Here is a 142,215-nt window from a genome sequence, read left to right as displayed (position 1 = left end):
GGGCCGCCCCGCCCGCCCCGCCGGGGGATTCCGGGCGCGCCCGAAGGGTTCCGGAAGGACCCGAAGGCCGGCGGTGGCGGAGCTCCCCGCTCGTGTCCGCCCCCCGGCCGGGGCGAGTGCGGGCGGTGCCGGGGCGAGCGATTTCGGGCGCTCTCGCCGCCCCCGCGTTGCGTCTCGTTGACACCGGGATGAAGAATGGATTCGAAGAACGACACAAAATCCGCGGGAATAGCAGAGATTCAATCCAAACGACTGTGCCGAAATAAACGCCCCGACCTATAGACCTGCTCGGGGTTCGAAAAGGCCAATTTCACAAATTGCCCTGCGGCTCTAGCAATTTGACACCGAGGTTGACGGAAAAAAAAAAAAAAAAAAAAAGTTTATTTTCTGAAGGGGAATGGGTGCAGGCTGATTTTCTATCCTAGAACAATGCAATCCACACGGTACCTCACTTCGCAGCTACCTTGACGGGTGATCACCTCAGAGGGAGCACCACCGCGGGCTGAACCCTCAGGCACTGCCGGTTTCTCACGACTCCCAGGGAGCTCTGCACTTTACCAGGACTCCTAATCAGCTTCCAACCCAATGAAGTTGATGGTACCTGCTTAAGGGCATCGCTTAGTAAAAGCACAGAGGAGCTACTGTAGGTCTTATCACAGGAGAGGGTGCAAGGAGTTGCTCTTTCCGCAGATATGATTGTCTTCTCTCAACCAGCTCTTTTTCAGCAGTGTGAGCTTTTGGCAGCACAAAGACCAGAAACAAGCGTGCTTTGCACTGCCAGTATCGTCCCCCTTTACTACACTATCAATGGGCTATGAAATAAAAGTTATAGCTCAGAAACATGTTACCTAGCTAAGAAATAAACCAAGAAGAGGGGGGAGAACGTGCTGTCCTCCCTGGGAAGATAGGTGTACTTTGGTGGGAGGGAAATAAAATGTCCCTTGGCGTTGTTCTTCCATGTCATTGTAGGGTCAGGCAGCAGGGGCTGCTGTGGAGTGCAAGGGCTGCAGGATGCCTAGATCCTCCTCTGCCTCAAGGACTACCTAATACTTACATTAAAGGCTCAGGCATGCAAACCTTACCTAAACAAACTTTCCAATTAGCTAGTAAATTTTCATACACACAAGCAAAATGCAATGAAGCTACTTTATCAAAAGACGTGCTTTCCTATCGTCACACAAGTATGTGTGCAAGACACGTAAGTTCTTGTCTTGTATTTCTGCTCAAACTCTAGAAGCAAACGAGGAGGATCTTCTTCTCAAATATGTTGTGCATTCCTAAGGAGTTCATTAGCATAGGAAGCAAAACAGTAGCAACAGAAACACTGGGAGAGCCGACGGACTGAGAAACCTCTTGGCCATAAATACTCTCTTACCATCTTCCTTTTTTTTTCTTAACAAGCAATGAAACATTTTCACCACATGACTCATGTCAGACTACGAGAGAACTCCTTCAACACACACATACGCAGGCTGAGAGAAGTTCATAAAAGCTGTGCCAGATCCTGCAGATAGATCTTTGGATGTATACACTTCCTGCACACAGAAGAAACCTCACCAGAGAAACCACTTCCACAACACTCTCTGCTTCACACAGCTTCCTGTAGGCCCTCTTGATTTACTGAACAGGCCAAGCCAGTAACAGAACAGTATGTGAAATTTATCTCATCAGAGAGCTTGCAGTAAACTTACCTCAGGCTAGAAAACACTAGATGAAGGCATTGACCAGTGCCTAGGCCCTTGGCTCCTACAGTCAAGTAATTATGAGCAAAGACCAACTTTCAGGATATACAATAGCAAAACGCCACCGTGAGGTCTTACAGCTAGGAAGACAACACATAACACAATCTTTGTTTCAGTAGAGAAGTATTTTTTTAGCAGAAATTATTTCCTAGCAACAGTAACTATTTTAGTGGCAGCTATTAGTTCAGAATGTATGGAAAAGCAGGAAAATAAGTAATTAATTTAGTAACATCCGTGTATCCTAGGTCGTTCCAAGTCTAAATTCAGACTCATTGGAATTAAAATGTGAGTTTACTGCTAGTCAGTGTCTCAAAGCTGCTTTTTTCCAACTTTATTTAAATATTGATTGTATAAGACTCTTTCTTCATTTTAAGTTCAAATTTGAAGTGTCAGCAGATTGTCTAACAGGACTGTTAGAACAGGTGCATAATTTTGGGAACACATTTTAATTGTCCTAACTCTGAGGCTTGAGGTAAGAAGGAGAAAAGGACAGATGTGCTCCACATCATAACGCTTTGAAATGCCTTCTATTTCTAAGAGTTTTACAGAAATGTGGTGACTGGTGTGTGCAATGTCTGCATGCTGGTTTGCTACGCCTGATAGAATGCAACTGCTGCATCAGCTCATGCCAATCCTCTTCCTGATCTTGTTTCAATTGCTTGCTGAGGGCAGCTGATTCAGAGGAAACTTCAAGAAATCCTCAAAAAGCTATTTTTAGAATCGATAACTGCCCCAGTGGTAGCGCTACTTCCTAACCATGCGCTAGCCCTTGGTCTCTGCTTTGATACACTTCTGCTCCGCTGGGTGTTGAACTTGGCCGAACTTGCTCACACTAGCCACACAACTGTACAGAGAAAGATGCTTCCAAGTTGGCAACCCAAGTTAAAGGTGCAGTTTTATGGTGGAGATGTGTTCTTGCTGCCAAAATTCAGAGCTCCAGAAATCTTTTTTTGTCTGCTCTTCCCCTAACAAAGAAATATCATGCACACAACAGAGAATTTGTACTTGGCCAGGCTACTCACTACATGGCAGACACCTAGGATTACAACACAAAACTATCGCTACAGAGCACTCAAACAAGAGGGATTACATGGCTATCCTACTCCTCAAAGAGACTTATGTTTAAAGCTGAATCAGCAGCAAGCCCTCCTGGAACCTTACCCTTCTTACCTTATTTCTCCACTTGGAATTAATTTGACACACTGCAGTCTGTTAATAATAATTAAAAAAAAAAAAAAATCCATAAAAATGGCCTTAACCACAATTTGCATGGTGAGGTAACTTCTTGCAGAAAAAAAGATTCACAGCATCCAGCTTGCACAGCAAAGTAGTAAGAATCTGGAGTTAAAGATGCAGTAGAATTTTCCTCTCCTAAAAAAGGAGGTAAAAGAAATCCAGGACTGCTAGAAGAACAGCAAAGAGTCACCAAGTTCAGTGTCCCTTATCCTCTGTATTTTATGCAGAGATCCAGGTCAAAGGTACTGTCTGTGTTTTCTGTGAATGACAACTAAAGGACGGCACTGCAAAGCTAAGCCTACGAACATTTCCCAAGCCACCTGTAAAAGGAATATTCAAGAGGATATATACAGCTGAACTTGTGGATGTTATGTTTAAAGCTTCTGAAATCTTCCAGAAGTTAATGCTGAACTCTTCTGGGGACAGGTCACAATTTTACCATATTTCTAAGAAACACAGCCGAAAATTTCAGTAGGCAAATCCACCAAACCCAGCATTTATGACTGTTTTTGAGGCCTTAATTTTCAAGTGAGCTGCATGATTCTGATAGGCAGGTGGATGATGGCATGACTTTTCAGGGGTGTACTGATAAAAGTGCTTCACATGGCACAATAAGGTAATTAAGGCTTTTCAAGTCCTTGTATTCCCCAGTTACTTGATCCTTTTTCCACTTCTCATGACATCAAATTTCATCCTTTTCCCTATTCCCTACAAGAATGGAAACCAAGAAACCCAAGTTCCTTCATCCCGCTAGCTTTCAACCCTGCAGGCAGCTGCTTTGGTGCCATACCCCCTATGCTGCCCACATCAATTAATCCTGTGATAATACAAGCCAAGGTAATGGACAACTGTAGATGGTCTTTCTTGAGGGTTCATACCAGATTGTCCATGACCAAATACAGACCGCCTGACCTTGAACTTGTAGGTGCTGCCCTGGCTGCACACCTATCTCCTGGGTTCCCGTCAATCTACACTGATGGAAGGGAGAGGAGATGCAAGTGCCTGCCCTTTTTTCCCCCCTTTCAGATAAGCAATTTCCTTGGAGTCCCTATTCTCTGATGCACAAATAATGACAAGGAATGCTTAAAAAAATCAGAGAAAAGACCTAATGAGAGACATACTGCCATGCATACCTTCTAGCTCTGCCTGAAGGAACTGGTGCTGTGCTCCCAAGAGCCTGGAGCCCCAATGTCAAAAAGGTGTTGCTGGGGCAGCATCGAGCTGTGTGGGGCCGCACTGTAGGGCCAGTGACCCAGGGACACGTTGGCAATGCTGGCCAGATCCACAAACCGAGCTGAAGTAGGGGGAACTCAGCACTTCCAAACACAAGGACAACGGCATGTCACTAAGGCAGTAATACAGCACAGACCTGTATGACAGAACCTCCCTACTCTCTGCCCAGAAGCTGATAGTTATTTAAGGAACCCTTAAGTACCAGGACCAGACATGCAGCTTCTTTTTCCAAAGGCTGCAGTCTCAGAGGGATTAAATGAAAAAAGAAAGGCAGCAAGAAATTAAATGACTTAACTTGCACATTTCGTGCGGACCTGTGCACCGACGGAAATGCAAGGAGGCTGTGTTTACCAATATAGGCAGGCTAACTACTGGGCTGGGTCCTTTGCAACAAGAATTTCATATATAAATTCTGTCTTAATGGGATAAGAAAAACAAACACCACTGGAATTCTGTAGCCAGTGAAACACCACAGCAACCCAGCTTTGAGCAGGTCTATATGATTCACAGGGTCTTCACATTTCCTTCAGCTAATTCTTGAAAGACTTGATATGAGAAAAGGCTTCTGCACACCTTCCCGAGTAACCCCATCAGATTGTGAATGCAGTATTAAATCTTCTCAGTCAAATATACACAACTAATCTAAAAAAATTTAAAATGAACACATCACTGATAAGGTACAAATCATCAATTCAAAGAATTCCTAATTTGCTGAACAATCAAGGAGATGATTTGCTCACCGCTACACTGAAAAATACTTGTATTAGATGATTTCTTAATGAAAGCTGATTCACGCAGCTCAATTGCTCTAATTATCTGTCAGCTGCATAATCTTTTTTTTACATTTGATTGCTACGCTGTAACTCCAAGTCAGAAATTTTTCTGTGATAAGAGGGAATCCTGTATCAAATTCCTGTTTAGGATAGCTTTCAATCACAACAGTGACAGCACTTAAAAGTCTGATCTACAACACAGCTTTGCTGGAAGAGGACTCAGCATGTTAGGTGATTAACTGGTCTCCAGAGGGAGCATTGTCCTAACACTCTGGAACCCAACAAGAGTGGAATGCTTTTATGTGATAAAAATGATACCATTTAAACAAATTAACAAGAATATTCTCTGTGTTTCTCTCTATGACGTGTACACACAATAAAAAGACCTGTCAGGCTTCCAGCCTTTTCCATGGGAGATTAGTGTAAGATGTCTGGCTCATGCAATGGGCTCAGCTGCCTCATCTTCAATCTCCCCACACACAGCTCAACATTCCCTTGCATTTTTCTGAAAGAGCCACAGTCATTAGATTCTTTGATCAAAACATACTGCCTGAATGATTTCATTTCAGTGTACAGTTTAACCTGTAGTTGATTATGGAGCACTTAATCTTATCTTCAGTGTACCACTTCCTACAAGAGACTTGAGATCCCTCAAACAGCACTGAATTCAGAAGCAAAACTGCATGATCATTTCCAGCTTGAAAGCCCAAGGGACACTTTTGCTGCCTGTACTGATCAGAGACACCATAGCTATTGCCCAGCCTCTTTCCACCTAACCCAGTTTCCGAGTCTGAACTTCTACAGCCACTGGAAATAAAAATCAGAGGTTTAATTTCACTTCATGTTTTTTTTGGTTTTGTTACAGAATTTTCTACTTCCTCCACTTTAAACGTGAAATTTTGTTTTAAAGGACATAAGCTCCAGTATCCCATTTTCCCATGCTTAATGTTGGAGTTACAAGGAGAATTAAGAGGTATTTCCTTTTGCCTTCGCAGTTTTTATAAAAAATAAATCCACATTTATTTCTTCACAAATGTTCTCACAAAAAAGCTTGCCATTTTCCCCTTATCACCAGTCATTGCACACTTACACTGCATGGTCTCTCCTCTTCATGTAGTCCTAAGGAATCACTGTAGAGAAACAACACGCAGTTTATGCACCAGTAAGATATCCATGCTGTACCATGTCAGTTCTAGCTACCAAATTGCAGTGTGAAATTTTCATTTTTTCCAGGGCAAATCTTGCTCTTACACAAAAAAACAGCAGGGGGAAGTAATGCTTGTCTGTAGTGTAGCTTTTCCTCCACTAACAACATAAATACTATGAACTGTTTGCTTTTATGACTGTCTGCCTGTTGTTTAATAATCACCACAGAAACCCCCCTGGATGTCAATAAGCAGGTTTAATGTGTCAAAATAAACATTATGCCTGTGATCTGCAGATTTCTCTTCACCTTTTAACTGAGCCAGACTATTTACTCTAACTTACTACCTGTAACTCAGCTTACTATTCCAATTAACACTGAATATATTTAAAGTGAAAGGCTCATTTTCCTAGCTACGTAGGTTAGCAAAGATTTCATGCAATGACTTCAAGATACATACCCCTAATGCATCTCCAGTTCTGACCTGCATGCACTGTATTTCTCATATTGGTCTGTAGCACAACTACTTTTTGCCCACAACCTCTTCTGTGGTCCAAAATATTCCAGCTACTCCAAAGGCACTATATTGTCTAAATAATGAATCCTTTACAATCATTGAACTATCAGTATTTTCTGATTCTTTCAAATAAAAATTAAACAAAGACCGTAATTTATCATTGCTATAGTTTCCAAGTGAAAAGGAACAGCAGGCATCTGGGGAAAAAAACCACATGCAACGAGTGAAAAACAGATGCACTTTATTACTTGGAAATTGAAAAATAAAAATCTGAACTATTTTTTCCATTTACAAACATTTCTTCCAATGCTCTATAGAGGCCAATGACCTGAAAGGACAGGGCAGCAAATAGATTTCAACTTAAGGAGCCTTGTGTCTTTCATGTAATTTTCTATTTTATTCTGTTCTCCCTGCTGTAACCTAAGCCTTCAAGATCTAAAGAGCCTGATGCAGGCCCACTGGACTTAGGAGAAAAGATTTTCACTGACACTTTTAGCCTTTCATCAAGCCTAAAAGTCAGTTTTCTTTCTATGTATACAGAAAATATAGGAGCAAAACTGAAATTGGGATTAGAAAGTTTGTTCATTCTTCTCTTGATGATGTGTTCAGAATTAGGTAATTAAAAAAAGAGCTAAGTAAGATAGCAGGCAGAATGGGTCTTCAAAGCTAATAGGAACTGCTATTGTAGGTGGGCACTGAGGAAAAGAAGGCAGTTTAATTCAGTTTTTGCCATATCTACAGAAGTGCATTTCATTAGGTGCAGACTATGGAATACAATTTACACAAGAAAGAGGACATTCAAAGCAGCAGAACATTGTTCTTTATATTGCTCTATTATATTAATCACTAGTTACTAAGAGACTGTGACTCAAAAGTGTTGAGCAGCATCCAAACACATGATAAAAGGGTTTAAGTAGCTTAAGACTTACATAAAAGTACTCCACCAAAAACAGAACAGGAAAAAAGGCAGGGAGATGATTTTCCCTCGCCTGGGCAGACAGACAGCAATACTACTAAGACAAGAACACCAATGATGGCAGCTTCTTGCTCACAATTCCTGGTGACCTTTCACCTCTTTGAGTGTCAGAATCATGGAAGGGGAATTTTTGAGTTGCTAATGCCAGGAAGCTAGCTAGCTATGAGTGCTAAAAGAGGCTCCAACACACATAAGAGATAATGCCAAATCATATGTAACAGCAAACACTAAAAAAAAAAACCCCACCAAACACCCAAGCCTACCATGAATAAAGGTAGATTAAACATATATAAAATTAGAATTAAGGAAAAAAAATAATAATTCAATTCTGTATCATCTGAATCAACTGCATGATTTCTCAACCTACAAGTTCTTATTAAAGAGCCTTAATTGTAGATGTCTTAATTTTCTGTTACTTCACTGATGGGGCTAGACCTCCAATAACTGTAACATGAGCACAGACACCAGACTCCTATGATGAAACCTACCTTGTTTCTCAATTATCAGGAATCCCGAGTCCTGTCCTCAAAAAGGACATAGATGCCTCACGTTAGTGAAAGTGAGTGGGAGACACAAGTCAACCTTGAGAACACACACTGAGGTTTCCAATGTCTCGGTTCCCTGTATTAGTAAATAGGGTAACAGAAGGGGGCCTGGGACTAGAAGAATTCCATAAGCATCTGGAGCCAGTCCCTCACCATCACTGCTAAGACAGCAGCACATAATAGTACCCAAGATCTTCATGAAGATAAATCAACCTTCTCTGAGCCCTGCAGCGTGCATATGAGCAGGGGCTCTTGTGCACATAAATAATTTAGTTTCCCCAAATATTATCCAGGAGCCTTCAAGCTCCTGGAAAAGGAGCCAGAAAGAGAACAGAGAATATATGTAGGAAATTCTTTCTGTTCTCAAGAGTTTAACAACGCTAACAAAATAGGCTTAAGTACTGTTAGTGATTCTAAGATTTTGAGTTACAGCTCTATGACTCAGGCTCCGCTTTATGCTAATTTGGATATGAATTGATTTGGTTCGGACTTATTTTTACTGTTATATGGGTCTTACTAAGCACCCTTCTCCCAAGACGATACCTATGGAGATGATGAGCCACAAAGTTGCATCATCTGGAATGGCTGCAGATTCAGAAGATAACAAAAATTTTCTTCACGGAATGTGAAGACTCCCCAGATTTCATGTTTTCATTTCTATAAGATCTATTCTTTCTATTCTACTGGAAATGTCACAGGCATGACCCCATGGAACAAGCTTTGCAAGAACTGGGAAAACATCCAATGACTGCTCGCCAAGACAACCCCAAGAGACGTGCTGTCACATTGCAGAGAAGCCATAACCATTGAGAATGGCCTGATACCACCAAAAGAAAGTATTGTTTGCTTTCTGAAGCAGCACAGGACCTTTCTGATTAGGAGCTTCTGCTCTCAAAGATGTGTCTTCAAATCTCGTTGCCTTGAAGAGACTACTATATTAGTCCCTCATACCTGTGACAATGACACTGACCACAGCCTTGATATAGTCACTTGGCATGTGTAAAATGTGGATACTAACAATTACCTCCAGTGGTGTCTTCAGAAACAGGACTAATTACTTACTGTTAAGTAAAACATGTTGTAAATTGAAATGTAGCAGAACAGAGCTCCTGCAGAGCTTTCCATCTCAGGCTGCTATCAACAAAATGAATTCTGGCATCATTATTTTACAAAAGGGAAACCGAAGTATAGCATGGCTATATGACTCGTAAATTGGAATCTGATGCAGGTCTACTCAAATCCTATCAGAAGCCCCATGCAGAATGCAGAGATATAGTATAGGAATAAAAATGGATAAGGACATGACATGATAAAGCATGGAATTATTTGCACCTGCCTTATAAGTGCTTGATTCTCAGTTATGCAAACTCATGCTTACTCTACAGATAAAAAACATGCAGGCACATCTCAGCTTCTCACCTAGTAGAAGTTCTGGGCTGACTGAAGCCTGAGCTAGCCCCTGGCAGATATGGACATAACAGTGGAACTGAGGAGTGAGGAATTCAACTTGTCAATTTTACTTCCCACAGGAAATCCCCTCTGTAAGTGTTAGATCACTAGTTGCCTCTCAAGGGCAGTGCTAAAGAGCATGAAAACCAAATTGAAGCTGGGCAAGATTCTAGCTCAAAACTCCTACTGTAATAATTTAAATCAAGAGGAAAAAGCAAACCCACTTCTCCAAATCATGCACTAAAGCACTGAATCTTCATTCTGTGGCTTAACTTTTAAAAAAGAAATTAAAAAAACCCAACTTCATTTTTAACTTCTGATGACAGCAGTTTCTTGGGGGAATTTCATATCCCCCAACAATCCTATCAGGATTAATGACACCATTGAGTCAGACTCCAGAATATAAATGCTAGTGAAGCTGTATTGCTTCCTGTAGAGTTTAACTCAGAGATGTCAGATGAAATGGACCTATTATTGATAGAATTGACCTAAACCAGTTGCTTGACTAAGCCCTTCCAGCTTCTTGACTAAAAAAAAAAAAAAAATTAAAAAATTGTATTCTTACACTTGAGCCTCTTTATGTGTTTTTGTGAACATAAAGTTTCTTTGCAAGGTTAAGCTGTAAATTGGAATCTGATGGCACTTGAACATGTTTGGCAAAAGCTCGTCATTAAACTCCAGACTGAAAAATAAGCCAGTAGAAGAGTTCCTCTTAATATGCACAACAATTATTTATGCAGAAGATGGAGGAAAGCGTAGGAGGAAAAATTCTTGCGTTTCCTCTATCTTTTTTTCCTTTAGAGACCTCCTGTCCTGGTGAAATAAACACTCGCCAAAATCACATTTGCGGTAGATAGTGCTTTCCTTAATCATACCATGAACAAAACCAACCCTGGGAAATTAAAAAAAAAAAAAAAAAAATTGGAAATCACCTTCTCCTTTTCCTGGGAGAACCCTAACATTACAGTTTATATTCAGCATACTGTATATGAGTACTGAAAATCTTTCAGTATATTTACTTTTTCTCTTTTCCCTGTATAGCCATAGAGGCTGAAAGGACTTCCGAATTAAAAGCATTAGCTAAAATTGAATTCCTCTGTCTTTACCAGCACTGTTGGGCCCCAGGCCTTGGTAACAAAAATCCAGGGTGATGCAAACACAGACCCATCATCAGTGAAGGAAGAGTTGGTATGTGAACTATTACAGGAGCTTGACCCCTACAAATCAATGGGCCCTGACAATATCCACCCAAGAGTGTTGAGAGAGTTCGCTGACATCCTTGTGAGGCTGCTCTCCATAATCTTTGAGAAGTCGTGGAGATTGGGGGACATCCCAGAGGACTGGAAGAAGGCTAATGTCACCCCCACCTACAAGAAGGGCTTAAAGGAGGATCCAGGGAATTACAGGCCCACCAGTCTTTCTTCAGTCCCTGGGAAAGTTATGGAACGAATCCTCCTGGGGGCTACCACCAGTCAGATGAAGCACGTGATTGGGAAAAGCCAGCACAGATTCACCAAGGGCAAATCGTGCTTGACAAACCTGATCGCCTTCTATGACAAAGTAACCTGCTTGGTTGATGTAGGGTGAGTGGTGGACATGGTCTACCTGGATTTCTCCAAGGCTTTCAGTACAGTTTCCCACAGCCTCCTCCTAGAGAAATGGATGCGTTACGGTCTAGACAAGTGGTCTGTGCGGTGGGTGGGAAACTGGCTGACAGACCGCACCCAGAGGGTGGTGGTAAATAGCTCCTTTTCAAACTGGCAACCTGTCACAAGTGGGGTCCCCCAGGGATCGATACTGGGCCCAACGCTGTTTAATATCTTCATAAGTGATCTGGATGACGGGATCAAGTGTACCCTGATGAAGTCTGCCAATGATACCAAACTGAGTGGGGAAGTGGATGCTTCGGAAGGGAGAGCTACCCTGCAGGAAGACCTGGATAGGCTGGAAGAGTGGGCTAACAAGAACCTTATGAAGTTCAGCAAAGACAAATGTAAGGTCTTGCACCTGAGAAAACATAATCCAGGAGCGGAGCACAGGCTGGGATCCACCTGGCTGGGGAGCAGCTCTGCGGAAAGGGACCTGGGGGTCCTGCTGGACAACAAGCTCAATATGAGCGAACAGTGTGCTGCTGCGGCAAAGAAAGCCAACAGGATGCTGGGCTGCATCAACAAGGGCATCACCAGCAGAGACAAAGAAGTCGTCATCCCACTCTACTCAGCACTTGTTGGGCCACACCTGGAATACTGTGTTCAGTTTTGGTCCCTGCTGTACAAAAAAGATGTGGACAGGCTGGAGAGGGTCCAGAGAAGGGCCAAAGATGACCAAAGGACTGGGAAGCCTGCCATATGAGGAAAGGCTGAGAGAACAGGGTTTGTTCAGCCTTGAGAAAAGGTGGCTAGGGGAGACCTTATCACCATGTTCCAGTATTTAAAGGGTAGCTACAAAGAAGATGGAGACTCCCTTTTTACAAGGAGTTACATGGAAAACATGAGGGGTAACCGGTACAAGTTACTCCTGGGGAGATTCCAGTTGGACATGAGAGGAAAATTGTTCACAGTCATAAGAGAATAATCAACCATTGGAATAACCTCCCCAGGAAAGTGGTGGATTCCCCAACATTGGACACTTTTACGATTTGGCTGGACAGGGTGCTGGGCCATCTTGTTTAGAACGTGTTTTTGCTGAGAAAGGTTGGACCAGATGATCCTTGACATCCCTTCCAACCTGGTATCCTATGATTCTATGAATAACCTCACATGGCAAACTGCATCCGATCTGCAAGGCACAACAACTGGTGCAAGATGACCCCTCCCACCCTCTGAGCACAAGCTGAAGCCAAACCCTGACTCCAGCTTTACCACACTTTACTCAGACCTCTTAACCAGGCCAGGCCCCCAGATCCCATTTACACCAGCTAACTCAGACCTTCCTACTTCTACTCTTAACAGGCACATGAGTACCAAAAACCCCAACTGCCTGAAGCCTTCTCACGCAACACCCACTTGTCACAAAAGCTGCTTGAAAGACTACGGCAAGACCTAGACGGAGGAGGAAACTTTTGAAATAAACATTACCCTTTGACCAGATCCTTCATAAGGACTTAAGCAATTATGATTGCTTGGCACATTTCCCTCTTGGATCCCTCTCCTGGAGGAGCCGATCCTTACACAGCAAGTGAGGCAACTTTATGTTCCATAGGAAGGGGGAGATTCTACTACTTTTAAAATAACACTAATAAACCCCACTTCTTTCCATTCTAGCCTTTCAGCTGTGCTTTCACACCACAGCTCCTTTGGGCCTGAAGGTGAATTTTTACACAAAGAAACTGACTGGAATGTAATATAATCCATTTCTCTGCACACCTAAGATAATAAATTTCTTGGGTTAGGTGCTGATTCGTGTTTTTGCCTAGTACCAAGAACACTGGCAAATCTCAGCAAATGAAGTGAATGAGACAACTGGACAACATGACACAGCAAGACTGCACAATAAATAGTGCTAGGGGAGCCAGGAGATCTTGAATGATAAGGTACCTATGTGCTTCCCTTGGTTGTACTTCTTTTCTGCCCAGTTCCATAACCTTGGAGTGCAGAAGGTTATTGTATCTCTAGGAGCCTCTGATACCATGCCTGAATCCAGAAAAAAACAACAGAAAACTTCTCAAAATTGCATTATCCCTATGACCATCAAGTCACTGGTCAAACAAAAGACATGTAAAGAATGTCTCTCTCTGAAGAGAACCTTAATAATAGAAAGAAGGTGATTTTGGGGCTAAGGTAAATGTTCGTAAGGTAAACAATGCAAACATTCCTACTAGTACATCCACGTGGCTAGACACACAAATCCCACTCAGGCAAATGTTTCTGTTGAATCCTGCTCTCAGATAATTGTAATTTCTAAAGCAACCATCACCATGCCAGTGCTACACATCACTAGACAAGCAGTTTATATCTGAATTCCACAGACCACAAGGCCCAGGGCAAGTAGCCTGTGCTGCTGGGAGCAGAAAACAGTCATGATAAGGACTTACCACAACACATGAGAATTACTGAATGCCTAACAGGGATCCAGCAATTCGAAACAAACAAAAAAATTTGGGGTCTGCTGGGAGGAAAAAGCAGCTGTGCATGAAAAAGCAGGTTACAGAAAGGGGATGAATGCAGAATAATTATCATATGAATAGACAACCATGCTTGTTTAAGTGTATGCTTGGCTCACATAGATCCTGCAGAAATCTAACCTTGCTCACTAGTGCTTTATGATTCACTGAGAAAAGCTAAGTAAAGCAGGTAACTGTGCTTCAGGAATCATCTCCATTAGGGCACTGGGTAACGTGATCGAATTGTGCTGATGGGAAGACTGGCAGTGCTCTAGGAACACTACCGTTGAGGAAATGCCTCCTGATAACCATTCACTCACCTGTTATCTGTAGCATCAGCAGGATAACCTTTCCCACAGTAGAACTGGGAGTGATACCTTTGTGTCATTATACCAACAGCCAGCTTTAGGAGCCACCAGGCAATGTTACAACTGCTTCAAAGCATTCAGCACTTGTTAAAGACACTAGATAAATGGACTTGACCTTACTTTATAATTTCGTTTATTGTAAATGAAGATTTTTCTCACGGATACATCAAGAAGACCCAGACCAGTTATTTTAATTATCAAGCCAGAGGTCGCCGATCTTTGAGACATTATTATTCATTGTTACAGAACTGCTAAAAAAAGCCTTGTCACATACTAAGACTCCACTGAACAATGCCAAAACCTAAAGACAGATTTGACCTTAAGAAACCCGCAACTTAATATTAAGAAGCAACAGAATGACACCAGATGGACAGACAGCACAGGAAACCAAACAGACTATATGTGCCAGGCTGACAGTCCCTATTTTGAACATACCAATAGCCTGCGTGGCATCAGAGCAAGGGTGAACTATAATGAGATAAACAAGGTGACTGGCAGTCGGCTGCCTGCGCTCTTTGGGGCCAGCTTCAATAAGCTTGAAACATCTGGCTTCAGATGGTCCTGTGGTGGCCATACCATAAGGGCAGTCCTTCTTCTCTATCCCAGAAAAAGCCACACACAGGGGATATAAGGAGATGCAAGAAGATACAGTTGCTACAGTTCTGCTGCACCCCCGACTCTTGACCACTCAAGGACAGGATATTTTTAAAACCACAACTGTTTGACATGAGAAATTTATTTGCTTGATAGGTGTCAAAGTAGCCGTGGAAAAAGTGATCCCATTCTACACTGCATAGCTAAGTACTCTTTTGCTTTATCCTCTAACACTGTCCAGCTTCCAAAAGACTCCCGCAGGCTTGCTCAGCACATTGAAGTTGGCTTACCCATCTCACGGAGACAGAGACTTGTTATAGACAAAACGCTCACCACACTTGGCTCCAATTTCAGTAGGCTTGGCTTGAATACTCAACACTGCTAGTGGTGGAACCAAAATCAGGCTCCTTTACTGAAGCTTTGAATTCTACCTCTCTCAAGACTTCAAGGCAAGAACAATAACTTGAAGTGTTGACTGCTTTTCACGAATGATCTGCTCCTTGCAATGACAACTACAGCATGCACAGCTGAAGGCAGAGATGCAGCTACGGTCACAGACAGATGCACTACTGGGGAAATGGGAAAGCAGAACCCCAGAACTCCTTTGTATACTTTCTGAACTACTTTGCATACTTTCTTTAACTAAATCTATATACTAAGACAGATTATTAACCATACATTCAGACCCGATTTTGCTGTTTGCAAAATAACCTCCCACTTCTGGAAAAAGCAAAGGCTTATCTCAGCACTCTGTGGGATTTACCCATTATTGAAGGCACAAACAAAGTTCTAGGAGTTGGAATGGAGAGTTGTAGCACAAGGAGATAAGAAAAGAAACAGAATAGGATGAAGAGGAATGGAAATGTCTTCTGGGCACATGACTAACACCTGCATTTGGGATTGCAGTATTAGTCAGAGACATGGAATACGTTTAGAAGCATGCACTGAGAGTCCACTAGTTCTCTGTGTGATGCCGTGACAATAGATGGTCACATCACAACACACCTGCACAACACGCAGGCATATTCCGCTGCGGTGAGAAGTGATCCCAGCAAGCCACACTTCTGACAGACTGAGTAATCCACATGGGGTTTGCACAGACACTGTACCTGTTACCATGAGGGGCAAGGGACTTCATTCTTCAGTGCCAGCACTCTCGCAGATTTTCTTGAACCAGTCCTCAGTTTGCCGCATGGTATAGAAAGATGACATCCAATGCATATTTGCTGTCTACAGTACTACTGCATAGACAAATCAAGTATGGGAGACTCGTATGATTCTTTTATGCATGGTTTATCCAGGGTACAAGCAATTAACATACATGTGATGTGAAAAGTGAAGTGAAACTACTGGACTTTGTGAAGTGCTTTAAAAAAGCAATAGCTTTCAAGGGGAGCTGGCAGCATTGCTGTCTGAGGAAGATGAAAAGAGCAGTGAAACTCAGATTGACAGACACCCTAAAGCAACCCTAGCACAGCGGGACTCCATACACATTTTGCAAAGTTGCAAAATTGGCTCTGAAAGGCACTTGAGTTTCTTTGAACAAAATACATCAAAAATTGGAAAATCAGTAGTAAGAATGGTCTGAGGTAACACTGAAACTTTTTTGATTATCTTCATGCTAAAAGGAGAAAATACTTTCTGAGATGGTTTTTGTGCTTAGCCTTCAGTGGGCTACCGGTGATGGCCTAAATAAATTAGCTACAATTTCTGTCCCAACCTTCCCCAGGGATTTAACGATCCCTTTAATTCTGACTGCAATACCAAAAACATTACTGATGCTGGAGACGTAAGAGATAACACAACAGACTTATACAACAACTTCTTTAGGAAGGAAAGACTGAAAAATTGACATGCTACCATATTTTCCACAGCAAATCATTCACCTGAACTTTTCTGAAAAACAGTAAAAATGGTTTCTAGTCTGTGGAGGAGAATCCAGCAGTAGAAAAATGTGGTGCTGAACATATACCTTCCCCCAAAGAAATAAAAAGCATATATATATATATATGATTCAAAGGACTTATGAGTATGTACAAAAAGACAGCTGTAGGACAAGACATGTATTTTATTATGGGATATCCCAGTGTATCTGTTCTTGAGGACAACCTGGCTTTAGAGAGAGCCGAGAAGCCAAATTAGTCCATACAAAGCTCCTTGTTACTGAATACCAGGCTGCTTCTGTGACCAAGTTAACTTGTTTAGAGATAACACTGTGTTTGGGAATCTGGTTATTATACTGAAATAGCAGTCAGAGCCCTACTGAAGAAAAAAATTTATTATGGTGGTCATCACAGTACAATAGGGAAGACTAAATGCATTTCCTGGGACTCACTTGAGGAAATTAGCAATTAAATCTGTTCCCAGCCCAATGATTTATCCTTCAGATCACATTCTCTTAGCCAGCAAGGTCTTTCCAGCACTTCATTAAAACAAAACTAACCACCCCTTCCCTAACACCTCATTAAGAAACAAAGCTCGCCACAGAGCCCACTTGGCTAGCTGACACAAATCAGTAGAAATAAAGCACAAGTAATGTTAAAATTCAGGTCTGAGTGCCAGCCACGGAAGGTGTTGTTCTGCCCTTTTTTTTTTTAAAAAAAACAAAGCAGCACTGTTCTTTACCCCCACCCCAGACTTCAAGGTGACTCACTCCCTCACTATGGAAAACAGCAATGCCATCACAGTGTGTAGCTGTTTTTCTCCTTACAAAGAGAGCTGGCTGAAGGTAGTGAGGACTGTTCTGCTCCTAAAAGAGGAAACTTTGCCCCAGATGAAATAATCTGTTTCCAAGACTCAGCTCCACCACCTTCCTCTCACAAGCCCAACCAGAATTTCTAAGCCACCTGCCTGCCATGCAGGTTCGTGACCAGGTGCCAGGCTCTCTTTGAGCTCTGTACCACTTCTGTTCTGGGATTCTTAAAGACAACCCAAACATGCTTCTAGGAGATCATCCATGAATCAAAAGGTGTATTTTTTTGGTTTTGTTTTGGTTTGCTTTTTTTGTTGTTTTTTTTTTTTAACATGGAGTCAGAAGTGAGTCAGAAGCACTTTGTAAGCATTTTACCACCTGCAAGTCAGCTGTTTTTGAACCCTCAAAGCTTAGATTAAAATTTTCTTCTACAGTTAGTCATACACACTACTTATCCTGGCCCAACTATTATCTTGTGCCTTCATTTAAGAAGTTCGCAGAGGTGGGTATTACACCGGCTTCTGCCACACACACAGGGTCACTACAGAACACCTTCACTAAGGTGTAGTTCACCTCCCAGAAAAAGTTGTCCAGCTCCCAAGATTTCTCCCATGTCACCTTTCATTGTCCTCCTAAGTCCCACCTCACCATACAGACAGAAGACTTTTTGTATCTGCAGAATCACCTGAAGACCCAAGAGAATAGGCCTCTATTAGGGCTTGCCCCATCCAACGATGATGTACAAGTGCTTTAACAAAAATACAGACCCACACCCTAGTTATGAGCCTGCTTCCACTTACTTAAAGGAGATATTCACATCTTTTCCTACCACCTTCCAGGATCCTCCAGCAAAACACTGGACACGTGATAAAGGAAAGCATTCCCTACACACAGCAAACTTCTCAATTGTTCTTAAGTACTTATTTTCCCCAGATAGCTAGTTTTAGAAGAACCTAAGTTGTAAAGGAAGAGGCTGCTTAGAAGCATTCAAGGAGCAACAGTAATGAGCCCTCAAAATAGTCTCCAAGGAGCAACTGGAATTCCTCCTTTGTAGGCCGTTGTCCTTCTCTTGCATAGACAAAGACCAGCAAGAAAAACAAAGGTATAACAAACTACTAATGGCACAGGGCTACTTATGTAGCAAAGCATATATGCTTCTGTCAGCTAATTCTGTTTGGAAGAAAAAAAAGGATCCTTTCTCTCTTGGGTTAACACACAAGGCCAGTTCTTTAATTAGAACCATAATGCGTTATATATGTTTTTTTCCTAGTCTGGTAAACTTCCTGCTGCAAATCAGATACCTATAAAAACGAAAATCCCTTTCAGCTGGAGCATGTCCTGGTTGCTTACTCAGCAAGACATCACAGTTCTAAAAAAAGCAAAAAAAAAAGCCACTCAAGATTTTTCCCCCTGAAAATTATATAGTCAGCATGCTAAGAAAGCACATGGCATTTTTTCCATTCAAGGAACTAGCTTCTCAGTCATTTTTCTTCTAATTTCTTCAAAGGGTGTATAAAGATTTTTAGGTAGCCTAATCCTGTGGAGAAAAAGATGAGCAATGGTGCATATTTCCAACCAGGTTCCCCATAGAAACCAAGTTTAAGCAATCACCTGCATAAGCATGTCCATTTTCTTGTACTAAGTTTTGAGCTATGGGATGTATTTCAACCAAACTGACCATATCAAGTGTCACAGATGGCAAGTTCCACCTGCTTCACAGAAAACAGATACCTTCCTAGTGTCCTCAACAAATATTAGACCAGGAAGCATTCCATCTTTATTAGGTATCTAATTCCTCAAGGTTGAGACAAAAACCCAAAGAAATTCAGACCATTTCTCAGAAGGGGCCAATGCCATACTTCACCATACGTGCATGTCTTAGGAACATCTGAATACTTCCCATTGGGGCCCATCTGTCTTATAGTCAGGGTAATCAGGAATTTGACCAAGAAAACTTCAGTGTAAGAACTCTGTATTATTCCTGCATGACCCTGTTTTCAGCTACGTATTGATGGTACTGGGAGGATGATTTCAGACAGAAAAAGCTGGATCAAAGAGATTGAAGGGCCACATTTATCCTTTTTTGTTCAGACACGGATGTTTTGCTCCACAAGATCCTCGGTTTCTTAAAAAGAGTTAAAATAGTTAAAAAGTGAGTATGGATAGCTGGGTTTCCCAGCGGGACTTCTAGGGTTGGGGTCCAATACAATACCTAAACATTAGCAGGGTGAATAGACAGGTCTGTCTAGTCACTAATCATGTGCCCACCTTCCAAGGGTAATAATCCGAAAACCTGAAAAGACTGTGTGTGTGGGGGGGGGTGGTTTCCTTAGAAATTTCTGAGAATGGGGAGGTTAGGTCAAATTAATTATCCTCTGCTTTTCCATGTGCCCATCATTAAAAGGAAATTGGGTATAACATACCATACCACAGATCTTCATATTTGTGAGGACAAGCTGCAAATCCTGGAATCTTGTACTGATTTGTTGCCCATAGGCTGTAATCTGATGCAAATTGTTTGTGCCATACCAAAATGGGCTTCATGTAGCATACCATACAAAAAACAGTCCCTGTTTCTACATTGTTTGGCATGTATCTGAAAACATGTAAAGGAAGAATTCAACTGCCTTAACCATACTGTCTAGTTACCATAACCATTTTTTTTTGCTAAAAACCAGACGTACCCAAATCCTCTGAACTCACTATTTATGTTAAAACAGTAACAGCAGTATATCAAATAGCTGCTTTGACTTACTTTGCCTGTTGACAACTGTAGTCCTGAAAATCTTCTGTCTTCACTTTAAAGCTCCTTCATATAGGTGTACTGTCAACACAGCTAGTCAATTTGCCTCTGCTTCTATCTACACAGAATTAATTTTCCTTCCTCAAACTACATTGCTCCGAAAAAGGCACAATTTTTCAACTGTGTGGCTACGCTGGAAGGAATAAAAATCATAGTATTACTGTGACAAGTGAAAAATGCTCTTTTCCTTTTTTAAGACATGCTATTGCTAGCTAGAATACCATTAAACAAGCAAGATAGTGACTGTTTCAGTTTTGGGACACCAGAACACTGTGGGCTACTACTTTGAAGAGTGAAAGCCTTGGATAATCACAGGCCTCTGAACTTATGTCCACCATTGCAGTGCAGAATGCTGTCAAATTAGTACTCTTATACCCTTCTTGACAGCACAAGTCACAAGCTTCAATTCTGGTAAGGACTACTGGGACAGGAATACTGCTCAAACACTCAAATGGTCCCCTGGGCTGGCTGATGGCAGTTATTCATCATCCAAGGTTCCCATACAGCATAAAATGAAGATTTCCTTTCAGAACAGTTTTGACTGTTTACAATATCACTAAAACACTGAGTTACTTAGAACCCGATATCCTGCCTCCCACCCCAAACCTGCTTGCTTTAAGCAGAGTAGCTTACATTGTTGTCAGATCACTGCCATAGCACCCAAGGGCAAACACACCCCCAAAAAATGTGAAATGGGTCTCAATGCCCAGGTATGCTAAAAAACAAGAAGGGAAGGAAAATATCCTCTTCCTTTCATCACAGTGTGGAAACTCTCCAGAAAATAACCCACAGTTCTGTAGGTTTTTTCAAGCAGACACTGAAGAACAGAAGGACACATTAAAATTTAAAATGTGCACAGCCCTTTTGTTGCAAATTTCTTAAGAGCAGCAACCACAATGAAGGATGCCATGTAAGGCCAAGAAAAATCAGTCACAAGGACACAAAAATATCCAGACCCACTGATCAGTGTACTTTAGGTGTAATTTTTATTTACAGAGTGAAGATGCCTAATCAGTTATAAGGTTAGACACCTGATAATTCAGCTTTTTTGTAAAAGTATATAAATATATACATGGACCTCTATGAAGTAAACATTAACAACTGTGATACTTACAGTAAACATTCACTACTATCCTTATGCTAATAGGCATCTCTTAAAGCTTAAATGCTGATTTCAAGATACCCTCTATAAAATAGCTGTAACTGTACTAAAAGGGCAAAAATTCTGTGCCATAAACAAGCTTTTAAAAGAGACTAGTAAAATGTCTTTGTAATAAAGTTTGCCAAGATAAAAATACTGCTTCATCCCTCCCACTCCCCCACCCCACAAGAAACAAATACCCCAAAACAATTGCAGAACTGAAAGAATTATTGTAAGATTACTTTTTCTTCTTATTTACTTTTTTTAAATTAAAATATTTTTATTTCAGTATTTTATCACATATTAAGGAAGCTGCAAAAAATGCAGCTTTATTAAATATTATTTACTGTTATACAAAAAAATCTCACATATGTGTCCATGGGGCTGAAGACATTAGTGGTACTGTATGAGCTATCCCTTTTCCTTATAACTATGTACCTTATTTGGAATGATGGAGAGACTTTATAGAAAAGATTTTTGACAGCAACTGAACAAAGGGACTGGAAAACTATTGGCAGAACAAAGAAAACATGTGAAAGCCTCTAGACTTCCTTGCTTCCTTATTTTAAGAGCACTTCTGCTTCAGTATTTTATTTGCCTCTCTATTGTTCTTCATGTTGGAGATGATTCAGGACATAAAGGACAACTTGATAGCAGAAAATGTACTGATCCTGCAAGGGAAAGGAAATCACAGAACATGTGAAAAACACTTGCACCACCTAAGCAATTAATTCTCACCTGCACTTCACAGGTGCACAGCACTTGATTTCCATACTATTTCTACAGTTAAATAAAAACCCCACAAAACAAAAAACCCACAGTGGAGAAATATGCAACTTCAACTTAAAACAAATACAAGCACTCCCCTGCCACTAAAGATATAATTTTATATGGGACATTTATCCCCCTTTCACACCAAAACCACATCAAGCAGAGTAAGTACTTTACATAAGTAGAAATGAAGACAGCAAGTGAATTTCAAGGTCTTGCATCAATGCCAATTAATACAGAACTCAGATGACAATGCAACTTCTTATCTTAATCTCAGTGATACAGGTGTGGGGGCTAATATGTGTTTTGGGGTGTGAGGTGAGGATGATATTTTTGTGGTTTGGTTTTAGGTTTTTTGGTGTTGTGGTGTTGATTTTTAGTTGTTTTTTTTTTAAACTATGATTCAACAATTCCTTCACATTCAAAGAGAAAGTGCAGATTTTAACAAAACCTTGTGATGTCTAAGTTATTTAGCTCTAGATCTAGATTATTCCTAAAACATTCATTTAACTTCTGGTTGATTATCTGCCCAAAGGAGATTTCAAGACATCTCTGGCAGTATCAGTGATTCACAGCAGCTGCAATTAGGCTTTCTCTTCAGTTTATAATGCAATTTCTAGCCAAAAACCCCAACTGATTTCCCCTATAACACATGCTTTTGAAGATGAAAACTCCCAACTATTTTTTTTTTTTAAAACACAGATCAAAACAGCACGGCATGTTAAAAATTGCATGCATTTATAACTGTTAAATATGTACTGCTACTCACTGGTATGCATCTGATTTAATTCTCACGACACAAACGTTGCATTAGAGGGCACAAAGACAATCATTGTGTGCATCACAGAAAGTTTCCTGGCACATCAGAGTTAGAATTCCAGTGTCCTTCCTTTAGTGTATAGCTGGGGAAGCCAGACTCACCTCTGTCTGAACCATCCCATGTCTCTGCAGACGCATCGTGCGCACCAGGTCTGAGATGTCAAACTACCAAAACAAACAGCAAGTTAAACATTCAAAGAAGACGTACATGCATGTAAAGAAACATCCCCAGCATCAAACCAAAGAATCCAACTAGGTACACTAAACATTGCAATTCACTATAGCCTATGCATGTCTGGTAGATAACCCGCATGTGCTGTCTCTGGACAATATGTATGTGGCCCTCCTACATCAGACACCCTCCTTCTTTTGTCTTCTTTCTCTGTGCACAGGCTCTCTTGCTTACTCCTACTGGGAGCTGAGTGTGCAGAAAACAGAGCCCCTTGGTCCAACCTAACAAAACACTTTTTATTTCCCCAGGTCTATAAAGTTCTAGACATTTAGTGGGTGCTTAGAAATCCTGCTGAGCTAAACATGACATAGCTCATCTTCTCTACAAATTCACAAAAAGATTTGCTACACCAGGCCACTAAAAGACATAAACATAGGGCAGCTAACACCCTCCTGTGGATCACCCTAGAAAGCACATCCCTGGCTGTGCTGGAAAAATTAGTTTACATACCCTCATCTCCAGCTCAGATGTTTGTACACTGAGGTTTTGGTTCAGTTGCCTAAAGCAGATATTCTGCTTGGCTTCTAGCTGCCCTCCAACAGTTCATGGATCTCTGACTGACCAAGTGCCACAACTCTCAGCTCTAACGCCATTTAACACGATAGTTCCACTAAGTACATACAGCCAGGTAAGGCAGGCGTTTTAACTTTTCCTTCAATTGCCCGAGTCATCACAGTAACACACTGTTGTTCCCAGAAATCTGCTACGGTAGTTGTCCTTGCAACATACCCTAGAACGTCTCAAGTGGCACCTAACAATGTTGGATTGCTGAGGTGTTAACAAGATTCCCTGAGCTAACCCAAGAACCAGTGGATGTTAGAGCTCTTCACCCCGGGATCATCAACAAAGAAACATTTCACAGGTAATGCTGTTACACCCCCATTTATGTTACATTAAGACATGGCCAGCATGCTACTCTCAAAAGCATGGCATATTCTGTAAACAATTGAACAGATCCAATGGAACACGTTTCCTGCAAGTCAAAAGCACAGCTTAGCCCATTCTCTTGGGTACTCACATCGAGGTCTCTGCTGATTAACCCTAGAACAACGTCTATACAAATAAGGGTCCCCGATCGTCCAATGCCTGCACTGCAGTGAGTTATGATAGGTCCTGATTTGTGGACATGCCGCATGTAGGAGATAAACGTAAGCAGGTCATCTGGTTGAGAAGGGGTGTCATGGTCAGGCCAGGCAATGAAGTTCAAATGGGAAATGTGCCGTACTTCACCTGTCTGAGGTTTAAAAACAACAACAACAAAATGTAACACATGGGAAGAATAAAACAACAAAAGGCAAGTTCCCAAAGGAAACAGCCTCAAAGAGAGGGATTTGCCCAATAAAGGTGTTCTGTAATTCCCTAAAACCAGAGAAACAATGAGCTAAACTGAAAATAATTAGCAAGTAAATGAATAGTATAAGGTTCACTGTGCAGATGGAGCTAATCTCACAGAGGAATGAACTAGCCAGACTGAATTATTAGTGAATTTCATATCCCTATATATGTTTCTGTGGCCAAAGGCACCTAGGGAGCCAAAATGTAGAGTCTCATTAGCATAATGAAATCATGTCCTGGCCCAACTGCCTTCTCCTATAAAGGTCACAGAGTAGCACAAGCTGCAATGAGGAAGAGTTGCCCAGTAATGATGACTGGGCAAAGAGAAGCCCCGGGTTACCTCTTGATGCAGACATTGTGATTGAAAGCAGGCAAGCCAGAAGTATGAGGATAAAAATGCCAACACTCAGAAAAAAAAAATATTTCAGCCTGCAGAATTAGATTCACTTACCTGAATCTCTTCTAGCTCCAGCACTCTAATGATAAAGCCTTTCAGCTGCTGGAGTCTTACAAGAGTAAGCCGTAGTCTATCATTGATCATGGTGGTTTTATTGAGTACATCTGGCCAGTAACGCTGGCATTTTATCTTTTCTCCTTCAACCTCCTGAGTCATCATGGCAATCACAGTACAGTTTTGCTCCCAAACCATTTGCCAGAAATCTGCTACAGTAGTAGGGAGAGGTCCTTGACATGCAATGTAAATGAACTCTTCATTCCCCACTGGCATGCGAATGAAGCTGGCATTGATGTATCCACCTTCAATCCCAAGAGGTACTCTAGTGGTATCATCTGCAAACCCACACAACAAAAATACCACAATGTTATGCATGCACATAATTAGACCTTCACATAATAGAGATGCTGGGCCTTACACACTCACATAATACTTATGTCCACAGATGCTTCCAGATCTTATTTAAAAAAAAAAATAAAAAAATCACTGCAATACTTGCTTTTGGATACTAATCAGTACTTCTCTTTGAATAAAGAAAAAGACAGCTAGGGGAAAAATCTAAATCAGCAGACAGGCAGGATACGCGATTTGAACCGCAGCATCTCTGAAACGGAGGTTGAGTATTTCTCACTCAGAACTAACTTTTGTCAGTTCTTACTTCTGCTCCACACATATCCCACCTAACAAACAGAATTTTGTTGCAGGAAATTTACTGACAATAGTATACGTGTCTGTTTTTCCAATTTTTCATGGGAAAGTGAAAAAACCTTGTCTGGCTCTATATGTATATCTCATTTAAGACAGGATCTGCCAAAACAACTATAGAATCTGTGAACATCCATCCCAACCTACTAGAGAAGTCTATTGTTCACTGATCTTAAACTGCTTTATAAATGCTTGCTTTAAATGTGTAGAAAATGAGTGGCAGATTTATTTTTTTCCCTACTCAGTAGCAGAATTAGGATTGAGAATCAAACCATCCCACTCATCTGACCATACAGGTGGTGACAAAATATCAACAGTGAACTTCAGATTAGCTAGGACTTACAAGGAAGTATGTTTTTGTATCTGTTCTTTCTCCTGTTCTCCTTTGCTTGTCCAATCAAACACTGATCCAAAGGTTTTAACTCCTGAAGGTTCTGTAAAGAAACATACATCAGAAAGCCCTGAATTGTAAGTAGTGTTAAGAGCAGTTATGTAACCAAGTCTTCAACAAACAGAAGCATTAAAAAAAAAAAATATCCTAATGCTAATATGCAAAATAATTCAGTCACAGGAAGGAATCTGATTTCACAAAGCTAAGAAAATTAAACAAAATAATAATAATAAAAACCCCTATTATCCAGTAAATATTTTATCTCATTCTTTCAAAAAAGAGATCATGCAACATGGTTGACTTAAGATTTTGGAAAGGCTGTTTTCACATTCTGCAGCTAGATTTCAAATCTTTATTTACCTTGTCTATGCATGCTAAGGTCATATTCACTTGGTAATTTACCAGAATCAAGAATGATGTAAACACACTTTTGAATTGAATTCCCAGTTCGTATCTCTCAGCAGCTAGTGGGGGGAAGGGAGAGAAGTCTTTGGTAAAAGAAGTCTTTTCATCCCTTCAGAGCTGCAAATTAAAGAGCTATGGTATTTCAGGCAGTGATGAACCAGCCATTCTATTTCTAACTGTTTCATACTAGAAAAAAAGGACTTTAAAGGACAAATACTCACTTCAATCTCTTTAGAAGGGACTCCCTGTTCCAGCAATCCACGCACCATCCTGATCACTGACTTCAATTTGGCTCCTGAGTACTTGCCTCCAGGGAGCACATTCACAGTAGGGAGTGCAGAGATCTCTTCATTTGTCACTAAAGGGAAATCTACCAGAAGAACAAGACTGATTGATATAAAAATAAATAAATAGCTAAACCTAGGGAAATGTAAACTGCAGTGTAATGTTGGATTTCCTTCTTGCTGTTCACCACTGTACTACCTGTTGTCTCTAGAATGCCTCCATACACCAGAGAGAATACACAGACTTCCTCTCAGTTTGATAGGCAAAAACAAGTTAACAAAACCAGTAAGACACAAAATCAGCTTTGATAAATCCAGGAACCAAAAGTAGCATTTTCCTGAACTTCCAATAAATACACTGAAAACAAACTTCAAATACATTTTAAACGTAAGTTCTTCACACAATAACCTACAAAATTGACGAATGCACACAGGGATGAATTCAGAACTCTCCACTTAAACATCACAGCCTGTGACTTCATTTTTAGCACTTATACTCAACGTGTCTTTCAAGTGGTAATTGTAAGCTGTGTTAAACACATCTTTTTTTCCAATAAAGCTTGCTTTCTATCAGGCCTTCAGTGCTTCTCTGAAGCACAACAAAATTAATAAACCAAGAGTCTCTCTGGTATGGCAATTAAAAGTGTCCTAAATCTACTGACTTAGTCTAAAGGTTTACATGGATTATCCTTTTTTCTTTTAATGAATGCAGACAAAAGGCTGCTGTATATTAATTTCAGGAACTGACATTTCTAATGCTATTCTTAAAAAGTAAAGACTAGATTTTGCCAAACACATCAAATTGAGTAGTGTTCCACTCTGCCATGTTGAGCAGCAGTGGAAGAATTAGAGTCAAGATAAAGAAAAAAAAATTGCCCTATTTGAGCATGGAGTAACCAGTATGTGAAGCACATAATATATTGATCTGATCATGGTCAAACATTTATATTGTTTACAGCTTTTGCCAGACAGATACTATGTAAAAAAGCATCTCAGCTGGTTTCAACTCTACTACAACTACAAGCACAACGTTGCCAATACTTGCTCCTATTAACTCTGACAAATTTATTACACAAAGCTGTAAAGATCCTTTCCAGTGGGTTTCTGAGCTGTTAGATTTCCCATTATACCTGTCACTACACCCTCAAAACATATCCAGGACATTTTAAAATTAATTTCTGACATTTTGTCTATTTAATGTGATCCTCAGTTTTCCACTGATTATTTACTGAAGTTCTTGCCTTTATTTACATGTTCCTGGCTGACTGATTCAATCGGCAGTTCATCACTTCCCCACGTGACTTCATCTTCATCTGCTTGGCTCAAGGGAGGTTGTGGAGGAGATCTGTAAGAGAACAAGGAATTGAAGTAAGAAAGAACACCTAGAAATAACCAACACATTTGCAGTCTAATAAAAAATCACCAGAAAGTAATTTATAGCTACAAGTATTTCTGGACTGGATCCATACCAATCTCAAAAACCCACCATTTTTTTCCTTTTTTAAATCTCAGCGGGGATTTGAAAAAGGTAACAGTGGAAAAAGAGCCAGGAAGGCATGAATCTAGTAATAACTATAACTGCAATTACTTTTCAAAGGCTAAGCAGTAAAATAACATCCAATAGCAGATTTGTACCATTAACATAATTCACTACCTATATACTAGAATATCTATTTTCAGTTGCAAGTTTACTAGCTTTGCTGAAGATGGTGATTAATGTATTAGGTATTTTAGGTCATAATGTCGCTGCTTGTGCCAAGTCTCAACCCAAAACTTCCCAGAAACTTAATCAAAACATAAAAAGAACTATATACACTTTGACTGAAGCTTCACTTAGACTAAGGTCTAAAATTATTTCACAAAGAAAATGATCTTGGGAACTTCCAAAATTCAAGGTGGCTCAAAGGGACAGCTAGTAACTTGGCCAGGCATACCCTTAGTTTTTCATGCAAGGCAAAAAAAAAGCTCCAAGCACCCAAATGGGAACAGATGGACCAGTAGAACTACATGGCTTAGTTTCCATGCTCTAAAACCTGAAGAAGTAACATTAATGAAGCTTGTAAAGATTCAAACTGAAGACAGCATTGTTTGAATGTTTTCTTCACACACAAGTACAAAATTGTTAGTACAATGCAAATTAAGTTATTTGGAGCCATTTGAACACAGCCCAGTTACTTGTTATAACTGCATATAAAAGGAATAAATAAAACTAGGGCATAGTAAAACACATAAAGCTGACTAGTATTCGGGCAAATTATTACCTTGTAAATAACAAGAATACAGAGAGAGCAATTCAACAAGACATTGCACAGACATTTTATTGGGTTTGGTTTGGTTTGGGGGTGGTTTTTTTGTTTTTTTGTTTTTTTTTTTTTCTCTCATTATAACATATCCCTCTTCAGAGTTTCAGACGTCACAGGATTGCTTTCAAGCAACACTAGAAAAGAAATCTTACCTTTCTGGCATAGCTTTTACTTCACAATAGTCTTCACAACCATTTACATGTGTTGGCTAGTGGAAGAAATATTTAAAAACACATGAAAGGACATAGTTGTAACACTCACCCACTGTAAATTTTAAACGATTAACAATTACATGGACTATTTCTGAAGGGTACTAAGTTCAAAGCAGCACATAATGAAAGACTTTCCTCTTTTAGACATCTCATTAACCCAGAATAACAGAGGACGAGAACACTGAGCACTTGGAAAGAGGCTCTACTGTAACAAGGCCAAAAAAGCTATCTTAAAATCATTCCTGACTCAGAGCAGCAGTAGAGCCATCTGAATTTTCTCCAGTTGACTTTTTTGTTTCTAATACTTAAAAACCCTTTATGAGTTAAGTTGGAGAGTGAAAACTTCTGCCTCTTGTCAAGCCACCATTCCTATATAGAACAGAACAGAGCTTTACCTCTAAATGACAGATACTCCTATATACGCCTTCCTCAACAGACAATGAAGACTCAGCAGAGAAGGCGGCATTTCGATACTCCTTTCAAGAAAAACTCTACAAAACCATTTATACTTATTATATTAGGCCAGCTTGCAAGTTTCCACTGCCATACTCAGAGAATTTTTCTTGTGGATCTCCTAGAGCACACTAACGCAGAGCCAGGTTCCTGATTTGACTCTCAGGTCTACTAACTGGACTGAAAGCTGCAACAGTCACGATGTGCTGGGTAGACAGAGTTTTGCTGATTTGAAATACAAGACAAAACCTGGGCATCTAGTGACTGATGTAAAACAGGACACGCAATAATGTAGGGTAAACCAGATATAGAAATTATTCAAGTTAATGAACATATCCTAGCAAAAAGGAGGGGAAAAAGAAATCTCAAATTTACATTTTGGACAGTAAAGTTTACACAGCATTCATTATGACTACTTCCCTTTTTTGAGCAGGAATCAAGGAAATCTTTTAAATTAAATGCCTGAAATAACACACTAACAAGGTAGTTTATTGTTGTCCTTTTTGAAAAAAAGCTGTTGGGCTTTATATGAGAAACAATGTAAAATAACTCTATGCTTTGTTCTCTTATATAATTAATTTATGGTAGAATAATTATACACTATTTAAAAAGTAAATGTTTGTACACCATTTACAGCTACTACCGACAAGGATGTTGTCATTTAAAAGACATGTAAAGTTATTTCCACAAGTTCTATGCCAATAAAGAAAATAATAAATTGAAAGAGCATCTGAGAAAGCAAAATCAGCAGATAAATGTCTGCCAACTTCTTGCCATCCCACCTCTGAAAAATCTTCAGGTAAAGATGACCCATCACAGTCTGTGTCTTCAGACTTATCTTCTGTCAGCTTTCCATTCATCTCTACTGGAACAGGAAAATCACAAGATACAGCATAAACACACCAAAAGATGCCTAGGAGTCAACTTCTCACAGATGTGAATCCTGTTACACCTGTCTGGCACTACACAGGGAATAAAGGTGCCAGAATAAACAAGAAACATCTTTTAAGTCTCTTTGCTACCACTGTGTTGGAAAAGAGGTCTTACTGTATAGGATAATCAGACCTTAGGTCTCTTTCTTTTTTAACTGGAACAGCTGTCATTACATGTGAGGTTGTTTGCAAAGCTAACAGAATATCTGTGCCACAGCATAATGGATGGACAGGCTAGTGCTAGTAAGTTATCAGGATTCCCATGTCAATAGTGCTTCTGCAATTCAGTTACATTTAGACCAGCAGTATGTCTAAACCAGGATTCTACTTGTTCTTTCTATTAACAAGATGTAATTAAGATGTGCCGGGTAAAACCTGACTTGTATCTGTCTGCTACAGTACTTCCCTGATGCCTTATCTTATGGATTCAATTCATCTTCTGTTGCAAAGGCTAGATCCTAGCTACAAGAAATTGGAAGTAGTGGAGCTCCAATGATATTCCACAGCTGAGAGACTGGCACAGCCAGAACCTCAGTGTTCCCTGATTTCTAATGTAATGACCAATAACAATAACCCAATGAACTTGAAGAGCAGAAAAAGAGCTGAAATAATTATAATTTTGGAAGGTATATCTTGAGTTCTAGAAGGAACCTCTGCAGGAGTAGCAAGGATCTTGCTTGAACTTTTGGAGCTTACATACATAGTGTGACACCACAAAGGAACTATCCTACTCGAGGTTAAATTTCAGTTAATAACTACCGGGGCTGAGGAGACGGAATGAAGGAAAAGAAAGGTGTACAGACAGAAGCAGGTACTGAAAAAACATATTTTTTCCTAAAACTGACAAAGCAGATTGGCAAATTGTTTGGTTTTGAGAGATCTCAAGACACTTCCAAGTTGTGCAATCTGCAACCAATGAAATGTTGAAAAGCTTCAGCATTTGAACATGACTGTAGCTGCAGAACCAGGTACCTAAACAACATGAATTCCACTCAAGAGACAATTCCAGAATGGGATTAATTTTCCCAGATTACTTAAACAAAATCCAGATTTATCAAACCAGAACTTGACTTATTAAATTGCATCTGAAGTTCACTGGAATCAGCAATCATTTGTCTGTGTTCTACTTGGGAAACTTTCAGTTCACACATCAATTCAATGTCACCTCTCCCCCTTGCAAAATCAATTGCTTACTTGACATCTTGTTTCAAGAAGTATTTTGCTGTTGATATGCTTTTTCAATGGCTCATGTTACCTGGCAGGTGATCTTCTGATGCGGCCTTCTTAAGATGTAGAAGACACTGAGCCTCTGAAGTTGCATTATTACGATTTAAGAGGTTCTGGGCTTCCTCATCTACAACATCCAGTAGATACTGGACAACTTCATTGTGATCATCCTCATCATAATACTCATCATCTGGAACCTCTGTTTCTAATGAGAAATAGTATAAAATTATAAGTTTTCCCAATATAGGATGTTTGGGGAGGGGGGACTTAAAGGGGCAGACACCATGGCATTATTTCTAGGTGTTATCCACCAACAGAATCCAATTTCCAAAAATCTACTTCCAACATCAACTAATTCCTCTAAAGCAGAGCATATAACTTGGAGTTGATCTTCTAAAATTGACTGCCAGCCTAACATTGACTTATTTCAGCCTATTCAACAATATCTTGATTCTCTTGTACAAATACACTAATGACTGAATAATGCTGTCCCCCATCTCACCTCCTCTTACCTGATTTGTCACTGTGTTTAGAAAAATCTGACATCTGATTGGTGAAGCTAAGGGAAGTTGCATCTCCAGATCCTGAGAGATTCATTAGCCTTTTTGTGTGATGGAAATTGTCTTCTGTATTTGCCTGAGAAGGTCCTAGGATGCCATTGCCATTTATCTAAGAAAGCAAAGAACAGTACAAATTAACTCTTAAGGAGTCTGGCAGTTTGTTGAAGCAGCAAGCAACCCTTAAAAAGTTCATCTCTCTACTTAACAACAAACAAAAAACCCTATTCATATTGTATTCTCATCTGAGATAGCTGGGTGAGGGGTGGGCAGCTTTCAGGTGTGTTAGAAGTTCCACATGAAAAGAACAAATACAAAAATTTTAAAGCAACTAAGAAAAAAACCCACATGGTGTTGAAGAAGCAACTACTACAGGAGAACACATAGTAGTATTCAACATTATTATAACATCTATAAAACATATGCAGGCTTCAATACTTTTGGTCCCACAACACACCATTTGTCAGAAAAAACAAAGGGGGAAAAAAGAAAGAAAACCATCTAGTAAATGTGACATGCAAGCATCTGCAGATACTGTGAACAGAATGGAGTTTTCTGGATCATAGCCTTGCATCCTTCTCATAAGACCATTTGTCTTTCAATAACCCAGTCCCAAAGAAGAGAAGATCAATTAAAAAAAACCCCACCTTGCATATTTATTATGATCACTTCTTATTCACATCAACTGACGATAGTAGGTTTGCATACTTTCATTAACGGATTGTTTAATTTATTTATTTATTTTAAAAACGTGTATAAAGTAGATCCTTTTCCATGGTTAATGATAATACGTACAATAGTGGAGTATTTACCTTGGGCCCATAAGTATCAGTTGTCTTTTCTGTTTTATCACAGGGATCACCACAGGAACTGCCTAAAGAAAAATGGGAAAACACAACAACGTCACAGCAACTTCTTCACAGATATTAAATTAGTGCCCATCCATTATTTTTATAAAAGAAACAAGGTATTTAATATTATGTTATGAAATGAATAACATTTCTGCCTGCCTGGTTACTGGGTATTGCCAAACTTATGTCTGATGGACTATACTTTATAATGACTTTTTAAATGTTACGTTCAATGGGATCAGAAAGCATGAATGCTAATACAAGTAACCAACTCTAAGCAAAGAAAAATGTTGATAAATAGCTTAGCAACATACAGCAGAAACATGCACCTTTGGGAAACAGGGCATGATTCCCTTTCCCTTGAAATGTACAAAATACAACCCTACAATCACCTGTCGCTAACTTTTTTTTTTTTTTTAAACATCATCTGACATTTGGATCCTTGTTCAAAGGTACCTTTCCCTTCTTGGCAAAGAAAAGAGTGATACTATGATATGAGAGACCACTGCCTATCCTAAAGATCCCATTACTAGTATAATAAATGAGACAAAGTGGAACCAGTAGATGCTATATACCTAGCTATTAGTGAAGTTCTGGATTTTCACATACATTACACTTTCACAAATGAAGAAACTTGTAGACAAAATAACTGAAGGCTAAGAGTAACCTTATATCCTATCATGAACCTACGCATGACAAGTCAACTACAAGAAGGGAGTTTTAAATGGGGTCTTCCAAGATTTGGTTACAGGGCTTGTTCCTAATAAATATCTTGACCAAGTTTTTTGAAACGAAACGTGTAGCATACTTGGAAAATATGTGAGCAACACTAAACTGTAAGAGTTGCAATAATTTCATAAGGCAAGATCAATACTCAAAGTTATCTAGATACATTAAAGGAAGCATGAGAAAAAAGACTATGATGAATCAAGACAAATGCAAAGTGCCACATTTCAAAGAAAAAGCAAATGCTTAAGATGGTAAGTAGCCACATAAGCGGTTGCTCTGCACAGAAGCAAATGTAGCTGGTAAAGGATCCTGAGTCTAAGTGAGTGAACAAGCAACTATTTAGCAAAAGGAAGTTAATCTCAACTTGATGTATTAACAGGAATGCTGTCTACACAACTCTGGAAATAATTCTTCCCGTCTGCTTGGCACTGGTGAACCTCACCCAATCCCATGTCTGTGACCAGAAGCACCACACTTGAAGAGGAAAACAGCGAGACATAAACAAACTGGAGGGGAGCAATAAAATAAATTTCTGCTCCTTTGGTCTTGGAATAGAGAAGACCAACAGGAGACCTGAAGCCCTTTCAAATCTAACAAACTGGTATTTTTACGCCTGGTCAGAGGAAACAACAACAACATTATTATTATTAACAACACTTATGATGATGATGATAATCAATTGATTGATTTTTTTTTTTTTTTTAACTCCTTAAAAGACTTAGGCTTGATATTAGAGAGACTTTCTAAACTACAAGAGAAATGGAATCATAAAGAGACTATTGTTGAATCTCTTTTCATGGGGCTTTTAAAAGAAAGATCAAGCAAACACCTGCTGGAGCTGCTCTCTGTAAGTGGAGTTTTAGTGCAGCCACTGGACTCTTAAGGCCCATATCGGTTCCTTCATTTTTATAAACACGCGCATTTCACTTGTAATAAGTAAGCAAGCAAATCTTACCGTTAGCTTTCATAGGCCATGGATTTGAGCTATCGGGGCTTTGGGATTTTGGAAGCACTGGATGACCATCTCTATGAAAAGAAATGTTTACAGAAATTTTTATTAAAAAAAATAATAAATCCTGGTAATCATCAGATATTGATGTAAATATGTCCTATTAGTAAAACTGCTAATTGTGCTTTCTATTACAACAGTTTTGGAATACTTAAAATATTAAATGAGAGAGATTAAGCACTGGTAGTTAGGTTAGTTTCTACTTCAGGGAGCACTGAAGAGTTCGTTAGAGCTGGACTTTCCTTATAGATTCTGACAAAAAGATTCGACCTTGCAGCCTCAGGACTTTGCAACTCCTTCCTTCTGAGATAAAACAGAGTGGGAAGGAGAAAGGGAGAGAGGAAGGAAAGAACAGCAGGCATGGCTGGAAGACTTAAAAAATGAAGTAAATGTTTCAGTCCCAGGTAAATAAGAAAAGAGAGTAATCTGGAGAGTTTTTTACACGGCTGTATTGCCATAAAAGAAGCAGCAGGGATCAGTGAAAATACAGTGGTACACTAGGATCTGTGCCATAGAGTTTTGACATTCACCAGTGTGCTGTGACATCCATGTGACTGTAGAATCATTTAAGCACAAAACAACATTTTATCTCCTTTTTATGATTATAGAACCCTCAGTAGCAATTTTAAGAAAAAGGAGTAATTGTATTTAAATAACCTGTGTCATAGTTTGAAAATGATATTTTGAACACTTGCACTTCATAGCTGGGCACAGCCTTGTCTTCCCAAGAAACACAAAGCACAGCAAGTACTAAAGTACCCTTCTGCTCCACTGACGCACAAAAACTGTGAATATACAGACCCTTTCTGTGGCGTCAGTCCTCAATAACATGCTACCTAGTACCACTCTGGTGAATTAGCTGTCGTACCAGGAACATGTTTTACCCATATACTCATACAATCGTGTGAAAGAAAAAAAAAAGTACAAGGAAGCATTTGCTTCCAAAACATACCTGGTCACTTTGAGCACCACTTTCGGAAGGTATGTTTCTAGCATTCTTTTGGCTTCTTTCAGAGTCATTCCCTGTGTGCTTACTCCATTAATGTAATGGATAATATCTAGTGCATGGAGACTCTCCTCTCTGGCAGCAACCGATTTGGGGAGAATGTCACTAATATACACAACTTGGTAAAGGCTGTCATGACCTCCTGATAACAACAAACCTTTGCAGGAAAAAGGAGGGAGGGGGGGAAGGAAAAAAAATCAAGTTCGTTCTTTGTAACTGAAGGGAAAAATTCTGCTTTAGAGCAAAAAGCAGTATACTTCTGTGTTACCTAGCTCCTCCTTATGGCACGTTAGTGTAATATCAGGCAGTAAATGAGGCAACACTGGCATCTTGGGTAACTCCAAAACACGCCCTAACACTAATCTGACAGTCTTTGGGGCAGCGCGGAGAAAGTTTACTGCATCGGTATGGCTCATGTTAGTGACATCAATGTCATTAACCTATGAAAATAAAAGCAACAGAGATCTCCTTGTTAGGTTCCAAGTAAAACAGTTAGCATAACTGCAAAAACATTTATCACTGTTTTTATTGTTGACATTTAACATTAAAGGACAAAACAATAGATGCTTTATCAACCACAGTTGCAGTTCATCATACTTACCCAAGGAGACAGAACACATAAATATAACTGAACTTTTGCAAGTGAAGAAACAAGTTTACAGTCCAAAAGTCAAAATATTAAACAATCTGAAGAGGTATATTATTTAACTGTTCCTATTTAAAAAATTGGAATGCTGTAACTGCATAGGCCAACACCTGAAATTCTGACTCAAAACCTAATCCAATTTGACTTGTATTTGCCTAACTTTATTAAGGTTTAATAGTATTCAGCAGTGCTTCAGTGTCCTGATCTAGCAATAACTCACACACGTGCTCTGTATTATGCACTTCATCACTATTGCTCACAGTCTTTGTAAGACTAAATGCAAGTTTTCGGTCAAGCAACTCCCGGTATCAATACAGGCTGGAGGATGAAGGATTGAGAGCAGCCCTGAGGAAAAGGGCTTGGGGGTACCAGCAGATAAAAAACTGAACATGAGCCAACAATGTGTGCTCACAGCCCAGAAAGCCAACTGTATCCTGGGGTGCATCAAAACAAGTGGGACCAGCAGGTTGAGGGAGGTGCTTCTGCCCCCTCTCCTCTGCTCTGGTGAGATCCCACCTGGAGTACTGCATCCAGCTCTGGAGTCCTCAGCACAAGAAAGACATCGACCTGTTAGAGTGGGTCCAGAGGAGGGCCACAAAAATAATCAGAGGAATAGAACACCTCTCCTATGAGGAAAGGCCAAGAGTTGGGGTTGTTCAGCCTGTAGAAGAGAAGGCTCTGGGGACACCTTATTGCAGCCTTTCAATACTTAAAGGGGGCTTATAAGAAAGATGGGGAAAAACTTTTTTAGTAGGGCCTGTTGTGATAGGACAAGAAGTAATGGTTTTAAACTAAAATAGGGTAGATTTAGACTAGATATAAGAAAGAAATTTTTTACGATGAGGGTGGTGAAACACTGAAACAGGTTGCCTGAAGAGGTTGTAGATGCCCCATCCCCGGAAACATTCAAGGTCAGGTTAGATGGGGCTCTGAGCAACCTGATCTAGCTGAAGATGTCCCTGCTCATCTAGTCCAGGGGGATTGGACTAGATCACCTTTAAGCTCTCTTCCAACCCAAACTATTTTATGATTCTATGATGAAGATCTGAATTACATGATATGCACCTGGTAAACTCTTCTATAGCAAATCTCTTAAAATTTATTTCTTAACAATATGTTAACCATAGATGTATTTGAACAACAACCTCTCCACATATTTGAGCAACCATCTAATTTAATCAGTGAATGCTTTTCTCTTTAAACCATTTTTTGCCATCATGAATAGTGGTTACACACATGCCTAGCTGTGGGACATACTGTAACTCCCTTCAACAATCTTCTCACGTTTTCACACTTGTATTTCTTTTGTCTTAACTGCTATCAAATTAGGCCTCTCAGAAGGCACATGCCTTTGTTCCTTAACCACATTTACTTTGGCCCAGAATAGAGGTTTTTGGGTTATTTTGACTCAAAGTTGTCCTTTTCACACAATCCCTGAAAACACTAATTCTCTCACTTTTATCAGTCGGTCTCCAGGTCGTAGTCTCCCATCACTTTTGGCAGGATCCTGAACAATGTCATGAATGTAGCAGCCCACGTTATCATTACCTTTGGTCACTGTAAAACCCAGACTACCCTTTTCTGACTTTGTCATAGTAACTCGGAGCTCTACTTCCTAGGGAAAGAAAATAGCACTTTACAACACAGACAAACAGAAGCAATGTGAACACTTTACTGAATTTAAGACAGAAACAGACAACTGATTTACCTATTGGTTTAAGTGGAACACAAGCCTGGACAGTACCAAGACATGCATCTTAGCAGGCTCAGCTTAGCCGCTTCAAGTAAGCACCTCTAACGAATTCAGACAGACTACTGTTTTGCATGGAGCTAACCTTGAGTCAAAGGCCTATGATCTAAACAAAATTGTGAAGGCATATATCAAAACTGACACCTTATTTTACCCTCAACTAGCTGCCATATATAAAAAGGCTCTGTATTTTTCAAATAGTACAACACATCAGGGATTATTCAACTGAAGAAAGTAGGTGAACATATTTTCCTACAATGAGAGAGAATACCATAGCTTATCTTGTAGCTGAACACGTGGGCATGTTTTGCCTATTTTAATTTGCATGAATTTTTATTTGAAAGATACAGATCTGCCTCATTTGCATAGAAATTCATAGAGCACCAGGAACGTTTGAGAAAAACTTCTGAAGAAGGGACTAAGAAAAAAGACAGTTTGTTTCTTCTCAAAATAGACTATGTGCTAGAATAGCTTTGTAACCTGGAAGACCCTCACAACTGAGATACATCAAGGCTCAGTTTTCATTTTTTTCAAACTTTGAATAGGTTATGTGAGGATATGGAAGCAGAAGTCCCTTCTGTTACACAATGCATTTCTGGGGTGGCAAGAAGCTATCTCAGAAGAGTCTCAAAAATATGCTGCATTTTTCAGCAGAGCAGAAAGTCTTTGGGATTCATAGATATAAATGCAGCAAAGAACAGGGTCTCCTGCTGTCCCTTGCTGCTAATTTATCCCCTGATCTCTGAACAACCACATGTAAAACTAACAAGGCAGAAGCAACATATTTGCCATTTAAGCTTTGTCCGAGTACATGGTTTAGAGGTAAATAAATATTTAATGCCAAGTTTTCCAGGCTGAAATGACACACGAAATAGACGTATACACATCTAACTATGGTTGCATGGATGCCTCTACATCTACAGAGAGAAATATATCAACTCCTCAAGAGCTCAAACAGAAAATGCCTGCAGAGCTGCAGTTCACTGGTTACAAATGGCACATGTATGTGTGCCATTTATAAGGCACACACCCAAGTTAGTGCACATATAACCTACAAACTAACCCATTTGTAAATTAATATGCCTAAATTCTATCCAGTCACTCCCAATACCATGGCTACAACAATTTCCAGTTGGCCACAGCAGTAGGTACATTTATGCTACTGAAAAACAGAAACAGTAAATTACTGGCTCATATTCTTCAGCATTTTTTTCCAACTGGCTGAGTAATGAATCCATTCCTCCCAGGTGCGGAGTCAGCTCAGAAGCAGGAGTAGCATAACAGTCATTTATTAAAACAGATGTGGTAACATCAGGAACAGTTCTACAGGTTGGGATCAATGGCAAATCCAATGGCAGATTACTACAGATAAACAAGCAAAAAACAAGGATCAGCTTGTACAATGTGGCTGTCACCCAGAAATGAACATATGGACCAATATTGACTTTATGCAGATCTAAGAACCAAAACAAGAAAAGTATTTCTATGAATAGGTGCAATAAACTATTTTTGTGAACACATTCTGCAATATTACGAGAATCATCATAAACAGCATACCTGTCCTCAAGCTCTGACTTGCTAGGAGCCTCTTGATCAGAATATAAGATGGTGCGAACAGCCTCTTCCTGACCACCGTGTGTCTCATACTGACTATGTGCCTGTGTCATAGCTTCATCTGAAGTTTGGTATAGCGCAGAACTCCAGTCAAGGCCCACCTGTGCTGGCAAGTCTATCACCTCCTCATCACCACTCCTGCTGCTGTCACTGTAGCTGTCTCTTCTAGAGGGAGATTTTAGCCTTTTCATGCTCACATCAGTAGTTTCATTTTCATCTGAGCTGTCACCTTGTTCTCTGTTTGATGGACCAGAAACTTCTCTGCTGACATCTGGAAATACTTGTTGGGGTGAATGGATGGGAGTCTACAGAAAGCAAGGACATTTAATTCATCAAACTCCGGTTTTGATGACAAAAGAAAGTTGCAAAGACTGCATGAAATTACCAAAAGCAATTAGTCATTGGCTCCCTCCATTTAGATGTTGCCTCAACTGTGTAAACGTATCACAGCACAGTTTCACCAAGTTGAATGCAATTTGGCCGAGACAAAGTGTGCAAAACTTTGAAACATATACTGCTAAGGAACTGCAAATTCATCTAAGAAAAACAAATATACTCTTGGCTTTAGCCTCGGAGAGCTTGCTGACAGATGCCTTTAAGCTATGCCCAGCAGTCATCTAGGCAATTACCATGAAATCCCTTCCAAGCACAACACACTGCTGACGCTTACAGTGTAACTGAAGTCAAACTAATCTCACACAGGAGGGAAACAGGGAAGCTTTCAAGCAAAAAGCTACATAACAGATTATGGTAATTTACACCAAATGGAGACTGTTCACCCAAGTTGTTAATTCCCATGAGAATGAACAACACTTTTGCCAATAACCCCATATTCCCAAGAAAGATGTCAGCTAGCAGACACACAAAGCTTAAAAGCTTCATTTACACTTTTTATGGCCAAATTCTTGTGTTCATGAACACAACAATTTGTGATGATGTTATAAACCAAAATTGTAATTTCTTTATTTTTTTTTCTCTTCTTTTAATATATGCGCTGTTTTATTAAAGTTATTCCATACTACAAGCAGGTTCATTACAGGACTAGTTATTTGTATTATTAGTTTGTTCAGTTGCTTATCTCTTACTCTAATTTTAACTTCACTTAAATTTGTATTTGTACATTTAAATTTCTGTCATCAGACTTGAATGGTTTTTATTGTTTGAAAATTATATGAAAATAACTTAAATTGAAGACTTGTCTCCATTAGTTTTACACTTGCCTGTATTATGGAAAGCCTACTTCTCAGGCAAATTCCCCTCTACATTCTCTTTTGCTGAAACACATTTAATTTCCACTTCTTCCAAGTATCCTAAAATGGCCTTCTGTTCTTTTGATTTACTTATTGGAGCATTTTGAAAATATTCTTTGGGACTCCTATAATTTCCAGTAAGTAAATATGGCAATCTTTTCCCTGGTTTTACATGCACCAAAACCAGACAAATTGGTGTTTTGCAGAATATTCTCCACATATATTACAGAAATAACCAATTTTTATTTGAGATCAACTTCAAACCATTGGGCTGCAAAGAAATCCCCGCCACAGAAACAGGGTATTAAGCCAATTTCCAATGTCTTAAGCCACAAAATGGAGGGGGGAAAAAATATTATTAAAGCCCTGCATTCTTTTCACATTTCCACAAAACGCTTAGTACATTCCTGAGGGATTTACTATAAGAACTAAGTTTCTGTGAGCACCCTCCCCATCTTTCCATCTGCATCTTGCATTTAAACTAACCCACCCACCAGTTTGAATAAATGAACCTTCAAATAGCAATTTGAAAAAAGAAAAAAAAAAATAATCATATGCCATACACCTTACCAACAAAGAAGGATCGATGTCTGGTAGTATACCGGATGGTGGCCGACAAAGGAGAAGAGAGACTTCTGGAGATGTTCCCCTCAGAGCAGAGATGACTTCCTATGGTCACAGTGGGAGTCATTATTAGATGCAGACCCTGCAAGACTTGCAGGACTATCACAGCATGAGTTTCACTACTAAGATACAAACCTGCTGCGATAAACCCTTTAGTGATGCCCCATTCACTTTCAGAATGACGTCCCCAATTTCTATCTTCCCACTTTCTGCAGCGGGCTGCCCAGGGAAGAGCTTTTTCACCCTCACAATAGTGGAGCCTAGTTGCTCTGGGGTAAGGTTGTCTTCACGGCAGAAACTGAACCCAAGGCCTGAGCTATTCTTCAACAGCTTTACTTCAAATGTGTTCTCTGCAAAAGAAACATTAACTTATTATTTTCCACAGCATGCTGGCCATGAAAAAAAGTGACTGGCACTCTTACTTCAGACATGACAATGCGCACTCTCCCTCTCACAGGGTTCTTCCACTTTACTGAACACAAGCGTTATCTAAAAGATCCCTCCAAGTTAAAGAGGACAAAAAGCTGATCATGACTTCTCAGTCTGCTGGCTTGCCCTGACAACATCCACACCATACAGAAAGCCAGAGTGTCTCCAAAATACTGTTCCCCAGGAAGTCCGTACAGGAGCCTGTTAAAGCACAGTGTGACACAACCTTTCTGGTCACTGATCAGACATTAGTGAGAGCAGCAACTGGAGTTCCTCGCAGACAGGATAAATGCCACGGAGGGAGACCATAAGCTATCTGCAACGGTTTCCCCATATGGGTAGGCTTCCCTCCACTTTCACAGGTCTCCAGCAAGAGAAGCTGAAATATGCCAACCTCTAGTCAGCTACACGAATCCCTCTGCTCTCTTCATCCAGCTCTTGATGTCTTCTCTCACCTAGACAGGAGCAGCAGGACCTACAGAAGTTCTCATTTGTATTTGAGTATCTTAACCTCCCCTTGGCACTCCTTAGCATCACCTCTTTTACTCCAACCTTGCTACAGCCCTGGTCTGCAAGGCTGGTGAAATTGAGAAACAATAACAATAATTGAGAACAGTGAGAGCGCAAACAGTTAATAGTAACTAAACAAAGTTACCAAGATGTGAAAGGAAATCTTAAAAAACAAATGCAACAGCACAAAAAGGAAGAGACTGTATTATGTGCAGGGGCGCAGTATAGATTCATACCAGCTCTTTCTCTTGTCTGTCTTTCTATTCTACAGAAGATTTGAAGAAAAATATTATAAAAACTAAAGGATGCTTTGAAAGTTCAGACAATTGTCCTATGTGACCTGACCTGCAGTGACAAAGCTGTAATCTTTGGCATTTGTAGTTTTTGTCGCTGGCTTCTCCTGTAAGTCACATTGCCCCACCTGATTTGGAGGTGTACATTGTGGTGTTACTGGAGCATGAACCTTGGCCACAGAAAGCTGACCTTTTTCCAACAGCAGATGCACCACCTAAAGAGATGAAACATTCTCCAGTTAACTGGCAACAGTCATGGAAATAGCGCAGTCTAAAGCATGTTTCTTTCTAACTTGTCAGGGTCCTAAGTTTTACAGCAGCAAACTTTATAGACACCTCCCTCCCCATACAGCCTCAATTTATTCCTTATTTTAAGGGCTGCAAGTGACAACCTCCAAAATACACTAATGGACTTGCAAGATACTGGCCAACACACAGTAAGAAAGGGTTTTCTTCCAATAATGCTGTGAGGGTGTTAAGAAGTGTCAGTGTCATTTTCACATGCATAGAGGGAATAGAGTTAAAAGCATTTTATGAAGTGAGCACCAACAGTAGTCCTTAGCAGCTCTAAATGTGTACATTCACAGGCTATTTTCAGGTGTGCATGTACTTCCACATATGAAGCAGCTGCCATAAATAGCACTATTAAATGAGGAGACACCACTGACAGAATCAGGCACTATCCAAGAAGGCCAAGACTCAAGCAAAGCTACCAACACAGCATGCAAACACAGCTGCATATATAGAGGCCCTTGTCTCCTCAGTGGTTCAGATTTGGGACCTGTCTGTAGCATGCTGCTGCAGCTGCTTTCCAACCGATGCACCTGGGCTTCCCTCCTATGAAGCCCAGGGACAAGGAGAAACCAATTCCATGCAGACCTCTCATCCGCACACAGAGCTAGGTGGGCAGCAAGACTCAAGGCCCAGAAGTCAAGGAGTCTAAGGAAGCACACCTAAAGCAACCAGGACCCTGGAGAGAATGTCAGTCTTCAAGGTCCTTTACCTCTTTTCACTCATTAAGATCTGGTTTACCACAGATTGGAATAGAACCAGCAACCACTTACCTGCCCAGTGTTTCTCAGCGTTTCAACAGCTTGCTTATGGGTAGCACCTTCCAAACTAATCCCATTGACAGAGAGCACACGGTCACCTACAAAGAAAAAGCAGGCAGATCATCTATGAAATGTATATGACACACAGAAACCTTCAAGTCTCAGCTAATAAGGACAGCTATTGGAGTAACTTCTCCCTCCACACTCTGAGTCAAGAAGAGAACTTTGCAACTAAACTATTTGGTTGGACTCAATGATCTTAAAGGTCTTTTCCAACCTAAATGATTCTATGAGACAACCCCATGTCAAACCATGTTAGCCGTCAGAATGATAGCCTGCCACAATGCTCAGACTCTTTATTAAAAACAAATCTTAGTCTACAGTGGGAATTCTCACTTCAGTAAAGAATGTGGCTTGGCTTATGTACAAGAAAAGCTGTAATAATTACAGTGATTTTCTGCACTGAGGTGCCCAGCATGCCAAGCAAGAAGGCCACAAATAATACAAAGCCCTCTCTCTCCATGGCTGGAACAGAGAAGTGTTCTCCATTAACACAGGCTGCATTAGAAAAAAAGAGAAAAATCCCACAGCCTATCTCCTATTTTTCCCCTCCACAGTCTCAGCAGTTTTCTATTGGTTCTGCAGTTGTTCCACACTTTTTTTTTTTTAATCTTCACCTGCAGAATTAGCTATCAAGGCAATTTTTAAAATGACAACTGCAAATGCAGTGGCTTGGAAAAACAGCTCTTCTTCCCAGTGAAAAAGGTACAATGAAAGGAAGCAGAGTTTCTAGCTTCTAAGCCACAGTGTATCGTCAAGTCCACCACAGACAGTTATCTGCCCTTTTTTCACATTAAGAGTCCCGACTGAAAATACTGAAATACTACCTTTCTCTATTCTGCCATCTGCTTCAGCTGCTCCCTTAGGAATAATCGCTTTCACATAAATACCACCATGCCTTATGCTAGTATTTACACCACCCTAAATGGAAAACAAAAATAGGATTTTTTAGTCTTTTTGCAGTAAGAATGCTTTGTAATTAAACAATGTCACACAAGAAAAATTGCACTCAGGAAGCACTTGGGCTACTGGCACGTAAAAAGAACAGCCAAATTATCAAAACCAAAATGTTACACAAAGCATGTCTTTGCAGTCATGCAATTTAATACAAATGAAGCTGGGATAGGGAGATTGTAAAAACACGATGCATCACAATGCAAATGTACCCAAAACCAAATAAACGTCCTTCAGCAGAAACATGTCTGCATTATACCAGACTTTACATGCTTGCATGCATATCAAAGCTCAGAGACGTGTGAGAGCACAGCATGCCAAAGCAGAAGATGCATACCCATGCAGTGTCCTACTCTAATACACCCTCTCTGATGTAACATGAAACTAAGGAGTGCTGCTTTCTTTGAGCTCATACAAGTTTGAAGGCCTAAGCTGAAAAAATCTGCTCAAGCTCAAATGGCATTGGTTTTGGAGGGTCTTAGCCTTTCTGCTTATTGCAGAGGGGGTTGGGACTAGATGATCTTTAAAGGTCCCTTCCAACCCAAACCATCGTTATGATTCTGGCTCACTGCTGCACTATCTGTGCTCCTCCACAAACTTGGAGGGAAGAGGGAGACCAACAGTGTATTAATGTTCACTCCCAAAGTACACAGTATTACATGTGAAAACTTAAAACACAGAGCTAATTGTACACCTCTTCTTTTCAGCACTGTACAGGATAGCAATGCAAGGGGCAGAATGGAGGCTGAAAAAGGAAAGGTCAATGAAGATACCACTTGGTCATCCTTTAAGGGAAATCTTTGCATTGGTGGGTATCTTCTAACATTTTCTACAAAGCCAATGCATGCATACAGCAGGATTGATGCTATTCAATAACCAACTCATGCTGAACCTTTGCTCCTCCAGCTGTCTCAAGTTATAAGCTTGACAAAGCAATATGACTTTGAATAGACTAGGATGCTAAAATAATAGAATTTCATTCTGCTCCTCTTACAATACTAGCCATATATATGAAAACAGTGCTAGGCTTGCGAGTTGGCACTCCACCTACATGCCTATCTGTATGGCCACATTTGGGAAAAGGCCAACTTAGTTTTAGGTATAAACAGCCAGTGAAAGCCACCAGTTTTGAACTACAGCTATATGCTGTATTCTATATGCTCTCTATTGTTATAATTTAAGCAACTTTCCCTTTTTCAAATTACCATGTAGTCTAGCAATCAATCAACCAGAGATAATGTATTTTTGAACACAATACAAGAACAGGAACAGTGAAAAATGTCTGCATCTCGGTTATAAATCATTATCTTTTTCCCTGAAGCGCCACTCTGCAGTATGGCAGGCCCTAAACGTAAATTACCTTCAAAATTTTATAGCCCCAAGAAAAATCAGTTCATTAAAAGTACATTTTTGTCTTGTATTGCAAGAAAGCAGTGTCAGCCAGGTCTTACTTGGATTTAGGTAGCTTTTTGCTTTCTGTCTTTTATCCAGCAGAGGGAGAACACTAAACACGGTATATGTGTGTGGACCATGCATAGATACTCTTTAAGTCTTAAGTAATGCTACCGCTTCCACTGCCTGCGATGCCAGTCAGGGAAGGTCTTATTTCTCTCCCTTGTAAATTTGCTCCATTATTAGGTAGCAAGGGACAAAGACCATCTTGCTTTTTGTACTCACAAAGCCGCATCTGTGATAAGATTCTATTAGGACTTTGGGGATCCACCATAAAACAACAAACAAGAGTTACTTAAAGGGCAGATGACAAGAAAAGGTATATAAAGTAGTATTACTTTTCAGCTTTGGTAAGATAATCACACATCAGTAAAACTACATACTTAACAGTGACTCCAGAAAATATTTTGTTTCCTTGTAATTTAGCAATTTAATGGGTTGCTGGGAGTAGAGAAAAAGAGAAAACATCTAAAAACCTTGTCAAACAGTACCGTGACACTTATTCCCAAGCCGTTATCTTTTTTGGCTAGTTCAACCTCAAAGATATCTCCAGGTTTAAGAAGTGTTGGAGTAACCTTTTTAGAATTCATTTTGTTTGCTGTATTCACTGAGGAAGATTCCTTTATTTAAAAAAAAAAGAAAAAAAGAAACAAACAAAACAAAAAGAATTATTTGCCATTAGAACAGAAGTTTACAGTTAAGACCCTAAAAGGTGTAGTTTTGAGTCAGATGCAGCCAAAAGGAGTCCACATGGCAAAGTACCAATTAGTAAGACTCATAAGGCTCATTGATTTAACTCTTTCATTGCTGTCATTGAACAGGTTTAGCACGGAAATACGCTTGGCCTTCAGCAGCTGAGTCTTTACTGCCAAAGTGAGTTGGTCACAGAACACAGAAACTATAGTACTTCAGTATTACAGCAGCCTAGGGGTCTGTCAGATTGATTTGCAGGAGCTGCCACAACTTGATTGAATAACCTCCATCAGCTGAAAAGAGGAATCACTGGAAGTTAGGAATTAATTTGTAGTACTTGCCATTGTGTACTTTTGGAAAGGTGAAACAGCAAGCTGTCTCTGTTCAGAGCATGGCTCACTGCTGAACTTCACTACACAAGAGCAATTTTCCATGGATTAGATCAATCCCAAAGGACAATGAGTTATGCTGCTACCCATTCCAGATGCATCACAACCACTTTAATCTAGGAAAAACTTAATTTCTGTGCCAGGTGAATAAACTTACCTCTAGGGGTGATCACTAGACTACAATCATATTGGACAAACACAGAATTGAAAGAAGGTTTTCTATAGAATCAATAAGTGCACTATACATTCATTCCACAGCACAATCTGCCTCCAGCAAGACATGCCCATCTAGTGACATCGGAAAGCTGGGAAGTTGTTTCAAGTTACAGGAGTGACTTTCTCGATTTTGAACAAAATCACTAAACTATTAGAAATTAGCTATTCGCATTTGCCATTAGCAGGATAAGCTGCAGGCTAGCCTGTCCTTCCCCCACGTCCTTCCACCTGATTCACACCCACAGTCAGCTATTTCACTACCACTATCATACTGATGGGAAATATTCATATGAAATACACTATGCCTTTTTAGCTGGCTGTTGCTCCTGACTGCTGGAATAAGTCGCTTCATCCATGTCAGAATCCCCTCGGTCAGAATATTCCACAGATTCCACTACCCCAGGCCTTTTATTTTTTGCTCGAGTACTGTCAGACAAGGATCTTCTCTTCTCGTTCATTTTAGAAAGCCCAGACTGGGAATCGCTGTAATGCTGAGGATCCTGCTGAGCTCTACCACTTGCATGTTTGCCAAAGAAGTTGGCTGGCTGGCTCTGAGACAGGCTGGCACTCTCAGTTCTGGAATCCTGGGAGCTCATGCTTCCATCCCGCTTGCCTCCCAACAAACCAGACAAACTCCCCGAAACAGGCCTCTGGTGACCATGGGACCAGTTGTGTTCTTCTGAAGAGGACTCTGCCTCATTGTCCTGCACCGATGATGGCCTCCTTAAATAACCCCTGGTTCCATTACTGATGTGTGCAGCGTTAGACGATGCTGAAAACCAGGAGACAAGACAGTCATCAGTAGATGGCAACATCTTATCTGCAGTATGACACAGATTTCTCAGCTTACAACCACATAAGATTTTAACCATTCATATTACACAGAACACTTTCTGTTTATAATGCAACTGGTGTGTCCTCACTGTAACACACTTCTTTGTTCAATCTCAGAACACAGTTTCAAGCATATACTAGCTGGGGTTGCTTACAGAGGTGACTGCAGTTAGGGTGATGTTTTACAGCTATCTCATCTAATTGATTAGATTAGTAATTTTAAAGAAACACAGGAAGTACTTTACGAAAGGTGTTAGAGAAGGCAGAGTGCTCAAACTCAAAGAACTCCTCTTTAATAATAAGGAATATTTCTCTCCGTACCTTTGGGTAGCTTGTCCTTGGGCTGAGAGATAACAAGTGTCACGTCTTCAGGTGCATTCTCCAAAATTTCTAATGCTGCATGGTGGCTGACGCCTTCTAAACTTGTGCTATTTATGGATATTAGTCGGTGTCCTGCACAAAAGGGTTTGTTCAGATACAATCTAACATCTATATTTTTATCCATCAGTGAGAATGTGGAGTACAGGTCTGAAAATCTCTACACAGCGCATGGATTAAAAATTACTAAAATTCAAGTGATGCTGGAATAGGGAACCTTAATCATTAAAAAAACCCCACAAAACCCAAAACAAACCAGAAGAACTGGTTATGATTATTTCCTCTTTTTAAACCTGCCAAACCCTTCCATATTATGATTTCTACCTTTTCTGCTGTAAGAAAAAACACATGCAAAAGAAAAAATCCAGAAGTGAAATAAGCAATATGCAGTTGAGTTCAAGGCACAGACTAAAATGAAAAGGAAAAAGAAAAAAGCAGGTAATAAATAAAACAAATTGTCCCCCCCGCCCCGATACAGCAGCCATATGGTTACATTCACTTTTTCCGAAATCAAAGTATGGATTTTGAGTTTTAAAGCATTGAAATTACAAAGCACCTATGGAGAGGCAATAGCAAATAAAGCCTTTATCGTTATATGTAACTTTAATTTTCTGCTACTTCAAGCTTTATCATTTTTACTTTGATTCGAATGATTTTTGTTTTCATATAGTTTAACAAAGAAGTATCACCAGTTTTCAGAAATTATCCAGAAGGTAACTGAAGGTCAGCATTTGTAAGGGACTGATGCCCACAGCCATAGATGGAAACGGTACTACATATGTGTTTTGTCTTTTCTTTCATGTATACACCTCTTCTTATTTACACTATTCACCTGGTTTTAGAGATCCTTCCAAATCAGCTGGCCCTCCGGGAATAACAGAGTGAATAAAAATTCCCAGATCAAGTTTCCCAGTCTTCTCTCCGCCAACTATTTGAAAGCCTATTAAAAAAAGGCCCAAAGCAAGCAAAAATGTCATTCTAATAATATAAAGTAAAAGAAAACTATACATTTCAAAGAAGTCTACATGAAAGTAAATGGTAAAGCTTTTTTGATTAAGTTTTATTGCATTCTCTGATTCTGAGCAAGTGATTCAGACTTCGTCTATCTGGCTTTCCAGAAAACTCCAGCCAAGGCTACAGAAAACACTTGTGGCAAAAGAAGCACATGCACAAACAGATGACACTAAATGTACATCCACTGACCAGATGAAATGTATTTTCTCTTACCTAAAAATTTCTGCTTTTCTCTGTTGTTAGATGCTTCACCTAAATGTTTGACCCTCATCGTAAGAGCTGAGTTTTTGAACTCCCTGTTTTCTTTGGAGGCTTCTAATCTATTTCTACTAATTCTACCAGGTAAACCTGGGAAGGATGTTCAAGATGAAGAAAAAGAAAATAGAAGATATCAGGACTTCTCTATTCTAGCTAAAACAGCAAAGTACCACAGATTGCATGCGGAACAATGAGAAGTAGTCATGCATTTCATATGAATTTCCTTCCTTTTCGGTCAACTCTTAAGTTATTGTGCTGGGTAAACACAAAATATTATTGTCTTGTAGGCTTTTTCCACTCCTCAAATTTATGCAACAGTCGTATTTTGAATGACAGACAGAACAATGTCCTTAAGGACACTTTAGAGATCCTGACACCAAATTATTCATTACTCATACAGGGAAAAATTATGTTGGTTTATGAAAAAACTCAGCAGTAGAAGGAGGAATGGAATGCAAATATCTTGTCTTCCAGGCTCCTTAAACTTCAAAGTAGTGTTCCATCTGATGATATTATAAGAGTAAGAAAAACAATCCACAATTAGCTCATAATGGGTTTTTAATGTCTTTTTTTTGTTTAAAGCCTTCAAGCTGTCACAGCTGCGAGGTATCCACATGGACAAAAATCTTGTACCTGAACACAGAGATAAACTTTAAAGGCCAACTTTTACAATATAAATATTAGCCCACACTTACAATATGGAAAAACTGAGAAATAGACTTGCTTAACATCACTCAACAAATCAGTAGCAGGTGCTATCCAGTAAGTCCAGGCTTCAGTATCTTAAATGCCTTTAAAATCCAGCTACTGTCTGCATTGCTTTCCTCAGTCCTACAACGAATACTTAAATACAGACTCAAAAACTTTATTTTGTTTTTGGCTTCTAGGAACACACATGACAACAACAATTTTAAAGCCACTTACCTAAGCCCAATTTTTCATCCTTTTTCAAGTTCACCAAAGTGATCTCTCTTTCCGGTGAAGCAACTCTGTTCTGTGTTGTTTGCAGAGAGTCAACTGAAAAGCCAACATTTCATGATCAGACACTACCTGAATGCTTCCCTTCAGGTTTGCCTTGAAGTTGTATTCCATTTAAAAAAAAAAATAAAAAAATCACTTCTCTGATAACCTGAAAAGCTGTTCTGAACTAGTGGGTCCGACTTTCATCTTCCAAGCCATGTCCAAATAGAAAAAACCCCACCACTGTTATAACTCACTCCCATCTTCAGCAGTTAAAATCTTTTATTCCTCCTAAGAGCAGCACCTAGCATAGTCTCTTGGAATCACAACACAAGTGAGCCCTAGAATCTTCACATTTATTAGTCTCAGTTCAGCAAAGTATTTAGATCTGTGTTTACATGCCCTGCTTAGGTAGGCAAGATGTAAGCACGTTGGTAAAAGTGAAACTGAGGCTTATTATATGAAGTTACTAAAAGGTTACTCAGTGAGTCCTCTTAATGGTGGTCCTTCATTAAAAAAAACCCAACATTAGAAACATCTACTAAACCCCAGCTTGTTTAAATTTATTTCATTTGCAACTCCACAGGCTGCTGATTCTGCCTCTTTCAAAATTTGAACACCCTCACAACAGATTTATGTGACTCCTGAGGGTTCCCAACAGGCTAAAGTAGAACCAGGCACTAAAGAGACAGAAGGAGCGTGATTTGGGCGGGGCGGCGGGGACGCGCACAGGGGGGAGCAGGCAGAAATCTCCTGAAACTTCAGGAAATGTCAGGACACTGTAAGCCCGAACTCATGAATTTGCTGCCTAGAGAAGATACAACTCATTTGGTCTAGAGTACCTGGCATACTTTTGCCCTAAGTGGAACATCCAATTCAACAATGGCAGAAACCTACTGAGCGCTACACACTGGTACAAGCAGAAAACAGTGGTGCAAGAGAGCGAGACAGACTACACAACCTGGAGGAGTTTTTCTTCCACAAAACCAAGTCAAACCTAAAGATTAAAAGAACTAAAAAGAAAACACAGTCTTCTCAGGCTATACAGAACCAGTAACATCACAAGTAAGGGAAAGGAGCTTTGAAGACCATGGTATGTTAGGTAATAGCACCCTTCAAGTCTCAAACTAAACAGACACTATTCATATTCACAAACTGACTGAATTAATTCTATAGGCATATTATTTATTGACTTACCACTCTCTTTTAACAGTGTTGATGATGGAAGCTTTCCCGAAGTATTCATGCTAACGCCTGTGACATGAATGGAAATGTTAGACATAGTTATCAATTTTTTTTTAATACGAAAGCTACCAAGAAGTATTTCAGCCTTTACACAGTACACATGAGCTCATTCACAATATCAGATTACTTACTTATTTTAAAAATGAATAAACATGAAAGTAGTTTTGGATTAGCAAATCCAAATTACTCATGTACTTTGGTTGTAGTTCAAGGTTCAGACAGATGGTAGCTCATGCAAAGGCAAAGAATTAAAGAAAGGACAGAAGTTTGGCCTTTACAACCACTGTTAACTTCAGATAAAATTAATGGATCTTTGAGAAACTAAGTCAAAGACTACATTTTCTATCAGGATTGGATAAATATGCCTAACCTAATAAACCAACACAACAGGGGTCTTGTAAGATTTTGTACAATAACAAGTCAGTTGCTGCAGTAACAAGCAATTTGAACCAGGTATTTCTATGTAAATTTGTTTGCATATAGAATCTTTTTTTTTTTTGAATGATCAATGCCAAACAAATATGGGCATACTTTAAAGAGGATGAAATAAATATACTAAGTTATGAAAGTAAATGAGGTAAGTTAATTCAAGTTTCTTAGGAAAGCACTCCTGGACTTTCCTAAACCTCTGAACCCTAAAGTTTTAGCTGATGAGTTTCATCATGCAAAGAACGTGTATGTCCCAGCACAGGCAATATGATTCAGCAGGACTTTCTGATATGTAGCTAAGATCCTTATCGGAATTGCTGCCCAAAAGATTATGGGTAAGCACATGATAACACTAATCGTAAAGCTAAAAGCATAAGATAAATGGCTGCAACCAGTCACTACAGAAACTGTATGCCTCATCTCACACTTCAGTAGTTTATGCTCTCAGTACTGAAAAAGCATGGTTCCCAAGTCAGTCCTGGTTTCAAGTGCAGTGAGGGCAGATGCGGTAAGCATTTGCATGTCACACTGTTTTGGGTTTTTTTGTTCCGTTTTTTTGCAAGTTTGTTTATACCAACCCCCATAAAGTTAACCTTCTTCCACTTTTTCTGATGTTCTGTAACTAATCAATATTTTAATAATGAGCAAAAACAAAGCAACAGAAAAGCAAGCTAAGGCTGCAAATGTTTCAGTTGTAGTTTTATTATTCTAACGGGGAACCTCCAATAACCAGAAACTGATGACACACAGATATTGAAAATTAACATACAATAACCCAATGTGCGAGTTTAACTCTATCTAGCTGCTCTGAATCTTGTTTTTTAATGTGAACTCTGTATTTTTATTGCCTAGTAAGACTATTTGTGTGCAATCCAATCCTTGCCAAGAAAATGGAGTAAGTACATCTGGCTTAGCCTATTACAAGAGTGTTTTTGTTAAACACCCAATGCACTGCAAAAAAATTGTACCTAATTTATTGTATCCAAATGAGACCAAACAAAAAAGAACTGTGCAGTTACTGCTCAGAAGTACTAGCCAATAGCCAGCTTATGTCAATCTCAGTCCACTTCCAAAAATCACTCCCTGCACCCTTTACACAGAAAACACTAAAAAAGTTCAAGCTTGACAAATGGACTGTGAAGACTGGCAAATTATTAAAAGATCCATACAATAAAATGGCACTCTGAAGTGACAAAACGGAAGATGTTTTCTGGAACAGCTTTTACTGTCAAGTACCAATACTTTGCACATCTGTGTACAGATTGGTGTTGTCCAAAGGAGGATTTTTTCATTCATTGCAACAATTATTCAGGAACAACAGGCAATTGGCCTGGATTACTTTAACATGTGACATTGATCCCTTTTTCAAATAAAAATATTACCATCAGTTAATAAATATATCAAAGCATTACACCCAAAGCAATTTTAGAGGTTAGTTAGTAAATACAGTAATATTATTTTTTGCATGCTGACCTACAACATAGGCTTGACTGGCATCTTCAGTGGATGATGAGTCTGATTCATTTTTCTTTCTTTCAGGGCTTCTACTTAAACCTGCATGAGATTTTGAACTTAAAGGGGAGAAGGAGAGAAGGGGAACCAGACAGAGGGAAGAGGAAGTTGGGAGAGGGAAGGATCAATGTAATAAAATAATGGTATGAATAATAAATCAAAACTGATGCAAAATGTACATTGACTGTACACAAAGATATTGCAGGGTGGTCAGAGAGACTCTTACTTGCTCAGTTTTAATGCTCCCGCTGCTGATCCTGTATCAAATTTTGGCATTTGCTGAAAGACTCTTCCCATTATGTCTTCTATTTTTTGGGAGGAAGAGTCCAAAGCAGTAATAATATTTCTCCTTGGGGGGTAAACCGAGATGTGGCTCTGACTCAGATCGTGAAAGGACTTGCTCATAACCCTGGGTCTCTCCTCCCATGGAGTCTTCTCGTTCTTGTCCTTTGAAGAGCCAGGAAGCGGCTGGAAGAGTGAGAGCTCAGAGCAGGACAGTCTCTTCAGAATCTCTGCTTGAACAGACAGAGGTCGAACGGCAAGTCGGTTCAAAGTGCTGCTGGCCAGGCTACCCGTACTGATTGCTCGTCCCATATTGAAGCCTTTGACAGAGTCTGCATGAAGGTTTAGGCTCCTAAATGAAGCCCTTTCTGTGGATTTTTTTTTTTTTAAACAAAAAACAAACAAATTTAAGTTATACAGCAGAGCTAGTGTGACCTCCTTGTGTAAAGCATGCCTTTTAGACAACTAACTTACACAAAGCATGTCTTCTCTAGATGATCAAAAGTATGTACTATCATCAGGTACATAAAAACAACCACCACATAGTATGCTCAGGAAGCAAGGTTTGGAGTTCATGACATTACGCTAACCTGACCATCTACTACACTGAAGACCAAAATCACAGAATAGCAGAATATTTATCCCCTTAGTAGTATGAAGACTCATGTTTCCTGCTAAACTGCTGTGCCTTATATACAGGCACATCACCTCTTTCTGCAAACCAAATAATATCCTCAAGCCAAGTGACCTGGAAGACTACACTTCCTTTAACCTGCTCATACAAGTCTTTTCCAGAATTTGAACAAATAGGGCTCCCCAAGCTCTACACTACCACATCCTACCAAACTTCCATCCATCCATTCCTTAGTTTTCTTCGAGTGAGTCCCTGACATGCTTACAGTACAGCTGCAAAGTTGTGTGGGCTTCGCAGCATCTCTACCTGGTTAAAGAGCACCAGTTCACTCAGGTGCACTTGGGGACCTCTCCTGCCAGAAACATCCTAAATGTTTTAGCACAGAACAGAAAGTGTTGGCTGGGGTTTGCCAGACTTTTTGACTCATGAACTAGGATTCCCTTAAGCAGCAGACAGAAACAGGTTTGGGATTGTAATTAAATGGCTGTCAGCTGAGTCGTGGGAACTGTCTGGGTGGATGTTCTTAGCTGAAAGCAAATGCAAGATAATACACCTTAGCCTAACCCCCTCCTAATTCAGAGCAAAGCTGAGCAGGGTTCATTTCTATTAGCCTAACTGCCTCCTAAGGCAAGCAGTTAAGTTCCTGTGGCTTGGCTCTCAGACAGAAACTTGATAAGCTGTGGCAACTTGTTTGCTGGTTAGAGCCTTTAAAGAAATCAGGACATCTGACCCCTTCATAAAATTCACTGATGTCTTAGAGTCAGTTCACAGGGAAGTCTGAAGAAAAGCAACCCTCAACCACATACATATTTCTGATTTAGGGTTAACTAGTGTGTTTTTAAACTCTACATACACCTAGAAAATAAGCTGCACTGTAACTCAAAAGGAAAATGCTACTTTTTGGTAGCTTTACTAATTGCTGAAGTATTTCCCATTTAAGAGTGTATTTGGCAAATGCAACCTCAGCACTGCCATTCCAAAAGACATTCCTTCCTCCAATACCTAGGGCAGGAATTAACTGCAACAGTAACTCATGTTTTCTCTACAATAGGCATATAGATTGAGAAGATTTAGTTGTGGAAGGTATTTTTTTTGTCCTTTTAAAAAGTGAATTAGTATACAACTACCATTTCCTTACCCACACCAAATACCTCCTCTACCCATAGCCACCAGGCAGACTAGATGAGCTACGTAAGAATGGTTTTGCTCAGACCAGAAATCCACAAATCTCAGTTTCCTGACTCTGACAGAAGCTATCAATGACACTTGCTCTTGTTGTGTTCCCATCCTGGGGAAGAGTACCTTAATAAATTATTCTAAGATGTCTTCTCTTGATGTCATACTTACCCTCTGTGAATATCAAACAGGATTTCCCTATGGATCAGATGAATACTTTCACATCATTATCATTATCTATATAGACATTAGGCCTTTCACACCTTCTGCCAACCCCTTAACTGAAAATTCTCAGGTGCTCAGAAAACTTGTCCTTCATAAGGCTGACTTAACCCTCACTTTATCGTTGTGGTTTTCTATATGCCCTTTCAGGAATCCAAACATCCATCTTAAAATTCAGTGCTTGGTTCTGTTCACTGCATGGCCACAGAAGTTGTGTGAAAAAGAAACCATCATTCCTCATGTTATAGCTTGTCTCCTCTCTTATGGACCATAAAATTGCTACTATTTTTTCTTCTCTTTTTTTTTTTTTTTTTTTACACGTTGTGTCTCATCTCTTTATATTCATGCAGAAAGAATGTTATTCAAGAGACATTTTCCTTTTATTTTCCAAACCTAATTCTTTCTATTAGTTTTACATGTGTTAAAATGGTTTCTCCCAGGTCACTGAAGACGTTGTGCAACAAGTCAAAAACACGTAATGGTACATCACAGGGACTATAAAGTGCTCTCCCTTACGCCTCCATGCTCTGTTGTTGTGTTCCATGAAAATCTGTTCACCATCACTATGCATGCCAGGCCTTTCCCTTGTCTCAAAATATTTTCTCCATTCATTGGCTGAAATCAAGGTGAGTCTTGCAAGACACTGTAATACTGTATTTCTAAAGAATATTCCAAAGTATACTAATTTTCTGAAGTCTGCTACTCCACCCCACAAACACTGCAAGCATTATAAGCACATGCTTGTGTTCACTGTGCTGTTAACGCAGAATCAGTCCTTAAGTAAGGAACCTTCAAAAGGTACACTTGCTGTGGTGATCAGCCTTGAGTTAATAATTATTGTCACCTGCTCTTTTCTTTACTGTTTTGCTGAGTGCTTCCAACCACCAGTTTTTACTGATATTTTAAGGGCTCTGAAAAAAATAAAATACTTGATGCTTCTGCAGGCCAAGAATAATGCTTCCCAAATACTGCCTGGGATTTCACTGCTCTAACAAAAGAAAAGCAGTAATATGCCATTTTGACTAGCTGCTTTATCATTGTTTTCTCTTACCTGTACTACAATACTCTCTCTTTTTAAAAATATTATTCTAGTAACTTTACTGCTATATCCATATATATATGCAGGAAAGAGAAACATGGCTAATCAATTTAGATCAGTAAAGTTATGACAAGCAAACTTTTTGTTTGAATTGTTTTTTACTTTTAATAACCAAGTGTAATGGAATTAACCATAATACTGATTTATTTGCTTCTGATTACAAATGATTGATGAAATGTGAGACATCTGAATTCCAAGTGATCTGCACTGCACAGAAGCAAACTATTACTTTCCAGACTCCCAAAGCACAACATATACTGCATCTGTAAGAGTAACCAAGTTTGCCTAGCCAAGAAAGCCTTTCATGTACTGCTTTTCTTTGCAATTCAGGATAAGCAAGCACTAAGTTAGAGAATGGTACAAAGGCTTTAAGTCACTTGGTCCTTTTCTTTGCACTAAGTTGGTTAAGCGCAACAGAACAGAAAAAAGGCTGCATAGTTGCAACGTGACCCCCTCCCCTTTTTTTTTTAAATTAGGGATCACAATCTCCACAGGAACTGGGTCAAACTCCATCCCAGCTACACTGGTGGAAGTCTGGATTAACAGCAACTGGAATGCAGACAGATAAAAAAAAGGGAACAAAGAAAGAATGACCAGGCAGACTGACCAAAATAGCACTTCTAGGCTGCGCTAAAGGCCAACCAGCCAAGTAAGCTCTGCTCCAAATAGTTAAGAAATAAGTACAGAGGGTTTTTTCGGTTATTGCATTCTCCAGTTAATATTTTCTATCCAAAAAGAACACCTTTACATATTCTATTATACACACAAATTAGATGGCAATTCTGAAGAAAATTGACTAGCATCAGTGTTGTTCCTTACTAGGTCTACCAAACATTAAGTGGAATAAAGACAGCTACACCTACAGCTTACAGATGCAGCACCATGAAATGCTATTGTATTTGCCCTCACATGATCACTCTATTTTTTCTGTAATTCCACATTATCAAACAACTCATTTTACATTAAGCAAAAGGTAAAAATCCTATTATTGAAATATCTTCAAGTTCTTTCTGAAAAAAGCCAAAAGGCATTAATCAAATGGGAAAGTACTACCAGTGACCTAATTTTAGATTCCTTTTATTTTAGAGGAGCAACTGTGTGCCAGCTCTGTGTGATCTGCCAACTCTTTTCTTTCCCCCCTTACACAGAACCTAAACAAACTTAGCCAGTAAATTCTCTTTATAGTATAAACCTTCCAAATGTATTGCTACACACATATAGCACTGGGCAGAATTACTGAAGCTCAAGTTCAGTTTTTCTCCTTACAAAAATACATATTGATTGCTATTAAAAACCAACACAGCATCACAGTCCTTACCAATGTCCTGAGTGTCTTGGTTGCTCTGCCTAGTTCTCATCTGTAGTTGGAACTTATGCTGGGAAGAGCAGAGATGTAAAAGGTACTGGCAAGTCTTACTACTGTCAGTCTGAAATGCATGCTTGATACCATCTGATGTGTTCTGCAAAGTTATTTTCTTCTTCTACATAATGGAGAAAGAAAAAAGATGAAGACTGATTTCTTTTAGCCTACAAATAATTTTGTATTTGCTTGTGTACGGTTACAGCATTCAAACTTTCCTGAAGCAAAATGCACTGATGGGAGAGATTTCTGTCAAAATAGGGGTTGAAAGTAACTTGAGATTTACAAAGTAGCACTTTAAAACTACTTCTGGGCTAGCTGAGATGGTACTTCATTATTATTTAATCTGTCTCTGTTACTGTTAGTGATGACTAATGACAACCAGTACTATTACATTTGCAGGATGGCATTTTCAAAAGCCTCCAAGGAAGTCACAAGGGGTGTTGCCACTCAAAAGAAGAAGAACTAGATACCCATCTAATTACAAAATCTATCAGTTAACGTTCCAGGTCTTAAATTTACCTTTTTAGTAATTTTTAAACTTCAATTTGCCAATTCTAGTTAAAATCATACCACAGATGAAACAGGCTGTAGCTTTTCAATAAGGTATCAGACAGAGTTAAGAAGTATTGTTTTCGATACCTGTTGTATTGGGTCTGGCTGAGATAGAGTTAATTCTCCCCACAGCAGCCCTCGTAGTGCTGTGCTCTGCATCGGTAGCTAGAAAGGTGTTGATAACACACCAGTATTTAGGCTACTGCTGAGCAGTGCTGGCACAGCATCAAGGCTGTCTCTCTGACATTTTTGCCCCCCTCAACAGCAGGCTGGTGCTGGGCAAGATCTTGGGAGGGGACATAACCAGGACAGCTGACCTAAACTAACATTCCATACCATATGACACCAGCTCAGATATAAAAGCTAAGTAAAGGGAGACAGAAGGGGGGCATTTTCATCTCCCGGAGCAAGCCCTACATGTACTGAAGCCCTGCTTCCCAGGAAGTGCCCAGACATCGCCTGCTGATGGGAAGTAGAGAATAACATCACTTGTTTTTCTTTGCTTTCACCCACGACCTTTGCTTTCACTTCATTAAACTGTCCTTATCTTGACCCACAAGCCTTTTGTTGTATTTTCTCCCCCCTGTCCAGCTGAGGAGGGGGAGTGATAGAGCAGCTTTGGTGGGCACCTAGCACCCAGCCAGGGTCAAGCCACCACACCTGTATAATAAAGGTAAGCATCTGAAACTCAACACCTCATCAAAAACTGACACATGACCACCAGATTATGGTGTACCCACTAAAGTTGGCTGGTATTGCCCAGATCAAGTGTCAGCCCCTGTCATCCATTATCATTTAACTTAACTACTCTTGGAAATACAACAACTTAAAAGCAACATAGGTGCATCTCCTAGTTACACTGAGTACTGGCATTTGCCAGTACGCAGCCCTCTAATGCAGGATTCTCACTGTGGTGCTCCTTCACTACCCATGTCCCGTACAGCAGCATGGGCAGATTGCCCAGAAATGCAGTAAAAGGGCAGAGCTTCTCCCCATGCTAAGAGTAATCCTTGATCTATCTTCATGATAGCTCTTTCCTTAGAAGGCAGGGAAGCCATGTTTCACAAATACAGATTTGCCAAAACACAGGTGCTAAACTCTCTTCTGAGGCTGGAACCTCAGAAGAACAGAATGCAAGCTAAGGGTGGGGAAAAAAAGAAAAAAGAAAAAAAAAAATCTTTAAAACATCAGAACTTCAAAACTCTTATTTCAATCCCATAATACAACACAGCTCAGCCACAGAAAATGTATTCAGATTACACAGTAAAACACCAGCTTAATTTGCAAAAATAACAAACACACATATCCAGTATCTGGAGATACAAATATAGACATATACACACAGATAGAGGAAAAGAGATCAACTTACACTAAAGGATATTTTCTTCGTCTCTCTCCATGGGAAGCGTAGTACAGGTGTGCGAGCACCATTGTGAACTTCAAAAATAACAACTCCTTTGGAGCACACTCCCAGAAGGATACCTGTTTGGGATCTCTTCTCAGGCAGCACATGATGAAGATGAACCCCATATTCTGTGAGCCTCTGACACAACTGTACAGATCAATGCAATGAAACTTCTAAGAATATGAAGTTAAGACTATTACAAGTTTTTTATACATCTATATAAATACTTTAATATATGCATATATCTATGGATTTTAGAAAAGACTCCTCTCTGGCTGGTGATTCCACTTATACAGTTTACAGATGTTGCAACAGAGACATGTCAGCTGCTCTAGAGGGTTATAAGTCTTGGTAGTATCCCTTGACCTGCCAAACACAACAGCAAATGAACCTAGCATTTATTAAAATCAAACAGTAAAACCACGAATCAAGAATGCCTGTGAGTAAATCAAACTTGCACAAACCAATTCTTGGCAACAAACTGTAACTAGCCAGATGCACTTGTTATTGACGCATTTCTTAAACACAGAATTAAATTAACACTGCAATTCTGTGATCACATTAAGGCATCATAACTGCCAAAAGACACAGTTTCACTCACTTTGCACTCCCAGTCATTCATTCCTGCTGTCTCTTCAGTACTGGCATAAGGGATTGATGTAATGATTCAAACGAGGGAATCTAACTGCTGTTCCCAGCCCACCCCCAGTCAGACTAGGTTTAGCTAGGATCAAGTCCCCTACTCCTGTTCTCTGTGGTTAAGTTATAAGAACACTTCTGCCAAATGAGCAACAGCCTTAGAAGGGGCAAAGTCAGTTGAGTGCCTCTTCCACCACCTTCTCAAAGAGACTGTGGAACTAAAGTGTGACTGTGGAATTACAGTGTAATGGTTATCCAGTGTCTCAGCAGCAAACCGTCACCCCCTGAACTTATTTGCAGCCATTGTATCAAGGCAGGACCTGATCATTATCTCATTAGCAACAGCGGCAAACCCCATAATTACATTTCTTAATGGTTCTTTTTAGAATAAGCCAAATATATCTGTGATTATAGTTTTCCTATCATTTTACATAGTACCTGCACAAGGAATTCTGCTTGGTAATGCTTCTTGCTTGCTTCATACCAAGCACCATAAACAGTATTGGCTGTAACAAGACTTTTCATAATTTAAGTATTTTTTTTGTCCTCAACAGAAAGAAAAAAGGATGTAGGGAATGCAGGGTGTGCTGCCTCAATGATAGCTTCCTTTAGAGTAAACACAAGGATCAATAGTTGCTTTTAACTAGTTTGAGCTAAAGCAGGAAGACTACTGATTGGAAAAAAAAGTGAAAGGACTTCCTTCCCATCTATTGTGAGTTCTTTTCACTTGTAATGATGTGTCTTTTGAGAAGATCTTTTCAGGTTTCTTTCTTTCAGTGTTATGCAGAACCTGAGCTGTTTTCCTGTGCTTTCGCTTGAAGCCCACGCACCCATATTCCCACAAGGAATTTCTTAAGTCACAGATTAAGGAAGCAAGCTGCTGCCCACTTACCTTCAAAAATTCTAACTCTGTCTCTTTTTCAGATGCACCCACATAAGTGCTATGCAGTTTTGGCAGCTCCTCCTTGATGTAGGACAGATCTAGTTTCTCCATCACTCTAGCCGGAACATAGTGTTCTAGTCTGAAATATGACATGCCATGCACCTACAACACAAAACATTTTTGTTACTCTATGAGCACGAATGAAGCACAAACATTCGTTTTACAGACAATTGTACATTACAACTGAGTAAGAGGAGAGATTCAGAATCTCAATCTCTCCCTGACCTGGAGCTTAATTCCACATATGGCTTCTTCCTATTCAAGCCTGACTCTACTTCCACTGAAAAGAGAGGGTTCAACACCCAGATCTTGGACTAGATTCTGCAACAGCCCTGTGTTAGACTAAAAGAAAACTTGGCCACAGCAAAAGCATTTCAGCTGAGCTTCCAGTCCAGGGCAGAGCTGTGAAGCATGTGTGGCAGCTCACAGTCTGTTCTTTAATTAAGCAACAAGAACACAGTTTCTCAAAGGTGAAATTGATGGTGTACCTCTGCCTGGTAATCTCCATACTCAGCTTGGAGAGCTAGGGATGCTAATAATAAGGCTGTCTCATCATCACAGTGCATCCTGTCTTCCAGGATGTCCTTCCGCAACTGTAGATAATACTGGTGACAGGTCAGCGTATGCCTAGAACAAGAAAACAAAACAAAAACCACAAAAAACCCCCACACCATCTTTGGTACTCTTCCTGTTACAGCAAATTTCCAGTATTTGATTAATATCCAATTTCTGTCCATAAATCTAGGGCTTAAGGGATTAAAAAAAATTTTCATACACTCACTGTATAAGACTGACATCATCCACAAAAAACTTTATGCGAAAAAACAGAGTGAAGTTCACAGGGGGCTTGTTCTTTTTCTTCGGTTCTTCTTTCCATCCTTCTGGAGCTACTTTACTTAGCTTTATGTCAGGATCAACGAAGAAAAATTCATTGTCTGCCATGAATGTTAAAGGGAAGCACATGGGTAAAAACATTAAAACCAAATATTTTCTCCAGCTGGAGGATCAAGACCAGATTTACAATTCTGAAATTTGGTTTTGAACAGTAAGGTTTTCTGTTGACTAACAATGGCTTATAAGCACAATAGCTATTAAAGGGAACACTGAATAAGGGCAGAAGAAATAACTTTATAGTTATCCCAAAGACACCAGTGGGGAAAAAAAAAAGAAAAAAGAAAAAAGAAAAAAGTTACCTCCGTGATAGCTACAAAATAGGAGCTAGGGTTTCTTTAAAAGTTCTAATTTCTTATCCCACAGGAAATCAAATGTCTGTCATTCCTTCCCCTCCCTTACTACTTCTGTCCCATTTACATTTCTGCAAAATGTTTTCAAGGCTTTCTAAATTGCCAAGAGCACCGGCAGCCTGCCACAGACAGAATAAGCTCTTGGGCTGCTAAGGGCTTCTATCTCATGCCAATATTCTGAGCGCTACAGTTCTGCAACAGCCTGTGAGATACGCCGACAGGAAACTTGGGTCTGAACATGTTAGTTCTGCCACAATGACCGTCTACCCGGTGAGGGGGGAAGTCCAAATTCTGGTCTGTTCTAATAGAGAAAAATTAAGAGCTCAGGAGCAAATTCTCTTTTCTTAAGGCAACTCCCTCTATACAAGGGGCCCTCCTATGCATTCTAAGGGGTCTGCCTCCACAAGAGGCTCCAACATTGCCTACGGCATATTAACAGAACCCAAAGCTCTTTCATGTCCTCTGAGAGGTACTAGTCAGAGTGAAGGCAACAAATGGCAGGGAAGAAAACTCAGCAACCAAAGGGAAAAGGCTGGCCAAGATGAATGGCCATTACTTATGCAAATGTAGAATTTTATTGTGCAAAGTGATCTTCACTGAGGAATGTATTTTGCCTCAATACAAGAGAGCATCATTCAAAGTAAACACTTTGTAGATGCTAGGCAGTCTGCTTATCTTTTCTCAAAACATGTAGCTAATTCTTCTCATTCTGTACCTGTCAACTACATCAAAGCATTATTCTTACCTCTTAAAGTAGCCAATCCAAACAAGTGATGCTCCACCAAGCCAATATGGGCAACAACCATATCAAAGACATCTTTACATATCGTTTTGGTATCACAGGTCAGTTCCAGCTTCTGCCCACTTAGAAGCATCACATTTACTTTTCGCCTGGTGTCATCATTCCTCCCTTTCTTAGTCTGCATTTTGTGAAATAAAATATCCCAACATTCACACTTGTGATAAAAGCGCATTTGTTCATTTAACATACTGCCCTGCCACTGATTGCTGAATAGCCCCTTTCTTACCAAGATAGACTTTGGTAGATCCAAGGAGATGAATGGCTCAATCGTCATTTTCACAAACTCAGGGCCAAAGAAATTCTGCAAATCATGAATGTACGAATGAAAACTGTGTTCCTGGAACAACAGACTGAGGCACAGTTAACTCCTGCTCTGCAAATGCCAAAGCAAAACCAGAGGCCAAAACTAGAAAATTGTACTGAACTCGTCCCATGAGCTGGTAAGTCTAAAAAACCTCATTTTACCAGCACGTGTGCCAGATACCACTGGCAAGCTACAGTGTTGGTGACATTATTACTCTGCATATTTTCCTTCCTTTACTGAGGAAAAAGCCATCACTGTAATATTATTTGTCTTCCTTTAAAATACAGAGTGTGGGTTGCATATTGGGACCATGTGGGCTTATCTCAGCAAGGAACTGTCTGACATTACTAAGGTTTTCTGCATTGGTGGCAATTCCGCCTTGACAAATCTCTGCCTGTGACACACAAGCCTCATTTCCTGAAGACTGAAATGTTTCAGCCTAATTCTAGGGTTCAAGTAGAGATCCTGGCCAGTTTCTGTCTGCCTGTAGACAAATAAATGTTGTACTAATTCACCCTGTAAATTATAGGAGGTTACCTGTCTAAACTGTTAACGGAAGTCCTCTGCACAATACCCACTTCAATACCACATTAAAAAAGCGGCCCAAGATTCACCTTTTGAGGTAAAACCTTCATTGGCTACTGCCTACTACCTACTGTGTACTATATGTAAAACATCTGCATGTAAACCTCTTAAGGGCCGGGGGACAACCAGCCTGGTTAGTTAAAGCCTACATGAACTAATTGGTCAGAGTGCTATGGACTGGAGGCAGATACAGGAACTATTACCCTGGATTAGAACAGCAAATTCACCTGAATCTTGTTTTAAGTTTTCCCATCTTTAAAAAAAAAAAAAAAAAAATCCAATTCACTGAGAGCAGCAGCAGAGGGCATCAAGCCATCATCTCTTCTAAACATCAGCACTCTATTTACCTGTACCATTGTCTCCCTCTTTCTCTGTAATATTATATTTCATCCGCACACCAAGACAGCAGGGAAAGGAAAGGGGAGTTTGCACAGTGATTCAGGGCCCATTTCCAAGGGCCAAATGAATCCTCTCTGCTGTTCTTTACCTTCCCAACTTATTCATTTAATAACCTTTGATGATGGTAGGACACATCCACATTCTAAGAGAATGTAGATGTGACTAAAAGAAATAAATTGAAGTGGTTGAAAACACCACATAATACAGGAGAAAACTATATCTTACCTTTGTTAAGGTGCTACATTGTTTAATCAATGCAATCTTTAGTCAAGGCTTGCTGTCTGTTTTAGCATCTCTTGATACTGCTTTAGGCTATGTAGCCACTAATGCCATAAAACCTCAGAAGTTTACCCTGTGAGAGTAGGTCTTTCCTATCAGGGCAACACCAAACACCTAGTATTTAATCTATTGATGACTGTTTATTACAGGACCCAGTTTATGAATCCCACATGTTAAGAGTTTCAGTCAAGACACTGCTCTGTTTCAATGAAACTAAGAGTTCACCTGAGATCAGGGCATTACCCTCAGTTTTCTTTGTGTCATGGCTGTTTCCAGGGCTATTTCTCTCAGCGGATCTCTGGTGATGTCAAGCATTGAGGACCTAATTGCATCTCCTGGGTAGAGGTTAGGTCGGGACTGCCTGAGAGCCATTCTAGCTTGGAGTTGCATCATTTCTTCTTCCTGACGCTTTAGCATCACTTCTTGACTTACTAGACTGCCTTCAAATGCTGCTTCATGTTGCCTATGGCACAGTCAGAGAGGATGAAAGACATTAGTAGGTACGCCTAAGACGTTCTGCTGCTTTAAGCACTTACCTAGGTGGAAACCCAGAACACAAAAACTAGTTATCAAGTATTACATTAAACACAACATTTATTCAGCAGCCAGGAGATTAGCACTCTACAACAATCCATCCATATAGAAAATAAGCAAACATGCCAAGTTTCCACAGCTGCCTGTCATTTATTCATATGAAAATAAAGGCTCAGCTGCAGTCTAAAAAATACTTGACACTACAAACCCGGTGAATCAGTAAAAAAAACAGTGAACACACAGGAAGAAGAAAAATATTAATGCTTTGAAAATATCTTAATTTCTCTGTTCAAGCAGGGATTGTGAAAAAGGCAGGCTCAAAAACATGTCGTTAAAGAAAAAAATAAAATAATAGTATACCTTTATATAAGTAAATATTGTTCCAATTACTTTCTCCATAGCAATTCTTCATGAACTCTTTGCACAACACTGTTGTTTACTCCCTGATTTCTCCTGAGCAGTAGTATAGCTTGAAGTATTTGTATAAATATTTTATATGTATCAACGTCTTATATACTAAATTACTCTAAATATCATACTCTAATGTTTTCATCATCTTATTTTACTGAAAAAAAAAAACCCTTTTCTTTTAAATTCCTAAGATGGCTTAGTTGATACACAGCCACCACAAAAAAATAAATTAGAGTCTAAATTAATAACCTGAAGGGAAAAAAAGAGAAAAATAAACAAAAAGCCCCATCAGTGTTTCTGAAAAACACAGCAACCTGTCCTCCAGTTCTTTTCTCAGCATATGGATCCCAAATGTCCTACCAATTTTATCCTCCATGGAAGGAAAAAAAGCCACGTCCCGTTTTGAGTGAACAAAAGCCATTTTTTATTTGAAAATCAGGGAACTAAGAAAGGAGAAATCCAAGAAAAACAAAACCGACTTCCACTCCCCTCCCTCTGTCCCATGCTTATAGAAAAACACCTTTAAACCCCAAACTAAATATAAACCAAGCAAGGCTTCTTTAGAAATCCCAAAACAAGAAAAAACATTGTTGTCCCTCTGTTAACGTAACTATACAGAGGTAATTTTTAAACACAAATGGACAGGGGAAACTAACAAGACTTTCATCCACCAAAAAACCACTTTTAGCAATTCTAAGCTAAGTGTTAGATAGTATGCTAGGGTAATGAAAAACATGAAAAGAGCAAAGAAAGTGTTTTGAAGCCTGCATATCATTGCACCGAAGTTTAGCAATACAGATAAATGTAGAGTAAGTCCTGCACTAACACTGACGTACAGCCCTTTGTAGTAAAAGGTAATCTACACTCTTTTAAAGACATTGAATTTATATACCTACTTTTCAAAAGAACCTAAAGATACGTTTGGTGAACGACAAATCAGTTAATAAATTAAGAGAAACTGCACCTGTCCAGGCAGTACAGTTGTCTATGCTAATTGGTGGACATGATTTCAAAATTTTTTTTTGTTCTTTTACAGCAAAGTTTCTAATGAATGCCAATAGTGTGAACAGTGCGCCACATTCTCTGAATTTTTTTAATAATAAAGTTTCATTGGTTAATATATAAAACCAGCATTAAAATAAGAAGAGTTATGTTATCATGAGAGTCCAAACAATAAAAGGCCACTAATGTGCCACAAACTGAGCAAAACAATGCTGAAGTTCCTCAAATGGAATTTCAGGGAAGATACAGAGTAGTTACAGAAAAAGGTATTAATGTAAGCCCATTATCCTTTCCATTGTGCAGGGCTTTCATAGCATCGCTTCCCTTCTCCCTCCTCTGTTCCTTTCTGCAACAGACTTAATAATGTGCACCTAAAAGGACAAAGTAATGAGAAAAGGCCTCAGACCTGCAAAGACTTGTGCACATGCTTAGCTTTTCACCAAGAGGAAGCTTATTAAGATTAACATATGTGGGAATATTCACAATGAACTAAGTTAAATACACCCACGAGTGCCCTTCAGATCAAGGTCTAAGGATGGGCTCTGAAATAAAACAAAACCAAACACTTTCTGAACATAAATATCTATGAATTATCACAGATGATACAAAAAAGATAGACATGTTGCAACTGGCTGTATCCAAAAACACTTGCTAATGTGAAAACCCCTACTGCAGAAAAAAATTTTGCCTTTTTAATAACTGTCCTGGTTTTGGCTGGGATAGAGTTAAATTTTCTTTCTAGTAGCTGGTACAGTGTTATGTTTGGGATTTAGTATGAGAATAATGTTGATAACACACTGATGTTTTTAGTTCTTGCTAAGTAGTGTTTAGACTAAGTCAAGGATTTTTCAGCTTCTCATGCCCAGCCAGCACGAAGGCTGGAGGGGCACAAGAAGTTGGGAAGGGACACAGCCAGGGCAGCTGACCCAAACTGGCCAAAGGGATATTCCATACCATGTGATGTCATGCCCAGTATATAAACTGGGTGGAGTTGGCCTGGGGGCATGAATCACTGCTTGGGAACTAACTGGGCATCGGTTGGCAATTGGTGAGCAATTGCATTGTGCATCACTTGTTTTGTATATTCCAATTCTTTTATTATTATTATTGTCATTTTATTATTTTTATTATTATTATTTTCTTCCTTTCTGTCCTATTAAACTGTTCTTATCTCAACCCACGAGTTTTACTTTTTTTCCCCCGATTCTCTCCCCTATCCCACTGGGTGGGTGGGGGGGACGCGAGCAAGCAGCTGCATGGTGCTTAGTTGCTGGCTGGGGTTAAACCACAACAATAACATACAGCTCTGTGCAATAGAAGCAAATGTAAGTTACTGTGTAAAGTATTATGATTATGTTGGTTTAACATCTTCCTTGACATGTATTAGTTTCTCTGAAAATTGGGGTGGGTGTGAGGTATCCAGGGAGGAAGCTCAAAAACCTAAGGATTTAAACATTTTCTTAACTTAGTATATAAGTACTATCACTAACCAGAAATCAGCACACTTCAGCAGCCTGGGTAAGTAAAACTAACTCTGTCTTGGTCAGACTGTCAATTTTCTATGGAGGGTATCAGCATGATTCACTCTTTAGGCTCCAAGACAAGCAATGCATCTCTCATTCTACAGAAGAGGAGATACTGTTGACAGATACAGGTAGAGCTCTTCCATGAAGTTCAGAATATGCAAGTGTTATTACTCCAACAAAAAAATAAAAAAAAGAAAAAAATCCAAATTACATTCCTAACAGATAACATCACAAAATTGTGTTTCCTATGGTACTTCATCAGACAAGTACTTGGCTGCTACTCTGTATTTTCATCAATGTCTGCAAAACAGAATCTCAGTTACTTATTAACCTGAAGATGGTGGGTGAGCAGTCACCTGGAAGGCTGACTCCTATAAAAAAGGGAAGCAAATTAACTCCTCACCTAATGTACTTACCAAGAAATTAGCAGGTATTGGATCAGAGAAGGAAGTTGGAAGAAGGGAAGCAGGTAGGCATTCACTAATGATTAGTGCAATGGAAAGGTCAGGAATAGATTGAGAAAGAGGGCCTTTTGGTAAGGTAGGAAGGATATGAAAATGCAATCTAGTGGAAGGAAAATGCAACAGAAGGAAGAGATCCACGTCAGCTGCTGCTCCTAGAGAGAAAAAGGAAGAAGTAGTAAAGGAAGAAAAAAAAAAAGGTGGGGGGGGGGCACAACACAAAAATAAGGAATATAAGCAAAGAGGAAACACAGACACAAGTATACATTGCCATGACAAAAGCATTCCAAGAAGTTTAAAGGATAACAGTCACAGATCACAAGAAGGGTTTGAGTGCACTACTGAAAAATCTATGGCTTCTGCTAGTTTAAGAGTAGGCCAGCCCACCCAAACAGCACAAGTTGCGCTGGCTGATAACGCTGATTAGCTTCACTGGCTTTTTTAATATTGGCAGCAGACTCCCTCAAATCCAAATTCCCCTATTTGATTTACAACTCAGTTTTACAAGGATAATTCTGTGGATAATTAAGCAGACTGCCTCTAAGGACATGCCACAGGAGCAGTAAATTAAATATGTATTGAAGTACAGATGGTATCTCTGAATGCAGAGAAAAACACTGAAACATACTCCCAAGAGCTGAAGGAATTCAAGTAATGGATTAAGTTGCATATACATCCCCAAACCCTGAAATCAAATGACCAGCCAAAAAATGTAAACTCCGAGAATCTGCTCCTTGGAACTACTTGTTATCAAGAGTTTTACTTGGAGAGCTTATGTTTCTGAAGTTATAAAAGTCATGGTCCTCTGCATCACAGGACATTTTAAAGCAGCAACATGCAATGTTCTGGATAAAAATTGTAAGTTACTTTCTTAGAAATCTCCCTGCTTACCTAGCTACCATCTTTGATGGTATTCCTTTTTACACTTGTTAGCACTGGAAAGTTTTAACAGCTGTTGGAGAGAGAGAGCACAAGCAGTTTTCTATCCAGCTCACATAATTAACAGAGATATTATCTAAGTACTATTTTAGGACCAAATTCTGTTTGTGGCTGCTTTCCTGTTTCTCAAAAAGTCTACCAAAAAAGCTAGTAAAGCTAGATTTCAGGAATTCAGCCTTGTTTTTCCATCTTGGATATACTTACTAGTCTGGTACTTAGTTTTAAAAAAAAAGGAAAGCTTTTTCATTTTATGAAAATGGGGGAACAATTATGAAAATCAGGAAAGAACTATGTGTGGTACCCTACCATGACATTTTGGTACATTTGGACAAGTGCAGAGCAGTATCTTTTAGCAAAGGCACAGAGAGGAGGACAAGCAGAAACAGGAGATTAAAAAAAAACCTAAGCCTTGAAGTAAGACAGCATAGTTACATACATGTAAAATTAATTCTATGGCTAAGCACAACAGGTAAGTCTATGCTACACTTACAAAACAATATTTTCCAGATTTCACACATTTAAAATTATGTCCATTAAAGGTACCAGCCTTAACAGCAATATGAAGTAAAATAATGTAAAATGAACCATGAGAAAGTATGTACTGTTTTACCACGACATTTTCACTTGCATAATAGGCCTGATTAATTTACAAAAATGTGACTCATTTACATACCACATACTACTTTCTATTTCTGAAACATTTTGTAAATAGAAGTTCTCTATCAGCATCCACAAATTACTGCTGTTTTATTTTGAAGCATTGCTAGTGTTGAATTGGCAACTTTCCTGGGTTCAAGTCAAAGAATGAAGGTTGACTTAGCAATATTCGCCAAAAGAAAAAAAACAATGGCAAATAAGTTAAGAAAGCTCTACACTCATTCTGTACACATAGTAGTAATAGTCTACTTTGCCATTTTAGCATAGTGCTAAGACAACATAAAATGCAAAGCAGAAACTTACAGCTCTTTAACGGGGTTCCATGGAACATAAACCTGTAACCTGAGTCCTTGAAAATTTGCCCTAAAAGCTCACATACTAGCCAAAACCCTCTTACTTCAAGACAGGCTGGATTTCTAAGACTGCTTGGACACTGCAGTTTAACACGTATGCTGTTACATGAACAGATACCATATTCCTGCCAACAAAGCAGCATTGACCCAGCTAAGCAATGTCTAAATACTTCTCCCCTGCAAGAAATGCCAATATATAAATTTCTAAATGACTTCACATTTTGCAGGCAAAGTACAAGTAGTAAGAAAACCAATGCAGCTGCTCAGCAGATCACCGAAAGCTGTTAAGATTTCCAAGTAACTGTTCTCTTGTTCACCTGCACTCAGATACAGCTCATCTGAGACCCTGCCTTACTCAGATCTATTTATGGCACACAATATAGCGCAAGAAGCAGATGTTCATTTATTTTCATCTTCATGTTCAAAGCATAGATCTAAGCCCTACTCACTGCACATCACCGTATATGTTAAATGAACATGGAGGACACATTTGACAGACAGCCTTGCCACATCACCTGAAACAGTTCCAATCTTCAGACACCTCTAAGTTTTTTTTTAATAGGATGGAGCAGGAGTCCCATCCAAGTTATGCCAAAAACATATAAATATCCTAAAATATTGAGCACAGCAGCAATCTTTCTCCTTTTGCTGCTGAGAGAAGGCTTTGTTTTGTAATGTGGTGAGGGAAGACGGGGAAAACACACATGTCTCTTTTCTTCCTTTACTACAAAAATTATTTGAAACATTTTGATATAACATTCCAAGGTGATTCAGCATCTGGCAAAGACTAGAAGAAGAAAATTTTCTATGCAAAAGGTAAATGTCAATAAAAATTCTCATTTAGAATGGAACCACTCTCAAAACCTAACAGGTATGGCAAGATACACTTCTGCTGTACAAAGATGCTGTATTAAGGTGATGTACAAAGCAGAACCTACTTTTTAAAGCAATATTGATGAAGAGCACTTGAAAAAAATAAACCCCAAACAGATGTAATATTCAAATACACAGCACAGCAAAAGACATTTCAAAAAGCATAAATTGTTACTGAATTGGCCTGCCTAATCAGTGCTGAGGTATTAAAAAAAAAAAAAATTAATCTAAACACAACAACATAAACTAAGAGTTTGCCAGAATAACCAACCAAATGTATGGCTTTTGGCTTATTTCAAAGAAATATGCATGCTATCATTTCCGTATTAAAAGAAAAAAAGCAAATTAATCTGTACTAATATCAATACTTCCCAAAACTTTATTTTAGAAAAGTATAATCAAAATAAATATTATTAAATATTTCCAAGCAGAACATAGGCCCTGACCTTCTGACAGATATAGCAACTTCACAGAGTACAACCCAGTCTCCTTTAAACATGGGAACTGAATATGGACTCCTAACCAGAATACTTACCTCTATACCACAGTGCATCACGAGCCTTTTACTTCAGACTGCAATATGTAATTCTGAAATGCTATTTTCTTTCAAGTACAACATGCCACTTTTTAACCTCAAACAGAAGCTGGGATGGGACTGAAAAATTCGCTCGCAGATTTAGAATACTTTCTTTGATAAAGACAAAGCAGTCCAAGACATACTGTTTTCACAGGGTTTACCTTGCCCTCTGAGAATTAGCTTGACTTGATGTGGAGATATCATCAGCACCTGGCAAAGCACCACTGGCATCATCTCTCTTGAAACCTTCATTTCTTCTCACTAGCAAACCAAAGGACAAATTAATACCTGACTGGGCAACAAAGCACACAGAGTAATCCTGTCTAAAAATCAAGGACTTATCAGTCATATGAGATTACTTAGAAGGAATCAGGTTCATGTGTTCTGCACAACCGCATTACAGTATTAGACAAACTAGCATTATGAAGTTGATTTTTCAGTTTTCAAAGTGATCTTCTAGTTTTCCCCAACAAAGATAGCTGCACTACACAAGTCCTTTGAAGAATACTAATGAAGGCATTAAAGAAACCACAATAACCCCCACAAACATACAATTGCATAGACACCTTTCCAAGGTGACACATTTCTTTGTCAGCCATGAGTTGAGACACATACATAGCAGAGACATCGCACAAAACCACCCCAGAAGAGAAATAGAGCAGCTAAGTAAGTAATTACGCATCCAGTTCACAAGAAGGGAGTTAAGAAACCAGTATATATATTGCTGAGCTCCTGTGTTTAATTTTTGTCCCTGGAATGTGACGACTCCTTATAATTTATCAAAAAAAAATTTTTTTTTCTTTTGGCAATACACTAACCTGCTATTCTGTTTGTAATAGTTATCTCCTTTGCTGGTATGTCTTCCTGTAGCAGCACCAGAGATGCTACACTTAAAGCTTGATTTTGCAAACTACTTCACTTTCTTCTCTTACTGTAACCTCAGTAACCAGAGCTAGCAGGAGAGCTCTTGCAGAACACATTACAGCCACATTGATTTAGAAATAGTTCTTTTTGACAGTCATTTCACTGAGTCCAGTAATACTACTACTAGTAGCCAGAAAACAGTTCTCTCTTGCCTGTACAAACTTAAGAGTTGTTGACTTTGGCCTGGAACACACAAACAGCCTGTTCTAAATGGCAAAAAAATGAAGGGAAATGCATTACAGGAGCCTTGCTACTTGTTACTGCTCCTTAGGCTTCTGGCTCAGTAAGTAGGAGGATAGACAAAGACAAAGAAGGTTGAGAGAGTAGTGAGTACAGGGAGACTGGGTTGGAATTCTGTGTGTACAGAATACATATGGTGCGGCTATAATCTAGCCTCCTAACTATTGCTTTCTTTCCTCATTTTCATCAAATAATTTGTCTCCATCACTTATAATGATTCTGTGAAGCTGATTGTTTTGTCAACTGTGCTCTCATCTTGACTTCTTTTCACTAGTCTAGCTCTTCTTTTAAAAAAATGCTCCAAGCATTTCCTTCCATGCTATGCTTCCACTGTGTAAACAAAACCCTTCCTGCCATATATAAGTGAACAACCCTTCATGCCATCTCCTGCTTTTCCAAGCCACAGATTTCATAGAGCTTACTTAAATTTATCACAAAAAAAGCCTGTGCTATGTAGCACTTTTGCAATACACTGAAATCTATAAATTATCAAACATTTAACCCTCACAGTAAACCCCACTGATATAAAAATAATTAAATCAAGCACATCCCCTATAAAGCTTTCACAATTTACTGTTACCATACGCTAACAACTCAATCATTTTTGTGGCTCTGAAGACAGCATGTCATGTAAAACAAGCACTCCAGTAAAAAGTTAACCATTTCCACCTTTTCCTACCAAATTCCCTTCCAGAGTGCTAAATATCAAATTCATTTCTCAACAGACTGCCTATTATGCTGAACTGTATACAATGTTGTAGTTACATGAGATCATCTTACAACTTTGTATTAGTGGTATTTATCAAGCCTTCTACTAAAGATGTAACTTCATAGTTTTGGGGTCTATTTTTCATCTTGAACTTTTTTCTGTAATTTTTGTTGTTGTGTCTTTTTTTTTTTTTTTAAACACAGATCTTACCTTGCCTGAAGTCTGGTTCCGAAGAAATAACAGATGGACTTTCACTCGAAGTACTATAAACGTCACTGTGATAAGATTTGTACCTTCTCAAAGGCTCTGAAAGTTTAAATCAGGGTATCAGAAGAGTAAGAGAGCAACAGTTCTAGTAAAAAAAAAAAAAATCAAACACCAATTAAACAGTTGAAATTTTTTGAAATCTCTTAAAAATGTTTTTAAATGTCCATCTGTGGCTCTGAAGTCTGAAAGCAAACACTCAGTGGATGCTGTGCAGTCCCATTCTGTCCCCACAGCCTGAGGGTTCTGTAGTCTGCCTGGGCTCTCTTGTCTATCCTAACAAAGCCTCCTCCTCTGAACTTCTCTCTCATCAGCACTTCCAAGTTAAAACCAGTATTTAAAAAACCCAGCAAAACCCAAGGCAAAAACCAACCCCTCCTGCAAACAAAACTGATGAAAACATTTGGTGTGCACCTCTTGTGTGTAGAAAGCATCCACCAGGACTCAGTCCCTGGTTCCTTCATGATAAAAAAGAAAAAACCACCACAGAGACAAAGCAGGAACTCTGAAATTATAATTCATTCAGCTCATCTTTGACATCCACAAAATATGATTAACAATCAATTAATAAGCTCCTATAGGATATTTAATTAACAGCCAAACGCATGTGATGAGAAATCAATGGAGCTGTCTCAGTTCCTACTCTCAGTGGATTCTTTAAATAACACACTGGAGCAAAGCACTCCACAGAAGGGTTACATACTTCACATTTGCAACAATCTCCCCAAACTTTCCTATGCACGAGCCAAGGAACAAACACATAGTGTGCATAGAGGCAGAAAACAAAACAAGAAAGTCCCCACATTTCGGGATTACCAATGCTTCACTAAATGAGAGCAAACTTCAGGTGTCTTTATTTACAGAAGGCTGGCTCTGGTCCAACTACAGTCAATGTTTTTGAAAACAAAAGTGATGATAGAGAGAAACACATGTAACTGCTGTGTAAGACAAGTGCAAATCACTACAGCAAGGAATATAAAATGTAAGAATACAAAATGGGGAATACACGAGCAGATGCATCTAGGCACTGCAAAAAGGAATTGAGAGGTTCCAACCTCCCATATCCAGAAAACAAAACGCCTGGTGAAAAATCCTGTGAGAACAATAAACCTGTGGCATAACCTGTGTTAGGTCAGAGGACAAGTTAGACATGCAGTGAACAGCGCTACTCATTCAGACTTCCTACAGAAGCAGGGAAAACTCCAAAATAGGAAAAAGGCATGAAAAGTTGTAAAATAATGCAGTAGACCAAGACTAAAGACTAGTTCATGTTAATTTTGGACTGTTTCCAAAACCTTCCTTCTTAATACCCAGCATTTCCCCCATTTCTACCAGCTCACTTGGGTTGTGCTGTTCCCCACTGTCCCAGCAAATACAAAATTCTTTAAGAAAACCAGGAAAAGTAAGCAAAGTCACCAATCAACCCACGAAACCAACTGCTACCGCCAGCCCATCCCAGTTGCATGGCTTAGTAGCATAAACCCCAATTAATCCTAAGGTCATTTCACATTACTCTCAGAAATGAGTAATACTGCTTGCACATTTGCAAACCAACCTACAGCAAGATGAAGAGAATTCACTGCGGGGGGAAGGGGGGAGGCATTGCTTCAGTCTTTCACAATGGCTACTTTCAGCGTTCTGGATTTTACAACAAAGAAATCTACCACCAATCTAGCAATTACTTGCCTAACAAGGGAAATAAAAACCAAATTCAGTGGGTAGTTTTTGGAGATGTACTTTTAAAATGCTCCCAGCTGTTTAAGCAAGGCATCAATCTAAACATCATACTGGAACTACAGTCCAGAAATGTTTAACTGAAAACAGATCTCTTCTTTCCCAGTAGTTTTATTAGCTGTATGCTTTTCAAGTCTGCTAAACTGACTTTGAAGCAAGAGGATGGAAAGGGAACAATGAAATAGAACATGAGATTTTAAACAGATTTTTTTTTTCCCACCTAGTCAGCAGCCTGGGCTTCCTGAACTGCACACAAATTGTGGCTCCACCCTGGTTCTTCAAGATGTGACATTTTGCAAAAAATAAATGTAAAGTGGTAAAACAGAATTGCCGTTAAAACATGAAACAAGTGTTTATATGTGGTGGTGCGATACCTGACTCTGCAGGGCATTTGACTTCTCTTGACTCATCCTGCTGTAGGCCAAGGGGTAAGTCCATTAGCCAAGAAACATAAAATGAGATTCCCAACCACTGCTTATCTCAATGTTTTCACAGATCTCCACATGAGGCCTAGCTAAGTTTAAACCTATTCTCCCAGCATTCACAAGTAGACACAGAGATGGGACCACCCTCCTTTCTTGTCACATCTTTCTCCCTAAGCAAGACTATACAACTTATCCCAATAACACAAGCAAGCGTATTCTTCTCATCTTCTGGAGGCATTTTACAACCTTTTCACATGGGGCTGCATCAATGACTATCAGCCTGTTCAGCCTAGGGACAAAAGTTTAAAGGCAATTAAGAAGCTACTGCCTGAAATTCAGGGTAAATCCTCTAAATTTTTCTTCACTTTGCTCAGTTTAGGGAAAACATGTACAGATGTGGAACTGTTTGCTGCTGGGGCATCTTCTCTTTGGCAACCACCTTCCAGTTCTCTGCTAGTATATACACATAACTACGTACACTCCCTACACATCCCCCGACACTGCACATCCTCTTAACCAAACTTAGGAAAGGATATGTACCACAGACCTGCAAGCATTCAATTAAATTGTAAATATTGAGACTACTGTATCTATAATGCTTGCAAATAATTTATGCTGTCTCTTCTCCTCCAGCAAATTCTCAATTCTAACATATCATATTAGGATTTAACTTCAGAGAAGGCACTTGGAACATGTCCAAGCCAAACTTCTAATTAAGAACTGGCTTCCAAAGGTCACAAAGTCCCAATTCTGGGATCAAGTTAAAGTTAAGCTTTTCATACAATAGTTTCAAAAAATGAGGACAAACTTCTAGCCTGTCTGGCTGGGAAGGAACTGAAAGATGACATCAATAAAAGCTAAAGTCAACAATAAAACAACTTATCTCCCATATTTACAATTTTCCCTGGGATTTTTGATTGGCCATGGTCTGTTGTTTTGTTTCGGGGTTTGGGGTTTTTTTTGGTTGGTTGTTTGTTTTTTTTTTTTTAATTTTTGGTGACTGAAGCGAGACTTCAGAATTGATAACTTCTAGAAATATCAAGCACTTTGCAGCAAAAATTATTCTACCAGTTACCCTTCTTAACATTTCAGTGTTTAGATTACAGTCTCTTACCAGAACACTTCAAGTGATTTCATACCTTAGTAGAAAAACAAACCTGAGTTTAAGTATGTTTTAAGAGTCCATAACTAAAATGAATATATAAAACTTGTACTAATAATGTAAGTTAACACACTGTAGCACCATGATGCAGAGATGAATGAAGCATTACAACTTGAAGAATTTGTGTTTGTGCTGCTTAGTGCTGCAGTGGTGCTTTTCCAAACTCCCTATTAAAGCCAGCAGAGCACAACCTTACAGGCACCTAACGCAGCATAAAATAACAAAACACACTATTTACGCAAGGCAAGACATGCAAGTTCAGTCAAGTAATTTACAGAAAGCCTCATCTCAGCCAACTTCAACAGAAATCAGAGAACCACATTTAGCCTGGAATTTCATTATCCTGAACACATGACTCACATTAGATACGCAAGTTTTCAAATACACATTATTACAGAATTATTACTGGCTGTACAGAGAAGGAAAAGGACAGAGAAGATGGCAGAGTTAAACAGGCAGTTTCATGACAGGGAGGGTGCTCCTGTCTGCTCTTTAAGGTTTATTGGTGGGTGTCTCTATTACGTAAGAGTGTTACTATAATGCCATTTAAAACACACTAACTGTCCTTGAGGAGAGGCTGGGACTTGCTTCTTTCACAAGAGTTTAACCAATAGGTTAGAGTCATATTTACTCTTCCTTTTCCTCTTTTCATCTAAGAAAACTTGAATTATCTTAGGCAAGGCAGCATAGGTTTAACAGGAAGAATGTAGAGATCCAGAATAAATCCCTGGTAAGGATTCATATCCAACAAGTGCACAAGGGAAACAAATCCACTCAGCCTCCCAGGGGAGCAAGCTCATTTTAACTTGTAGGATTTCCACCACCCATATTCTAAATGAAAAAGCTGTATTGTGCAAGCAGCCCAAGTCACCAGCCATCCAGGCAGCTCCCTAGAGTCTAACAGACATCTGTTGCATAGGGTCTAGCAGGATCTGAGTGACAGGAAGAAACAGAGCCTTGTAAAATCGCGGAACGCACACATCTCTAGGGCTACTAGGCTGGAAAGGAAAACAGCAAGATTAAAAATAACGACTCCAGGGTCTGGTAAGAACTCAGTATCTTGTACTTAGAAAGACACCCTTCTTTTCTGGATCTGGATCATGCCATCTAGGATAAAGTCTGCAAATGGACACAGACACAGAATAAAAGCGTGGCCCATAAAGTTGTTTGTTTTAATTTAAATGGTTTATCCAACTGAGAATGTAATGTGTTAACTAAAAATTGATAATCCCAGACTGTGGAGCTGCTGAAAGCTTGATAAAACAGATGAAGCAGATGCCACTTTGCTGTGCAATTACGGAATTGTAAGAGCTGTTTTACTACCTTATGTTAAACTGTAATTCAGAACAAAATAATAGTGGCTGATGCCAGAATACTTGTACTTTACAGAAATCCCACAAACATTTCTTTTTCCTTAAAAAGCCAATTTCTGTAGTCTTAGTAAAATTAACAACCAAAAGTTTTCCATCTAAAATAGTATCAGTCCATTACCCTACCCTTCAGCTTCATTAATATGATTTCTGAACATTGTTCTGACTGAACCTTATCCTTACCGGACATACCAACCACATGAGAATCCATTTCGCCACCACCGAATTTAAATCATACTGCAGCACAATGATCATAAGACATGTGTAAACTGAGCCTTAATTTGCTTTCACATGCAAACAGATATACCACTGTGGATGACTTGCATTTCCTCTACTTAGCCTACACGTGAACTGAGTAAATACAATTCAAGAGAAAAAGAAGGCACGCACACTTCATTGAATTTACAGAGGTAAGTTTGTAAAGCAGCTATTCCTCTTTTGCCCTAAATCCAATCTCCCATTTAGCTCACTTCTACAGAAGCTCCCAAATTCAAATATCTGGGGCTTAATTTGCTGGGATAAATTTCCTATCAACAGCTGCATGATTACCTGCAGAAGTTTTCCCTTATTCAAAAATGCAGCTTCAAACGAAGAGACCTTTTAAAATCTGGACATTTAGAGTATCCCTAACTGTAACTCCCCACCTAAACACGTGCAGTCGTAATATGGAAGTTTTATAAATGGGGTCCAGATGAGTCTTCACGGTAGCTAACGAAAATGTTGTTTTATGAGATAAAGACAAAGACTTAGGAGGCAGAGACCCATCTCTAGAAACACACAGAATATTACCGCCTCTTCTTGTTGACTGTATGAAGCAGAGAGCACTAAGTGGATGAAAAAAAAAAAAGAAAAAGAGGACTTAATCATCTGGGTTTTCAGCTGGAAAAATCAAAGGTAAAAAGAGAGAGGGATAAACACAACTTGAGGCTCTGGGATTCACAGGGTTCCCAACTGCAAAAACATTTAACAAAGGCTTGAGAATATTCCCAAACCACCCCCATTCCCCCACCCCTGGATTCAGCATTCCAAAGCTTCAGCAAGATCAGCTTTTTTGGTATCCTCCCCTCTTTTTCCTCCCTGTCTGCTATTTAACCCACAGCCAGCTACATTACTACTCTCCTAAGTGGTTTTGTGCTCCTGTGTTCCATCAGGACATAGGCAATCTTTATGCCTTGCTCGCTCATGCATCTCATTTACAACATCCTCATAAAAAACCTGCATATAAAAAAGAAGGATGCATATTCACTCAAGTAACACATAAACCAATTCACTTTGAATTACGCATATGCTCAAAACAAGGGGGGGGAAGCTGCCTAAGCAAATAAAAGGGAGAGATTCATACAAGGCTACCATCTCACAGCCTTGTGCCTTACTATTGTGCCAGTTGAAGGTAGGCCTGAGATACAAAAACTGAAGTGTGTTTACACTTCATAACTCTCAGACGATACTATCAGTTTTGTGGGTGAGAAGGCAAAGAAAGCTGGGAGCAAGGGAGAACAGATGATGCTTTCACACTCTTGAGCCGCAATGCGGGCTTGCAAAATGTAAAAGGTAGACTATTATTTCCTCTCTGAAATGGGACACTATCAGTTGGTGCAACAATTTCCAAGTTTCAAAAGAACAACAAAATGAAAATCTGCTCTCCTGGTACAGATAAACTGCTTGGTTTAACACCTAACAACTTCACAACTCTAAACAATTCTGCCTAAGCTCACAAAACCTACATAACAAAACCACAAATGAACAATAACAGCAGAGATGCAGAACTTACTCTCCCATCTCTTGGCAAGATTAACACATATTTTGGACTCTGTTCTTAGTGTTCAGAATTGGCTACATCTGAAGTCAAATAGCAGTCTCTTTCCCTTCCCCTTCCCCCCATCTGGCTAAGCACCTAACCATAAACAATCATCTTTAGTATACAAGAGAGAAACAACCTCAACCCTGAAACTGTACAGCAGAATAACATATAAAACAGCAAGTTCATGAGCAAGGCCCTTGCAATGACTGTCTTTGGAAGGCTTGTGAGGCTAAATCTGAGATGTTCCGACTGTAGATTATAGTGCAGTTTAGACGGTCTGCAGCTCACTACAAACTACACTATTACAGCACAGCTATAATTAAAGCTCTGTCATTCTTTCCACTATAAACTCTACTTTTCATGAGTTTGTAATTTGGATCATAAAAATGTGTTCTGAGTGAAAAAGCTTGGCATACCAGCGCCTGTGCATGAGAACATATTCTTTTTCCAAGACAGTCAGCTCCTTAAGGTTTTATGAATAACAATAAAGTTTGCCAGCTTAACCCAAAATAAGTTAAAGAAGAAATAAGCCACATGTCACTTAAGTTCCTTTGTAGTTTGAGGAGGGAAGTTTTATCTGGCCAAGTTTAACCCACAGAGAGTCCAATGCCACTTCACGATTCAAAAACTAAAAAACAATGTACAGCTGAAAGCAGAGGCTTACTACAATTTACACAGACTTAACTATAACTTAAACCTGGACTCAACAAAATTGAAATATCCCTAAACCTACCAAAGAGAAGGCAGACTGTGTCCTCTCTACGAAACCAAACCACCAACCCTGTTCCCATGACTCCTTGCCCAATCCTCCTTTCCAAGCTGAACAGAACCCTTATTCCTGACTACTCAAGCTTTCAAAATACCTTATTCTCTTTCTCCATTTTTCCTTTCAATGCTGCTCCTTTGAGGTCATGCTGTGTCCCATGTAGGGAAAGAGTAGTAGTTGCTGTCATTTTCTGTAGATTTCTTTCCACTCCATTTCTAGTTGTTGCCCACCTATCCGCTATGTGAGTACCAGCTGTAGGCAGTTAAGATACCCTTGCATCAAATGCTGCCCAAGAAACTGCCACCACTACCTTTATCAAGATAAGTGACATTTTACCACGGCTTTCCACACAGTTGCTCATATCTCTCAGCTAGGCTGGGTTTATGTCAGAAGAGCAATTCCACACAGACTTGACAATGCCTGACATTTGGAAATATCTGTCTACCCACTAAGTGCTTGAAAATTACATACAATAGTAATGCACAAAAACCTTAGACTGTATTTTTCATTTCTTCGACAGATGAAAGTAGCAATACACTCTTTTTATGAAAGATCTCAAGGGACTGGTCTGCTGTAAACAAGATGTGAGATAAGGAATAGTAAAACATATGGAACAAAAAAGGAAAAGGGAAAGAAGTCTTAATAGACTAGCAGACCTTATGTATTAAAGGCTTTTGTTAATCTGCTCATTAAGGTGGAAGAGAATACTTTCAGTCAGGCTCCTCAAGCCCTGTAAAGGACAACAGCAGTTAACACCTACGTGAAAAAATATTCCCCATCCATCTTACTAAAATACTCCTTTAAACCGTCTCTCATTAAAAATTCATATTCACAACTAGGTTCTGGCCCAAAACTTTTAAGTAGTTAACTGATTTATAAAAAAAAAAAAAAAAAAAAAAAAACGAGAGAGAGAAAAAAAAAAAGAGAGCTAAAATAAAAACAGCAGAGCACACATTCCTAATTTCAATTCAAGAGTGAAACACACCTCCTTTCTCTGTTGAAAGTAGAAAACTCAGAAGACAAGAACATTGCAACCCAGCTATCTGTTGAGAAAATATCTTCGTTTTTTTTCTGGCTAGTAATGACTGTGAATTCATAAGGATGGGCAGTGAGTCATTAGCTATTGCTTCAATCTTCCCTATGCAGATTTGTCACTCAGCTCCTGTGACTATTAGGCCCCAGTTCCCAGTTTACTTTGACTGCACTTTTACCCATTCTGTTTATGAATCGAGTAGTTTCAAACACCTGAACTACCTTAGTTTGCAAGGCACAGGCACATTATATGTTTTCTGCTGTCTCCCAATCTGTTTGAATAAGAATGATAAACTCTTGCTCATCAATGGGTTTGGCCAAGCTTTTTGCTGTTGTGCAACACAAACCTGCGCTCCTGAACAACAAGGCTATTGAGCTTTCCCAATGCAGGGAGTGGCCTCCTTTTAAACTCTTGTCAGCTGCCTATCTCCAAAGATCAGAGTTGACTCATATACTTAAGATGGTCCCTTTGATTTCAGACTCTTACACCAAAAACCAACCAATCTTCTCTGTACCTCATCAGACATCTTGGTAGATTATGACAGATGGTGAACTTCTATTGAGATAAACAATAGTATCCCCACAGTACTACTTCCATATTTTTTCATTTCTTCACATTATAATGTAACCCTCATCGGAAGATGCTAATTTGATAGCACAAAAAAACTCCAGCTGTCTTGTCTGTACAACATCTATGGAAATCACAGTACCTTTTTAAAACTGCCTATGCCATTTCAGTAACACTCCTTTCTGGAGCACAAGGCTCAGATGCATAGGAGAGAAAGAATTGGCCTCCCATGCTAACTGCAATATAAGCATCTCCTGAGATGGCCACAAGGGGCATGAACAGGCATTTTTAGAAATTCAACCTTGATAAAAGGCTTTATCATCTCTCCTTAATAAGGAGGTGTTTACACCTCAGTGCAGGAAAAGGAGGCGAAAGTGTTTTTTTTTTTTTCCACACAGTTATTTCTGTCACACAACAGACAGGAAGCCATGAGTTTTCAACTGTATGGATTTTGAATGCACCTGAATAAATGACTGAGCTAGCTCTGTACATACAGCTCTTCTACTGTATACCTTATTTATATATTTATGCCTTCTGGCCCATCACAAGCAGGATCTGACTCTGCTCTTGGTTTCTACCCAACTGTCCCAAGTTTACAACTCCTGAAAATCACATCACATTTTCAAAGCAAACAAAATATGCAGTTTTCCTTATAGGCGTCTGCATACAGACCATTTTATAAGTCTCCACAGAACAAATACAAAGACTTTTTTCCCCCATGCATTCTTTTAATTAACTGATGGAACTTGTTGTCAAGTATTCCCATTGAGGTAAAGAACTTAACATGAGTCCAAAAAAAATTTCATATTTAAGGGTTTAACTGCATCATCCAGAGTTACACAGTGCAAAAACTGAGAGATCTGGAGACAAAATCCTCCCTTTCCTCTGGGGTATAATCTCTAATAGCAGGAGACCAGGATTCTCCTTCAAGGAAAATTACTTGACAATTGGCTGTTACCAAGTTTTTTTTCTTTTTCTAATTTTAATTGATTAACTTGATACTGGCTGACTTACAGAGATCAACTATTTTCACTGGGTATGCAATCTGGGCAAGTACATTGGCAACAGACATTCTAATGCTTTCAGTTTAGCTAAAAAAAGAAGATGAAGCGAATATCTCGACAGTTCCAAGAACTGCTACATGGGAACTCGAATTTTTCATAAAGAGAAATCTTTGTTTAATGACTGGAACACTCAGAAAATCAAAAAGCTTCACTAACCTTCTACATTCATAGCTTCCCTCAGAAGCTGCAACTTCTTCTGTCTCTCTCTTATCCTGTCAAAGGCACTTGATATTGCTGCAGAAGTTGATGTCTCAGGCATATGGCGTGTTTGGTCCAGCTTTTGTGGTCCAAAGACATCCAGTGCTATGCTCCCATCAGAGTATCTTGCTTCCTTGTTTCTGGTAGTAGTAGAAGTCCGTACCATAAATGCTTCACACTGATGGTTGTGCCCATGAGAGCCTCCAACATGGTCCCTCTCAGCTGCCTTGTCAGTTGTGCAGAGCAAATCTGTGGAGGAAGCCCATACTTTCCGCTTGGGAGTGACATCTGTATGAAGGTGACCTTTTTTTTCAAACTCACTGGTTTTACATCTATGAGGACAAAAAACATCTTCCTGTCCTGAGTTGTAACCTGCAGAAATGCCGTGGAAAAACTCTTCCTCACCTTGTGTTCCTCTAATGGACAGAAATCCCATCGACTTGCTAAGTCCTTTGTTAAGCACGGTCTGTTGAGAGAAGTGAGCTTTGTGTCCATCAGGTGCATCAACCACCAATGGTTTTCCTAGAATAAGGAGACATTTCATATATGTAATTTTGTACTTAATACAAAAGACTGCAACACAAGTTACTTATGGTTAAAGTGTATACTGAACACACATTTTTACCTTAATGTTGCCATGCAAAACATTGAGACAGCTACTTAAAGTGCTGCCTCAGTCAACAAAGATAGAACTCCAACTAATTCATATCTGACAGGCATTTTATTTCTTTTATTTCTTAAGTGCTCAAGAAAAAATTATGGCCTACTATAATTCAGTATTAACATTTAAAAAAAATACTATCACATACATGCTGAAAGTTTTTTCATTAGTTTTATTTTTAAAATAGTCTGGACTATCACCAAAAGTACTGTTTAATGATCAATCTGAAACCAGCCATTCCTCTAACCTCTTAACACCCAAAGATACCACCTACAATTTTTAATGAAAAGTCCTGGTTTGTTCTACAGATTTACAGATGCCCTGCAGTAGTGTCAGTAGTAAAAGAAAAATGACTGCAGTTAGGAATTTTAAAAATCCTGGATCTTTCTTTAATGACTACTTTTGGTGATGACAGTCTCTCCAGATAAAGAATACTCTAAAACAAAAACAACAAAGCTTCAAAGATCGAAGTGATTCTATGAGCCTGTACACTTCATGTCTCATTAATAAATGGATCAGACAATACTAATGAACACTCTCTTCTCCCCCTCTCTTACCATGAAATTACTTCCAGAATAAAAGAAACTGTCAGCGGTGGAATAATATCAATGAAGTATGTGCTCTCTGAAGAATATCATATCATGGTCACCGAGAAGTTTTGATGATCATGTATGTCTTGGACATAAAATTTTCACAAAGTATTAGCCCAATTTTACAAAACTAATTAGAAACATTGGTAAGTACAATCACATTTCTTAATGTTAACAGATGACCTACAACTTTGCCTTTCATGTTCTTAAGCCTTCCTGAGATCAGAGTAACCATTATAAGAGTAACAACCCAGAGACAAACTAGTATCAAAGACTACCCAACTGCTACTTACTTTGTTAGCAAACTAAAATTTTTGAATGCTTCTGTATTATTAAAGTTGCGAAAATCCAGTCTATTGCAGGCAGTCATCTACTCATAACTCCAACTGACCAAGTACATTGCAAAAATTATGAAGTCTAACCTTTCAAGTCTACATCATACACACTGCATTAATATGGCAATCTCAACCTCATCATGATACTCCTGATGAGAAAACCCAAATAAAAATATTCTGTGCTGGGTTGCGTAAGCGATGCCTGCTCACCCAGGCAGAGTCAGTATGGCATGTGATGCTTTTCTTAGAGCTAGCTCCATCTCTGCTGTGATATTACCATATACATCTCTTAAGAAGCAGCAGCCTTGAAGACATCCTCCCAATAGAACGCAGCTGTGAGCTCAAAGTAAATTACTGTGCTGTATCTACTACTCTCAAAGATGGCTCTGTAGTGCTGCCTGCTGCTCTTCCAAAGTCGATTGAAATTAACTGCCTCACTTGCACAGTAGACTCCTGCTGATCTTTATCTAGAGTGTATTATCCTTTCGAATTGAGTTTCACGGAATGCTTTAAGGACGCTCATAATTGCACTCAGAAATGCTTTAAAAGCTTATAGCTTTACACCTTTCAACCCTGATATTCTGCTTGAAAAGGGGCTGTTAGTTTTCAGTTTCTATTTCTGCGATATTAAACTAACAACAGGTGTTTAAAAAGAAAAGCAAGACTAAAGCCAAATGCAACCAAGAAGCCCTTTGCTTCTTACCAACACACAAATACATCATGGTAAAAAATGTTAGGGTTTGGATTGTCTAAAAAGTGTCTTGTAAGAAATTACACAGTTCCCACATGTTCCAGCCAAGAGAATAAAACAAAAACCTTTGCCAGTGACAATGAACTAATCTTCTGAAAGGATCTGACGCATCACTTCATATTTTACAAATATGGCTTTAATCCTAAACTCAAGTAAACATAATTATCTTTGTGGTCAGGTAAATCTTATGTTATTATCTTATTCTCAGACTATACATCCCTCATAAGGCTAGTGAATTACATATAATATTCACACACACAAAAAAGCCTTTTAAAAATAGCTATTCACTGTGAAGTTCCCACTATCTATCTAAAGCAGCAGGATGATACCCATTCTACAAACACATACTTCACATTCACATACATGCACATCAAGGACAGACATTCCTAAACAGGATTTTAGCTCAGTCATTTGTGAGAGAGAGAAAAACCAAAATACTGCAGTATTTAAGATGGTCACCAAAAAAGGCAAATCAAAAGGAGCTCTGAGAATCTTCCCGAATAATGAGAGTTCCAAGATAATTTTAGGCAGAAAAACCCAAACCAACCTCCTCTACATACTGTTTTCACATATTTTTTTAAACGTAAAAAAAAAACCCCAAACACAAAAACCCCAAAACCCCACCTCTTCAACACTGAAAGTATTTACATGCACAAGACCTTACTGAGCAAAACAATGGCAAACAAAACAGAAAAAACAAGAGAGACAGCTGCAACTCCAATGTGCTACTGAGGCTGTAAATTCAGGATTACTTGGTACATCATTGGTCATGACTCAGAAGAACATTCCCAGTTCAAAAGATCATTTAGGTCTCTGCACGTTGAAGCGTCATCTTGTTTCAGGATCACATCCAGTGAAAAGAGCCACAACGTACTTTAAGTACCAGTGGGTATCCTCACCATAGCACACGCAGAGACATAAACATATCTGTTGTATGCTGGTGAGAACTGCAGTGAAAGAGCCCAGCTGCCAGTGAAAAAGAGTGCTAGAGAAGGATCATCCTCACCAAAGCTGTAGTTTCCATCAACTTGTAGCATTCAGACGACGTAACAGAAGCTGCTTCCAGTTCATGCAGAGGCTCAGAAGACGCAAGCTCCTTGCCTCAGCATGCTAGAGATGTTTTCTCTTCCCCAAATCATCCACCCACCTGGGGCTTCCTCATGAGGAAAAGTGAATGCCATAAACACTATCTCATCAGCAGTGACTGGGAAAGTACTCATCGCTACACCTTTGCCACTCATTCAGCTAATTGCGTGATGAGACAGCAGATGAGCTGTCCCATCAGGAAGCAGTGCAGGAGGCATTCCACTTCCACTCCGCTGAGTGGAGATGTCTACAGGTCTAACTCATATCCACATTGACTTATGCAGCCAACATGAGTTTTTAACATAGTACCAAAAGGAATCTACAGCTGGCCTTAGTATTCACTCTTGAGACTGTAAAATTCTCTTGGACATCTTTCATCTTTCTGTTATTACTATCCCCATTCCCACTTCTGCTTTTCACCAGTCTTGGCACTTCTTCCCACCTTTGCAAAACCCATCCCTCTCTACATAACATCATTTCAACAAGCTTTCCCCAAACCAGCCCACAGCATCAACATGAGCTGTTTAAGAATCATTCTCTGAGAAAGATAAAGAAGAGACTAGGAGGCAAGGGGTCCACAGGCTGCTCATGTCCGGCATTCTGAGAAGGCAAACCGAAACAAAGCAGCAATACAGAACTTACAGATCCATACTTTATACCAGCCAAGAATGCATGCTGCTCTTGGCACCAGAGAGCAGAGGTCAATGATCAAGGACAAGACTTCTCAGTACAGAAGCAACTCAATTGCAGATACCAGTGAAAAAATTGGATTAGGCAACCAGCAATCAGTCCAGGTCAATTCTTCTATTTTTAATAACTTAAATCTGTCCTCATCCCTCCTTACTTTTTTTAAGTACTATTATAGACTTTGTAAGTCACAAAATCAACTGTTAAGGTATTTTCACTTTTTTTTTCCTGGACCTTCTCAACAGACTACCTCAGCATTACTTAGGTCAAGGGTCTTAAATAACTGCAGTTAAGTCTTAGCACACAGCTCATGTGTCTAGCTTTCAGCTAACAATAAATCTCCAGAACAGAGCAGACTGGAATCATAGGCCCTTCTTTAATACATGTATTTTCAGTTGAATGGCATACACGAGTCCAAATTCATTAAGCCAATACGTATCCATCAACTTTTTTCCCCAGCTTTTACGATGAAATGTGTGGGAAAATGAAGGGAAGAACTACCAGTAAAAAATTTTATATGAAGAATTAAGATCCAACTACTGATCAAAAGGAACCTGACTTCATAACAGAACTTTTATGTCTTTAAATTATAATGGATGGAGAGACTCGTGTTATGACTTTCCTTTAAAAAAAACGCACGTATTTATAATGGAAACTGGAGACCCATCCAAAGTATCTTGGCTCCACTAAAGACATTAAGTATCTCACGTGAGACCACACAGAGCTACTCCATGCTTCAGTTACCCAAGAGTGTAACAGGACAGAGAAGTGCTCCCCTACTTGTCAAAGATGGTTATAGGACAAGCCGTTAGCAATTAAGATACTACAGCATGTAAGTAACTTCAGAAGGCATGTTTTCCCCTTCCCCAGTTACTTCTCTGCTGAACTAAACTCTTCTTCATGCTCATCTGAACAGTATCTGGATTCTTGATTTTACGTATTGCCCTTGGGTGTTTATCCTCTACTTAACGTTACATTAGTGCAATTATTTATAATTACTGTAAATAATTCAAATGCAATTATAGTAATTGCATGATTCCAAAGTATAATAAATAGTGAGGGAATATATACAATAAAAATAGCAATTAATCACCAAGAGCTCACAATGAAATTCTCTTGTGGTGCTAAAATGAAAATCTAGTTTTCCACACACCTTCAACTGGCAGATGTTACATTTGCTAAATGACCATGGATCTACTTCCTTCTTCCTTTGGTGTCTTCAGCTATGAATGCAACTATACCGTCTGACACCAGTGTCATTCACAAACCATCTTTTACTCACACTAACAGTAATTTGGTTGACTTTCCTCTGACCAAGAGAGTTGTTATCTGTCCCTAACTAAATTCAGCCTGTCTGCAATTACTTGTGTACCAGCTTGATCATACAGGCAATCAATCAAATACTATGTAAGTGCAAACATGGTCAGTGCAGGACATAATGTAACTGTTTTTACTGAATAAACTCAGCTCAAGTTTCTTTAGTCATTCTGATTGCCCCCTTCTTTTGTCTGCACAAAACAAAATACCTTTTTCAGCTCCATTTCAGCAAACTTATGGATATATACATACATACACACACTCGCAGAGGGGCGATAGGGGGTGAGGAAGAGACAGGGGCTGGGGGGGGACAAAGAGAGATTGCCCACATATGCATGAAAGTACACACCATCATTGCCAGACTGGAAGGTCTGAAAAGAGGAAATTATTATACAGGAGTTTAAAAAACATCTCCCACACAATCTTTGTGCAGAGAACAGAACAACAGAAAAATCCTTATCCCAGCACAATACAGTTAGTTTCTCAAATATGAGTGGGTAGCTGATGGAGGAGCTGGGTTTGCAATCCCTTTGGGGCAGGCTAAGAGCCAAACAGAAGATAACAGAGCCAGATGTGTCCTGTGGGTTGACTGTAGGAATGGCACCTCCTCCTTTCTTTTACTTTTTTTTAAATTGTTGAGAAAATCCAAGTTTCAGATGGAAGTACTCCTAAAACAATGCATTCTTTGTGAAGGAAGAAATGAGCTGGACACAAGGACTGTTGAAAGCACTGTAAGTAATGGCCAAGCTATAAATCCTGTAGAACAATTAACATTCTGCTTTGGACTGACATGGCTCCTCTATCAAAAACCCAAATAGCTCCAGAAACCAGGCATCTTGTTCAGAACAGTGGTAGTGAACCTTGCCAAGTGGCACTTCGTAAATGCAACGTTTTACCTCTTCCCTTCCTCAGCACCTCTGCAGAAAAGACAAGTGCACCACAGCTCTTCCCCACTCAGGTTTATGGGCTGCTATTTTTTGGTACATTTCTCAACCAAGTAGGCAAAAGGGCCACCCAGCTACTCCCTTCCTGGATTTCGGCATACCCCAGGAGAAGCTCAGTGATACAGCTGCTTTTCTGCACAGAGACAGCATTTGACATCTCTGGTTTGGTTTCCTCACTAATTTTTGTGTCCATTTCTGTTTTGTCTTCAGAGTTCTGACTTTGTCCTTAGCACCACTATGACAGCACTTCCAATACTGCCAGGCTGGAAGCTCAGTAAGGCTGTAGCAACTATACTTAAGTTTAAAAGAACTCTACCAACACCAACCACTAGTACTGCTAGATGCAACCAGAAACACTTATTGGAAGAAAACAGGCATGGTTTCTTAAGTGCAAAAGAAAAAAAAAAAAAATTTTTTTTTTTTTTTTTTAAAAACAAGAAATCTTCATCTGGCTTCCATTTGGTTTTGATGAACTCTGGAAGTTATTCACCACCTACTCAGTGATTTGTTTTTCTAGTAATGAGGAGACAGGGGAAAGAAAAAAAAAAAAGTTGTATTTCCAGATGAGAGATTTTCAAGTCAATCGAATTAAGTTTGTGCACTATTTTTTGATAAGTTAAATCTGTGTGCTTGGATTTAGCAAGAAAATGAGTAAGCTGTTTCAGTTCACATGTGGAGGTCATCATTATAATCCATTTCTTTATAGAACAAAAGCTGTATTTTCACTCAGATCAGAAACTAAAACATAATCCACAATCAATTTCCCTGGATCAAAAGCAAAAGGGTACATCTTTTGTCTGAGAATTTTTGCTGGGCAGCTACATTAGTAATTGATATTCCAGAGAACAGTAACCAACACTAGAATTTCTTGTTAAAATTAAAAGCAACTTCACTTAGCCTTAGAATCTTTTATTCAGTTTACACCACCTACCATTTTTGCTTCACTTGACAGAGCATATAGTCTAATTAAACAGGGAGTTTATCAACATCTAAAATTTTGTTAAGCATTTCCAATTATTTCCTGTTACATACAGTTAAGGTGAACCTTGGTGATCTTTTAAATTCATTCCAAGCATTTATTCATGTGGCATGCATTCTTTTGGCAGAGACAAAGGCTGGAATTTTGCAGGATACAACTGTAATATTGTAACATAAAAGGTTAACCCGTGACAGTCTATCACACTGCACAAGTCGAGTTAAAATCAGAGACCCTTGTAGTAGGAAACCAAAGCCCAGACACCTCTTAGCTAAATCTCTTTAAAAGATGAAATATCTCCGCAAAGGTCTGTCCTTGGTGTTCACAGATCATCAATATAAGTTGGAACTTTGTGAAGAAACACACAAGGTGCAGGATTTCACTTACTAGAGGGCTGGAAAGCAGGCTGCCAGGCATGTACAACTTACAAAGATTTCAACTGGGCTTTAAATAGACTATGCATCCTTTTAAAGGATGAGTGCCATGGTTTGCGGCAAAGAGTAACATGGTGAGTTAATTCCTGCTTTATGTTTGGAAGAGTTTGACAACCCTTTTGTCACACCAAAAGAATCTTATCAAGCAACTTCCACAAATAATTCTTGAAGTAAAGACTCTTAAGGTCTAAAGTGTTTTGAGTATGAAACTTAAAAAACACTCATTAGTTCAGATGACTCACACCAGGTTTTACCACTTCTATTTCTGCTGGCTAAGTCAGTTCCTAAATATTGTGTTCTGAGTGTGACTTGACTAAAAGCAAACATTCTGTAATATTAATTTAGAATAAATTACTTCTGCAGTCAGCCCTGCCATAAAGCTCATTCACCAAGATGGCCACAGAAAGTGAGTCATAAAAGACACAAAAAATAAATTTAATTGGGGAGAATATTAACATGAAGCTATTTATTAATTTAATAATTATCTTCAAGACATAAAGATGGAAACGAATAGCTGAAAATATCTAACCTTGGTATGTGAGGAGAGCAAAATATCCGATCTATGCACATGAAGTGGAAAAATATTTCACAACATTTGTCCTAAGCCAACAATAAAGCCCCGGCAATTATAATTTTGGATGACCACGGTATGGCAAACTGATCTTGACATTAATGACTTTCAAAGACTTAAAGCAAAAATGTTGGCGTTTTTCAAAGACTGCAAGTATCTAAGGTATTAGGTGGCTACTCTCCAACTAGGAGCATATCTCTCTTGCTGAACCATCTCTATATTTGTGAACTTAGCATGATTTATCAGCTATCTTAAGTTAGATACTGATAGTAACATTCTGAAACCCTTAAGTTCATAATAAATGCCTTAGCTCTATGCTGCTTTTTTCTCCATATAAGAGCTATTCTATTCATTGAAAATTCTCTAAGATTTTCACAATGACTCAACAGAACTTGACCTCCATGAGTATCGGACAAGTCTTCTGTCCTCTCTAGGAAAGACCTTCTGCTCACCGTATTTACGTCTTAAATATGCTGGTAAAATGAGACGCGTTCTTATGCGTGCCCCACCCCACCCCAGTTGTCCCAGTGCTAAACTGGGCTCAAAACATCATCTCAGAGGAAATTAAACCCAAACATTTAGATAAAAGATGACTGACATAACTTCTAACTTATTAGAAAGACAGTTCACTCAGAATCATAATCCTGCCTGGCAGCTTCCTACCTTTCCAAGGGTTTGCTGTTTTGCAATTGGATTAAGAGGTGTGTATTTCAACTACACACAGCAGAAGAATAATACAGTGTCAACAGAGGAAAAAAGGACTCTATGCTTTTCTGAGTTGTTTTTTCTTTTTTTTTTTCTTTTACCATTACTATTTTTCTTTCATTTGGCCTTCTACTTGTGGCTCCTCAGTCTATGAGATTATCATCGGTATAATTAGTACTACATTCCACAGCTTACTCTTCCAGAAATCTAAAAGCTGTGCCCTCAGGGCAGCTGATCTGTGCTGTTATTGACAGAATTTGCAAGAGCAAACCAGCATACCATTACAGAAGAAGAAATAACCAAACATTAAATTGCCCTGAATCAAATGTGAGCTGTCTCTCAATATTAGACACCCATTTCACCGAGTCGTCGCTAACTTTCAAATACAGAACTCGGTATACATGCCAAGTGGAACTGAAAACAGCTAGAGCCAGTTTGGTTATGTGTGGGGGTTTGTTTTGTTCTGTTTTGTATTTTACTGATACTCTATATTCCCTGAGGTCCTAGTGAAGTGGAGATGAAGGAATGTATCTAACATCGAAAAACAGAGAAGATGGTGCTAGTAAGACATAGCAGGAAATGGGACTGAAAACAGAAGTAGAATTGGGAAAGGTTTTGGGGAAGCCAAGAGGGTTGTAAACCCTCTAGGAAAAAGGAGAAAAATAACAGAGTTCCACAGGTAATGAATGTGATACAGGTAAATTGAAACAGATTGAGTGGAAGCAGGACAGACAGAACATAAAAAAAATAAAGGAATAATTGATTTCAATTTATCTTCTTTTCTGAAAGTAAAGACTCAAATAACAGAAAACATGAAGAAGATCTACTTCTAGGGATAGGGGGAAGAAAGAAGCATAAGAGCAAAATATCATAAAACCCACACAGTAACTGAAAAACATTATTGCTGGGTGACAGTTCATCTTGACAAAAATAGGAAAAATAAGTATTCAAGAGCATCCAATTAATAACTTGTACCTTCAGGACCAGGCTTGGAGTGATACAGACAAAATAATGTTTGCACTGGAACAGTGATGCACAAACATTCATTCCCTGTGGTGCCACACATTATCTGTAACAACATACGTATGCATGCACTTTCAATCAACTTAAGAGACAGAGAGGTTAGAGGATGAGGACTCTTCAGCCAACTTTATAGCCTGTGGGTTAATCAAGCTCACTCACTTCACAAATATTATTTGAGTAAAGATTATGTTTAATTAGTTCTCCTCAGACAATGTGATGTTCCCTAAAAAGAGAAACCTTTCAAAAAGTGATTTTGACTGAGGTCACTTAAAACCCTTTTTTGAATTTACTGATTGATAGCAGCTGAGCCAAATGGACAACTCAGTCTCAGAGAATCCTTAACTCTTGGTTGTTCTTCCCTGACCCAGTGACAAGCGCACACACTGCAGGGAACCTCTTCTGCTTGGCACCCTAGAACTAGACAGAGCCAGAAGGCAAGTGAGCACACATCAGCCAGACAAACATACAGCTCCACAGCCCTTCAGAGAGTCAGATGCTGCATCTGAACTGAACTTTGCAGTAATTAAAACAAACAGCAACACCTCTCAACCACCTCAGAAGCAAAATCATATATACTAAGCAATTCAAAAAAAGCAAGGATAAGAGAGGACAATATTCTAGCCATGACATTTTTTTCAAGTCAGACAATACAGCAGAAAAACAGCAATCAGATCATCTGGTCTATATCCTTTAACTTAAAAACATAGTCCTCAGAGAAAGTTTCAGACATTACAGGGATATTATTCACCCTAGTACTGAGCCAGAAAGCCATGGAGATACTGGCTGGAGTAATACTTCAAACTCCAAGATTTAGTAGAACGTAAACCAAAAGCTTTTTTGTTAACATATACTTAAGACTTTGGGGACAAACATTACTTCTGGGGGAAAAAAACAAAATCTGGTAAAAAGCTTAAACAAAGTTGTGTGTAGGAAAACAAATGAACAACCCCCCCCCCCCCAAACCACACAAACATTTAAAAAAAGAAGTTAAGGATTTTCTAAGAAAATGAAAAGCAAACCAGCAAAAGACTGTTCAACTGTATCAGTGAAAATAAAAAAAGAACAAAGGTGTGTAAACAAACTGTGAATATGACAACACTGGAAACTGGAAATTGGGAAGAACAGTGTTAAAGAATAAACTAACAATTTAACCATCAGAACAATAAGGTTCTAGTACAACCCTTATAAAATTGGTGGTGTATTGCGTTTGTGTGGCAGGATTTTGGCAGCAGGGGAGGGGGCTACAGGGGTGGCTCCTGTGAGAAGCTGCTGGAAGCTTGCCTGGCTCCAAGTCGGACCTGCCTCTGGCCAAGGCCCAGGGCCAAGGCCCAGCCCATCAGCGATGGTAGTAGCACCTCTTGGGAGAACAGTTTTTAGAAGGGGTACCTGCAGTGAGTAGTGGGATTGGAATATGAGAGGAACCCCTCTGCAGACACTGAGGTCAGTGAAGAAAAAGGGGGAGGAGGGCATGCCCCTGCAGCCCGTGGTGAGACGGCAGGCTGTCCCCCCCCAGCCCATGGAGGGGAGCGGGGGAGCAGATGCCCACCTGCAGCCCAGGGAGAGGCCCACATCAGAGCAGGGGGACGCCCCCGGAGATGGCCGTGACTCCATGGGAAAGCCCGCACTGGAGCAGTCTGTGACTGAAGGACTGCACACCATGGAAGGAATCCACGCTGAAGCAGCTTGTGAAGAACTGCAGCCCGTCAGAAGGACCTACGTCAGAGAAGTTTGTGGAGAACTGTCTCCTGTGGGAGGGACCCCATGGTGGAGCAGGGGATGAGTGAGGAGTCCTCCCCCTGAGGAGGAAGGAGCGGCAGAGACAAGGTGTGGGGAGCTGACCCCAACCCCCCATTCCCCATCCCCCCAGGGAGTGGAGTTGACCTGGGAAGGAGGGAGGGGTGGGGGGAAGTTGTTTTAAGATTTGGTTTTACTTCCTAATATCCTGCTCTGATTTGATCGGTAACAAATTAAACTGATTTTGTTTTTTCCCAAAGTTGAGTCTGTTTTTTGCCCGTAACCATAACTGGTGAGTGATCCCTCCCTGTCCTTCTGTCTACTCACAAGCTTTTCATTATATTTTCCCCTTCCCATTCCACCAGCGGCAGAGGGGTGGGGGTGGAAAGGAGTGAACAAGCAGCCTCATGGTGCTTTATTGCCAGCCGGGCTTAAAGCACAACAGGTGGGAACCACAGAAAAAAATCATTTTAAGAAAGAGCTTAAGAAGTTCAGAAAGAAAGGTATTACATGGTTTACAAATGCAGTCAACTAGACTGATCCAGTCCCAAACCCTGTATTTCTACAGATCTTCCTATTACTACATAAATATTCTGGAAAAGAAGAAGAAAAAAGCCAGTAAGAAAACAAGGCCTCTGAGAAAGCAGTAAGAACAGTGCATTTGTGCTAGAAAATGAAGAGACAGCTTGTACCAGAAACTGTTCCTAAACACATAGCGCCATACTGGAAGGGCTGGCAACCACTGACATAAGGTTTTTATATCAAAACGTAGCCTAATCTAGGACTCATCTCTAAAGAATCAATAAAGGAAGACCACCAATGCCTGGCCAGACTCATGTCTAACTTTTGCAGTTTCTATTGCCACTGACAACTCCATGGATTATTTCGGTTCCTGCAATTCACTGCACGGTTGCTTGCCAGAAAACTAAAAAACAGAGGAGCAACACAAGCACATCAGCAACATAACTTTGTTCCAAGTCTACTGGTGGTAAATAGGCAGGGAGAGAACGTGAGGCGGATGAAAACCCTGTGTCCCTAACACTTATGGTCATGGCCAGCATCAGCTGTCAACCTTTATCCTTTTTCCTCCACAGTGGCAATAGCAACAGTTTGCCTCTGAAACAGTCTGTCTCCTCCATGCCCCCGCCCAGTTTCCTCTTTCCTTACTTCCCTGAAGTAACAGTACAACCCTGCCTGGCCTCTTTGTCCACCTCACACTGTCAAAGCACAGCAGAACTGTGATGGAACACAGAATACTTCTCTTCAGGAAAAAACAGGAGTCAGAAAAAAGCTTTGTGTGCAGAGAAAAGAGTCCAGGGCTGCGTGGGAAGCAGGGAAAGAGGCTGCGTGCAACTAGAGCTATGAAGAGAAAGCAGAGTCCACAGGAAAGAGGGAACAAAGAAAAGCTGCTTCCTGTTCCTCTAGCTGACCTACCTTCAGCTGAAGATTCCCTTTCTCCAAAAAGAAAACTTTTGGCTCAGAACCTTTAAAATCTGTTCCTATCATCAGGACTGAACTGAAAAAGACATGTATTTTCTTGAAACAATTATTCTCATGTCACCATCACCAACACTTAGTGGTTAAACCACGACACTTAGCTAGACACTGTACCATCAGAGTTCTGTGAATGTCAGCAAGTCCTCCACTATTCAATTTCTTTGGCCACAAAACGTACCCAAACTTGGTCTTCCACAGGGCTGTATTTATTGCCATAACCCTTACTGCAATGAGGCACTTACCTGTGGGAAGTCCTTTTCCCCTCAGCCGCTCCCGAATAGCCTGGCTCCTGTCTGGCTGCAATTTTCTCTCTCCATTGCAAGAAAGCTGATCCACCTGCAAAACAGGCAGTAATGCAAAGTCAAATATTGAAAGAGCACCCATTAGTATGAAACAAGTGTCCATTACATAAATGCACAATGTAAGTCATTGCCAAACAGTTAAGTTCAAGTTCAGAGTGGAAGTTTAAACTTTTTTGATAAAAAACAGATTCAGCAATGAGACCATCTCCTAGAATTAACCCTATTTGAATAATCTATGCATTATTTTTACTACACATTTGGTCTACTTTTTTTCCACTAAGTCTAAATTAAGTTCACAAGCATGTAACTTAAATACATTCTACCCCTACAGCAAACAAAATACAGTAACACTTGAAAACCATCTTCTGTGGTTGCAACATGACTGGAATTTGTGATTGGCCTGATGAGTTTTCTGTGTAACAGAAGAACTGTCTTGTACCTGATAGTTTTAGGCTGATACCTCACACAACTTACTACATGTGTAAAATCTCATGCATTTGTGAGACGCCTCTTCTTTAGCCCCCCCAGGCACATTCCTTTCGTGTGTCAGGCTTAACTACTCCCATTAAATTTTAACTTTTTTTTTTTTTAATTGCTACTTCCCTAAAAACAAATACAATTATTTCGCATGTACAGTCATTCAAAGAAGAGTTTATGTGCTACAACAAAGAATCTTTAGTGAGATCTTTTGCTATGGTGGGAATTGGCATAGCTTGGACAGTGGCTTAGCTGGGAGGTGGGAAAGAGAAATCAAGCAGCCTTCTATCCATCACAGCTGCAATGCAACTCAATTAACATTAAATAGATTTAATCAGTCCTGTGCCATATTGCCCTTTACAAAGGATATTAACATGGAAAGTGAAAACATTCAAACAGGACCTCTCAGCTGTGCTTCATAGACCACCAAATGACCTCTCTAGCCTTTGATAAGGCCAATCAAGATTGGATGCATGCTGATCTTGGAATAGCAAGTTGCACTACAGTTCTGAAAAAAACAATTTTATGTGCTTTTCTTACTAACTTAAAAATTCCAGCACACATACAGAGCACTAAACATTAAAAACAGCAGGGATGGCTAGCTAAACTGCATGACAACACAGCAGCACAGCAATGTCATCATTGTTCTGTTAACACTCGGTTCTATCTGGCTATATTGTTCTTGTCTTCTTGCAAAGCCAACACACATTATGAATTCGGTTAAAAAGGTTATTGGCAGAGGAAATTTAGAAGATTAGCAAAACTTCAGCACTGGATAACTGCCAGTAGTCCCACTCCTTCATTAGGAACATGATATAGCAGACAGGAACACACTTGCTGGATTCAGCTCTCCGCTGGATTTCAGTATATGCATTTGGGACCACTGTTGCTGTCTTTGGCAGGCTGGTCTAGATTAGTCTGCCACACTAACCTCAGACTCCCTCTGAAAGCCTGCTGACAAGAACAAGATGAGGAAAAGCAGAAAAATTGCTAAGCAGAAAGGGCCATTAAGAACTTGGAGACTAATGACTCGCTCTCAACAGTGGTTGTTTCGATAGCTTGTGGCCCAATTTAAGGTTTGGATCTTTATTTTAATATTTTAATTTATTTCATTGAATCACAGACTAGCTCCACTCAGCAAGTACACAAGACTTCAGACATTACAACAAGGAGCACCAGACTGGCAGACATAGCCTCACAGACTATACAATGGTTTGTGAAGCTTAGGCTCAGCACTATTTCTGGAGGCCTGTCATAATCAGCTGCTGCCAAATATCAGACAAATGCTGGGACCTCTCACCTTGTACAAGCACTTCCAAACCAGATTTATGAACAAACTATCTAACAATTAGATCATAACATTTTTTTTTTTAAAAGAAAGCATTATTAAGTCAAACGTTTTTCTTGCAATTACAGTGCTGTCTTGCCAGACACCAATTTTTACTTTGGCATAACCCCATGAGATTAAAAAAAGGAGTTTCAATGATATCAAACCAGATAAAATTCAGGACCATCATGTGATTATTCCAGCAATAATAAACTGCTCATCACTTATCATAATTGTAAACAGAACACAAGGAAAGCAAGTATTGGCCAGAGAACAATCTAACAATATTGACAATTTACGGCCTTCCTTTCTACTCAGAGTCTTGAAATTATTTAACTATTCTGAAGTTATATTGTAATGGTTTAGGTGAAGGGAGGTTGCCTGTCAGGAATAGTAACTTCGCAAGATGAGTTCATGTAGTTTCCTTCACTACTGAAAGAGTTCAATGCATTTGTCATCATTAGACAATAATATCCTCCACAACTATCATATCCAAGAGCTGAGCAGAAGTGCAAGAGAATTGGCACACCATCTAAAAAGTCCCTCTTCCTGTTAATAAGCAACTCCCCAAAAGTCAAGCATAGCTTTAAAAAAAGAAAATCCACAGCAATAATTTTTTTAAGCATTTCAAGTAGCAACAAGTCTAAGGCTTGCCCCAGAGTTCATCATCTTTTTTGCTCTCCCATTTTTCTCTACTTTTCTTTCAATGAAGACAAACAGTTCACAAAATCAAATTCCTCAGAATCACCAGTCATGAATGCATATTCCAGGAGGAATTGTCAAGTGCACAAACTGTTACAAGGGGAGAGAAGCAATTCTCTCCTTTCAACACTCATCCTTATCAAAATTGCAACATAGTAAAATAAGAGGAAGAATGACTGCAGAGTGACTCTGAATTAGCACCTTTGCTCTCTTCCTGCTCATCTCTATTATTCCTCAAATGCTGACACAGACTTACCCCAGACAGGCTTCCCAGAACCAGTCTGACCAATTGTTTCACATATGAAAAAGAAGGGGCACAGTTACTGTTCCTTATGTGGGCACTGCAAGCATCCAGAACAGTCCGTACAGATACACGGGCATAAATGACATCTTCACACATGCCGAGAAGTATGCTGTTGAGATGATCTCCAAGTTTGATAGGCTAGTGACAAACAAAACCAGGAGGGATAGGAAAAGCAATTTTAATAGTGACTTGTGGTACACACAGAGACAAAAGACATTCAACACAGTAAAATAACTATTCACGAGACTTATTGCCTACATTATCTGAGTGCCAATTTGAAAGTCACCATCTAGGTGGTGAAAAAATAGCGGTTGTAGATCAGGGGACAGGCATTCAGCATCTAGATTCGATTCCTACTCTACAACAATCTGGTCGAAGCAAGCTGCCTGAACTGTAAGGTCAGGACACCAACGCCTTCCTTTCTCAAGGGCTTAATGACTATAGAAAAGGTTCAGAGGAAGTTTTCTTTGTTGTTTTTGAACATTCTGCCAGTCACAAGCATAAAATTCAATCCTCATTATAATCATATTGTAACCCTCTCTGCTATGCTCATTTGCTACAGTTCCCCACCTCACCAATATTTTGCAGCAGCTGCATTAGCATTTCCAAAGTCCAGTGACATCATCAAATAATATCAAGAAAAAAGTAAGGAATAAAACAACAAAGCCATTGGTTAAGGAACCAGAGCTTCATAGTTGCAGGACAACACACATACAGTTAAGAACCATCTAGATTTAATTCTCCTCTACCCATTCAGTTAAACCAACACACTGTATGTGGAATATCACTCCTCAGGGTATGCAATAGTCAGTGATAACACTTGTTCTTAGATGCCGCAGGCACTTGGGACTTGAGCTTTCTGATCTGCAACTCTCCCAAAGTGGGTGGTTACCCACAAAGTACAAGCATTGTCATGCTTTTTGCATCACAGAGCACTTCAAACCATTACAATCTTACAATCTTCCCTGTATTAGTACTCTTAAACTGCACCATTAAGAAAAAAAAAAGTATTCTGGACCACCCTGATTTAATTAACATAGGCTTTTCCCACCTATCTGTTTAGCAGTTCTAACTAATCATAAAAATGAGTCTTGTATTCAACCACACTCCCAGCAGAGAAGCAGCTCATTAACCAACATAGGCAGGCAAATATGGAAAAAAAAAAAATTTTTAAATGGGAAAATCTGCACATGCAAATTAACACTTAGAAGTAATGCCATACATAGACTGTCCCTTTGCCTCCACTAACTCCACAGGGCAGAGGCACTGCATGAGAACATCCCAAAGGTAAATTCTAGGCTTCTGCTCCCCCTTTCTTTCCAGGCATATCTCACCACACTGTCTTTGGAAAAATATTGTTGTATCAAAAGGTAGAGCACTCCTTCCCACTGCATTACTGTGAAACTGTTGCTTCAATCTAATACCAAACGAAGAAACAAAGAAAAAGGGGACTGAAATTCATGCCTACTTTCTGCTCAACACCTACTTCCACCTACCTTAAGTCACTCTCTCACTACTGCTGAATACTGTTCCTTTCATGTCCTACAAGACAGGAGAGCAAAGAAAGGGGATAGCTGTCTAAGAAAATACTGGGGCTTTTGGGACAGGCACAGTAGGTATTACAAATAAGTATCCCTAAAACAGTCATAGCTTCAAATTTTCTGACTTTTGCATTCAGGCAACTACTTCTAAATCAGTATAACTGAGAACCCAACTACCACTCTGTTAAAGAAAATATTAGTAACTGAACACTTAAATTGCCAAAAAGCCTTTCAAAATTTCCTTCCTTACCCTTGCACATAACACCAACTAGTAGGACTGAACCCAAATATGAAACAGAAATAGTTTATCTCCTTGAGCTGCACAATGCTCTGCCAAATCCCACAATTTCAAGTCCATCATTACATGATTTTTTGGATGCATTTCATCTTATTTTCACGCTTTTAGATATTTACTTCTAGAAGTTTAATTGGCGGTGGGGAAGGAACACCCAGGAAGATGATGAATCACATCACCTTCAGTCAGTTTTGGAAAGACAGTCTAGGAGTTCTGCTGGGTGTGTGAAATAACCCCATTGTGCAATAACACTCGGCTCTAAGCAGTCTATAACTGTGTCTGCATTGACTGACAAGTCAATCAATAGCAAAAGTCTACTCCCTGTTCCAAACAATTCATACCCTTTGTCATTGTGTAATGTAAAGTATCTGTATGCGCCAAGTACAGACTCACAGAAGTTACAGCAGCATAGAGAACAAGTTGCTTTATTATGAGTAAAGCAACAACGTTATTTAAATATTTGTTTTTATATAAGCCTAAACCAAAACAACTCATTTTCTCCTTTGTCAGCAGCTTAAACTGTTGTCTTTCAGCCTGCGACACTACAGGATAGACTAGCCCAGATATATCTTCATGGAAACTAACAGAAGTGTAGTATCAGCACCTTCTTTCTGCAAGACAACACTACCACCACCCTCACACACCCCACAGGAAAAAGCTCTTAAGTACAGGGAAGAAATCTTACTCTTCATTGTATCATTATGACACCCTGCCATGTTAACTCAAATGCAGATACAGTCAAACTATCAAGTCTGAAGTTGCAATATTAAACAAAACCAAATCTAAACTTACCTGACTTTGAGGAACTTCATGGTCAGCTCCCCAAAAGAGTGCCATACCAAGAGAATAAATATGGACCTGTCATAAGACACAAGACATTTGTCAACTCATTGAACAGGACTGGAAACACAAAGTAGAACTTTAAAGTAGAGCAACTAAGTTAACATCAGTTTGCCTATATATGTTCCTGGTATTTAAGCTCAGTTGTCTTTCAAATTGTTGTCCTTTGCCATGAGGGTCAGAGAAGCAAATTCCTACTGCTACAACACATACTGCATCTAACCAGTGCCTCTGTCTTCTCCATTCAATTTTAAGCTTTCATCTCACATTGAAGCCAGAAACACACGTAATTCATGCAATCAGCCTGGTGTGAGGTACAGAATGCATGGTTGTGTCCAAGGATCCTTAAAACTTTAGTCTGCAGGCAAGGCAGACCTTAGCAGGACTCAAACAGTGGGCTGCTACTGTCAAGAGATCCCTAAGATTGGGATCAAAGGAAAAAAAAGGAATGAACATAAGAGTATCAATGTAAAAGCAGTCACCTTAATCTATTATTGATATTTTAAGATACAAATACATTAATCATTACATGTATAATTAACAATTCATATCAACATTAACGACATTAATATATCTTTAACACATTAAGCCCATCAAGACAGGGAATAAAACCTTTAAATACTGCAGAATTAATAGCACAAACACATACTGCCCCTGAAGGTGACTGTGAAAATAAAACAGGTAAGTGCAGAAAAAAAATATAATCAGTCATTCTGGACTGTATAAGTAACATACACTTAGTGATGGCTCTTTCTATCAAGTTATAAGTAGTATTTGTGCTACTTAAAGCAACAAGTTTATTAAATAATTGTGCAGGCAATGAACAACGATTACAGGGACAGCGATAAATTAGAAGCGATTCAGTTAAGTCAGCCTCTTCACCAACTAAAAGCAAAACATCTTACTTAAGTCCTAAGATCTGTCCAGACTCCGAGATTTTAAAAACTTTGGTGTAAATTGAGTGTACAAAGGTAATGGATGGACTCAACAGAACCTATGAAATGATAAAAATAATTCTATTCTTCCCATACTAAATAAGTAGAGTTGTTACAAATCATTTATCTAGAACTAGGTTACGGTCGTACAAGAGAATTCATCTCTGTACTGAGGAGTCTCTCAGCCTACTCAAGACAACAAAATATATTCTCAAAGACTCTGAAAAAGGATGATGCATAAATGTTTTTTTTTTTTTAGACCAGGTTGCTTGAAAGACACTATACCATTACTGCACTATGCCAGGAATTAACTCCAAAACACAAGTATGATGTATTTTTAGATTTATACCGCAAACCAGAAGTTTCCTTTTTATGTATTCGGAAGAGCAATACACAGCTTTGTGACAGGGTAAGGAAGTAATTACTAAATACACTTAGAAGCAACATGTTATTAAAACTGTTCTTGTAAATTCAATGTGCCTTATTCATATAAAATTGGAATTCAACGTACTCAGAGAAGCACTCCAATCCTAAACTTCTCCCACTTAAAATCTTGTCGGATGGTCTCTGTCTAGCACAGCATATAAGTCGGCGCAGGACAGAAAGGTTTCCATCAGTAAAAGGCAGCGATACACCAGATACTGCTGACACATGATTACTCACTGGTACAGTTCAGTCCAGTTGACTGACAAAACACTGAAGACAGAGGAACAGGGTCAGCTGGTGTGCATTCAGACACGCATGTGCAAGAAAGATATTCAGCCAGAGAAAAATACAGAAACAATGTTTTCCTTTGCGTTAAAGCTGGAGCAGAACCATGGAGAATTTCTTTGCAATCATGCTCAGAAGGGAAAATGAGGCAGCAAATTTTGTTGCTAGTGGCATGTTCTGGCAGGACTGCAGCAGTGTTGTACACCCATGCAGATGAAACACAGCTTTATGCTAGATGCAGATATGTAGCCAGTACTGTATACCTAACAAGGGCTCACCCATCAGCCTCCTCTCCCAGAAAGCAAACACTGGCCACAAAAGTAAGGTGTCTCTGTACCATGCAAAGAACAGAACAGGACAGAAGTCACAGACAAGCATCAAGGGTTCTTAGTTAATACCACTGCCCCATTCAAGCAGAAACATCATCTTGCAAATACTGCGAAAATTGTTCCATATCTCATTTATTACCCATTACCCTTTCAACTGAAATACTAGAAAGTCACTTATCCAGATATACCACAGCTATACAGAAAAAGGTGAATATACTTTCAGGGTAATACATGCATGCAAAAAAAATTTTTCAGAAAAAAAAAGAAAACAAACAAAAAACCACACAAAACCAACCAAACAAAAAATTTGCCCAAAAAAAGCCCTCCAACCTCTCCTGCCCCCCCAAAATGCAAGAACAGCACTTAAAAAGTCTATTATCAAAATTATTGATTCTAATTAGAGAAGTGGTCATGGTCCTAAGCCTGTTGGTGTTCAAGAAGCATTTGGACAATGCTCTTAGATATATGATTTAATGTTTGGGTTGCCCTCTGTGGAGTCTGGAGCTGGACTCAATGATCCTTGCAGGTCCCTTCCAACTCAGGATATTCTATCATTCCATGATTCTAAGCTTCAACATGATGGAATATATTTCCAAAACAGAGGAGTGCATCATCCTTAACAAAAATATTACTGTACCACCACACAATCAGACCTCTAAACTATAACATGCTACCCTACTACACCTCAACTTCAAAAATCAGATAAATAGTCATATTGCTGCTCAACTGCTGTTTGACAGTTCCCCTTAGGAATTTCTAACGGCTTATTATAGTTTGACAGCCTTAGGTTGTGTCAGATAGTCGGGGGGAGGGGGAAGAAATCCCACAACAGTCTGTTTAAAAGATCACCACTGCCTGAGGTTTGTGCAGCATTACATCAAGTTCCTTACATAAGAGAGAATTCCGGCATGAAAACCAGGCAAAAAACATCTATTGATAAATTGTATTATAAAAACCCAAGAATTTTGCTAATTTCAAATGACTAGTAACTCGTGGTTTTGTACAATACTACCTAATAAGCATTCATATTTAAAATACCCTTCTCTCTCTCCAGATGGGGTAACCTTTTGATTTAGAGGCATAACATGCATCTCTTAAAAATGAAAGCATTTATTCAAAAATTCTAGCTCATTTTTGTTTTATGATACTTCTAGTATTTTCCACAATATATAAATCAACATCAAATTAATTTTCCAAATTAATCTTTCATTATAATTTTGAATGGTTTGCTTACTCTATTTCCAATAAGCTTGCAGTTACCTCACACTTATTTTGTATTCAAATTGACTGGGTGTCTTAGAATCAAAAGGGTATTCACTATAATTTTTTCTAATATATATCCTTGAATACACTGTTATTTTGTGTTAGCAAGTAAATTCATAATTCAAGAGACAAATGCAACCCTGTCACCGTCTGTTACAGGGCCTTAAGAAACAGGATGCTTTTCTGCCTTCAGCAGCTTTCAGACATGGTCTGATTTCAGAACAACAACCAAAAAGGAAAACACCAAAGATCTCCAGTAAGTTAATTTGGTAAGCTCCAGCAAGTTGCGAAAGAACAAAAAATAAAAAGTTTAAATATGTTAAAAGTTACTACAGTCAGCATGTGCAAAGCAAGATGTAAGAAACTTGAAGTCAACATATCAAGACAAATAACCAGTATACCATCCAACACACAGTTTAACACAAACATAAAGGGAAACATTTAAAAAAAGAAGGCTGCACACATAAGCTATTTATCAGCCCTACAAACTTAAACTAATAAAGCCATAATGGGACAAAAGTTTTTGTACAAAACTATGTTTCAGGTAGCTTTCTCCTTCCATATAAGCAAGTAAGCAAATAAACTCAAGAGGTTTGATATGTTTGAAGCGTTTCGCACAAACGTACCGTACTGTGTTGTTCCCAACTGGGGGATTATAGACCAGTATTACAGATAGTCCTGTCCTTTTTTTTTTTTTTTCCCTGATGCATTATCAAAGATTATTTTTACATATAATGGTATATACCATTGCCATCATGAAAAGACTTCAATTCTTTGTACACAATGGTATATTTCTAAGAATTCAACTGGAGGGTCTCACATGAGCGAATGCAGGATGAGTAACTCACAGATCCCATCTTCAGTTTATGGCTGTCCTTCACTGCACCCAGACATGACTACCAGACTGGGAGAACAGCTATGTGATTTATCCACAAGGCTTTAAACTGAGAACAAGAATGGTAGCAGCAAGTTTTCTTCAAATGTTTTTGCACCATCCCAGGCTATCAGAACAGTTAATTTCCCCCCTGCAGTGTGTGCAAAACACACGCAGAAATCAAGCAGAGTTCAAACACAAAACAGGTTAATGCATCTCAAGCCCAAAGCCTGAAGCTTCAACCTAATGCTAAAGATGAATACCACAAGCTAAAGGGTGTTATTTTGTTTATACATGACTGTATGAGTAATTTGCTTAAAGCCAAAGCTTGTCTATTTCCACATCCAATTGTTTCCCAATGAAAACAGCAACACAATTACTGCAGCCTAGAGTCTCAATTTTGTCATCACCTTCCAGCAAGCAAGGTTATACTGATACCATGAAATAAATTTCACAGAATCATAATTGGAGAGGATTAATCAGCGCTGCATATGTGAATGCCAGTATTTGGTCATCGCCTATTGACATGCTCTGTGCTGGAGTTTATAGGCCACAGTAGTCCCTCTGAGTATTTCCTTCCTAAAGATTAAGATAAAGAAACATCATAGCATGGCTTTTAACAGTAACAGTTCTCTATTTATTTCAAAAAGAAAAAAGTAACATACTGAATGAATACTAGCACAGAACAAAGAAAGCAATCAGCTCTGATGAAGGTCACAAACATGTCATTTCAAAACTTTTTTCTGGCATTTTTAAAAGCCTGGTTTGTATATTAGCTTCAGAGTTGGCACTAGAGGGAACATAACTGTCTTCAACAGTGTTGTCTCTCTTGAAAGACGATAAACAATTCCAACAGTATGACTACAAAGCTTGGCAGCTGCATCCTACATAACTGATCCCAAATTTGCATTGATGTCAGTGTTATTTTTACTTCTCTATTAAAACTTTCAACCTAGGTTGCTAATTGCTTATAGTCTTGTCATAAATAAAATTATATACATATTTTATTATACCATTAATTTTGACTATACTGCAGGACAAGAAGGATGTCTAAGGGCTTGTGAGTAACTGAGGAAACAGTGATTTTTGCTCGGTATTTGCTGATATAGTCCTAAAGAAAACTGACTATATACAAGGTTTAGAAGAAAAAAAGCTGCAAACACAAAATATTCAACACAGAAAAACAAGTTTTAATAGTCCTTGTGCACACAATAGCAATTGACCAATACCAGTTTCCTCTGGAGTAAGAGCAGGTTGCTGTTCTTCCTGAAGGAAGACTGCCAAATGTCATAATTGTTCCCAGATTACAACACTGGCTGTGGCTAGCTTCCTTTTCTAAGGATTATCAATCCAAAGAAGCAAAGGAGATGGAAATAGAGCTCAGCTTCCTTCTTATTCCCACCTCTAAAAATCTTTGACTAGGCCAAGGGAATGGTTTTCTGGGGACAGCTTTACCACTTGCAATCAATTGTTGTTAAGAAAACATTTGAGGAGCTAGTCATTTTGACTGTGCTTACCAATGATCTGGAGGAGATCACATATGCAAACCTTAACTGCCTGAGCATCTACCCTTGGGGAAGAGTTAAAGAAGGAAGTTGGAAAGGAACAATTTTCCATACAACTGAGGGATACTTACATTAACTAAAACAAACTTTTTCTTCTGAGATGAGTGCAGGAATATCCCATTTTTTGAAGCCCTAGACTGCTTGAGTAATTCCTTTACTTACCTCTCAGATGCACTTGGCCAAAAAAATTTAAAAAAATTAAAATTGTTGATGTCACTGAAATCTTTCAGAAAAAGAAGGTGAAGTCTTGCTTACTACTAGTTCGATGGTCAGTTATTCTGTGCAGCAATTGCCCAAGTATGGCTGTCAGTAGCACACACATGACAGGAACCTACACATAGATACTTCTTCATAAGTGCATACAACCATAATCACTATTCCACTTTTACGGACAAAAATAAAGTAGCAGGATCCCTCCGCTGCTCACAAAAGAAATTAATAATTACACGTACAGATCAAGAAGCACAGGGAAATAAAAAGGACAGTTTAAAACTACTTTGTGAAGGGATCAACAGCAAAAGACAACAGCTGTCTGCCAAGGAAGAGGTACTGTACCTTTTCAACGTCTGACAGAGATGATAGGGAATGGTTCTGCAGAACCTCTGGTGCTGTGAATGCTCGCAGGTCTTGTTGGGAGACATTTTCATCAGTAAATGATACACTGCCAGATGGAAGCAACAGGAGAGACCATGGAGAAATGATGAATCCCAGAGCAGTAGGATCAGCTGTATTTGAAAGGAAAAAAAAACCCAAAACCTGAAATTAAAACGACGTTTTTCGATGCCCTTGCTTGATGTTATTTTATTTGTTCAAAAACACGTTTAATATCAGTCTACATATTATTATTGGAATAGATTCATGCTTCCTTTTCCACCTGTGTTACTTCATAACCACAACCACCACCTCAATTTTAATCACACTAAGGAGTAACATCTATCTTTTTTGACTATTCTTTGCTATTATTCATACCAGCAAGCTCAGGAAGAGACTGCTAAAATAGTCACAAGCTCTCCTGTCCTTGGGTTATTTCATTTATGTTACAGTTGACATATAAAATGATCACATTTTGTAGTGTGTATGTCATTAAGGCTAATTCCTACAATAAGAATGGAGTTAACTGCTACACTAATATAACACTGCTGCAGCAGCAATGATCCGAAGAGAGAAGACAAAGTTAGTAGAGAGACGAAGTACTCCTTATTAAAGTAGCTGATAGAACCGGACAAAATAGAACAGTTTTGGGGCACAGAAGTCATTTTTAGCCTAAAGGAAAAAAATAAATATTTCAAAAGTGAAAAAGAAAAGAATAATTCTAGGCAGCAGTGGAAGTGGGCAAAGAATAAACCTGAAACCTTAGTAAGATCACCCATTCAAACCCTGTGAATAATACTTGAAAATAGCAAAGCAAGCACTGAAATCGGAGAACCAAAAGTGACAAAGACGACTTCCTACACCATGAATATGCAATTTGACAGCTAGGTTTTTGATGTCTGATAATACTGCTGTCAAACTTCTGGCCACAGACCTACTAAAAAAAAAAGGGGGGGTGGGATTGGGATGGGTGTGGGAAGAGAAACAGGCTGCTTGTATGGGGGAAGGTGTTAAACCCCAAAATCTACCTTGAAGGTAAAAGTTAACTAAGGCAGGAAAAACAGAGACCATTTCCTTGAGTCAAAATATTTTTTTCTACACCTCAAACAGTAAATCAACTCAATTTCATTGAAGGAGGCATAAGCTTTTATCTCAGTAAAAATAAAAGTTAACTTATTTTTCCATAGGCAAACATGCAGTTGCTGTTTTCTGCTACATGATTTATCAAAGATCTAAGGAAACATGTATTTGAATGATAAGTCTTTCCCTCTACACAGTAAGCAACAACAGCCGCATAATAATTTCCTCCTTCAGCTCTGCCACTAACAACATTTTCCACTGTCCTATCAGCTCAGGATGTTCCTACAGTGCTGGTTCCTAGCCTGTTCAATTATCTTGTAATCTAGAATATTTCTAATCTCCTAGCAAATGTATTAAATTACTGCTTGCAGGTATCAGATGTAAAAGGATCTACCAAATAAGTCCTTCAATTTCTTCAACTCCCCTTCCTCCGAAAAAGCTAAGAAATTGCTTTTAGGCTTTCTACATTCTGTGATACCAAAGCAAAACTGTACTAATAACTTGGTAGTACAATTATCCAGAAAAACATTCCCAACTTTTAGATCCCGAAGCTCAGAAAGTTTCCCTTCCTGCCAACATGTGCAAGAGATATCATTCAGTAGAGAACTCCATAATTCATTTTTCAGACTAAGACTAACACACACTTTTTTCTAACAGACCTTAAATCGCTATGCAGAATTTTGCTTTAAAAAGGAAGAGATGCCACTGAGGGCAACAAACATTCTAGAAATTGAGAGATCCTACAGAGTCTACTTCAAGTAGTTATTTCAAGTTGTTTAATCACCTGAGAACCAAAGCAGTTTGTTACAGTTTTTCTAATGGATTTTAAAACGCCAGTGAGTTTTGCTGAAAGCCAGTATGACAAGCTTAGGATTCACAGTGCAGAACTCTCTTCCCTCTGCTCTGCTTTTTATGACATACAAGAGAGTCTCAGTCTTCCTGCCTCAGGGGAGTGTATTTCATTTCTATGGCTTTCCTGCCTGGATCCAAAAGAAATAAGTAATTGATAGATGGTATCTCTGATCATGTAGGCTAAACCAATTTAAGCTCTCACACAGAACTGCTGAGCTCTCCACTGAAACCAGAGGTCTTTGTCACACGCACACAAAACAAAAAGTCCCAAAACACCCTAAAAATATCAAATATAAAACCATACATTATATCTCTCTTATAGATAGTAGACAATATCTCAGGGGGTTTTCCTATCCTATTTCAGTAAGTAAAATCACAAGGGACAAAGCAATATATGTTACTTGAACCTAACAATGTCAATATAAGCTAAACTAAATAAAACACACAGCTCAACTAAAGCTGTACAAGTATCCGTTTCTAGACTTCCTCCAGTGTGACTTCAAATACTTCCAAATACTGAATTTATCAAGGTGTTATAAAAAATAAAATCCAACCAACAACCAACGAATTGCATTTGCTGAACTACTTGAACAACATCGTATAAATTCGGTCAAGAGAAGAAATTCTAAATATTATGCAGACAGTAATTACCAATCCTTACACCGCAGTACACATTTTCCCTCTTCCCCACAGCTATCCAATCGAGTCCTAGCTACAAAAAGATTTAAGCCTGGAATCACTCTCTTTAATGGCCACAACAAAATATCTGCTTGATATAGTAGCAAAAATAATGAATCATGTCCGAGATCATGGTTTCACCACAGTGTGTAGCAAGACACTTGGCATGAAGCAAATCACTTTACCTCTACAGACACCTTCTCTTACCATGGCCAACTTCAAAACTGGACTTTAGAAATATCTCATATTGTGAAAAAGCCATCAAAAACGTAGATTTAAAAATAAGGTGAGCTGAAGAAAAATCCCCCAGCAAGAACTTTAAACACCATGTATGGTGAAAGTAGTGAAAATTTACTTCAATCAACTGAATTAAATAAAATTCTAATTAAGAATAAAAAAAACCATTATCTGTTCCTCCCAGTCCCAAGAGATGACATTTTGTACTATACCTCTAACCCTACTTCCTCTGAAATAAACCAGAACTGGTGTTCACTGTTGTGGCAGTAAGTTCAGACGATAAACAAAAGAAATGTAAAGAAGGAAAGACCCTTCCTATTATACATATGTAAGAAAATATTACATTATATAGCAAAACATTTTTAGAAAGATGACCCTAGTTGGCCAACAACTTCCAAAAATAACCCTGCAGGTAATGACTGGGGTTTTTTTACTAGTTCTGTGTGTATACACCACTGATATAAAAAAATTAACATTTTAAAAATATTACAAGATTTCTGCTTAAAAGTGCCAGCTCGGGAACTTTAAGTAATGTGGAGGCTTTATCCTTAACTTAACATTTTGTATGACAAAGATTTTAAATACATATGAACTCTTCATATTCTGAAACATACTACAGAAACAAGAGTTAATAAGACAGAAACATGATTTAGTTTTAAGAACAACTAAAAAAACAAAAAAAAAAACCCCAAAAATAAACCCAAACCAAAACCAAACACAAAACAAAACAAAGAATAAAACAAACCAAAAAAACCAACCACATTTAGTCTGAAGTCTTCCCAATATTGTTTTAAACAAACTTTGGAGCATGCATTTGTCCCCTACAGATGTAAAGGCTGAATTTATTGATTCACGTAAAATACTTCCATCCACACTCAACAATCTTCATGATCTGAAACAACGTACAATAAACATGTTTAATTATAAGTTTAGAAAAAGGGCTGATTTTGCCAAGCTTGTTTTGTTGACATTTTTTTAGCTTCCTCTTCTAGTAGCTTTTAACTAATACAGCAGATCATACTGCCTACATCACAACTTTGGGAATCTAATCGACTGTTACAAAGGATGAGAATTAAAGAAGTCATTCTCCATTTTCTTCCTTGAGGCATGCATCATAAACCAAAATAACTGTCTCAAAGCTCCTACTATGCAGATTTAACCTAAGAAAAATATTTTTAAGTAACTCTCTCTTACCCTTTCACATGTTTGTACCATGGGAAAAAAAAGTAACAAAGATGGCAATGCATAAATAGTCAGGGACCATAGGAAAACAACAGAAACTGGTTTCCAGTCATAATATTCATGTCATGTTCTGTTTACACCTTCAGAAGAAAGCAGTAAGGGAAACATACTCCCCAAAATACAAGGGGAAATGACAAAAAAAAAAAAAAAAAAAAAAATTAAACCCCCGTTTTCTAAAAGCACTGGAATTCAGGATATGGCTCCCAGACAATCTTCTATCAGTAAGTTTTCAACGCTGCTAGAGCTGCCCGCCTTCTGAGTTAACTCCAGAACTATGCAACGTAGTAACAAAACACTTGCAGAGCACAGTTTATCAAGCAGTGCCAAGACAGAGATAAATAGTGTGGTCTGTCTTAAAGTGAGTGTACTGGTTTTAAATGCAATAAAACCTGAAATAATCTTCAGTTACATAGCCCTGGCCAAACAAATGAAAGACTTTTGAAACAGTCCTTTACATGGTTTAACAGGATACAAGCTTCCAAAGATGAAAAAACCCCACCACATTATAAAAGACAGTAAGTTCACCTAGAAATTTAAAATGGATCCATTTTACAATATTGATGGCAGGTAATTTTGAATTCCCAAACTACATACACAATTCAATCTCCTTCAGTTTTGTTTTCTCCTACTCTCTCTTAGGCCGCACCCATTAGCAAAAAAACAGTCAGAAGTGATGTACGTTTCAGCTTTCAGGACACACACACAAAAAAAAACCTTAAAAAAAGCACAGAACAATCCAAAAACATACACAAGGTTTTCAACACTCGTCTCATCTTTCTCTTTGCTTCGGTCTAGAGCTCTCCCTGCAAGAAGCAAGATTTCTCCTAGCACAAAGGAACCTGAAGATTTTTATGCTTAGGCCAGGTTGGAGGCAGGCAAACCACCGATGCATCTCTAGACAGGCCAGGATCATGCCAGCACAAGGAACCACTTACACTGTAAGTCCTATACTCCTCTGAGCCGGTGCAGCATGTCCCTGCAATCCTGGTGTGCAGGGGAAGCTCCTTCTCCCTTGGGCACAAAGGGATGGGACTGAGCAGAGAGCTCTGGTGTGACACTGAGCCACTTGGAAACCAGCAACACAGTGAGAAACACTGAGAGGCTAACTGAAATTTACTCTTTCCTGAGAATACTGGAGCAAGGGTGAACAATCAGTTTCCGAGACCACCAATGTTGTTCTGCAGATGCTCCCCAGTCAGCACACCACCACGCTACACTTTATTGTTACCTTGACCACATCCAGCAGAGACGTCTGGAAAGAGATCGAGTAGTAACCAAGCCTCACTTGGGGGGCAGGGGGATTTAAAAAAAAGAAGTAAAAAATATCACCGAAACCCACAAAAGCTTGATCTCTTTCCTTCTCAGCAACCAAAAGATCAAATGTTACCAGAAAGTGAAAAAAATTGTTCCTCAGCAGTTATTGGTAAAGGAAAAAAACAATCATTTAACACCTGCCAGCAAGGAGTGGCTGCAAAATGAGGATTTATTTTTTCCCCCTGCTATTGCATTTTCCCTCTTGTCAACCAAAACAATCCACTTCCCCCTCCATCCCAACTAGGTCTACAACTACTTGATACCCACCGCTAGTCCTATCAACACTTTTCACACTTCGCCTTCCTTCTTTTCGTTATACTTACCCAAGCTAAGTAGATGCAATAGAATGACTGTCAACAAGATTTACAGGTCCCCCAAAACCACTATTGTCCTTCTTCACATCCACTTTCAGATGATGTAACTTTTCTTTATGTAAATCATTTCCCATATGCAAATTTGCAAGACAGTCAATTTGTAAAGTGTTTTTTTTCTTTGCTCCACCTGCCTTTCCATTATCAGACTCATTTTTTCCCCTTCTCTTCCTCCTCCCTTTAAACGTGTCTTGAAACATAAGGTCCAACTATTTTCAGAATCCACAATACACACTTTAGCATAGGAGTGGCCTAAGTGACATATGAAGTCTTTCCCACTTTCAAGTTTTGATAAATCTTTTCCAGTTAAACCTACCAAATTAGAGGGACGCCTGGTTTATAATTCTCAGCAGCAGAGAGCACAGCATGCGCCTTACACTTACATGCTCACATTTAAGATATTTCACTTCAAAGACCTGTTCCTTTGACCTCATGGAGTACTGAATACAAGATACAGCATGTCTGAAACAGCTGATACACCCTCTCAACAACAAAATAGTTATTGCAGATAATTAAACAGATGTAAGAGAAGGGCAGGTCTGGTATCGGCCTTTTCAAATCTCCAGATTAATCTCAACATCACTAGTAGAACTGATGTCAGACCTGCAACTGAGTACTAGATTGTCTTTCTCCTCTATTTAACAGCTTATAATATGCTGACGAGACAGGTACCAGAGTTGATCTTCTAAATCAGTAATTAGTAACTGGGCTTTTCAATCTAATCTTTCATTGCTTATAATGATTGAAATCAATTTCCAAAGTATTTTTAAGGAGTTCAACACCTGTTAGAATTGTAAATACAAATAAGCATAAAAATATGCACATTTCCTTATCAGTCACCGAATTAGACATGGCATATGTGATTAACCATGTAAGACATGGATTTTCATTCTCTGCTGCTTTTATTCAGTGGTTTGATGGATAAGAAGATACACTCACTAAAAGATATGCAGAACTTTTATAAACCAAGAAGTCACCAAATCTGTAACAGAAGCTTGTTTTGGCCATTTTTCCCTACTTCCTGGAACTAGTTTAAGTAACAAATCAACTGAAGAACACATTATTAGTTGATGGAGTAACAGCAAGGATTCTCAACTTCAAACAGGCTACCAAAACTCATCCAGGATTACATAAATAAATAAATGGTTACTTGGGCTGGTAATTCCTTTAAGTGTGTGTGGTTGCTGGGCTGGTGTGGGGAGGTTGCCAATAGATGACAATTTAAGAGTTGATTTCCATGGCCTTTTTAACCCCCTCATTGCAAAACAGTTGGACCATAAACTGTTGAACAATATGCCTTATTTTATTTTTTTAAAGAAACTTAATACAGAAAATGCTCATCAAAGCTTAGATTTTGTTACAGAACATGTTCAGGGACTACAGAGCTATGCAAGGAGGAAGAAAAGAGCATCTCTGAGACTGGTCAGAGCTGAGCATGCTGTTAACTTGCAGAAGCTAGGAGCTTGCCTCACTGCCCTCTGCCCAGGAGCAATTGGTTGGGTTCTGTAAAACTTTAGAAACTCACCCTCTGCCATAGAATAGCTCTTCTATGCTGTACGCTAGGTCTGAAATTTGACCAAGGAAAGCAGGATTTCTCTAGGATTCCCTGTTTGCTACAAGTCCTCCACAAATAAAGAACAAAATTGAGTCAGACAAGCCTACAGGAACCTCTGTATTCCCTGCTCCTGCATCTCTGCAACTGATCTTTACAAGCCAGCACAGAAACTGATATTCAGGATGACCAAAAAGGTTTCTTGGTAAAGCCAAATCTTCATTAAAGACTGGTTATCCTAATCTTGCTGGGAGGAACTAGATTGCCTTTGTCAACCCTAGCTACATAGTAAAGCTCTTTCATTTGGGTGTCTCTTGAAGTGCATTTTACCGCTGGGCTATATCCCAGTTTAATTAATAGCATGCAACTGAAAATACTTTGCTGAATTAGCAGAAAATGACTCAATGAAACAGCTTCATCTCCAAGAAGAGACAGATTCTTCTGGCACTGATTTTATCTGAATTTGTGTTTTGGTCTTCACTGACAGGAAGTAAGACCAGAAGCTTCTGCCAACTTAGCCAGTCTTGGCTGGCAAACATTCCCTTACCTTAAAAGCACATACCAGAAGTCTTGGGGCAGATTTCCATTTTGTGCTCTCATATTTCAGTACTTGTCCCTCTGAAGGAGGGCTGTGTTCTCATTCTCAATGCTTGTATGCAGCCTTCATAGTAATTATGATAACTCTTTTCTGCACTACTCTCAGGCCAAGAAAGGGTGAGCTCTTATTTTCAGTGGAGGCTTCCTTCTTGAAAAGAATTTAGACCTAGGATAATGTCTTAAGTGGTTTCACTAATATATACTCATGCTACTGTGATCTTTCAGGTAGATTTCAAGATGGAGCTCAATGTGTTGGATTCCTGTAAAGTGTACAAGAGTAAGCCTCTGATCATTCAAGATCTCTCTTTTGTTAAGGTCTCGACTGGTCTCAACAACCTGCCCTCTTAAAAAAAAAATCACTCCTCTGATTCTGTCTGAGAGACAACAAAGAGAGAAAGAGAGAGGAAAGACGCCAGCTTTCCCTTTCCTGCAATACAAGCAGAAGGACAGGGTAGTCAGTCAAATTGCAACAATAAACTCAGAATTCCTAATAGGGAACACTTCTTACCACACATGGCCTGGGAGCTTGCTGGTGAAGGGGAAAAGGGAAATTTGTATGACATAACAAAACTACCCATAATTTGCCTACCAAAGAATATTTCACAGAAATTGATAAAATTTCATATCTATAATGCTAAGTCAAGCTTGATTAGAAATCAAACACCGTATGGCAGTTTCTGCCCACATTTGCCTTCTTTGGAGTCTTTGTGAAGTATCCAACAGAGAACACTTTCAGAGGGTGTCCAATGTACAAGACAGACTTACTGTCTGACTTGACAGATTGTCTAAAACAAATCTTAAAAAAAAAAACCAAAAACCAAACCAACAAAAGACCCCAAACAACTTAAATGTTGACTCTTGATGAAATTGTAAGCCAAACACACGCAAAAGATACAATAAATTTTGCCCTCAATAATGAAGATGTGCGCCTTGCATAGTCATGCGGCAAAACAACAGCTATTTTCAAAGTGTGAGCTTTTAATTTTTCCTGAATAAAACTCAAAAAGCTTACATATGCATGCTTAGATATAAGGAGATGACCCCCATTTGCTGAAATATGAAGATATATTATGGGAACATATACTCTATCTGAGGCCAGGTTAAAGATGTCAACAAAGTTCAATATTGGAGTTAAGCTTTTATTGCTATAAAAAGAAAAATGGGGGAAGGGGCTTAAGGATTTGCAAATTTTAAAGAAAAGAAAGGGAACTGTAACGAAGAGGAAGCGTTCCATACTTATTAGACCTAGTGCTAAAACATATAATTATTAGCAGTATTGCAGATGCTCAACTTACAGCCTACTAATTCGGGGCGATGGGGGAGAAGAGATACTTCTACTCCTTTAGAGTACAACAAGCCACCACATTCCTCTCAGCTGCTATATATGTCGTGCTAATTGCATGCTGGGGAATGATACCCAGCCCTTTGGTCAAGTTTTCAGTTTTCAAGTTTTCAGCCCTTTGCCTCACTTGAGGCTAAATCTCTTCAGAGCAGACTGGTCATGACTACACTGTACCATACCTGTTTCTATGTCCCCTTCAGGACCAAAGTGCTCCAATGGTCTCAGACTTATTTATCATTTTTTCTGTGTTTCTATCTCATTTCAATGAGTCTAAAATAATGCAAAGACTCTGTGGTAGCTTCCTATCAAAGTGAAGTTGTTACCACATGAAACTGAATGTGCTGCAGGTCCTGACAGAACATGAAGTGATGGTTGAAAACATCCTTTGGGCCAGGGTGCAGCTAGGCATTTTACCCAAAGATAACCTAGAAGCAAGTTACTATTTGGATTTAGAGTCTAGGAGGAACAAGGGAGTTTACTTATATGGCACGTGAACATAACCAAGATGTTTCCAGTTCTGTATATATCGGTATTTATAAATGCTTACCTTTTCTGAATAGCTCTTGAAGGCTCTCTGCACTTTGATTCAAAATAGCCCATATTTCCTCTTCTTGCAATGGCCCTCCCCGAACCTCCAGAGCCTCTGCCAGTGACACATGCATGTTACCTGGGAAATAAGACAGAGTGATTTAAGAATACATAAGAGTTATTTTCTCCTTGCATGTAATACTTAAGTGGTAATAACCCATGTTCAACTCTGTCACAAAAATTCTCCAACATTAATAGAACCCATCAAATATAAATACTACAAAACATTCATCATGACAATAAAGAACTTTGAGCACCTGCTATTATGAAGAAGAAAAACTTGGGTTAACACAACAACGATATTATTACCATATTAATACTGTAGGCTACTAAATCAATAAACTCAACAAGCTGGCATTAGTCCATACGCTATGGGCAAGAGTTTGCTCTGTTTAAAAAAATGACAGAATGATTAGTAGTTACAGATTTATTAACGTAAATCAGCTATTAACATTATTTTGACAGGTTTAAGTCAGTCAAGCTGCTGTTAGGAAAGGAAGCTCTTCTTCCGATATATTGTCACAAGGCTGTTTATATTATCTCATGACCAAATAATAAGAAGCACTGCCTGCAAATATGAAAGCAAGCAAACTAGCTGTGGAACTGATAGTTATCTCCTTTGTTCAGCTTCTTCATACATTTAAGAAAACAAAATAAAACCGTTAGTGGCACTCTACGTATTACATCCCCAGAAAACAAATAAAGACTTCCTTCCCCAGGTAAAAAAAGTCAGGCCTTAATATTTTTTCAAAGAATTAAATCATTTTCACCAAACCACAATATGATATTTGGTTGTCCAAAACCACAACCATTTTTAGAAGTGAAGAACACATCCCTAAATATTCTGGCAAAGTCAAAGCTTCATCATTTTGGTAAGCTCAGGAGCAAATAAATCACATGCCTACTTAATCACTTCAACTTTCTATGGACACTAAATGTTCTCAGATTGAGCACTCAGGCCAATTTATATTTCCAATTGAGATGCAGCTGCAGTTGCTTTGCTCTCTGCTTCTCTCCAAAGCCCAAAGAATAAAATCTTGAGGCAGTGAGCTGCAGCAAAAGCCTAAGGTATATTGTCAGTCATCAGTGAGGAGTTTGTTAGGTCTCAAAGGCTCCAGAGTTGCTGCTGGAAATGGAAGACAGTTCCACAAGCAACGCATATTGTCCTGAGATCAGTAACTGATATCAACACCTTTAGATGACCGAACAGTACTGCTGGAGGTTCCTCCCCCTCCCTTCCAGTCAACTAGCTGGAGTCTCCCCATCAGCATACAATCCTGGCTCAGATGTACACTCATGGATATTAATCTAACAATTTCCAAGGAGGACAGGCTGACCAGCTATATTCTGTTTCCCAACTGTCTAGGCAGTTTCATGCCTTCCATGTTTTTCTACTTCCAAATAACCAAGCTCATACCCATATAATGGCAATATAAAAGGCTGAATACCTTGCAGTTTCTAGCTGAAAACATGGGCTTTGAAGATACTTGCTAAAGTACTACCCAGAGCCTTTTCAGCTAGAATTCTATACTATGTTATTGAAAAATTACATATTGCTGGCTGCATTTCATCACAGCTTATTTTTCCTTACTTCACAGCTTGCCAGTTTTTAGTACTCAACTATTCTGCATATTTACTAGGCCAGATATATTTTCAACAATTAATGTTCAAAAGTCATCATCAAAAGATAATGGAAGGGAAAACAGATCCAGACCACATTTAAAAGAAAGATGAAAACTGAATCCCCAAAGAGAAAAATAAATACACCATTCAAAATGGAAAGCTAGGGACCAACACAGACTTGCAATAAATGGATGGAAAGCCAGAGATAAATTTGTTTCTAGTCAGTATGAGATTCACATACACCCAACATAGAGTGTCAGGTTTAACATCCATACCAGGAAATTTTGTGATTTCACAGCACTGTCTCAAATTTCAGTATGTACATCTAGAATCTCAGTGAATTATTCAGATTAAAAAATCTTGTCTTCTCCTAGGGACTAAAAATATATAATCTACAAATGAAAACTTTTGGTGCTAAATACTCTAAAGGAAGTATGCTGAGCATAACATCACCAACAAAAATCCACCCCCATTCCTCCTCTGCCACTCCCCTTTTCCCCATCCTGCAAAATCCCAATTCCTTTCAGCTGTGATTAAAGAACAGTGTAGACTGTTCTGTAGCAGATATAAGCTGATTCCCCATTTAACATCACTACAAAGACCATAAGCATGTCTGCTCAAACTCCCAAACATGTTATATCAACAGCAAAAGAATCCTACAGAAAACAATTTCTTGATCACAGTAAGTGTATGAATATCCACCTAGCCACACAGGCCTCAGCCGCAGCAGTGTAAGCAACAAGATCTGTTTGTATATTACAGACAGCAGTAGCTTGACAAATAAAACCAAACATCACAACACACCAAACCCAAAACATTTCAAATTGGTTTTGAGAGCCCAAGCAGAATACAACAAAACATCAATCGTTAAAAACACAGACACATGCAAAACGGCACAAGTTGGGATTTGAGTGGGACGCTCATTGACATGTATCTGTTTCAGTAACTTTTTCTGTAACTTTTCTTCCTCAAACCTATCTTGAAGCTGCAGTGCTTGCCTGTCACAGCAAAGAGCAGGCCAGTGCATTCATTATGAAGATTAAAGAAGCTTCCATGACATGGTTCTCTGTCACCAGGGAACTGACTGAAGCAAGTTGGGGTGAAGTGTTTGCAGGCAAATGTGTGGCCAGAGTTCTCTATCTGTACAGTCCACCTGTTAGCTGCTGGGGACCATTAATTTAATATGATGAAACTGACAGAGAAGTGCCCGGCTCAAAACATACTTCTTCCCCAGCAGTTTGTTTGAGATGGGTGTTTTCCACAAGGAGAAAGGAACAATTTGTAGGAATGATAATGTTTGCAATGCACAATTCTTCCGAATTTGCTGTCTCCTGAGATTCTGGGAGCCTTCAGTTGTGTCTAGTCCTTTGTGAATACAGAAGCTAAAGTGCTAAGTGCTCAATACATACAAAAGCTTTTGGTTTTGTGTAATGCCTGAACATTTTGATAAATTGCAACATAATAAACTGCAAAGTAATTTAGGTAAGAGAAAAACATATAAAGGTTTTTTAGAATACCATATCAAAACTATACGGACTGCCTATCTTCACATCTTAGCCCTCTAACTGCAGTTACATCTGTGGCTATATAGTTGTATAACATTCATTTTCCAATTAAAATTAATCACCATTTAAAACATGTATTTAAACTCCTATGGCTAAGAACTCAGAGAAAGGAAGCTGGGTGATAGCAACAGGGGACAACAGCCTAAGAACAGCAACCTCTTAAAATGCAGGAAAGAGAAGACAAAGTAAAGATGAGTTCTCTCCATTAAGGATAAACTTCTGACAGATTTCAATTGAGCAAAAAAGGGCTAATCCAAGGAGCGAGGGTGAGTGGATGTCAGGAAAGCTGAATAGTACTGGCCTAAAATGACAGATTGCATAACTGCAAGTAAAATGAAGACTTTTCTCTTGTACTAACAGTACAAACTAGCCTGCTTCAAACTTCCAATGATGCTCCTCGCAGTCCCTGTGTTTTTCACGGTATCAAGTTGACTGGCAAAGAAATCTAGACGCACTGGCAGAGTTCTCAATGGACTCTTAGTTACATTCCTGTCAGGCCACTTTCTTGCAATGAGTCCTCTCCCTGTCTCCTCTTCATTTAAGTAAGCAGGATCTGTTGTCCTGGCATCCCGTGCCCCGTTCCTTTCACTCTTTGTAATAAAAATGGACAGATTAAAGAGCATCAAAAGGTGCACCTTCTACAGATGAGTTCACTTCCTTTTTCACTGGGACACCATTATGGTGGCATCTTAATAGGAAGCCACACTGACACTTAGCTGGAGATGGGACTGAGGGCTTACAAAGCTAAGCACATTCTGTTTCTGCACCTTGCTTCACCAGGTGAGAAGTCCAGGTGCAGTCACGATCAGGAGACACATCAAAGGGCTAGGTGGTATGAACTCAGCATGAACTGTGAAGCCGTGGTTTCCCCATATACCCCAAAACCATGCAAGATCATAGCCACAGAACATCCAAAAAGGGACATTCACACAGCAGAGAGCACAACACAACGTAGGAAGACAGTGAACAAATTAAAATAGTTAACACTGGAGAAGCATAGACATGAACATTACTTTCAGGTTGCTTGTTCTGGGACAGAATTTAGTCCTAGACCATACAGGAGTACAATTTCCACAGGAAAGGAGTTGGATCATGTGGAGGCAGCTCTTTTTCGCTCCAGGACAAGAGAGTAAATTCAGGTGTAAATCATTTGTATCAACAAGCCCAGAGTGCAATTTCTCACCCTCCACACCATTCAGCCCTAAGCCATACAGGCAACACAGTTCCAAGAAAGAATGCTGTTTAAACCAAAGGCCTCTCCCATATCTCAAACACTTCCTTTAAAAAGCCTGTTTACCTCATGAGGACCAACTGCCAGCTCCTCCCTCTAAGGCAGACAGCTTACACACTCCCTGGTGAGTGGGATGGGTAGTTCTGTCTCTTCCCCGTAAAGCCAGATCAGTAACCTCCTTGCCCCTATACAGTCCCAACAACCCGTGTTAAAAGCACACCACCTACGGAACTGCCAGGCAGTGCCAACACGGCACATGAGGCAGCCTGACACTTTCCCAGTTCAAGGTAAGAGGGAAAGCACAACAGCAGCAGCCCCTCACACTGGGTAATGCTGTCAAATCACTATTTGCAAGGTATATACTTAATTTTTTTCCTACAACTTGCAAAGTTTTCAAAACACCTCACTTTTTAATTGTATATGCAGCACAGAAGTTAAAATTATCAAAATTCTCATTTCCCCCAATCACCAACTTTTTTCCTTATGCATTTTAAAGGTCTCCAACAGCAACCAAGAATTAGGAAAAGTTTAATGGCTTATTCTTTCCAAATTTTACTGAACTCTTGCCAGCTGAAATATTAAGAAGCTATTGCTGTAACTGAGTTTAATAAAGACTATAATATCAGTAATTTTGTCAAAAAGTTCCTAAAACCAGACTGAAAGTCAAAAGGCTAGACTGCTTCAACTTAACCACTGCTTGACCGCTTTGTGTTTTGCTTTTAGTAATACATATACCTTGCTTTTTTCCTTACCTTCTGCATCAGCATTTTTCCCCATGTTGTAACTTCAGAACCAAAACTTTAAGTCAAAAAGCTGTGCTTTAACAACATCAGCTAACTAAGATGCCTGCAGTACCTCATACTTATTTTTCAGCAGAATACACTGCCAAGAAACATGGAGAGCAGCTGCTCTAGTCACACACTCTGTAGGTTTTTTTAGATGTGCTAGAAGCAGTGAAAAAAAATCTAGAATATAAAAACATTGTTAGAGTTTCTAGGTAATCGCATAAAATACTTTGGTATTCATTTTTATCCTTTGACAGAATTTAAAACAGAGAAAATAGATAGCAAGAAGGCTCTATATACATCCAAAATATTTTCTGTGGTGAAAAAAACCACCTTATTTCTCCCACATAAAACACTGTTAGCTGACTTTATCTGTTCTGAATATAAGCATTATTGCCCCTTTGCTCCAAAAAAGTATACTTAGGCAAAAAGTGGCAATTTCCAAGGAGCACCCTTCTCTTAGCAGGTAAGTAAAGAGCCCTTTCTCTGCATCTCCTCTGTAGATACAAATGCCTGAAGGCGGAAGCACATTTAACAACACAATTTTGTCCAAAAGAACCTCTTAAAATTCACCTTTCCTAAAGCCACAATTAGCTGCCTAAAAATAAAACACTGACACTTTTATTCAGCATTCACTGAGTGTGAAATGCTTTCTAAAAGCACTCAATATGCACAAATCCCAGTGAAACCAAACTGGAGCTATACCTGAACAGTTTTGAAAGTCTGGCCTCTCCCATTTCAAAACCTAAGCATCTGGAGTCATTACCATGCCCTGTAATTTCAGAATGCTGGCATCTAGCCTATTTATTTACATTGACCCACATCTTACACCACTGAAGAAGACCTGGAATGAGTCTATCAATTAGTTTATCCCCAATAATATTGTTGCTGAAACTGTGCTGAAGTGCAGAACCCTGGAGCCAAGTTAGAAAGCGTGTGCTTCAGTAGTCTTTGAAACTTTATTTTCAAATATGCACATACTTAGATGTGTGCACATAAAATGTGGTTTCCTTTAGCTGCAGGTCCAATTTGCATAGACTTTCCACAAAATAAGGCACTATTTGCAAATATTCACATCAAGCATGCAATCAAGGTAAATATACAAGCTAATCAAGTCAACTGTGTTTAAAGATGTTTGGTTTTTTAGTTTTTTTTCCAGAATCCTGCTCTCAAGTTAATTACTGCACATTATTCTCATTTATTGTCTTGAAGGATAAGGAAACAAATCCTTGTGCCATGACCACGTTTTTCACTTCTCCTATAGATACAAAGAGGGGACAAAAAGCCCCACAAGGTGCAAATCCCGTCTCCCTCTCTTTTTTTAAGTCTCTAAATAGCTGCCAGAAATCGTGTGAATCTAAGTTTTTGTGAACAAATAAACTTTCATGGTGCTTTTCATTCAATCAGCTACCTGATAATAATATTATTTAAGTGTAAGCACTACTCCTTCCTCCTTCGTTTTGGAGAGGCCAGCAGAGATTAGTATTACCACCCAAGAACTTCCTCCCCCTAGTTGTGGAAGAGATTAGCTTCTTCCACTCACATTTTTCCTTCCATGTTCTCCTCTTTTTCTCTCCTGTAGGCAGACAGGACGAAGTGTCAGCAAAACAGTCCCATGCTCCTGGGCCAATCCTCAAACTTTATCAAGAAAATTTCTTTAAAACTGCATCTCCCCTTCAAACTGATAGCTTGCTACTTGAGCTCAAACCTCCTAAGTAAAGGAACAGAAACTAGCTCAAATTTGTGATAAAACACAAAGAACATGAGGCACTCCCAGAAGCATAGGGCACTGTTGGCCTTTTATTTGAGCATACAGTGATGCTCTCACACTCACTGTATCAGATGAGATGTTAGCATTTCTCCTTCCAAAGCCTTAAATCAGTCTTGTATTCCCATGTCTGGAAGATGAGAAGAATGTGACATATTGAGAATCTTGGCTTACACCTCCAGGGCAAGCAGTGTTTATTTTACATGAGAAGTGCTTGCTTTCTTTCCTGGAAGGTGGAAAGAAATCAGCTTTTGGCATTGGACTGAACTCACAATGGAAGACAAGCAAGGGTTATTGCTGACTCCCTCCCTTGCTTTTCTGTCTCTCTATCACCAGAACCAGATAAACTTGTTTATCTGAGACTTCATGTAAGGCAAACTAGTAAATCCAGTCCAAAATGTATATAATAATCATGAAAGTCATGTTTTCTAGGCAACTGTAGAATGTTCTTTTATACATCAGGGTAGCTGATGTTTCACATCTGATATTAAAATTGTATTCAGAAGAGTATATAATTATCACTACAAAGTAAGCTTAATCCACATAAATCAGGGCATGACTCTTGTATCCCTCTCAGTTTAATTGTCAGTGTAAGATCCTTGGGCAACTCCCTTATTTTGCTGTTGATCTGCTCCACCTTGGAGAGGCAGGTCTCCTTGGTACATTTCTCATACTTGCAACTTTCATTTTAATTGCTAAGTAGGAATGAAGGACCTGTGACTAAGACAGGCCTTATAATGGAAAAGCAGAAATTTCAGGACTGCAAAACAGCTTGGCAATGGTAACACTTTTCAAATAGCAGATCAACCAATACCCTTATTCACATTGAATACACAAAACTCTTCTAATGACGTAGAATAATCACAAGCAATACACATCATACTACTGACAACATAACTTTATGATGTAATGACGTACTGTCTATCATATAACTTCACTTATGACAGACAAATTCCAGACTGTGCAGCAGTCTTGATGAAGATACCTTCCTTGGCATCATTCCATACTGCTTTTTTTCAGTGCACAGTGACAGTAATGCTCTTCATGAAGTACACTGGGGTACACAACTGTTGCTAGGTCTATGTGGATGACATGCATTGTCACCACAGCAAGGACAGACTATGCTGAGTGAAACTAAGAATGGCACCTCCAGCTTTAGTCCAGCAGTTATTCCACTGTTGCATGCAAGAGCTACGCATTCCTCACATATTATAAAAAGATCATGACTGAAGTCTGTCCTGATTCACTTGCAGCTCTTAGCACAGCTGAAGAGGGAATGAAAGTTATTGTCAGAGGAGCAGAAATAGCAGCACACACATGATTTAAATATGGAGTCACTAGGAAGCATTATTCTAAGTCAATAAGTACTACTTCCCGCCATCTGTGGCATTTTAGAGGTATCTACAAGTAAGACAATGAGGCTCTGATGAGCAAGCCAAGTAAGTAGTGACAATTGTACAGAGTAACTGCTTTTTCATATGACTACAAAGATTATTTTCTTTATAATCAGTCCCCAATGTTTGAGAAGAATAATGATCAAATATTTAACACCAAGACATGAATTGCCACAGACTAGAAACTCAGTGACTCTACAAGTAGGTTTCACTGATTTAACAGGTGCAAATTCAGCCAGAATTGCTCAACAGATAACTTCCCTAATGGATAAACTTACTCTAGAGTGGGTTTTTAGAAGCTTAGCTTAAGGTCTCTCCTGTGGCAATGAAGTGATACAAATTTTACTACATTAGATAAATTCTCTAGTACTGAAGGGTTCAGATTCTGATAGATATTAATCCTTCCAGTCTCAGTAACATGGAATGGTACCTTGCTTTACAAATGCCACTTCTCAGTACAACAGCCCCCTGCAGCAACATAATAACCAGTGTAAATGAAGGCAGAACGAATGGATCAGCAAGAAACTAAGCATGATATGCCAAGAGAGCTAAGAGTCCTCAAATTTCTTGGATGCAGCGCTAGAAAGTCAACTTCACGAAGCTTTACAGCTTTTTGCTTTTTTTTTTTAACACTCAGAAAATTGCTGACTTTCAGATAAATACAGAAATATAATGACATAAAATGTGTCAAAATATTGGGGAAAAATCATTTTTAATACCCATCAACCTTAGTAATAAAAGAAAAGTGTTAGGATTGTAGTATATTTGCAAATCACTTGAAGTCAACATACTCTTAACAAGTATAAAGACTGACCCCACTATATGGTGTTTCAAAACCAGATTTTAATCCTATATATTCACATCCAATCCTTCAACAAATGGCTTTTGCTGTTGTTATGGTGGGTGAACACTGGGGTTCACTCTGTTTTTTACATTTCTTCCCACTGTGGGAGAAGGGTGGATGTGGGCAAAAATAGTCTTTGTCAGCCTCATATGTTTGACTACCAGACATTTTTGAAAAAGAAATTAGCAGAAGAGGTACTTTACTATGGCACCAAAACAGTTCCTCCATAGTCAGAACAATCTAATGTATGTGAGAAACATACCAGTTTCAGAAACAACTCTGTTGTGTTCTTAGTTTGAAAGCAGTACCCTTGCATACTCACGACAAGAAAGCCATCTGTTAGCAGGAAGCATAACTTGTGTACTCAACCACAATAAACTTCTAGTATCCAGATGACAGTTCATACTAACAGCTACTTCATAAGTCCTGCCTGGGAAGGAAACAGTATCTGACAACAGAAGAAAAACTGGCCAAGTAACAGAACAAGTTTGAAAATGACATCTATCTGCATCTGATTCCTCCAGCACTGCTTTACCTTAGGCGTATACAGGCAAAGAAGCTGCACTACTACCACACAAGGATTTTTTTGTTTAAGTACACATTTAGCTCAATATGAGAGCTAACAAACTCCCACATGGATCACCCCACCTACCAATATTTCTACTAAACTGCACTTGTACGTATTTTTTTTCGCTATGAAAATGAAAAAAACCCAACCAATTTAGAAGTTGCCACCTAGCAAGTGTTCTTTTCAGCTAATCAGTTGCTACAAATAGTCCAATGGCTTTCTTACCCAATGCCCTAAGTCGATCTACATCCTCACTTGGATGTTTTCTGCTTACAACTTTTGGTGAAAACAGCTGATCAGAGTCCAAACAATTACTGATGGAGATGAACCATCTCCTGAATAACACCATTCTCCTCAGCCATGACCTTGAATGATGTTTTAGTTCCTGGTAACTGTCAGGAACAATTCTGAAGCAGCCCTACAGCTGGGGGAAGAAGTGATTATGTTCTCAAACTTTAGGATGCCTGAGGGCACTATCCATCTGGAGGGTCTATCATGCAGTGTTTCTTCAGTCCTCGATGTTCAAGATAGTAATATTCCCAACTCTTTAGAAATTTAGACTTCTTTAAGTGACTGCATATGTTCTACAAGACAGGCAACACCACAGAATCCCAGGACTTGCAGCAGAAAAAAAAAGTGTTCTGCCTGCCCAGACACTTATACAGTTATGATTCTTTGGTTCTTTTCTGGAAAAAAAGAAAAGAAGGGAGATACAGCAGAAGGAACAGAACATTATGAGGTCTGCACCTAGATGACACCATGGATATCTTATCTGTGAACCCACCTGTCTGGGAGTAAAGCTATTACTCACACAAGTGATGACTAATTCTTATTGTGAAAGTCTGAATTTCTACCCTGAAAAACAGACAAGACTGAACATAGGCCTACATTTCAGGTGTCAAGAACTCTATACACAAGAAGAGCTGCATCTTTAGGACCGAGGCATAAGCTGAGAGATCCTTGCTTTACTTATCTGTAAGTTGAAGAAAACACTAATTTAAGCACAGTAGCAAATATCAAGTCTTATTCAAAGAGCACTGCCTTTCCTTCAGTCTTCTGTAGCAGGAAAAAAAAAAGTAATTTTGCTTTCAAACAGAGAGCCTTTCTCTACTCAAACATGCTAGTAACAAGGCATGAGATTTATACTTTTTATATGCCCAAAAATACAATTTAAAAGGTCTATGATATATTGTCCTCCTGTGAGGTGTGAAAATCTGTACAAAGATTTATGCTAAAGAAATTTTAAGCAGGGGAAATCAGTGACTAACTTTATAAAGCAACTTCATACATTTCCAAGTGAGAACCAACTTCATGTTAACTGCCTCTCCAAAACAGAGATATCTGATGATACCCCATTCTCATACTGAGACCCGATCAGGAAACAGGTACACTCCGAGGGAACAGCAGAGATGTGAACAGGCAGCTGGCTGGATTTGACTTGTTCATGAACAACTGTTCCTACACAGAGCAATTAGAAAGACAACAAATGTTAAACTGCTGCCTTGTAACATTCTCCTCATATGAAGGCAGACTGATTCTAAGGAAATGAGAAGCACTGGCAAGTGAGATTATGTACCTGGCTCTCTGAACTTTATGTCAGCCTTCAGGAAGAATGTGCTTTCTATAGTGCACACCCATGCGAGAAAGAGCATGTGTGTCCCCACACATATATATGTACATATACATATGCACCTATTATGTTACCATCTATATATAATGCATATGTGCATTTGTCTGCATGTGTTTACTTCATATACACCAAACAATTCACTTCGTTTTAAGTTTCTGCTGAAGGACAGGAGAAAAACCCTGAAGGACAAACAGAGTTGTAAAGGAGCAGGAACACTGATCTATTTTGAGTAGTCAACATCAACTACCTGGAAAGCCCTGTTAGAGGGTCTCTAAAGCCTATTAAAGGTTTTGGCCAAGGCAGATTTAAAGTAAGATTCTGTAACCATTTGTAAAAACAGATTTTATACCAGCAGATGGGCTGCAACTGTAGTAACAGACCTCAATCTGTCCAGAAACCAGCTCTTTGTTCTACATGCATGTTACTGCAAGTGTAGTGCTAACGAGTCTTAAAGAGTAGAACCATTTCCTGAGAAGCATTTCAATGGCATTCATCATCTGTGTATACACCTGTCCTCATAAGAGGCTTCACGGCAAGTTCTTCTCTCCATAAGGAACTAACTTTCCAGAGAAAAAGTAACCTATTTAACTGCTACTTCTTGAAAGCACTTAGTTGCTGTTCAAGTGACATAAAAGATGTTTCCCCTTCCTGAAGCGATGCTAAGCTGAGGAGCAGACTGTTGCAAATTCATTAACATTGTCCTTGAACAGGACACGTCTCATTTTTTCACCCTGTAACTGAGAATCTGTCAATGTAATGTAACTTGGTGATCTACCTACCAGTAAGGTCCAGACATGAACTATATTCAACAGTATTCAGTGAAACCAATAAGAAAAAAAACCCCAACTGGATAATATGGAAGATAATTGAGCTCAGAGTTAGATGCACACAGTGCAAACACGGCGATTCCTTTTTCTGCCTAACACCTGCTTGTCCCAAGCACAGAATCCATGACAACTAAGGTGATCGTTTGTCCTCTCAGATTGCAGATACCTTCTTTCCACACTTGTTTCCATACTCATGCATACAGAAATTAATTTAAGACTAAAGTTGTACATATTCTCTGCATACACACTCCCAAGCAGTAACCAATTTGCAGGGCACTTAAAAATTTGACCAAGAGCAGAAAACATGCAGCATATACTTTCATGCTGTGAAACAGACCCATTGCCCAGAAAAAGGAAGACAAGCTTTATAGGAAGGATATTATTCCCTAGTAGGTTATTATAGGATTTCCCAAAATTCTCAATCATCTGCTGCTGGTGTTTCCATACTTGGGTATTTTTCAGGCTCTCAAGTTGTTTAGGTTCTCTGTTAAATTTATCCTTAGCAGGGTTTCTAAGCACATTACTCACCACCATCTTTCAGGTATTGAATAAATACTGGTTTTTTTAAAGGCAGACTTTCTTTATCCAACCATCCATAGTTGATCCGTTTCCTGCAACTGATAACATCTATCAAGATTTACCTACTGTTTGCCCATCTGCTCCACTCAACTCTGTAAATGTGGTATAGATCAAGTATTGAGAACAGTACAGTTCATGTGACAACTATCACCAACTAATTTAGCAGCATGTCAAGAGATATCTATCAGTTGAAAAATTCCACACAAAACATGAAGTTTTTTAGTCAGGGATGCTTGCTTTTTAAATGAGCTCTTTATGGAGGCCAAAACCTTCCCGAGCAGCTTATACCGTCTAGTTTAAATCCTGCAATTAGGAGGTTTTAGCTCCAGATTAATTAGCAGACAAAGCCACTTGAAGACTTGGAATGCCTATGGTTAGGAAATCATGATCTTGCTCCAAAACATGAGTTGACACAGCACATATGGCTTTGTACCAAAATTATACAAGTTAATCAGAACCTGACCGGTTAACTAGAGTCCCTCAGCTGTCACTCCATTCACTGCATTTCAGAAAAATATGTAATTATATACTGCATGATTCAGTATGCTGTTTACAACTTAACAATTGTTAAATTGACTATACTGCCCCTTGAACAAATTTCTAACACACACCCAATTTATGATTCATCTTAAATTCAGAAGCTATGTATAATTTATTCAGTCCTACAGCCATGATATTCTCCACCTCTTAACTGTCTTCAAAGGTGATGTGATTATTAGTCCTTTTCCTTTTAGATGGGAAAACATGCCATTTCTCTTTCACAAGAGATTCATCTACCTGTTATTGCTGCCCAGCTTCAAATCCTTACCAAGGTTATGGTTTCTGAGCCAAGAAAGTGAATGGGATTCAGAGTGTAACAAGGAGCCTCACCACAAAGAACATAAGCTTCAGTATCATTTGACAGCAACATGAAAAATCTGCAAGGGTGATTTATAGAACTCTTAACTAGACCTTCCACACAAAACAGACTGCCAGATCTATAGTAAAGACAGAGAGATAATCCATGATATAACAGATTTGATTTAGCTTCACACACTAGAATGGACAAAGACTCCATCTGATCATTATCTGCACTCCATAATATTTTGGTACTTTGAGAGACTACAGGACAGAACAAGCTACAGAAGATGACATTGCCAAAAAAACAGGAAAAACAAGATAGCAGCACCTCCTCCCAGGACATAACGCCAAGCCTGCTGTTGCCAAAAAACAGAGTTCAGGGAAGTTTTGCTTTGTCTGGATGATAAATACATTCATATTAGTAGAGTTACAGGATAAAGAGCCATATTACACCCTTGGCTGTGTAACAAGGACAAACTAGCAGAAACTTTTCCTCTACGGGCTTAGAAACTGTGAGAGGAAAGCAAGTCACAGCATCATTTTCTTCTCTTTTAAGAGCACTCCTATGAACAATAATGGAGAGCTAGTCAGATGGACATACGCAGATAATGCCCATGTACAAATTATACTTGCTGTATTAGAATGGAACCAAGCAGAAGGTTGTATTAACCTCTGAATCCACTGCCCTAGTGAAGGATTAAGTGAAAGGAGAATAGAAGGATAATATAACAGCACTTGAATCTTTTATTGATGCAGCTGGACCACAGGGAGTTAGACCAGTTTAAAAAATGCAACAAATTTTGCCACCTTCTCATTCAATTTGATAATTCCACGTACAGCAACTTAACCCTGTAACTCATTTCATGGAGACCCAAGAAAACACTAACTAGAACCACATAAAATAAACAGAACCACACACACACACAAATTTTCATCCCTCCAAAACCTAAGAGCTCAAGTCTTATACAATATGGTCTGTATACAACATACCAACTTTCACCCCTTCCATGCATGCCTAGAACTTTTACAACAATCCAAATTTTCTTCCAGTCCTGAATATAGTATTTCAATTTTAGTCTTGCAAATTTAAAAAAATTGATATGTTATATAAAAATATTATTTGCAATTTCAGTATACAAATGGCATAAACTTCTAATAGAAAGTTCTGCTTTTAGGGAAAAAAATTCAAAATTCTGTGTGAGAAAAAAGATGGGCTGAAGCTCTTAAACTCCTGTTTCCACCTTTCATTCCTAAACAAACACTTTGAAAAAGAAGTGAAAGAGATCATTCATTGATACAACACATAGAAAATTCATAAATGTAAGGCTTTAAAAAAAGCACTGGGCAGTAGTCTGAAACAGATTTCAAAACTTTAGAATGCTTTATCAATAGTTTTAAAACATTTTTAATTTTGATATAAGTTGTCTCGCTACCATGCATTCCCTATAAACTTTTCTTATAAAATATAGAAATTGAATGATAGTTTATCAAACTGGACCAGTTGTATTAGTTTACCTCAAGCTGCATGCACTTATCCAATAATCAGTGAGAAGTATCAAGTGTTCACTACTTACAGAAACACCCAATTTGACATTAATGAAAGGAGGCGGGGAGGAAAAAAACAGAGAGGGAAGATACGAAATTTTACAACCTTGAGATTTAAATCTCAAATACAGGATAATGTAGTATCTTCTCAGTCCACAGTGGGAATAATCCATAGATTCCTCACTGTGCAGAAGCACAGAAGCCAGAACCAGGACTTCATCAGACAGTCAAGAGAGAAGAACAGAAAGAAAGTGTGCTTGCACAAAAGCATACACATACTGTTTTAGCCAAGGAAGAAATACCCAACTTACAAAGTAGCAGTTAGGGCATCGTAAACTTTCACATAAAAATAATAAATTAAAAAGTCATTATAGATGCCAAGTCTTGCTGGCAAACCTAAGGCATCCCATGGACCATTACTAATCAATTACAGAAGAAAAATACTTTCCCTTCAAGTAACTGTTTTGAGTATTTTTATGATTTGGTTTACACTACTGGCTATTTTTCATCCACTTACCTAGAAGCTGAATATTACCCTAGTCACTTAGGGAGAAATAAATGCATAGAACCATTCACAGGCTGCATTTTAAAAAGTACAGATTCACAGATTAAAATGTTGAGTTTTGGCAAAAAAATTAACTGAGGACAGCCTTTGCCTTTTATCATGCTGATGAGCTACCTCATCAATTTTTTAGTGATCTTCTTCCACAATAATCAGACTTCTGTAAAAGTGGTTGTAAGACTTCGTCCTTTATTTTACACCAACAAACAGGCAATAAACCGCCCCCCTTTCCCCCCCCCCCAGTTTCTCTGACTGACAGATGGGAGGAAAAAAAAGGAAGGACAAGGAAACTCAAACTTTCCCCACCCAGAAGTCACACACAATTTACAATTGCTCTATATCAAAGAGCCTGCTGGTCGCTAATTAGAGCTTTTGCCATACAGAAAAATCTGAGTTCCACAAATTATTCGAAAACAGTTTAAAGACAGTATACCTTGGGGTTCCAAAACTATTATAAAAAGCAATTGCTCTTATTAAATGCATATTACTTCTTAGCACAACAGTTGTGTTGTTTGGGGGTTTTGTTTGTTTGGTTTTGGTTAAAAAACTGGCACATAGCCTATCATTAAAAATACATCATAAGCCTTGAAACAAATGTTATCTACATAAAAAGTAAATTTATATATGATTTATTAAAGTCTAGACAGGCAATAGTTTCTATTCCACTTCTCCAAAACCACTGGAGAGGGAAGCAGAACAAACAGATTTTGCATCATCAGACAACTTCCCAAACAGCAGTTCATATTACAGTGAAAAGTTAGATTCTGTGATCTTCAGTTCTTTAATATTCTCAAAGCAAAGGCAATGGGTGGGACAGAATCAGTAAGAATTAATGCATATATCAAACAGTTCAGTTCATGTCAAGCATGAAAATATCTTCTATAATATTGCAAACTATATTCTGCACTGTGCAAGCACCAGGGAAATTTCCACATACCATGTTAAATGCAATTTGCTGATTCCAGTACTGAACGACACAAATTCCATCAGTCTCTGACAATATCACAAAACTAAAGGGTTTGCACTGAAAAATGCTCTTTTTGACTAGTCTATGCTTATTTCAGCATGCAAGGCCAAAGAGCACGCACAACAAAACAGCACATGCACTAGTATCAACACAGAACAAGAATTTGATGTTGAGGCAAGCAAGAACAAAAAGAATGCCTTTTATCATTGCAGAATGCCCTTCAGTTCTTAAGTAACATGTTTCTCATCTGTAAAGAAATTATTTATGTCTCCACAAGTTGTTTGTTGTGCTTTTCATGTGATACCATTTAAAATGAAAATTACTTATATAATCTATTTTACTATTTCATCAAGTAGTATATTTTCACTTTCCTCTTAAATAACTAATACTGCAACCGAAACTTATATCACCAAGATGTTCCTGTCTTTTTGTCCTCTCTTCCTGAGCAACTATTTTTACTCTAGAGTTTTATGCGTGAAAATTAACTCCCTTAATTACTTGACTATCCATCATTTAATCCCTCCTTAAGGAGTCTGAAGAAAAGGGAAGAAGGATTCCATGACAGAAAGGATGAAAAAACAAGCAAGGAGCTTCAGCTTGAACCAGACAGCTCAACATCCAGTTTATATTTCTTCAAGCTAGGTGGAAACTTCTCCCATCTTTCAGGTACAGCCATGACCACTGCTGATGCCTCTAATCCAGAGCACTGACCTAACTGCAACCAACACGCTGCTGTAATGCAGACTTTCACGGACAGCACAGCAGTTCCCAGTGTTTGGATTCCTTCAATTCCTAGCGTTCTTCTCTGAATAGCAAGTCAGCCAATATGGACACACACAAGCTTCAAAGGCAGATCACAGAAGATTTCTCACTGAGATTTTTTTTTTAAAAGGTTAAAGTAGTTTTCAGTTTGGAGGAGCTTCCTATTTCTTTTGGTATTTATAAGCCTAAGCAATGTCCAATAAAGGAAGTACTATACTGGATCAGACCACCTCTCCCATCACCCTTCCCTGGCAATCACCAGTTTATGGAGTTCCTCAGCTAAAGGTTAGAGCTGCATAGTCAAATCTAATAGTCACTAATGGTCTCTGTTCTGTTAATTTCTCTAATCTCTTTCTGAACATATTTACACTTTTACTCCACATGAAATTTTGTTCCAATAAGACAGCTGTAATTAAGCAGTTCACTAAGAGTATTTTCTTTTGTTTGTTGTAAACCTACCTTCTCAAATTTCACTAGAGAAGAACATGCTAAGGGTCTTGAAGGACTCCGTAATGCCTCACGGTCACCTGACTTTTACCAGCCACTCAGTAGTAAATGTTCGCAGCTACCAAAAATAACAGAAAATGTTTTCTTCCACCAACCTTTGCTGTGTGCACTACCACCACAGTACCTGACAAATCCAAACAATCTTCCAGCATACAAAATGTTTTCTATTCTGAAGACAATGCATACAAATAAAATTACAAAATGATAATAAAAACCTTTTTCAGCTTTTCCTTAGTATTTTGTGACAAAACAACAAAAAGTAGGCTTCAGGTTTTCTTCCTTTACATACCATATTCCTCAAATTCACAGAGGATAGAACTGTATCAGGGACCAATGAAAAAGGGAGAAAACTGCTCTTGCTGGAACTTTTGACATCAGATTAAAGCAAACACTATTGCTAACATGATACAATGGTATCAAAAACTACTGAAAACAAACAAGAAGAAAAAAAACGTTAATTTTTACAATGTATCACACTCTCCTGAAACACCAATCTTGTAATAATCATCGTGAGCACACACATTTTAATTTAACGTAAAGGAGCTTTGCAAAGCTATTTCAGTGATTCAGTTCTACACATTAGCCCATGTGCTTAAAGCTCCAGGCTGATTTGGCTGTTCCACACATGTGATAACCTTTAACTGCAAAGCCACTCAATAAATGAGTCTATATAGCTGATGAAACAAACATTCATCACTGCCAGCTAGCAAATCTTTATAATCAGATAATCTTTAAATTCTTCATTAAGGTCATTCCAGGGATTGCAATGACAGGACATACTGAAAAATTAAGCTATTCAAAATTTAAGGTTCTTGGGAATTAGCTTGTTTTGCTGAGCATGTACATTTGCCAGATAAATAGCATCAGAAGAAACCTCTTGAAAGAAACATAAGTCTAATGTTTTGGGGTTTCCTCAAAAACTTGCAGCATCTATTTCCTGCAATTCTTATTAAATGGATCATTATAGTGGACTTCCCAGGCAGATTTCTGATTTTTGGAGCTTGAACAACCTTACAAATAAAAAGGGATGAAGACCAACAGTTCTAAAAAAAACCTACAAAAAAACCAAGAAAACAAACAAACAAATCACACCACACATTAGATAATTATTAACCCTTGAAGGCCTTAAACATGACCACTAAGCTGGGAGACCCAGAAGCACTTGCAAGTTCAAAGGTCTGAAAACTCATCCCAACCTTTATCAGGGAGAAACCTCAGCTCACAGAAGCCTCCACCACCAGCACATGAGATGGTAGGAACATTGCAGTAAGGCCCATAAACCTGGACTAAAGGGAACTGAATGTGCCCCAGCACACCTTGAATGAACCCACCCTTCCCCCCCCCCTTCCTTCTTTTCCCCACCTTCCTTTTTTAAACTGTGTGCACTGCCAAAAAATACTGTTTTTTCTAACACTGTTTTCACAAGCTAGGCCTTCTAGGTTGAAATCTTCCAAGTACTGTGCAAGTATATTCTAGCTAGCTTGTTAAATAATTTCTTCCTTTTTCAGACACAAGCTGTTTAACATTTCACAACTGCTACTTCCGTGAGAACACTTTTTCTCAGTTTAAAGACATACAGATATATACTGCATTATCTATTGTAATGTTATAATAAGGATGTCAACAGCGTTTGTATTCCACTTGCAACCTACTCAAATTTCCAGTGAAGTTAGCAGGGAGATTCTCATTGCTCTTCAGGGTGTATTAATTCAGATGCCAAACACCAGCATGCACAAATGTCAAAGTTACTTTTATGGAAAATCATCATTAAAATCTTAATTTTCCCTAGATTGCAACATTTTTTTTTTTAATATTTCAAGAGGACTCATTAGATGTGTTATCATTTTTTTCTGCTACTCCGTGTATAGATTTCCTAACACTAATCAATAAGCTGGCTTTTCCTGCAAGTGTTTCTGAAGCTCTCCTTCAAATGGTTAAGAGGAAATTCCTTCAAGTGCAGGGCACTGGTCTAAGAACAGAGAAAAGATGACTGAAAATAGACAAGAACTCTAGAAGACAAGAGTCTGTGAAGGCTGGACAGAATGTGTTTCCTCCTGAAAACCTACCTGAGATGATAAACCCTTTACTGAAAAGTGTAGAGAACACTTATTGACAAATAAATCTCTAATTAATACATGCATACAGGCAGCACTCCCTTATTTCCTGTAAGTCAAATTAGTATGAAGAAGTCCAATTTTGAGACTTACAGAAGATGAAAGCAAACTGGCTTCAGAAGAACAAACAAAAAATGCACCTCATTGAAAAATAGTTAAAACTTACTAGAACACTTGAAAGAAATACCATAACAAAACCTCTGAGGGAGAAAACAGTATTTATCACCTGTTGAAACATACCATTAAAGGAAGTTATATATAGTCTTTAATTAGGCTACTGGAGGGATAACTCTACATAAACCTAACCACGCAATTGTCAAGTCAGAGACGTATACTACAGAGACGTCTCTCAAAATAACACATGTGCTGTTACTCATTGACATTAAAAATTAAAGAATAAAAGTAGCAATTGTACCACTGTACTGACCATTTACTTGCCTGGGATTCAAACTCGCAAGTTAATTCATTAAAGGCGAATACAGCTTTGCACTGACTTGGGAAAAGCGAGCTATTATTTCACTGACCATAATCCTAAGCATTAGGAAGGGATTTTCCACTTACTGATTTTACAGTAAAGTTACTAAAAGGCAAAACGTCCGCTCCCTTTCCCTTCTAACTTTTCTCTTTGTTGAAACACTAAATTATGTGTAGGGAAACGGGTAAAATCAGTAATAATATACTGTTGCACTTGATGAATTGTGACAAGAGAAAAAGAATCAGCAAGATTTTTTATAGTACTGATACTCTGATGAGCAAGCTAGGTAGAAAATTTAAATAAAGTCTAACTATCTATGTATGACATGGATAAAAATCT

At 39.0% G+C, this 142,215-nt stretch overlaps 1 protein-coding gene across 1 annotated transcript; it reads right to left on the bottom strand.

The window, feature by feature from the left end:
- Positions 1-21,917: 21,917 nt before the first annotated feature.
- On the bottom strand, positions 21,918-121,364 carry PTPN13 (protein tyrosine phosphatase, non-receptor type 13 (APO-1/CD95 (Fas)-associated phosphatase)). The gene is made up of 49 exons (XM_010564435.1): positions 121,250-121,364; positions 121,026-121,034; positions 111,402-111,571; positions 105,122-105,187; positions 102,446-102,631; positions 99,624-99,717; positions 86,029-86,592; positions 75,897-75,992; positions 73,980-74,074; positions 70,310-70,317; positions 66,724-66,943; positions 65,140-65,214; positions 64,857-65,031; positions 63,649-63,802; positions 63,356-63,494; positions 62,817-62,969; positions 61,250-61,432; positions 59,284-59,446; positions 54,779-55,202; positions 54,514-54,611; positions 52,567-52,620; positions 51,331-51,423; positions 49,967-50,074; positions 49,078-49,209; positions 48,228-48,694; positions 47,116-47,244; positions 45,046-45,139; positions 44,171-44,256; positions 43,159-43,321; positions 42,010-42,224; positions 41,821-41,919; positions 39,944-40,305; positions 39,574-39,748; positions 38,093-38,251; positions 36,259-36,430; positions 35,937-36,147; positions 34,931-35,001; positions 33,208-33,269; positions 32,351-32,507; positions 31,867-32,043; positions 30,462-30,544; positions 29,167-29,222; positions 27,941-28,056; positions 26,649-26,785; positions 25,975-26,065; positions 24,924-25,261; positions 24,156-24,371; positions 23,008-23,070; positions 21,918-21,986 (listed from the first exon to the last, which is right to left on the bottom strand). Exons 1-49 carry the CDS (start codon positions 121,362-121,364, stop codon positions 21,918-21,920), a joined length of 7,542 nt encoding a protein of 2,513 aa, XP_010562737.1.
- Between the last annotated feature and the right edge of the window lie 20,851 nt (positions 121,365-142,215).

This window comes from Haliaeetus leucocephalus, unplaced genomic scaffold (assembly GCF_000737465.1).
Source record: "Haliaeetus leucocephalus isolate CR32 unplaced genomic scaffold, Haliaeetus_leucocephalus-4.0 Scaffold178, whole genome shotgun sequence".
Taxonomy (NCBI): domain Eukaryota; kingdom Metazoa; phylum Chordata; class Aves; order Accipitriformes; family Accipitridae; genus Haliaeetus; species Haliaeetus leucocephalus.
Note: the sequence above shows the minus strand (reverse complement) of the source record. Positions and strands in the feature narration are given on the sequence as shown.

Excerpts from the sequence above, each read along its gene's own strand:
- PTPN13 (XM_010564435.1), bottom strand. The coding sequence starts at position 121,364 with ATGCATGTGTCACTGGCAGAGGCTCTGGAGGTTCGGGGAGGGCCATTG. Across the intron at positions 51,424-52,566 it reads ATCAACACTGTTAAAAGAGA|TTGACTCTCTGCAAACAACA; the intron begins GTGGTAAGTCAA and ends TTGGCTTTTCAG. Across the intron at positions 49,210-49,966 it reads GGAAGGATCTCTAAAACCAG|GACACCGACTAATATCCATA; the intron begins GTGAATAGTGTA and ends CCTTTTGTGCAG.